Genomic DNA, 127,571 nt, shown 5'->3' on the forward strand with positions numbered 1-127,571 from the left:
GATGACGGGTTTCACTGATACTAGTATTACGTTCTGAGGTTTTTATTATTTTCTGATAACTTTAATTCCAGCGGATAAGGTGGAAACCACCCCTCCCCCTTTCACGTTTTCACAATGATGCCCACAATCAAATATTTTAACTGTCGCCTTATTTTAATAGACAGCGGGAACGCAACGAAGACAACGGATTAAGGCGAAATCAATTTGGTAACGTAACATAAACACAATCAAACATTGAATCATGCGCCTAGTGCACTAAACTTTACCAATCTGCAATGAAGTAGGTCTTCATGGTTACTTGGGAAAACGAGAACCACTTTTCAGAAAGCGGTATTCTGCACGGTTTGTGCCGTGAGAGCACAAAGTATATAGTCACGGTGGGGGCTTCACAAAGTTCATGACTACGAAATATGATGTATGGCAAAGCTATCGCTAATTTGCGGACGATTTATTTCGTATACCAAATAAATTGAATAGATATAACGTGAACATAGGCATACGACATGGAGTCATACATTCATTGGGCGCGCCAAAGGGATGAGTGCCTAAAGAGCTGGTGAGCTTGCAAAGACAATCCTAGTTTTAAAAGTTGTTCAGGTGGGGATACCAAAAAAGAAGCTAAGATATTACGCAGTTTCTCATCAGGTGCGAATGTTGTTACAGGTAGCATTTTCTCGACAAGTCTTAGATCCGCTAGCACAATGGAGGACCTATTATAATACGTGTTATTACATTGCACCAGATTAGTATAGTTGGAGAAATGCTCAAGATAGAGGAACGTTGGGTTGCAATTTTCTTCGCAATTACAACTATACGGAAAAATTTGGGGAAGCGAACACGAGCGAAATTCAAAAAGTTAACATCGCGAAGTACTACCTTAATGATGAATTTGTAAAATCGATAAAGGTCCAGCTTCTCGTCTTTTTCTGAGGAACCAATATTTGTCTTTTTGGAGCCCTAATAAATCACATCCCCCCATTTGTATACAAAAAACTATCAAAACAGCAAAGAAATGAAAGAGGAAGTTATTTGATCGGTTTTTTGGAGATTTTTCCAGTGCAGATCATCAATTCAATTCTAGTCTGCCCTGTCCCAAGCTAACAAATGGATGGAATGACGTCCATTCTCATCCAGTACACCAAATAATTTGAAAGTCAAAACTATCCCTGATTTCACTGGCGTCCTGGTCATATCATGCTTTAATTTTTACACCAAATGCCCTAAAAATAACTCGTGGAAATATTTAATCCCATGGCAAAAACGTCCAAAACACATCTAGTCACGTAAAGATATGTCGGGGAAAGTAATAAAAGCCAAAAAAGATAGAAGTTTACGATTCGCTGTGACCTGATGTCATAAAACTCGCAATTAGTTACAGATCATTTCAAGAGCGATGTCCTTCTTGTTACGCGATCTAAGCTGCCGTAATCTCGTCACGCTGCTTCAATTCTGATCATAAATCGCATAAATTTCTTCAGTTAAAGTAGCATTGAGAAACGCCCGCTATGTTGTTCGTGTTGCCATTCCTCCTCCGGTATTCTGGGAATTGGAAATATGTGGCAGTCTTAAGAAAGTAGTACTTATCACCCTCTCCATCGATTTGGAGATTTCAACATAAGGAGGGAGCCCCGACGCAAAAGATTTGATTAACCGGCACTCGGTACTCCGAAAGGACATACATTTTCCACCTAAACTGCACAGTTTTGTGTTTTGACAAACGTTTCAAGCTGACTAAAGGGCATCTGTATCTGGAAAGAGGTTTGAAAAGCTTTTCTCTCATGGCAGCTCTGCCCACCATACTTTCATTCCAAGTTATGCTTTCCTATTTCCTGCGTATTCATCTTTTCAGAAAAAGAAAGTTTTAAAATATCACATCAAACTAGTGAATAAATCAATTTACAAAAATATGAATATCTTGATTAGCGCACTTGGCGGAAGGCACGAACCACGATCGCCCCCGTTAACGCAACATTAACACCAGGCTACCCTTCGTTCATCCTCAAGAGTCCTCCCAGAGCGTAATGCACTTCAAGGAATGGGCGGGGTTTCGAATATGCTCGGGCCAGCCCCAATCTGTGTATTTACACTTATGAGTGATTAAAAATAGCATAAACAAAGTGTCACTGAAGAGAAAATTCAACCCCGGCGTGTGTTTTCCTCTTTTCTCATATGCCCGCGACAGAATTTTGTCACCCATATGGTCGCCTAAGAGCCAGCCTAAGATCATCAGCGGCCAATAGATATTTTCTCGGGGATTTGACAATAGTTTAAGGGTGCTTGTGTGACGAAAGATACTTGTGACTTGAAGATACATATCTGCCTTGACTTTTTCTGAACATTCATTCAGTCGGAGAATATCGAACGGTTGGGTGAAGTGGATTCTCGCGAAATTCGGTCGGGATACTTTGTGAATTGGAATGTTATGTTGAGTTTCGTAAATTTTTGTGTTTTCTGTCGAATTTGGCTGAACGATGTAAAGTTTCCCCTAGAACTTTGTGTTACTTCTCAGCTAAGGACTTTCATGATTTTGGATGATTCAAAATAGAATAGTTTTGAACTATGGAAAAGGTGGTGAATTAGTTTAGAAGTGAAATTATTGTCGATGTCAGCTTGAAGTGCGCCACTAGCTTAGTTTGTGTAGAAAATCGTATAAGTTTTACAATAAAATTCGGTCTAGAACGAGTGACTAAAAACTGTGTCAGCGAGTGTAAAATTCCAGGAAGCGCAACATGACAAAGTACAACGGAAAAAATGTCCTTGCGAACGTCCAAAAATCATCATTCAAATCGGATTACCATTTACATCAACAGCAGGTTGCCGAGCTTTACCGACGGTTTGATCACCAATTTGATGTGAATAGCATGAGTCCTGATAACAAGAATAACTTAGCCCAGTCGCCACTTTTAACGGATTACGACGACACTAGCATGAGTTCGGAGGAGCATGTATTGGCTCCTCTGAGTTGTTCGGCAGGTCAAACGAGACCCTGTTTAACGTGGGCATGTAAGGCATGTAAGAAAAAGAGTGTCGCAATCGATAGGAGAAAAGCAGCTACGTTACGTGAAAGGAGAAGACTGAGAAAGGTGGGTTTTGAATTAATATTGTATGCATGGATGTGTACACGGCGAGACAAAATGGATAAATATTATAAATGTTAGTATTATATGAAAACCCATTTATGTGTATTTTTCTTAATAAATAATCCTTAATTTTTCATATACATACATTTTGAATAAATAGAATCCTTAAATTAAACTCCAAAAGTAAATACTTCTAGGACGCTTCTGGTCTAGGCTCATCCGGGAAACCGAAGCTTGACACTTCAGGGATAAAAGGTTTTGTGTTTCCCTATGTGAGGAGCATAACATATTGAGATATTGAAATCGCTCAGTTCTGGGCAGGTTACTGCCATTGCCGGAACTCAGCGATTTAAATATCTCGAGTCAATGCTATCAGCTAATGGAGAACTGCCTAATGAAATTGTTTCACGCATTAACGCCAACTGGATGAACTGGCATTCCCCAACTGGTGTTCTTTGTGATCGACGTATCAGCACACGTCACAAATCTAAAATTTACTGCAATGTCGTCCGTCTGCCGCTCTCTATAGTTCTGAGTGTTGGCCGATTATAAAGGACAATGAACGGCGTCTTGCGGTAATGGGGACGAAGATATTGAATGACACGTTTTGACCACGTCTGAAATGATAATATCCGATCCGATCGTTGTGGGTTTGCACCGATCGTGGAAGAACTGCGAGAGAGACGTTTTCGATTCACGCGAACGAGAATTCAAAGTCAAGAGGTCCAAACACCGAAATCAATGGTAATCAAACAAAAAGCCGGTCAAAACAATGGTGGCTAGATACACTGGATGGGGATTCAAAGGTCTTACGATTACATCTTGATAAGACATTTGATAAAATAAAATGATGCAACCGATCACGACGAGCCAACCCTGCTTGTGAACCTCTCCCCACTCTAAATCTCAACGTTTCTGGGAAAAGTGCGTGTGACAGACAGACAGACAGACACACATACAGACAGGCAGAACTATACTGAACCGATTTTAATAAGGTTTTGTTTTACACAAAACCTTAAAAAATGGCCTTCACACTAGATGATTCCCTTGAGCTACTTTTTTTTGTTTTAAATTCCAAAAGGAGCAGCACAATAGTTTTCAAACTTACTCTATATTATGTTGAATAAGTTTCTCAGTGGGTTTGTTTTCGATTTTTTACTAGTTTAAAAATCGAATTGATTGTGCTGCAACCAGTTTGTATTAAATTTTGCGATATAACATGATTTGTATAAGTGATCTGACCCAGCATTCATTAAATGAGTGGTTTCTAGAAATGAGAGGTGGAGTTACGAGTACGAAAAACGCCTGGAGAATCGGATAAAGCGCCGACGAATGTATAACTATCGACTAGAAAAGGATTCCTTTGAAATAGATAAAAGCGATTCTGATGAATAATGTATATAAAATTTTCTGAGTAAGTTCTAGGAACTTTTTGATCAACAAAAATAGCAAAGATTCTTGCAAGCTTAACATGAAAATAAAGAAGCCACTCTAATTCCGCCGTTATACATTAAATATAAATGAGACAGGTACATTGACGGATACAACACGCAGGCATAATTAATAATTTATAATACAAGACAGAAAGGGACACCCGCGGAATGAATGTTATTTTGTATTAAGAAAATGCAGCTATATCGCTCCAACATCAAATATAAAAAAGGGCTAGGGAGAATTAGATTGTTCTTGAATGGAATTTTAATATTTCACCCGAATGCCAATTACGCTCGTTAATTATGACGTCAGCATCTTATTTGTATGGCTTAGGATGCGCGGATTAGCACGAAATTGATAAGTTTGAACTTCTATAACTTTGACATTAATAATTTTCATGGAACTTGGCATGTGTATGCACGAGACTGTCCTCTATGTCGGTGCAAAATTTAGTAGACCTAGGATTTAGTCAATTTCTAATAGTTGATAATATACTATTAGTAAATTTATTTGAGCAGATACCGGAATGGGACACCTCTCGAAGATTAGATTTCACATAAGTGTGTTACACAAAACCTTAAAAAGGGCTGCAGATAAATAGATTCTTCATAAATGCGACTTTAATATTTCACGCGAATGTCAATTATTTCGGGTAATTATGACGTCAGCATCTGATTTGCATGGCATGGCAGTAAATTCGCGCGAAATTGCTAAGTTTGAAATGCTATAACTTTGGCGTTAATTGCCAGATTTCCACGAAATTTAGCACGTATATACGAAATACTGTTCTCTATGCTGGTACAAAATTCGAAAGTCCGAAGATGAATTTAAAGGGGGTTCTTCAGTAAATTTCTAAAAAGTGGTAATATACTATTAGTAAGTTTATTTGAACAGATATCGGAATGGGACATATTTTGAGGCCTAGATCTCATCTAAGCGGACCGCCCTGATTTTTTTTGGATTTTTAGGTTGGGAGTTCTCGAAAATGAGTCCTGTCTCACTTTAAGTGCGTACATTTTGACTCCTTACTCACGCGCTTCGCACTCCATGCCAAAACTATTGTCACTTCGAAAAGTACTAATCAAGCCCCCCTTTAAACTCCACCTTAATTTATGCCACTTATGCGTGGGATTTCATAGTTCCCATCTGTCCGCCAAATTTCGTTCGGATCGGTTTAACCGTTTTGGAGAAAAATGCGTGTGACAGACAGACATTGAATCGATTTTAATAAGGTTTTGTTTTACACAGAACCTTAAAAACGATCTTGAGAAACTGTTCCTCAAATACTGACATATGTATGTAGGCTTGCTTGATCTATTAAATGCATTTGCGACAGGTGAACTATAGGATATGCAACTTTTGTAATACCTAGTGTACCCACTAAAAATTTCCTTCTCCTCTCACTTTAATCATGGGACTGTCATGTGGTATTACGCTACGTAACTGAATCTTGTTCTTATATTAACTTTCCGGTTGTTCCAATTTGACGAACCTCGGGCATTGAAATAATTGAATTGCGTCTTCTGCACTCGAGCACTTCGGGCGGGCAACATGGTGAACCTTCATTCCCGATAACCTCCTACTTTGCCGTAGCGTCACTGAATTCATCTCGAAATATCCCAAGGTGGGTTTTTCTGACTCACTTCGCCTCCCCTGCCACTTAGCGATAATTTAACTCCGTGCGAACTGCCGTCGGCCCGCAAAAATTCCCTAACGGCATATGCTCACTCATAAGGAAGTGGTTCTCCTTTCACCAGAATATCAATTGGAATCAGCCTTACCATTACGCAGGCCGCTTTATCAGACATTGTACGATAAGCTCAACATGTTCGGAGTACATACATGATATACAACTTTTTCGTCTGTTTACTTTCTTTTCCAGTACATCTGCCCATTCTGGGGCTGTATATTGTGAAATTGAGCTGACCTCATTTCAAATAAGGAGGCGATGGACCAGCCTTGGAACACCTATGTGCTCCTGTGTTAACATATATACCTTGGTTACTGCGCATTTCACAAGTAATTTGAAATTGAACCTCTGGTCGATTATTATGCGTAAGTAAGTCAGGCTGGAAATGTATGGTTTGTGTTCGAAATTCAATCTATGTAGATATGTACCTTCTCAATTTAGTGATGAGTACTACCGACTTCGTCTCTAGTGTCTCTCAACCAGGCTACTCATAAATCTTAAGTCTTTTTGAGGAAGCAAGTAACAACTGTCAATCCAATATTGACTCCGAAGCGTCAGTACTCCGCTGAACATAATTATCGATGAGAGACGAACCATTTTGAGTCGCCGCGTGTGGTTCGAAATGATTTCAGGCCTTCTTTCAAATTGTAGCACAGAATCCTATTTATTAAAAAGTCGCCAATAATCCGCACTAGAAACTTCGCCTAATTTGTTTAGCGCCGCTTATATGTTGCTCCAACGGGCGGAATTGAAGACATTCTTTGCATCGAGTGTTACATTCTTCGAGCGCGTTTTTAGCCACCAGGTTAACTGTCGTCTTTCGAAATCTCTGTTTCTCAGAGGAACCGCTTTCCTTTTCATCATCATCAACGGCGCAACAACCGGTATCCGGTCTAGGCCTGCCTTAATAAGGAACTCCAGACATCCCGGTTTTGCGCCGAGGTCCACCAATTCGATATCCCTAAAAGCTGTCTGGCGTCCTGGCCCACGCCATCGCTCCATCTTAGGCAGGGTCTGCCTCGTCTTCTTTTCCTACCATAGATATTGCCCTTATAGACTTTCCGGGTGGGATCATCTTCATCCATACGGATTAAGTGACCCGCCCACCGTAACCTATTGAGCCGGATTTTATCCACAACCGGACGGTCATGGTATCGCTCATAGATTTCGTCATTGTGTAGGCTACGGAATCGTCCATCCTCATGTAGGGGGCCAAAAATTCTTCGGAGGATTCTTCTCTCGAACGCGGCCAAGAGTTCGCAATTTTTCTTGCTAAGAACCCAAGTTTCCGAGGAATACATGAGGACTGGCAAGATCATAGTCTTGTACAGTAAGAGCTTTGACCCTATGGTGAGACGTTTCGAGCGGAACAGTCTTTGTAAGCTGAAGTAGGCTCTGTTGGCTGACAACAACCGTGCGCGGATTTCATCATCGTAGTTGTTATCGGTTGTGATTTTCGACCCTAGATAGGAGAAATTGTCAACGGTCTCAAAGTTGTATTCCCCTATCCTTATTCTTGTTCGTGCTTGTGTTTGACCAGTGCGGTTTGATGTTGTTGGTTGATTCGTCTTCGGTGCTGACGTTGCCACCATGTATTTTGTCTTGCCTTCATTGATGTGCAGCCCAAGATCTCGCGCCGCCTGCTCGATCTGGATGAAGGCAGCTGTTACAGATTAGCCAGTTTTATATAGAGGATATACTGTAAAACGAAGGATTACTGAGAGCTTTGTTTAGCTTCAAGATAACCTTCTGCTTCTTCCACTTTATTGGAAATGCTCCTTCTTTAAATTTGGCGCGAGATTGACTACTAAAGCTGCTGGTTATTTTCCTTCGGAGCTTCTGGGAGCACTAGTGCCTTCGTTGTTGATTTGAACTCCTTCATCGTAAAACTTCGTACCGCACAACAACCATAGGTGGAAATACCACCTATTTTCACTATGGTGAAACCACTCTCGGGGATCTTCGTTATTTCGTCTATGGCTCCATTTCGTCGATTTTAATTTCAAGTACGCTCTGGGAGAACAAGTTCTGGTCCGCTTCAGTTTTGATTGTAAGGATCACATTTCCCTTTAGTATTGATTCCGTTTCTAAACACCGAACATGTGCTGGTGCCTGTGATGTGTGCCCTATCCATGTCAATCGTTTGCCTGCTTTGGCTTTCCCAAAAATCCTTAGGTATGTCATATTTTCTTCCACATGTATCAAATCTGCCGTGTGCGCTAGTGTAGCTCTTCATTATGTGTCCATATTCCAAACACCGGAAGCATCTTTCCAGATATCTACTCTCGTTGTCAGCAGACAACTGAACCGGACTTTGTTATCCCTTTTCGCCATCAACTCAATTTATGTGGTGCCATACCCCTTCTTTAGCCATAGAATATGTATCTCCCGCACTGACTGTATTCATAGCTGAAACCGTAAAGATTGACGAAGTTAGTAATCTCGTCCAAGCCCTAGTATTCAATGGCTGCTCAAGACTTTCTGTTCTGTCAGGTATATTTTACGCTGTTGCATCTATAAGACGGCAGGCTGGTGATTATTCCGCTTCATTGCTGCCCGTATCTAAGTTTAATCCATTGCCCTCTAGTTCCAGTAAGATTGCCAGGCTGTCTTGCACATCCAGTTTCCTGTTGTTTCCAGATTCTTTAACTGCGTACGTGTCCTTTATAATCCTTCCACTATCATCACTTTCAGCGATGCATTCTTCCTTTTCTTGTTCCTAATCATTTCCACTTCTCTCGCGTACTCACCCGAACGTACCTTTAGTTTATCCTATATAACTCTTCTCACACGTTAGTTTATCATATATATAACTCTTTTCACACATTACTCTTTATATTTCACTAGATTCGTGTTTCAATTTTAGGTCTTTAGGCTACCCTGACCTAGTTTTGATTTGATGTGCCCTACTCGATAGCATCGTGTCAATACACAACCCTTTCATCATTCTTTTAAGTTCTGACGAAGCTTCTGAGTGCATGACCTCTATTCTTAATTTCATTTTCACGGCAATTATGTGAGAATTTTTCTTAGTAGTGACTCCTACAAATAAAGAAGCGCCTCCTTCGCCAGAATGCTGAGAAACAAGGCCTTCAAGTCGAATGACACCAGCCGTTTGTTCGGTGACGTATAAATCCACACCCTTTACTTTCCTGATGAGATCCTCTAAAGATATCTACTAGACACGTCATGCAAATTATTGAAGAATTTTCATAGTGAGTGATATTAAATCCAGCTGATTTCGCTGGTTATCATAAAAGTTCATTATTATTAACTATAATATTTGATCAAATGTGGAGTACATACTGATGGAAGATCCTTCATTAAGTTATTGTTTCCAGCTACCCTGGCACTAGCATCAGCAGTTAATCTCGTTTTATTCCAAAGATCAGCTTCCGGTTTCGAAAGTGCTTACCATGTTTTTTCATCATCATCATCATACTTCGGAAAATTCTGGTCTCGAACGCTGCTTAGAGTTCTATGGTTTTGGGTTGAATGCTATGTATTTGGCTTTTTGTTCATCATCATCATCAGTGGCGAAGTAATCCGTATCCGGTCTAGACCTGCCTCAGTAAGGAAATCCAGATATCCTGGCTTTGCGCCGAAGTTCACCAATTCGATACCCCGACGTCATCACTTCACCTGAGGCAGGGTCTGCCAAGTTTTCTTTTTCTACCATTGATATAGCCCTTATAGACTTTTCGGGCTGGATCATCCTCACATATACGGATTGGGTGATCCGTCTGCTGCAACCTGTTGAGCCGGATTTTATCCACAACCAGGCGGTAATATCGCTCATAGATTTCGTCGCTATAGAGGCTCCATGTTCGATCTGGATGAAGGTAGACTGTACATCTCAGGTTGTTCTTTCTATAATGTCAATATCGTCAGCAGAGGCCAGCAGTTGGGTGGACTTGAAGAGAATGGTGCCTCTTGTATTAACATTTGCATCACGAATCACCTTTTCCAGGGCCAGGTCTTAGACCGTTGTTGATTTTGAATAGTCTCGAGAGTGAGCCTGGCGCTTTTACTTAACGTCGCACACTAGGCAGGGTGAGCGTAGTCAGTCTTATCAATTTAGTCAGGATACCGAATTCCTTCATGGCTGCGTACAGCTTTACCTTTATGCTATCACAGACGGCTTTACAGTAGATGAAAAGATGGTGCATATTCCAACAGTTTTTCCATCGCTTGCTGCATGGAGAAAATTTTATCTACAATCGTTCATAGATTTCGTCGTTATGTAATCCACGGAATCGTCCATCCTCTTGTAGGGAGCCAAAAATTCTTCGGAGGATTCTTCTCTCGAACGCGGCCAAGAGTTCGCAATTCTGCTTGCTAAGAACCCCAGTCTACGAGGAATACATGAGGACTAGAAAGATCATTGTCTTGTACAGTAAGAGCTTTGACCCTATGGTGGGACGTTTCTAACGGAACAGTTTTTGTAAGCTGAAATAGGCTGTGTTGGCTGAAAACAACCGTGCGCGGATTTCATCACCGTAACTGTTATCGGTTGTGATTTTCGACCCTAGATAGGAGAAGTTATCAATGGTCTCAAAGTTGTATTCTCCTATCCTTATTCTTCCTATTTGACCAGTATGGCTTGATGTTGTTGGTTGGTTGGCTTCCGGTGCTAACTTTGCCACCATATACTTTGTCTTGCCTTCATTGATGTGCAGCCCAAGATCTCGCGCCGATAGCCGCCTGCTCGATCTGGATGAAGGCAGTTTGTACGTGGGTAGTTCTTTCCTTGATGTTGTTATCGTCGGCATAGGCCAGTAGTTGGGTGGACTTGCATTTAACTCAGCATCACGGCTTCCCCTTGTCGTGGACCGTTGTTGATGTCGAATGGTCTTGAGAGTGATCCTGCTTTTATCTGGCCTCGCACATTGGTTAGGGTCAGCCTAGTCAGTCTTATATGTTTCATTATTATACCGAATTTTCTCTTGGCCGTGTACAGTTTTACCCTGGCTATGCTATCATAGGTGGCTTTAAAGTCGATGAATAGATGATGCAACTGGTGTCCATATTCCAACATTTTTCCATCGCTTGCCGCAGAGAGAAAATCTGATCTGTTGCTGGTTTGCCTGGAGTGAAGCCTCTTTGGTATGGGCCAATGATGTTCTGGGCATATAGGGCTATCCGGCCTAGCATGGGGTAGTATGGGGCTTCTCGCCCACAGGAAATATGTGCTTTATTTCCCGATCACTTTCGAAATACTTTTCGCCTACCTCTTATCCTATCGTCCACCGAGTCTGCGAGTACGGTCCCGGAATCCATCATCGATGGAGTACTTGTGAGCTGTGAGCAGATTCGCAAAGCTGTTAATAAAGCAAAGGTCCCAGCCCGGACTTAATCCCCCCTTACTTTTTGGTTCAGTGCTCTGAACAATTGATGACTTCTCTGTACATGATTTTTAACAAACCGCTCTCGAGAGGCATTCTCCCGCCCTCATGGAAATCTTCTCATCTCACGTCTACAAGAGTGACGACAGGAGGCCTGTTGGAAATTATAGACGAATTACTATATTGTCAGCAATCCCTAAACTTTTCTAGAGGCTTGTCTGTGATAAACTCACTCCTATCATCGTCCCACTTGTCAATGAACAACAACATTGGTTTAGAAAAAGTAGGTCGGTTTCCACAAATTTAACTATCCTAGTTTTTGACGTCCTCTGTGAACTAGAAAAAAGAAGCCGATTTGGCGCTGTCTACACGGGATTCAGTAAGGCTGTTGACCGGGTCGATCATCAAGTTTTATTGGGCAAATTACGTGACTTTGGTATATCTGGCTTCTTACTCCGTTGGTTTCAATCCTACTTTCTTGATAGAACTTAGTCTATCAAATTTTCAGGGTATTTATTTAAAAAAGTTCTCATGTCTTCTGCAATGTCGCAAGGTAATCACTTAGGTTCTCTCTCTTGTTAACATCTTCACTTCTGATTTATCTCACGCATTACCGGACATTCCTCATCTGTTCCATGCTGAGGATCTGAAAATGAATCATATCATCAATCAATCCGACGCAAACTTTCTTCAATAAAAGTTACAATCTCTTGAGCGCTAGTATATCCACAATAAGCTCCACCCTAATGCTCACAAATGCAATGCGATAAATTTCACACGGAAGATTTTAACTGCAGCTCATCCCTACTTTATAAGCAGGGATGAGTTGAAGAAGGTGGATCACATCATTGACCTTGGTATAGTTCTATGTAGATAGCAAAATATGCTTCGATATTTAGCATAACAGAATTCTATCCACGATCAATAAATAACAATATTTGGGTCATCAAGTGATCATGTGTGACATTTGTGCGCCCACTGCTTGAAGATGCTTGCATTATCCGTAACTCAGTCTTCGAGCTAGCATAGCGATAGGATCGTATCTATCTAAAAACAACTTCTGCTTTTTGCCTTGCGAAACCGCTATCACACGCATGATGTTCAGAGTCTTATACATTATAATACAGGCTGGATCTCTTATTCTTCTATCTTCTAGAGATGCAGTATATGTTGATGCTTTTTCCTCTAAGAACACCCTTAAGGACCAACCGAAACGTACCCGGCATACATTTTTCCTCAAGGAATATCGGTCGTGGTACCGTTCATCAATTTCATCGTTATAGAGGCTACGGAATCGTCATGTAGGAGCCAAAACTTCTTCGCAGGATTCTTTTCTCGAACGCGCCAACAGTTCGCAATTTTTCTTGCTAAGAACCCAAGTCTCCGAGGAATACATGAGGACTGGAAAGACAATTATCTTGTAGGGTAAGAGCTTTGACCGTGTGGTGAGACGTTTCGAGCAGAACAGTTTTTGTAAGCTGAAATAGGTTCTACTGACTGCCAACAACCGTGTATGCTGTAGCTGTTATCGGTTGTGATTTTCGACCCTAGATAGGAGAAATTATCAACGCCCAGAAAATTGTATCTTAATTATTCTCGATTGACCAGTACCATTTGATGTTGTTGGTTTTTGCTGCTGACGTTGCCACCATGTATTTCGTCTTGCCTTCATTGATGTGCAGCCCAAGATCTTTCGTCGCCTACTCGATCTGGATGAAGGCAGTTCGCACGTCTCGGGTCGTTCTTGCCATGATGCGATATCGTCAGCATAGGCTAGCAGTCTGGTGGCCTCAGAGAGGATCGCGCTTCTCGAATTTACCTCAGCATCATGATAGGGCATCCCCTATCGTTGTTGATGTCGAATGATCTCGAGAGTAATCCTGCTGCTTCTATTTGGGCTAGCACATTGGTCAGGGTCATCCTAGTCAATCTTATCAATTTCATCGTTCCGAATTTTCTCTGGCTATACTATCCTAACCGGCCTTAAAATCGATGAAAAGATGGTGCAACTGATGTCCATATTCTAACAGTTTTCCCATCGCTTGCCGCATAGAGAAAATCTGATCTTGCTTGAAGCCTCTTTGGTAGCAATATAGCGGAGAATATCTTGTAGATGGTACTCAGCAACATGATTCCACTATAATTGCTGCACTGTGTGATATCTCCCTTTTTATGTATGGGGCAGATAATGGCGTTGCCAGTCGTCAGGCATTGGTTCGCTGTCCCACACCTTGAGCATAAGTTGATGAACCATTTAGTGTAATTGGTTACCTCCATATTTAACCAGTATAATGTAAAAAATGTAATTCCATCGGCTCCTGGAGACAGATGAATTGCACGGACTGTTTCGTCTATACTTGGTGGTGGCAGTAATTGTCCGTCGTCTTCAATTGGTGGGACCTCTAACTCGTCGATATTTTGTTTGTTGAGCAGTTCATCAAAATACCAGACCCATGCTCTCCCTGTACCTTTCGAGTTCAAAGGCCTGTTGGTTCTCGTTCCATTTTCTGTCTGTGAAGGTGCTTCTCCGCTCGCCGGAGTTCGTAATAAGTTTCCGCGCGTGACAATGTTCTTTGAGATTACAACATTACTCGGTATGCAGCATTCTTCCGTTCCATAACTTATATTCGACGACTATTGCGGCATCCGTTTCGCCCATATATGTGTTGCGGAGGGCTGTGGTGTGGATGGCTTCAGTGATAATTCTCAACTGATTGTCAGAGGGGATTCTAGGTGGTGCTGTTATTCAAACCCGGAGTACCATGCCAACGAGATAGTGATCCGAGTCTATATTGGTCCCCCAATATGTTGTCATGTCCGGATAGCATAGTGGTTAGAGCACAAGGTCGCGGTTCAAATCTCGCTGGTGAGGGTAGGATTTGTATCGTGATTTGACGTCGGATACCAGAGTCAAATCAGAGTAACAATCTCTAGCGAGCGCAATGCTGGCCATATTGCCTCCTACAGGGTACTTTTACCCTGAAGTATACCGTAATGGTTTTGAATGAAGTGCTCTAACACACTTCAAGGCGCCCTGATTCAATATGGATTGTTGCGCCAGCGATTATATATTGACATTCATTAAGACTGAGAGGTGGCAGCGTTCGATCAGCACGTGATTAATTTGGTTGAAAATGGTCCCGTCTGAAGAGGCCTACGTATTTTTATAGACCGCTTTCCGCGGAAAACAGGTACTTCCAACAACCACTTTATATGACATTGCTAATTAAATAATCCGTAGTCCGTTATCATTGGTATCCTTATGTAAGCTATGGGAGCGAACGTATCGCCCAAATGCGGGTTCCGTCCATACTTGGCTGTTAAAATCCCCGAGTATGATTTTGATGTCATACCTGGAACAGGCTTCGAGGGTTCGTTCTACTACCTCGTAGAAGGTATGCTTCTCCGATTCTGCAATCTCCTCTGTTGGGGCGTGAACGTTGCTGGGGTTTGTACTTCTAAATTTGCCTCGCCAACGCAGAGTGTATAGCCGTTCGTTTATGATTTCAAAGCCGATAACAACAGGTTTCGCTTTTTGGCTGACTAGGAAATCTAGTTCGAGCACATGATTTACTGGATGGCCACTATAGTAAAGTGTAGTGGCTCTTCTCCAGGAAACCGGTCCCTGTCCAATGCATCTTCTGTAATGCTGTTACATCAGCTCTATATTAGGAGAAGGTATGGGCTAGCTGCTTGGCAGCTCCACCTCTGTACATGCGCAAATCGTTATTCCGTTTTTGGGTTGTCTTTGTATTGTCAGTCCAGTCCGACACACCTTTTATGGCTTCATAATAAGTTGTTTTCCGAGTAGGGCTGTCAGCCGGGTCAGCCGTTCTGTACTAACTTCAATCGGAGGCTCATTCTGTGGCTTCATACGGGGGAGGGCCAGTTGGTAGTTTGCCCGGCTTCTCCTTTTCCACCTGCAGTTTTTCGTGAAGAAGGAAATCTAAGCGATAACGACGTGGAGAAGGAGATAAGATTTGGTAACAGAGCTGCTGCTCTTGGCTCACCAAGCGTTTCTCAATTATTGCGTTCCATCGTGGATACCAATCCATGTTTTCAACCCCCCCCCCCCCCCCTCCCCAGCCTTTACTGCCCGTTGGCCCCCATATTTTTTATTTACTATGAAACAGGCGTTTTTTACGAAGAACTGAATTTTTCCAAATTTTCCTTAAATCCACATTTTTTAACTCTGTTCAGAATTTTATAAAAAACACTAAAACGTGCTTTGGAACTCATTAAAAACTCTCGTCCATAATATATGAAATTTAGTCAAGCACACAACGTTAACATCTCCACTAAATATTTGAGGGACATAAAAATTGATTTGTGAGCTGCCACAAATTGCATACGCACTTCACCACTTAATGCTTTATTGAAATTTATCTCAGCAATCCATACTCATACGGTTTTCATCAAAATATATTTATTCCAGCAGTTCACATAATAATATACTCAATATGATTTGCAATAAATTTTCAAATTCTCTAAATAAACACAATAAATATTTATTACCTCTAAATCGCGGGAAAAACAATAAAAAAATTTCCCGATGTTCATTTATTTATTTTATTTTTCTCTTTTCAAAGTCTATTTTCATTTTGACTTTGATCAATTGGAGAATTTTTGTGCTTTAACACCGTATTCCATCAAAAATGCTTCGTGTCACAACAAAGTTTGAATGCCATTAAGAAATGTGACTGAAAGGGAATGCGTTTTAGAAGCCACCATTCATATAAATTGTGATTCGAAGATGAAAATGATAATGGTGGGTATAATGCCAGACATCAAAAGAAAAATGCTTCGGAAAATATATAATATTAACAAGATCAGGAAAAGCGTAGCTACTATAATGTCGCAAGAAATATTTACACTTAAGGTGTAAGTGCCAAAATATGTGACAACTTCCGTTTTTGTAAAAAAGGAAATTCTTAATGTGTTCAACCTTGTTGTATATAGGATCTTCTTTTTAGATATATTCCAGCAATAATTCCAAGACTGGAATTTCGTGCCCTGAGAGATTGAAGGGGATATTTACGCTTGGATACACGACTTATTTAACAAGAGGAATTGGAGTTGGACTGATGTTGAGGGACTGATTTTCCGCACCGGAAGACATTTTCAGAGTCATCCGTATTCCGCTTCGTTTATGTATCCGTAGTGTGGTGGGTTAAGGTGAAACAAAAGAGTTTGCGCCGGCAAAGAATTGTGTGTCTGAGTATCATGTTTACCAATTTGCAGCCCTTGGATTTGTTTATTCAGCGCTGCAATGAGAACAGCTTTGATTAGATCTATGGGGAAACAATGGAGGGGGAAGGCACAGAGCATTGGAAGAGTCATTGGGAGAACTGAATCCAATTTTCGCAATGCCTTCCCCATACATCTGTTTGGTAGAGGATATGATGTTATCTTGAAACGAAGGGAAAATTAGGACGAACCAGAAGAATGCGTGTCAGGATATACTGACATCTTCTACACCAAAAACAGAAAAGGGTTCTGGACCAGGAATCCACCTCTCGAACAAAAACGAGAAGTGGGCTTCGCCCTTGGGACAATACACAACGGCCTTTCAGTCTGAAGTGTATGCGATCCTAAGGGCGGCAACCTGGATGATTGACGAGCGTTTGAAGGGCAAGTGCATCACAATCTGTGGCGATAGTCAAGCTGCATTGAGGGCGTTGAGTAGTACTTTAATCGCTTCAAAAATCGTTCAAGAATGTAGAAACCGATTGAACTCTGTTTCTAGATTTAATATGGTTGAATTACTCTGGGTGTGTGGTCATTATGGTGTAGACGGAAATGAAATCTCGGATGTTTTAGCAAAAGAGGGTTCAATTTCCCCCATGCCCGGACCGAAACCATCAATTGGGGTGTCATTAGCATTGGCTGATGCTGCTATCAAAAACTGGGAACAACCTTCTCATAATGAGAGATAGCTGAGCTTTAATGCTGCTAGACACACCAAACTTTTCCTGTCAGAACCAAACAAACATACTGCAAAGTTTATCTTGTCGAAAGCAGGACGACTTGCAGAAGTATTGTGGGCATTCTGACTGGCCATAATACACTAGCTGGGCTTATGTTCAGAATAGGAATTCTCCAAGATGATACGTGTCCATCCTGTAATAACGAAGTGGAATCCACGGAACTTTTTCTATGTGGGGGCCCGCCTATGGACGCATCAGACATCAGGTTTCTGGTGCTGATGAGCTCCAACTGCAGAGGGTAACACCACATCCGCTAACGGAAGTCCTGCGATACATAAACGAATCCGGGATATTCCGTTAGACAGAAGAATCGAGTACAAAGGGCCACTATGGTCTGAGTGCTCAGAGGCTTTGCCTCTCCCCCACCTCAAACACACACACACATTCTACTTCTATTTCCATTTGGTAAGTATCACTACCGTTAATCCAAATATAAACTCCAACGAGCTTACCCACATACAATATCTTTCGTGTGTGAAGAGCGAGAAGAGAGTTGCGTAAAGGCCGCAGCTTTAAGGGATTCCCGCAAAATTAGTAGTATTGCGGTCAGATTCGGAGGTCGCTGGAAGTTGTCGGTGCCCTCACCCATGGATGACTTTTAACAAGAGGGAAGGGCATGTGATCTGCGGAGATGAACGGCCTCTGAATCGTGCTGTCACGATTTTGTACGCGCTCTCCTCTTTAAAGCATTCTCTCTTGCCCTGTTGGATGACGAGCTTGAGGGCTTTACGAACTTCCTTATACGTGCGCTCTTTTTACTCCTAATCAATTCTATCCACCGTCCTTTGAGCCGCTCTTTTGAATTGGTGGCAGCTGATAGCAGGCTGGCCAGTTCAGTATTCCACCAATAGTTGAGTTCCTGCTGGAATGAACTAGGCATGGATGCGTCATGCCTGCATTGGGCCCCATGGACTGCTCTTTCCGTAGAGACACCTGCTTTTTAAGGTGATCTAGCCATCACCTTCGTAGGCCAGAACTAAATCCAACTGCGCAAAACATCTATTAGACTGCGCCCCCTTGCGTTTGCTTCTCTGCTACCCCCCTCAAGGGCGCAAGCATTGAAGTCACCGGCCGTCAACTTTGGACTACATCCTCTTGCGTCCAGAATAAGATTGTCAAGCTTCTTCCCCAATTCGGCCACTGTCCGACTTGGTGGTGCGTAACAGCTGTACACATATTTATTTTGGCCCAAAAAAACCACTGTCTGTATGACTCCCTGCACCTTATCTGACTTATCGATCGCATGCTCATATCGCTGCTCCGCCAGCCGTATCTGTAACCCATACGCCTGCGTGATGATTTCTATAGGGTTCATTAATAATGGAAATTTCCATCTCAGATTCGTAGGTGGTCTGCTCGAGTAAATCCTGAGCGACCCTACAATGATTGAGGTTTATTTGAATAAACCTCATTTTCTCATTGAGGTCAGAGTCTTCCTAAATTCCATTCATTCATTTAGCACTGCTATCAATATTCCGGTTAGCCCATCCTTCCTTTTCTTCGCATAATAAGCATTCAGTCTCCCATTTGCACTCTTTGCACTACTGTATCGAACGGAAGGATCAATGCCGCTGGTGCATAACTTCGCGAAGTGACCAAACATGAAACATTCGAAGCACCTCTCGTAAGAAATCTGCTCTCTCAGACAACCCACCCGATTCAAACTTTTTCGCCCCCCAATAGCTTCAGCGGTGCCTCCACTGGTTATCGCAATGTGGCCGTTTGAGAATTGCCATTTCCCCAAGTGAATGGGGTGAAAGGGGGATGAAAGCCATCAGTTGTCCTCAAGCTGGATGTTTTCAGCACAAACATGAGATCACCCTTCTGAGTCCTTCCTTTTCAGTATCTCCGCTTAGGACAAATTGCCCTTGTTGGAGATCACAATTGCGTCTGGACTTGTTCTTCCCCTTTTTAAGGTTTTGTGTGAAGCAAAACCTTATTTGAATCGATTCAATGTCTGTCGGTGTGTCTGTCACACCTAATTTACTCGAAAACGGTTCAACAACACGTTCTGAATCCTTTTGCATTTAACAGGTGGAACCATTTTGCGCTGGGTTTAAGGGGAAAGCGAAAGAGGAGGTGCAATTTCGTTTTTTTTTACTGAATATTGTCATGTGGAGTATCAGATGTAAAGACTCGATTAGTACTTTTCGAAACTGACCCTATTTTTGATGCTAGGTGCAACATAGGGGAGGGACGGTTCAAAATGTGAGCCCCGAAAAGTATAACAGGACGTTATGCATCCGTGTGAAATCTAGACCTCAAAGTCCATCCCATTCCCATATCTGCTCAAATAAAGTTAATAATAGTATATTACCATATTTTAGAAATTTGTCCGAAAACCTCTCTTAAATTCATTCTAGAAGTACAAAATTTGATACCGCTATAAATAATAATAGAATGCATAGTTTCGGAAAGTTTGAAAAACATTATTGAGAACTTAGGCGATGACGGCTGGGAGCAGCGTGACCGAAGGGGCTCGCAGATATTGAGTGCTCCTTTATATAATTCGCAGAACCCAACATGACTACGAATTATATTGAGCGCATATAAAGGAGCACTCAATATCTGCGACCCGCTTCGGCTCCCAGCCGTCATCGCCTAAGTTCTCAATAATGTTTTTCATGATTCATTGACCTTCCCTCCGCTTTATCTTTTATAATGTTTGGCATTGGTATCTCAGAGTTGACGAGCTTCTCTTGAGTGGATCCTTTTCTTGGTCCTTGAGTAGCTTCTGCCGTCGCTCCTCTTGAACGCATGGGGTTGTCGTATATATAATTATGTGGGGTATTATTTGAAAGGAAAGGTCGTGTTAGTATTAGTTTTGAAGTCGGTTGCGAAACTGGGGAGTGAGGGGGCCAGAAACACTTAAATAACCCAGAAAAATCTGAAGAAAATAATGATATAATAGGCCTCGAAATACCTATACCTATAATATCTGCTCAAATAAAGCTAATAATAGCATATTAATATGTTTTTAAAATTTGCTGCGAACCGTACTTAAATCCATCCTAGAGCCATAAGATTGCATTAATACTGGAAATTTTACTATTATTAACAAAGTTACAGTAGGTCAAAGCCCTTCCTTTTGGGTCAGATTCAACGCATATCCATTACGAGTATAAATATTATTACATAAAAGATCAACAAAAGCCTTCATGCCTTAAGCACCGAGCTTCCGGTTTCCGATTTGTTTAATGATATTGTTAATCGTTGAGAAGGAGCCTGGTTTGATGAACTGGGTACTGGAGCAATCTGGTTTGACTAGTTTTTAGGGAATATGATGGTATGGACTTAAGGAATGCTTGATCCATTGATTTGCACTTCAAATCTCTGGTCACCCAACTATAGCATGGGGTAGCTGTCTTTGAGACAATCATTTACAAGGATATTCGCCTAATTTTTTAAAATGTTGAGTGCTAAGCCCTAATCGAGGGGTCCGTAGACCAAAAAAAGAGGGAGTAAGTTGCTCCTCATTTGGTCCGGTCTGGCATGAAGTTAATGCGGACTTAGGACCCCGCAATTCTCAAAAAAATGTTTTCAACTCTGGCCAAACTTTGTTCAATAGTATTCACGGATTTGCGCTCAATATAATTCGTAGTCATGTTCTGTTCTACGAATTATATAAAGGAGCACTTAATATCTGCGAGCCGCTTCGGTCACGCTGCTCCCAGGGCAGAGGTGAGGCAGCGTCTGACGATTTTCCTCTGCCCTGGTAAGAAACCGTAAAGCCATCATCTCATTAGATACCGCATTGTTTTCTGGAAGCTGGATTTGGGATAGATTGCATCTAAGGTTTGTTAATGTCAGTAAACGTTCCTGAAGTCAAGTGCTAATACAGGCAGTGGGTTTATGACTCTATCAGCGAGTTAGATATTAAAGAGAATGACAACGTGATGTCAGGGACGGTTTCAGTGTATGGGAAAGTATTCGAGTTGAAATTTATGCTGATTTTACTGTTAATCAGGAAGTAGGGAACGTGCGGTTAAAATTAGTGATGTTTCGTGAGCTATTCAAGGTAATTTGTCCTAACTTCCATCCGTCGTAGCTTCTCAGTATTGTTGTTCGATTTTGCGAATATGATTCAGCTCTCATATCCAGAATTTTTAGTACCTCCTTCAACAAATTAAGTAATATAGGTTATTCGAGGTTGGCTTTGCTGAATTTGCAGAGCTTAGTCAGCAATACAATTCTCGCCCTTTCTTAATGTGTACACACATCTATTGATCGTACTCATATTTCCGATTTACTTCGTGCACAAAGCATACATATGTGTGAATATTAAGTACGGCTGCTTTAATGTACAGATATATCTATCTGAATATATTATATACCTACTATACATACTCACATGTCTGTTTGGAGTAATTGATATTCATATACAAATGACTAAAAACCTAAAACAAAATAATTCTTTGCGGCCCCATTGATATGAACTTACTTCTTTGTGGTATTGACGAATTGATATGGGATGATGACGTCATACACGTTGTACAATGCACGAAATTCGAAAAATGGCAAAGTTTCACCCCCTATAATTTTGTTAATGATAGTCGGATTTTCTTCAAACTTGATCAAATTGTGCACTATGTTATCCGTTACACCCATGCCTTATACTTCTGGGATGGACATAAGGGGGTTGGCGGGTAAATTTCTAAAATGTGAAAATATGCTATTATCAACTTTATTTGTGCAGATATCGAAACCGAATGTATTTTGAGGCCTAGATTTCGTAGAGATACACTACTGTGATTTTTTTCAGATTTTCAGTTGGATAGATTCTGAGAACAGGACCTGTTACACTTTTTGATGGTCATATTTTGAGCCCTCACTCCCCTATGTTTCACCCGATATCAAATATGGAACTAGTACTAATTGAACCCTTTCGTTTGATACCACACATGGCCATATTTTGTGAAAAAAATTTGGCACTCTCCATTCACATGTATGGGGAGCCAACCTTAAACTTAACACAAAATGGTGCCATTTGCTGTATGTAAAGGGAACAACATATACGCTCCTACCAACTGTGGTGACAATCGGTCTGGCGGTTTCCGAATAAATCGGGTGTGACAGACGGACGGACAGGCAGACATCGACTCGATTCTAATAAGATTTAAGTCGCATTCTATCCACAACCAAACGGTCGTGGTATCGCTCATAAATTTACTCATTACATAGGCTACGGAATGGTCCATCCTTATGTAAGGAACTAAATATTCTTCTCTCGGCTGCGCTTAAGAGTTTGCAAATTTTTTTCTAAGAAACCAAGTTTCCGAGGAATGCATGAGGACTGGGAAGATCATTGTCTTATACAGTAAAAGCTTTTACCCTATGGTGAGACGTTTCGAGTGGAACTGTTTTTGCCAGTTGAAATCGGCTTTATTGGCTGCCAACAACCATGTGGAGATTTGAATGTCATAGCTGTTATCTATCAAAGTTTTCGTCTGCTACCATTATTTTTACCCTAGCTATGCTATTATAGACGGCTTTAAAGTCAATGAAAAAATAATGCAACTCGTGGTCATATTCAAACAGTCTTTGCATCGCTTACCACAAAGAGCAAATCTGATTTGCCCCTGGAGTGCAGTCTCTTCGGTATGGGCCGATTATGCTTTGGGCGTATGGGGCTATCCTAGATAGCTGAGAATATCTTATAAGTAGTACTCAGCAACGGTATTTTGTCCCGCCATTAATCAAATGGTAGTGATCTCATGAGAAAATAGACAAAATTGTCTTACTTACGGAACCTTGATGAGCGGCGAGCATATTTACAATTGTTAATTTTAATAATCAGGATTTTTCATCAGAATAAATCTCCCAGTGCTCGAAAAATCTGATTATACGGTTCTATCTTTCAATAAATTCGTAATCATTGTCTTAATCTTTTCCAGGTGAATGAAGCATTCGAGCTGCTGAAGCGACGATCCAGTTCAAACCCCAATCAAAGACTTCCCAAAGTTGAAATATTAAGAAATGCTATCGAATATATTGAAAGTCTGGAGGACCTACTACAGGTAACTTACTAATTTGGATGAAATTGTTGGTTGTCAATAAAATTTTACTTTTTCCTAGGAGTCATCGCCTACAAGGAATATAGGGAGCAATACGACAGATACCATCAACTCGAGAACGCGATCACAAGACTATTTGGTAAGGGCTAAGTTTAGTTATGTCTTGTTGATGACGCATACTCTTTTAATAATATTTAGTGGATGGAATCATATCAAAGGTTGGGGCTGCTTACGCACATGTTATATCAACAAAATAAGTCCAAACCAAATTGATTTATGAGTTCCCTTAGTATACACAGCATTTTCATAATGTATGAGCGGATTGCTTGGGCTTGGGATTTCCCAAGCTGTTATTTCTGACATAAAAATATTTAATAAAAGATACATAAAATACATATACATGCATTATGCTGAAAATAACTTCTTCATATGTTAGTGAACTAAACATAGCGTACAACAGAACTAGTCGTAATTCGACCTACGTTATTTAATTGGTCCCCTTTCTCACAGAAGATGAGACTATTTTGAAAACAAAATTATAATTCTAACGTTTTTGTTGAGTTGAAAGATCGTGATAACTCTAATTCAAACAGTAATCCTCTGATTTTGGTTTCCATACAAAATGTCGGAAATCTAAACCAGCATTTTGACTGAATTGTACATAGCGACCACGAAAATATGATTTCTAGAAAAGCGATTTTACCATTTTGTAAGCGTCCCAGTTGAACTACTTTTAATCATCCCGGTACCCCAGCCTCACAGTTTGCTTCTCACTTTGAAGATCGGTAGCATTGTAAAACGGAAACTGTACTAATCAGTCATTGGGTCAATTGCTGTAAAATATTTGTATATCTTGGAACCGTGGGTTGCTGGCAAGAAAATGAAGGGGCTAAACTTCTGATATGCTGACCTACTGTATACTAACAGAAGCGCTAGACCCACCTCTTGCATGATAGTTTCAAGACCTACGTTATGGGGAGACCACAATGGTTAAATTATCCATAAAAGGTCAACAGGGTGATAAGGATGCTCTTCTCGCATTATGGAGCTGCTTTTGCAAAGGGATTAACTGACTCTGGACAACCTTGAAATTCAAGAGGACCCTTGTTAAAGCCTTGCCGTATCCCACCACTACACTATGATAAAACAAGCGCGTACAGTCCTCGACCCAGACACTGGGTTTTAACATGTAAAAATAATATCGCTCGAGTCAGTAAATGGGCATTTAAATCAATCGACAGATACAAACCTGTGGGCCCAAATGCACTAATCATGTCCTAATAATAGAGAAAATGGATTCCCTGGGTACACATATTTGGAATACTTACAACGGATGCTTGACACATATTCGAATTACCTGGTAACATTTACTGCAATCCAGGGAAACCCACCTCCGCTTTCATTCGATCGGCCTGACTTCTTTGAGGAGGAGGACTTGGAAACGCTAGTAGATTGGTTCATAAGGGATAAATGCATTCCTAGACCATCGCTTCGATGCAAACAACGTGCCTACCAGAAAGGCAAATCTAATGGAGGACACCATACTCGACGTGGCAAGACAGGATGGAATCGATATAACCCGTTGAATTCTTCACACATGCTGGATTCAAGAAAGATTCCCATAATGGTCGGACTGAAGTCTACTGAGACCAGATGCCTTAGAGGCAATCCACGGGGCTTCTCTATGACTTGTTAAGGTGCCTGCTAATAGAGCACAGTAAGCGATTGTTTGAATTCAACTTTACAAATAATTCGCAGCTGATGCTACCAAAATGGATTCACGTGGTTGGTTTTTGGATGTACAAAACCCCATTTTAATGTGTATGGGCATGTGGAAGCTGCTGGCACAAATTTAGCGACTCGTTGCCCAAATATCCTTGGACCGCTCATGGCACTCATAACCCGACTATGAAGTTGGTCGACCTCCCGGGAAAAGCTTCACCATTCGAATCTGCTCTCACAGCCAAGTAGAGTTATCCGCACTAAATAGCAACACCCGTTATTACGGAGCCGCCACCAGTTGCTAATGAAACTTGGCCGATTGAACGAAATACTCATAAAGCGAATGGTAAGAGACTCGATCATCACTGACAATAAGGAGGCTGACTGACTAGCTTGCCAAGAGTCTAGCTCTGATAAAACCAGAGCCAACATTTAGGGTGGATTTGAAAGGGTTTATTAAACCAAATGAATAAATTCCTGTGGGCAGAAAACATTTTTATGAAAGGACCCGGGACTTCTAGTGCGAATTCTTACTGCTCTTTAAGAAGGGGGCATGAAAAACATGGTACCGCTTTCGATGGGACACTGCTCTTACAACCATCACGTAGAAAAAACTGAGGCAAGTTAGCTATATACATCCGATATGAGGATTTCATATGCAGCTGCCGGCTTCCTCTGATTTTAAAGAACAGTACAATTGACCTAATAAAAGGCCCGAGTGCTTAGAGCTGCCGCTCTCAGTTGAGTCTCTATCGCTAAACGCGTAGTGACCTGTACTTTATTGCCAGCTTATTGAACTTTGCCCAATGCGTTTCCGCCTTTTTATTACAGTCCATTCTAATTCTAGGCAATGGTAGTCTGATAGTGCAAGCTAGTTTAGCACCCACCAGTTTCTAATCAACTCTAAAATTCTTATGATATAAATTGTTTGGTCAATTACTTCACGTTGACCGAATGTTCGCGGTTATTAGGTCATCATCTCTCCTCTAGGATTGCATTCAGTACGTCTTCAACTAATATGTTGAACATTCGCATCACAACCTAGGTAAGAGTTCAAGACTACTTAACTCCACATACTTTGCCATACGTTACGTCAGTGGTAGGCAAGGAAACTATGATGCTTTTTCTGTCACTATGAACTTGGTTTTGTAAGATGAACGCAGATAGGTCCTGGACACAGAATTTTCTTACCACGATTGCTTCTAACCAATTTGATATTAGGACATAAACTGTTGACCTTGGGAATGTCCTCTCCAATACCATAGATTGTAACAGAAAGATGTTGGGGCAGTTCTCAAACCGTTTTCATCTACCGGTGTCTGACCAGCTCCATTTAAATCACCAACTTTCCTTTCTTCCCCTTTTCCGGGGTAAGAAGGACGAGAACGTTCTGACCATTCTCTCCTTTGCGGTCGTTAAATTTTCCTTCTGCCGAACCTAACTTTTTCATTTTCGGGGAGGATTAGGCGGCAGTGCACCGACAGAACGGCCGTTGTCGGGTGTCCACCTTTCCCATTATGGGTGCTGCAGCCTCCAAAATTCCTGCCTGGATTGCGACTTCATTACTTAAAAGTGAGGAATCAAAATTCGTTCTGGCCATGCTCATGTGTTGGGCTGCCTTAGTAAGGAATTCTAGACATCCCGACTTTTGGCGGAGGTCCACCAATTCTATATCCCTAAAAGCTGTCTGCCGTCTTGGCTTACGTCGTCGCTCCAACCCACGCAGGAGGATTCTTTTCTGGAATGCGATTTAGAGTTGGCAATTTTTCTTGAGAATCCAAATCTCCTAGGAATACATGAGGACCGGCAAGATCATTGTCTTATACAATAGGAACTTTGGCCCTGTTATGAGACACTTCGAGCGGAACAGTTTCTGTAAGCTGAAATAGGCTCTGTTGGCTGCCAATAGCCATGAGCCCATGCCATCCTCGTAGCTGTTATCGGTTGTAATTTTCGACCTTACATAGGAGAAATTATCAACCGTCTTAAAGTTGTGGATTTCTGTCTCTATTGTTCTCATTTGACTTTAATGGCCCCATTTGGTGCTATTACCTCTTTGGTGTTTGGTGCTGACGTTACCACCTTATATTACGTCTCGTCTTCGTTAATGTGCAGACCTAGATTTTACGCCGTCTGCTCGATCTGGATATATGCATTTTTGTACATTTCTGGTTGTTCTTCCAATGATGCCAATATCATCAGCATAGGTCAGTAGTTGGATGGATTTTTCCAGGGCAAGGTGGGCGATAGGACATCGCCTTTACCTTAAACCGTTGTTGATGTTAAATGGTCTCGAGAGTTATCCTGCTGCTTTTATTTGGCCTCGCACCTTAATCAGTTTAATCAATTTGGTCGGAATATAAAATTGGGCCATGGCCGCCGCCCTGGCTATTCTATCATGGGCGGTCTTGAAGTCAATAAAAGAATGATGCAACTGATGTCCATATTCCAACCGTTTTTCCATCGCTTGCCGCAGAGAGAAGATCTGATTTGTTGCTGATTTGCCGAGAGTGAATCCTCTTTGGTACGGATCGATGTTGTTCTGGGTGTAAGGGGCTATCCGCCCTAGCAGGATAGGATATTATCTATAGATGGCACTCTATAATTGCTGCGCTTTTGTCATATGGGACAAATAATGCCTCCTAGCTACTTATCAGGCATTGATTTGTTGGTCCACACCTTGATGAACCGCCAAGTATAATTGGTCACTTTCATACTTAACCAATGCGACTGTAATTTCATCGGCTCCTGGCGGCTTATGTTTATTAAGCCGATAGATTGCACGGACTGTTTCATTCATGGTAGGTGGTTGCAGCATTTGTTTTTCGTGATCAGTTGGCGGAAACAACAGCTCGCGATATTTTGGTTACAATACTCAACCCATTGCTCCAATATGCTCATACGATCGGAAATCAAATTCCCTTCTTTACCCCAACAGGATTGACATCCAGGCGTATGTTTGGCGCCTGGTGCAATTGCTTCCTTTACCCTTCCAGTTCATAGACCTCGAGGAAGTTCATGATAGGTCTCTGCATGCGCTTCCATTCTTTAGGTGTGCTGCATTGCCACGTTGCTAGTCAACATTCGTCGCCGAACCAGCGGTTCCGACCTTTTTTGCAACTGGGGTCAAATATGTTTATGGCCGTATCAATGATAATGTTCTTCAGATGGTTGTGAAGACAATTTATCGATGCTTCATTTCCAGGACCTCTGTTGACTGCAGTTATTGCGGCGTTTCCCCTTATTTCCCCCATTTCCCCCAACTCCGAGATTTGATTATCAAAAGGGATTCAAGGCAGTGTTGTTATTCGAGCACCATGCCAATCAAATAGTAATCTGAGTCTACAATATATCCGAATCGCTTCCATCTTAGTGACCGTTGTAAAAGATGAACCTCAATGAAATTCCAAATTAGTAGGTAACAGGGTTGACAGATTTAATTTTACTAGCTGGATCGGAAAAGGATGACGATGATGCCATCTCCGATAGCCTGGTCTCAACAATGGTCCGCACCTCCGGTGCTAGTTTGCCGCTAGCGGAGTTGCCATTCGAACCAGGGTCCACGGGTCCACGCCGTCCAGTGGTACTACGCCTGGCGCCGACTGTACTCCCCTCGTCGACTACTGTTTCCTGGCTGGATGCTAGCAGCTTGTCTTCCGAACATGTGCCTGGCATCACCAGAACTTTTTCTATCGTCCTTTTTTGTTTCTATTTTTTAAGTCCATATCTTAGTGCCACCAGTAGTCTAGAAAAAATAATAACTCATCTTTTACTTATCCAAATGTCAAAAGAATTCGAAACAATGTCGAAAAGGGATACAGGGCTTTCTTGTAGACATCCAAAATAGTATTGGTAATTTTTAGTATCCCCCGGAGCCTTGAAGATAGACTTCGTATTTATACATGTGTATGTACAAAAAATTTCTCACTTTCCGAATTTTTATTTGTCCCTCCCTTTCTCTAGCGAACATGAAACCAATTTAGGCAATAATTTGGAATAAATTTCATTTAAAGCACATCCATCACGTTTCACCGAACATAAAATGGTACTTTAAATAAATTATATTCGTAAATAAATTTCCCAGCTCCACTCTTCAGTGTTAAGTATGTTTACTGCTGCTATCGTTCCGTCAGGTGCTTTTATTTCACCTACAAATCCCCAGTTTCTCATTAAACGAAATACGACATGATACAAAACACACTTTGCTTAAATGATTTTTAATATGCGAAATAAATCAAGAAACACTGGGGTCGTTCGTTTACGCGCATCCTGAGTGATTTATACGTATAAAATTTCCTTAAGATGGTCCAGATGTAATCCACACGGGGAAACATCTGGATATGCAAAATTTTCATTTAATTTGTATGCCTCTAGTGAGATTGCAATTTTTCTCAAGGGTGATTGTAATTCGACTTTTCTGTCTTTTTATTGTAGATATGTGCCCAAGGGTCTTTTTAACTGTAACTATATAACTCATTAGCGGGCAATCATAATAAAAGGTGACACATTCCCAGAATCACTGAGTAATTCAAAGGAATTTGAAATCCAGGAAAAACTTTTCTGGCAAACTTCTAAATTTAAGGCTGAATTCCAATCTGAAGTAACCTTTTCAGCTCTTCATTTGATCCAAATTAAATTGATTCAATGAATCCTATCCCGATGCCTATTATTAGCCGCATACCATCGCGCCTTGGAACACTATCTACCGTAGACATCTTGACTTCTCGTCATTTTCTCAAGATACCTTCCTCAAAATTTCTTGTCAGTTTCTCTTGTTGTGCATTATGCGAAAGTTATCTGCTGATGGCAACAGGCCAGAATGAATACAAACAGACAAATGTCGAGTATGTACGGAAAATTAACAAATTCGCAGAGTGCGAAAGTGCAATGTGCATGGACACAGGCAATTGATATGTGTGGTTTTTTTTGAGGTGCATAGAATGGCAGAATTAGCAGATTTGCAACATATTCTCTACGGAGCAGAAGTTTTTTTCTACTTTGAAGCATTTTCCAGAAGTTTATGTGGTATATTTGTGGATAGTCTGCTGGCTTAATAATGCATAATATGTTTCATCTTCCGGCGAGTATTTTAGGAGAATTTTTCGTAACTGAGATTTTCAAATTCAAATTTATTTACCTTAACTTCTACTGCTTTAAAAAATTCAGCAGTCCCCTTCGAACCTGATAAATAATATATATACATGGTTGCCATTCACCCTTTGGTGAGGTATAGCACGTCGATTGCACCTACACGCCACGCATTACAGAAAGGGCACTAGCACAGAACAGCCTCAATTTAATATAGATGTTGAGATAACTGCATTTCCAGATTTTAGACAAGGCAGCGAAAGCGGATCAAGCGCTGTTAATGTGTCGGGCAACATTCAGTTCGGTACCACCGTCTGCAGAAACCACGCTCCCTAAATATACAAATTGCAAATCTACTTGCCTCTCTTTCTAAATTCGGAGACATTTAGCCAAGGTCCATGACCCGGTGAGAGCAAACAGATGTCATCAGCTTAGTCCAGGTGTCCAGCGCGTGTCATTTTGCACCATCAAATGTCGCTCTGATAATAGCTATTAGCAGCGGCGTGGCCTCATTGGAAACAACGGGAATATTGCTTCCCTTAATTATGTAATTAAAGAAAATATAGTGACAGAAAGATAATAGAGGAAACTACGGTAAAAATCATAATACGACTCAAAATGTTGCTTCTTAACAGCAATTTGGTAGAACAAAAGCAGGACGGCAACAGAAATGCCCTTCTTACATTGCACATTCTGTGGGAGACATTTTACAATTTTTCTGTATGACATTCCATTAAAAAATGCATTTCACCGTCGAAAATTCATCGCGAATTCATCAACTGTAAGCAGCCAATAGCATGAATTACTTTTTTATGGAGGTGTTTTCAGCGGATGTGATATGATTAAGAACTGTGATGAAGTGTTCTTTCCACCTCTTTAGCTGCTCGTCATCTTGGATCAGATGTCGAACGTTGATGTCAGTCACAGAACCAACGAAAGATTTGCGACCACAATCATATTGTTTCGTGATGGGGTATACACTTCTGAAATCATTGTGCTCCGCTGGCATCTATTCCTTCCCTGACCAAAGCAATAGGAAATTCTCGTTCACTACGCTGGCTTTATCGATAACGGAGTTCGGACGCATCACCCCACAGTTATTCGCTGAAACCAACTGAGCAACGCCTCCCGTTCGTCGATCCGCTTCCACGATTCAGTAGTCACACCACGTTCCTTCGGGACGTGGTCGACGACCAGCGTTACATTCGAAAAAAGAGCATTAATGGCCGCCTAATATCATTGTCAACGGTGCAACAACCGGTATCCGGTCTAGGCCTGCCTTAATAAGGAACTCCAGACATCCCGGTTTTGTGCCGAGGTCCACCAATTCAGTATCCCTAAAAGCTGTCTGTCGTCCTGACCTACCCCATCGCTCCATCTCAGGCAGGAGAAGGATTCTTCTCTCGAACGCTGCCAAGAGGTCGCAATTTTTGTTGCTAAGAACCCAAAACTTCAAGGAATATATGAGGACTGGCAAGATCATTGTCTTGCACAGTAAGAGCTTTGACCGTATGGTGATGCATTTCGAGCGGAACAGTTTTTGCAAGCTGAAATAGACTCTGTTGGCTGTCAACAACTATGTGCGGATTTCATCGTCGTAGCTGTTATCGGTTGTGATTTTCAACCCTAGATCTCCCTAGATCTCCTATCTTTATTCTTCTCGTTTGACAAGTGCGGTTTGATGTTGTTGATTGGTTTTCGGTGCCGACATTGCCACCATATATTTTGTCTTACCTTCACTGATGTACAGCCTAAGACCTCGCGCTGCCTGCTCGATTTGGATGAAGGCAGTTTGTACGTCTCGGGTGGTTCTTCCCATGATGTGGATATTGTCAGCATAGGCCAGCAGTTGATTGGATTTAAAGAGAGTCGTACCTCTTGCATTTACCTCAGCATCACAGATCACTTTCTCCAGGGCCAGGTTAAAGAGGACGCATGATAGGGCATCCCCTTGTCGTAGACCGTTGTTTATGTCAAATGGTCTTGAGAGTGATCCTGCTGCTTTTATCTGGCCTCGCACATTGGTCAGGGTCAGCCTAGTCAGTGTTATCAATTTCGTCGGGATACCGAATTTTCTCAAGGCGGCTTTAAAGTCGATGAATAGGTGGTGCAACTGATGTCCATATTCCAACAGTTTTTCCATCGGTTGCCGCACAGAGAAAATCTGATCTGTTGCTGATTTGGCTGGAGTGAAGCCTTTTTGGTATGGGCCAATGATATTCTGGGGGTATCTTATAGATGGTAATCAGCAACGTGATGCCTCAATAATTACTGCACTGTGTGATATCTCCCTTTTTATGTATGAGACAGATAATGCCTCTTTGCCAGTCGTCAGGCATTGATTCGCTGTCCCATACCTTGAGTACAAGTTGATGAGCCACTTGGTGTAATTGGTCGCCTCCATAATAATTCAATTCGGCTGTAATTCCATCGGCTCCTGGCGACTTATGATTTTTGAGCCGATGAATTGCACGGACTGTTTCCTCTTCACTTGTTGGTGGCAGTATTTGTCCGTCGTCTTCAGTTGGCGGAACGTCCAACTCGCTGATGTTCTGGTTGTTCAGTAGTTCATCAAAGTCCTCAACCAATCGCTCCAATATTCGCATTCTGTCGGAAATCAGATATTCCTCTTTGTCTCGGCAGGATGAGCATTGAGGTGTGTAAGGCTTCATCCTGCTGACTTGTTGGTAAAATTTGCGCGGTTGTTCCCTGTACTTTTCTAGTTCATAGACCTGTTGATTCTCCCAGGCTTCCTTTTCCCGTCTGTGAAGTCGCTTCTCCGCTCGACAGAGTTCGTGATAAGTCTCTGCGCGTGCCCGCGTTCTTTGAGAACGTAGCATTCCTCGGTATGCAGCATTTTTCCGTTCCATTGCTAGCTTACATTCACCGTCAAACCACCCGTTCCGACTATTTTTGCGGCTGACGCCAAGTATATTTGTGGCCGTATTTATGATAACTTTTCTCAGGTGATTGTGAAAATCATTTGTTGATGCTTCATCTCCAGGATCTCTGTTGACTGCGGTTATTGCGGCATCCATTTCCCTCTTATAGGTGTTGCGGAGAGCTGCGTTATGGATGGCTTCAGCGTTAATTCTCACCTGATTGTCAGAGGGAATTCTGGGTCGTGTTATTATTCGAGCTCGGAGCAGCATGCCAACTAGATAGTGATCCAAGTCTATATTTGCCCCCCTATATGTTCTGACATTCATCAAGGCTGAGAGGTGGCGGCGTTCGATCAACACGTGGTCAATTTGGTTGAAAGTGGTCCCGTCTGATGAGGGCTACGTATGTTTGTGCTAATTAAATAATCCGCAGTCCGTTATCATTTGTATTTTGATCTAAGCTATGGGAGCCAACGCATTGCCTGAATACGAGCTCCGTCCCTACTTGGCTGTTAAAATCCCCAAGTATGATTTTTATATCATATCTGGGACAGGCTATTATGGTTCGTTCTACTGACTCGTGCGTGAACGTTAAAGAGGCTTATGTTTCTAAATTTGCCCCCGAAGCGCAGAGTGCAGTTATGTTTTCAAAGCCGATAACAGGAGGTTTCATTTTTTGGCTCATTAAAAAACCGACTCGGAGCATATGGTTCACTGGATGACCGCTATAGTGACTCTTCTCCAACCCGTCTCTTCCGTTCTATGAAAAAATGCGCAAATCGTTATTCCTTTTTCGCTGGCGGGTTTGTCGTTGTAAAATCCATCTAGTCCGAGGCTCCTATTGTGGCCTCGTGACAAGAAGACTTGCCTTCATCCTTCTTCGTCTGCAGCTTTTCGTTAAGAAAGAGCTCCCAGCGGTCACCACGTGGAAGTGGAAATAGGGTTTGGTAGTAGAACTGTTGGTGTTGGCTCAGCAGGCGTTTCCCAGGTTTTATACTTCATCGTGGGTACCAATCCACGTTTCGCTCTGGGACCTATACTACCCTTTGTCCACCGATGGCCGCCTAATGCTCGTCGATATTCTCAGGCGGGTTACTCAATGAATCTACTGTCCGATCAGCTAGATCATACAAACGGTCGATGTTGAACTTGACGGGTCGCAGCTCCCCAACCCCGCGAGAAGTGGCGGCCGAAACACGTAAGCGAAGGTAAGTGACAGCTGGTGATCCGTTTCGAGGACGTACATCCAAGAGGCAGCTGCTAAATCTACTCCAGATCGCAAAGTAGTCAATTTGATTGCTCGTACGGTGTCATTCAGTTGAAACCCAATTGACCTGATGGCAGGCTCTGTTCTCGAACAGTGTACCACCAATGACGAGACAGTGGAAGCTGCAGAAGTCCACAAGCCCCTCGCCGTTATTGTTATGGTCACCAAGGCGTGGTTTCCCATTAAATATACGAAAAAAGTGTTGTTAAAGCGTACCTTGGCATTCAGATCACCCACCATGATCAAAATGTCACATTTAGCAAACCTCTCCTGATTTACGTGCTATTGCTCGTACAAAGCGTTTTCGAGGGCATCCTAGACCAATCATAGTCCCTTTCGACAGGCAAAAGTTTTTGCCGTGAGGTTTGTGTCTACCCGAGATGTTGTTGACGTTCCGGTTGCAATAAAGTTTCAGAATTTGCAAGTTGTTAACTCACAAATTTCTATACCTCCTAATCGCCTCCTACGAAGCAGGAAAGAGCTTAAATGTATTCTTAAGCCCCAACTCACTGGGCTAACAATACAATAGTAACCCTAAACAAATTTTTTTGGCGGTAATTCTAAGCATTGTAGCATTAGCAGCAAACAAATTTTTACTTTCTTCGTAAAGTTACATTTCCAACTAGTTTAATATTAGTATTAAGCAGTTTTTATGTACATATGCATATGAATTTAACGTTACTGTTTTACTGTACTTGTACTGAATAAAAAATGTTTGTCACATTATTAAAAAAATGGTTATCTGACCACTGAAATATATCTTCAAATTCCTAAAGCTTCAAATAACCTTCTAATGGAAACAATTAAGAAAACTAAAACAAGTCGGGAAACCGGAAACTCGGCGCTATCAAACGTTTTGTTTGCTTCTTCTGTATATTTGAGTGCAGAACTGTCCCATTTGTACGTAGCCCGTTATGTACTCGTACATGCATTTATCATATCAGACTACTCACTTTAGTGTGATATTAATATTCAGAACTTTGGGTTGCAGTAAATTTACACGGTAAAGACAACTTTGAGCTACTGTAACTTTGTTACTAATAGTATGATTTTGATAAAACTTGGGGATAACATGCTTCATACTATAATCTATATTACTAATGAATTCAATTGGGATTTATACTCAATTTCAAATTTTCAAAAATATAATAATATACGTATAGAGCTTCATGATTTTTTTAAAGATTTTTCTGTTGGGTAGTTTCTGAGAATAGGTCCGTTAAAAGAATCTTTACTTTCGACTCTCCCAATCCTCGCCTTTCCAACCAATGTCAAAACTTAATTGGCATCGAAAAGTACTAATCAAGACCTTTCATTTAATACCCAATATGACTATATTTGGTGAGAAAAGTTTTTATATCCCCCTTTTGCATGTATGAGGCCCCCCCCATTAATCTCAAACTATGGATTGGGATGGGATGGACATTTGACAGGAAGTTGAGGGCATGACGGGTAAGGAAGGCATCGATACGTGGGGTTTGGCAGAACTCGTAGAGGATCTGTTTGGAAATGTACTATTTTGCAAACAAAACCTTAAAAAAACAGGGGGTTTCTCAGAGACCCCATCTTGATATTGGGGAGAGAGATTTTTATTGCAGAAGTAGCGTGGAGTGCTAGTGAATTTCACCAGAACTGTTCAGGTGCAACAATTTCAATAATACAGTACTGAAACAAAAAGAAATCAATTGGGTATCATAACAGCTTCGACACTATGTATGATTTTCTTTTTAAATGGATTTTTTCAAAAATGATGCGTCTTTCAATAGAAATATCGAAAAAATATCAAAATATCATTCGAAAATTATCAATAAAAATTGATTTATAAAATATAAAGCAAAAATCTCTAAATGGTGTTTAGGATCAAGTAATTCTGAATATATATATATATATACTCGTAGTAAATTTCCAGTTAATAGAACAAAAATTGTTCAAGAATTCGGTGCAGCCAACTCAAATTTAGTGTTTTCAGAAAAATTGTTGCGGGAAAGGCAATCTTTCAATTTATCCTGCGTTTCGACAGTAATGATAACAAGCTATATGTTATAACAAATTCTGGCAAGTACAACGTCCTCGAAAAGAAAGATATCAAAACGGAAAGTTTAATATGTTGTTTACCGCATGTTGTTATGTTGATTAATATCTGTCTTCATCGATTGCTTCAAACATATTTTCCATTTTACAAGTGTGAGGAATTAAATTAATGCAAATCTTGACCATACTGTTATATAATTGATTTACATGTGCCAGCGTGAAAGTTATAGAGACAATGCAGTGGCGGATTACAGCTTATGTGCAAGGGCAATGTTTGCACCGCTTTAGTGGAAATAATGGCCGAACACAGAGAAACTTTACTCGCATCTGTATCTGGACGATGATAAAATGCATAGACTGCAAAAAAATGGATTTGCACTGAGCGGGATTCGAACCTTGGTCCGAATATTTGTGCAGCAAGGCAGGAAACAATAATTCATCGTCCTCTTTGACATTTCACGCGCGCAATTAACTTCGACTGAAGTTTGAGAATTTTGTTAAATTGCACTATAGAAGTGATTTCCGTCATTAGTGAAAAAAAGGCGGGAGTCTGTTCATCCGAAAGATCAACCGAGCAAAATGTAGGACGAGAATTCTGCTTTTGTCGATGCCATCCAGAACAACTGGCCAAAAATTGCTGATGAACATTCTATCGCGCCCTAAAAGGATACCTGGGAGACTTGGAAATATAAAGGCGGATTAGTAAAGTGTTTGTGATGGATACAATGAAACAACAATTCAACTTTTAATTTACTTTATTAATATGTGTTACTTCACATCACGAGATTTACAATTAGTTGCCGATGCGGTTGAAAAAATAAACTCGCAATTTCATGTTCTAAATGAAAAACACTTCATTTTTCTGAGTGAAATTATGCGGTGTTAATTATCTGAAATAATAATAATAATTCTTTTTCGGTGGTTCACTTGTTAGCACTGATGAAGGGAGCAAGTGGTTCCCGAAATATCGGCATTTGCAAGAATAAATATCCACACCACCGAAAAAGAAACAACAAGTTTTTTATTATTTCAGACACTTTATTCTGTCCAATTAATAAATTTTATTTAAATCTGGTCTACTACAGCGTAACCGACTCATTGGTGGAGGAGCTATGTATACCTCGCTTAGCGCCGATGCAGTGCCTGCGCTTCATCCAGGTATAATATTGCATTTGCACCTTTGGACGATTGTTACGTTTCCGGTCCATACATTTAGGAACTTTTCAAAGTTATTTTTTAAATTTTTGTTGTTTATTGTACGGTTGGCCAATGGATTTACATACAGAGTGGTGGACTCCCGTAACGTACAGGTAAGATTGAAAATCTGTATGGTCACTTAAGAACTGGGTAAGGAAATAGTCAGTCTCACCATGCTTCTGATTCAGTCACGCACCTAAGTTCCCAATGAGCCGCGCAGTCCATCTGCCTCTAGTCTCATTTTGCTAAGAGAGTTACTCTAGTTAATCGAGGGTGCGTTGCCATTCTTCAGGAGCAACCACTTCCCGTGGCACTTCTCCCTTTCGCAGAGCAACAGGGATCACTCCCGATCACCATCACGACCGGTTCAGAGACAATATGGTACGCAAACGCCACCCGCAAAGCTCTCCGTCTCTGTACTTGCACGAGGCGCTTATAATATACTTCCTCCTTCCTATAATCGACCAAGCGCGACTCTTCTGGCATGTCGAGTTCAAGTAAATTATTATAGGATGCGTTCCAGAGGTCCGGATGGAGCCCGACGTGATCTCCTTCGTCCTCTGACCCTCTAGCGTTTCATAGAGCAGGGAGCGGCTCTTCAGATAGATCCTCAATATCCGTAAGAGATAGTTCGTGGAAAGTATTGTCTAGAATGTCTTTCCATCGTACGGACTTAAAGGCGTTTCTGACGTCAAGCGTTACGAGGAGCACCACCGGTCGAGTTAGGCTGCTATGTGCCTCCGCTTGAGTAACGGCATCCACGATTTGCATGACAACATCACCTGTGGATCTCCCTGTTCTAAAACCGAACTGCCGTGGAGATAAATCTCTGGCAGAGCGAATGGCCTCAGCGAGCCTGAATGAAACTGGGTTTTTATTTCAGTACTACTCAGTGATGAGCACTAAATCAGCTTTGGCTTCCGCTACGAATTGCGCCATCAGCTCTTGAGCGGTGGCATTCCGGTACATATTGATTTGTAGGATGCGAATCACATTGACCGTATCCTACCTCTTTCTATTTCTGCTCTGAAGACTGGACATCCCCCGAGTCCGCAGTGTGCGCAATTTTTTCATCAGACGCCCCACGGTTCCTGCATAGTTGCAGGTATTCGCCTTATGGCCTGCTTGACCGCGGCATGTTGCCCTGCTGTCAGGTCCTCGACGGGTTGCTGACGTGTACCCATAATCCAAACGTCTGTAACATTTGGTTGGGGCGGCCCGAATTCGTATCCTACACACTCCGCATCTTCCACCACAGCAAGTTTTTGGCCTCGGGAGTTTGCAGAGGTGATACTAATCTGGACATTAGTTACCTCCGGACATTTGCGTTTGATGGCCTCTTCTACCTTGTTCTTTTCTGTAAGGCAGTCAAGGTCGGGGTTTTCCAGAGAGTACGTGGGTTCCAGGCTAGAAACCAAAGCTTTCTCTTCCAGAAGCCACAGAATGTACCTTTATTTGTTGTCATCGGACCTAATTCGAATGAAAGACACTTCTGCTCCGCTATCTTCGGGCTTGATCTTGTAACGGATTTCACTAAGAACTTCCTGGACGGCTTTACTTTCCGTCGGCTTAATAAGCAGAGTTGCCGGTCTAGTCCGGAGCAGAGACTTCTCTGATAGCATGGCGTGTTGTTGCTTTTTGTACCTCTTCGGCTTTTTCTTTTGAGTCTTGGAGAGTACATGAGTGAAAGCTCCTTCCCACTATCGTTTTTCCCCAGTTCGCTTTGCAACGGACAGTCTGCGATCCGTTTATCCCTCACGGTGTTCTCATCGAGACGTGCGGTTGTTTCTACCTTTCGCGGATTTTCTCTCACACTCCATGTCCGCCTGTAGTACGGAATTCGGTCTAGGAGTTCCTCCAGCCCCATCAGCCATCGCTGACGAAATGATATAATTCAGGTTTTTGAGTTGATTGCGAAAAAAACCGTTTGAAAACATCAATTTTTGATGATGAATGATGATTTTTCATGAAAAAACGACATGTCTGAGAATAAATACCTCGAAAACTACTATTTGTAGGAAAAATTTTCATAAAATATTTTTTGTTTAGAATTGACCTTTTATCGATTTCTGTGGTTACTTCGAAAAAAAATTCCACCCCGGAGGAGGAAACACACATTGACGCAATATAACTTTTGTTTCTTATGCCTCCCTCTGTTCATACCCCAAATTTCATGTCAATGGGTCTTGACAGAAATAATTCGGAGGTTAAGAGCTTTAACGACTGGACTATAATTAAATATCACAGAAGAGATTTCGGCCCAAGGTTTGAATCCTACTCAGTGCAAATCAATTTTTTTTTCATCTACGAACCTTCTAAAGACGGGCGTTTTTGCCACCCCGGTAAAGACACGGAGTTTCTTATTCACCTTGTATTCGGGTGTTATTTCCACTAAAATCGTTGAAACATTCTCCTTGCGTATTAATTGCACTTTCCTTATTAATCCATTATCTCCATAACTTTCACGTTTGGATTTGCAAATTACTTATGTAGCAATAAGTCCAAAAATTGCATTAATTTAACTTCTCACACTTCTAAAATAGAATAGAATAGAAGTTTTGAGCCATTAGTATAAATGGATATTCCCGTCAACATTACAGCACTATTATTCTTATTATTAGAATTAATGTAATGTCCGGAGACCGTCGTATGAAATACATAAATGTTCAGAAGGGGATAAAAGGAGATGTGAGTATTTTGAACAAGAAAATTAACGAAAAAGTATAAACAACCCTTGTTGAGGATAAATAACCATAACCATAACCATAACAACAAATCTATTTTATTGTTATTTAAATATAAACAGAGCTAAAAATCGTAATAATGACATTAAAAATTGAAAGAAATGACTAGTTAACACTCCGCATGGAGCATCATATATATCTTTCCCCGGCCAGTGGCATGGATTCGACCAAACATTGGAAATGTCCGGCTGGAATTTTTCTCCATTATTCGAGAAGAGGTTTTGTTCAAAATGGGATTTTCGCAAAGCCTATTGTCGAGCAGATTTTCATTAACATTGCAGTCCATGGACTGTGGAGAGGTTTTGAATAGCTTCGAACAATTGAACAGTACCACATATGTGTTTCTCATGATTTATGTTCCGGGTCACCGTTTAGGTATATCTGGAATGCTTGACAAATACCTACTATCTCAACCCTGGAATGCATTTTTTTTTAAATTTCGTTATAGATATTCGCATCCGTATTCCCCTCAACGAATACCACGCTACCAACACCGTCCGCTTTGTAACGGCTCAACAGGTGAATTGGCAAATCGCAAAACACCACTGCAAGAATGTAATTCAAAGCGTTGGCACCATATACTATGCAAAGGAATAAATATTTCAATGAACCGTCATACAAGCATGTTTTAAAATGGCTTTGAATGCCTCCAATGTGTATAGCAAAGAGAGCATTGCCTGCTACTGTTCTGTCAAACTGCTAAAAAACAACCGTTTGAACGGTGCATATACCGACGTTTCTTCTGTTACTTTTCTCACTATATTTTATCTATTTAAGCAAGGGAAATAGTATTTCCTTACTTCCAATTACACCATGCCGTTAACACATACATAAATACAAACACTCGGCCAATTTACCTACCAAATGAACTTCCGAGAACAACAATTGTACCAGTTTATTCAACCAACATGCGTTGCCAAAATGGTACAAACTTTAATATAAGGCGATGCTTTCTTTCAAGATATTAAGAAAAAGACGCCATTGAAGCTCTGGTCCTACCTTTAATAATTATCGATTCATAAAAAGTATTTTGCGGTCAATGTGAGAGGCAAATCTACTAAAGGATATCAAGCATTATTTAATCTTATTATGTAGCGTTGAACGCCAATTGAAAAATTAAGTACAATTTAAACAAAAGAAAAGACTAAAAATAGTATCGAGAGTATCATTGTACTATTACGGTACAATATAAAATAAGAAATTACTGAGCAGGTATTTGGTATGATTCATATCAACAAGTCTACACTTTGGAAAATCCACGACAGGACCGTCGATAGCTCAGTTGGTAGAGCGGTGGACTGTAGGAGGTAACTTGAGTGCGGTAATCCATAGGTCGCTGGTTCAAATCCGGCTCGACGGAACTTTTTTTTCGATTTTCTTTTAGAGTTAGGAAATTAAATTTTGAATTTTTTTTTTTGAATTAGAAATTTTCTCACTATCACTTATTTTACGAAATTTTTAGGAAATAGAAATAAGCGGTCGGCAGACAGTGGCTATTATGATATTGTATTGCATGCATACCTCGCATTAGGCCACCGGTTTGTCAATGTCATGCATCATTGAGCTGATGCACTAAAGGGGGTCATCCCGTGTGAAGGCCGTTTTTTGGCTTTCTTTGAAGATACAAATTCGAATTTTTCACCATAGATTTATTAATATCTTGAGCGTTCATAAGAATTTTTACAGTCCGATCGCATAGTTCGTTATTGAAATATAAAGGAATTTATACACCCATCTATTCTTCTACTGGCACGCTAGAGGGCGCTGTGACCATCCTAAAGAAAAAAATTAAACGGCGTTTTAACGTACAGACTTAACTACAGTCCGCAAACTAGGATTATTAAATAATATGAAAAACTAAATTTGTGGTGACGTGTTAAACTTTTTTTTGTGAATTTTGGTGTTTTTCCACGGCTTCTTCAATGAATAAAAAAAAAACTACTGAATGAATCGCAATTATACTAGTTTGCGGATCGTGGAAATATATTCTGAATAAGTCGTGAAAATTTCAAAGAATTTCATTGGATAGATTTTGGGCTATGGTAGCAGCCGATTTTCAACATGCGGTTTCGAGAAAAACACATCTAAAAAGTAGAATGCCATACTTAGCCATAAAACCTTAATTGACCATTAATCTGCTATACATAATCCATTACCCTAAGGTTTCTTCAAGAAACACATGTACAGCCCTAGTTTCCATTCTTGTCCTTCTAGCTAAGTCATTCGAACGTCATTCGGACCGATAAATACGAGCTTTATTGCGGCGATCGACATAAATATGACATGTGACTTATCACGTGTTAACACTATAATTTCCGAACGACTCCGAATATCAAAAAATCACTTTGCCCATATATTCTGCACTATATCGAGATACAATTGATGTAAAGAAAAAATTAAGCGAAGAATGTGACAATCCAAATGTAATTAAGAGGAAATGAGAAAGATGTTTGCCGTCAAACGAGAATTCTACAAAGTGCATTCTGCATTATTAAGTAATGCATAATGTAATGTTGCAAGTTAAATCTTCAATGCTACTTCCGGAACAATTACAGGAATTTGCGTAATTTTCGTAAGTTTTCGCGAAATTATCCGCAGCGAAATTCATTCGGGCTCACCGTTTTCATGCAAGAAGCGTCTTGGTGGTTAAGGGGTAATACCACCAAGAGATTTTTACCATTGTGTTTCTAATGCCTAAAATGCTTCCTTAACTATTCAAAAATTATGTCCAGAAGTATTTATGGAATTTGCAGGTTTTTTTTAAATGGTCGAAAAAACCCGATTTTGTGAGAAAAGCCTTGATGTCGCTTTGCAGGTAACTTGAGAGCACATTTCGCCATTTAACTCAGGAGTTTAATCGTGGCTAATGTGTTATGGATTGTCGGGGCCGTTAGCTCCTGGTACTATTTTAACTAACTCGGAGCCCGCGCTCCTCCCTTTTGTAGTCAATGTCAAAACGAATATTTGCGTTGAAAAGTACCAAGCTTTCATTTGATATCCTAAATGGCTATATTTGGTTAAATTACGTACCACTCTTTTAGTATATGGGCACCGCCGATAAGTTCAACGTGGCACAATGGAATTCTCCCATTATGTGTTCACATTTCCAACCAGCAAATTTTGTGTTTCAGAGAGACAGTGAAACGATTTTAAAAAGGTTTTGGTTTAAATAAAACCTTCAAAAGCATATGCAAAGTGATGAATCACTTCTGTAGACAAGGGAAAAGCTAACATCGAGAAATCCGGTGTCGGATTAATGCTTACATCATAACCTGGTCTCGCCCTAATGTTCTGGGAACCGGTATCAAACAAACCATTCACTCCGAAATTTCGATCCACGATTAGAAGGATTTCATAAGTGCAGTATTAAGCACCAACTCAGACTTTCGATACAAAAGAGAAGGAGGTTTTCTAAAGTGACTCAACACAGTCCATGTGAGGCTTCCTAAGGTGACGTTGCGATTGTGATAGGTGATCTGAATGGGTTTTGACAATACCTCAATCGGAGACATGACGGGTAAACATGGCCTTGGGGCCGTAACGACAATGATGATAGGTTTGAGGCTATCTGCAATATCCACCGCCTCATGATTGCTGGCATATTACATAAGTACAGAACGTGAAACAAGAGATACGTTAACATCAGGCTCAAGCGAGACTATCATTTGATGGTCACCTGCCTTCGCTGGCACCCTCTCGGAGGCGTGGAGGTGCGAAGAGCCACGCGGCTCGCTTACGGAAATCGTCTGTCGTTCGATAGTGGCAACACTATTTTGCTGACAGGGTGGCAGATAGCTTGAATAGCTTTCCGAAGAATACTGATTAGCACATGACGATTATGGAAAATGCTCTTCTCTCCGGTGGAAATGAGGTTGTTGGACATGCCCCAAAGGGGCGCTATTAGGCTATTTGACTGCCAAGACATGGAGGCGGTTAGAAAGCGTTGGGAACTGAAAGCTCTTCTTGATGCTCATAATGGGGCGAACGTGCCGCAGAAAATCGTGACAAAGAGGAATCTGTTCCTGCACTGGTCAGAGAAGTAGAAACTGCCGCAAATAATTACAATTTCGCTTCCATATACCGCATCACCAAAGAATCTGCACCTGGTCGCAAATCTCTCGATGATCTTGCGAGGAAGTCAACGGCAATCCTAGATGACGACCAGTGGAGTAAATACTTCACCACGGTTTTCAACTGTATAACATCCGGTGAAGTTTCTCTTTTGGATGAAATGGCTAGTCACCGTTGCATGCATACACGGAGTCGAAATCAAAGGAAAATTATCTCGGCCATCAACCCGCTCAAGTTGGGAGGGGCTTGGCGGTCTCCACGCAAAGCTGTTCATTGCAGCTCCTGTCGTCTTTTCAGAGCTACTTTTTCCAATAATTCGTTAATCCCGGGAACCAGAATTCTTTCCCATTATCAGAAGAGGATGATCGTTAAGGTTTCGCAGAAGAGTACCTGTCTTGAGTGTCACAATTAGAGGAGAATTGCTAGTTATGTATACCTCAGGAACTGACTCCAAAAATAACGAAAGATTAGAATCCGCGGAACATAACACCACCGTCTGGGAACAACTGCAACCTTTTCTCAAAAAATCCAAAAAGCAGCAAATGAAATTGCTGATGTTATCAATTACCATTTGTGTGAATTAGTTAGTTAGGCAACATTTTATCAGCCGTTGTGTAAGATACAAGTTGATTTCAATTGTTTAATAAAGTGCATTTCAAATAACAACTTTTTCTTTTTCGGTTTCACCAACATACAGTTTACCCGTGTAATTATTATTTTTTCCGTACGGTCGGACCCTTATATTTGATTGGCGCAGTCGTGAAAAAGAGTTTAATGCCGTTAACTACAATATTTGTTTCGCAAAACTCTCTCCGCTCAATTATCCTCAATTATCTCATGACTCTCCACCTACCTATCAATCCGTTTTTTGGCTCTGTCTCCTTCCTTAGTTTTAAGGGTGCATTAGTTATGCTACTTACTTGCTCCTCTTTCCGAGGACAATATGTAATTAGAAATTTATTATCCTGTGTATTGTTCATTAAGTAAATAAATCAATGGACGATGGTATCGTGCCTCAAACGCCACGACTACACTCATAACATCTATATGCTCTATCACCGAGTCATGAACCTTGGCCAAATGTCTGTGGATTTGGAAAGACAGGCACGCAAAGTCGGACTTGAGGTTAACAAAGCCAAGGTGCTTGGTCTGACTGGTCATCGTGGTCTTTTCGTCTGAATTAACGGGTAGAAAATCTTGGTAGCTTTGTTTCCACTAACGGTGATACCGGACATGAATTCACCCGATACATTAACAGTGCTTGTTTTGTCTTAAAATTGGAAATCTCGATGCCTCAACAGCAACATCAAGTTGAAGTTGTTTTGCACCAATGTTCTCTGTTACTGAAAAGCTTCAATCCATTGTTAACACTTTTCTCACATTGTGTCATTAGTGTACTCTGCTTTGAGAAAATTTAGAACGATAAGGTTAATTGGCATATGAGCCAAGTACAGGTAAAAGAGAGAGCACTAGACTTAGGAGTTGTTTTCTGGATGTGCGTAACAAAATAGGAGCTTTCATCGGCCTTAATTTGGATCACCACATGATAGCCGCTTAATTTCGTTTTCGTGTTGTGCCCACCACTTCTTGCAAGGGAGGAGAACTGCGACCCCTCGAGTTCAGTATCGACCGCTTGCATAATTCAGCTGTCGCTCGACAGTGGAAGAGCTATCTTACTAATCGAAGAGTCGTTTCTCCCCTAAGAATATCGATGAGCATTCGGCCGCTTGGTTTTACCGTCTCCGCGCAGAGTTATTCATCGCTGCACCTGCAGTTAATGCACATCCGCTATTTCCTCTCGTATAGAAATCTTGGGTCTCCGAGACCTTTCCCAAAGAGTCAAGAGAGGTGATCGTCAAGATTTTAAAGATAGGCACCCGTTTTGAGTGTGACAATTGGAGGGGTATCCACGTGCTTCCTGCCGTTCCGCTTCAGATCCTCCTGCATTGACCATTTCAACACCATACTGATCATTTTGGAACAGTGCGCGGAGTTTAGACCTTCGTTTCATCTGCTCTTAATCGATTTCGGGAAAGCTTTCGATTGTGCGAACAGGGCTTGTATTTGGGGTGCTCTGCGCAGGAAGGACGTTGCGGAGAAATTAATAGTTAGGTGAGATAGCGCCTGACGATTTGCCTCTGCCCTGGTAAGAAACCGTAAGGCCGTCATCGCCTAATATTTTGAAAGTTTGGGTGCTAAGCCCTCAACGAGGGGTCCCTGGGCCAAAAAAAGAGGGAGTAAGTTGCTCTCCATTTGGTCCGGTCCAGCAACAAGTTGATGCGGACTTAGAACCCCGCAATTCTCAAACAAATATTTTCAGCTCTGGCCAAGCTCTGGTCAATAGGGCGGATTGTGTTCTGCGAATTATATAAAGGAGCATTTAACATCTGCGCAGCGTCTGACGATTTGCCTCTGCCCTGGTTCTTACCAGTTACGGTTTCTTAACCGTAAAGCCGTCATCGCCTAATATTTTAATAGTTATCATCAGAATATCATGTGATAGCTCAGAATTTCACGTGTTGCATCAGGGTAAAATCCCAGAGGAATTTTAAGTCGAAAGTGAAGTTGTAATTGTTATCGCTGACGTTCTTCATGCTGTCTTGATTGGAGTACGTGGAGGAACTAAATGGATTATGATATCTTTCCTCGAGCATTGCAATCACGCTGATGACATCTGTTTGAAGTGCAAGATTAGCGAATAATGGACCTTGGCCAAATGGATCTGAATTTGAAAAGAGAAGCAAGTAGAGTTATTCTGAAAATATATACCAGCGAAACCAAGGTTTTTAGTCTAACAGGTCACCTCACTACCACTATCAGCATTAATCGGAAGAGCATTTAAGACGTCGATTAATTTGTATATATAGGAAGCGTGGTTTCTGCCGACATTAGCACCGAACTGAATGTCACCTAACGCATTACCAGCGCTAGATCCCCTTACACTGCCTTCTCTAATATCTTGAAATACAGTTATCTCAACACCAGGATCAAGTTAAAATTGTTTTGTTCTTTCTATATTGTTGAAGTCCTAGATGAGCTGAATCGCAAATCGCGAGCGATGGTGCATAAGTTTGATTGACAAGGAGAAAACCATGGCTACCATATACATATATTGTCGAACACGCAAAACTCTTCTAACCTTTTTCGCTCCGAACAAAAAATGATATTCGAGTATAGCTAACAGTGTATGCATATGGTCTCTGTTGTTATGTGCATGAGGAACAAAAAAAAACTAAAATTGACTGTAGGTATCCCGCCAAATTCAAAAGACACCGTACTTTTGAGTACTTCTTGTATACTCGGGAAAGATCATATAAGTTTCTACACCGGAAATAATAATATATTAAGAACAAGCTTAATGGCAACAATTTATATTATTTGGAATATTAGGTATACAATTGATTGAGGTGCTCGGAGTTTGGATATTGCCTTTTTCCTCCTGTATCATAAGAGTCTTTTGAATTGAGTGTGTTAAGTATGTTCCGATTATTTACCTTTGCTCTGGCTATTTGCGATAGTAAATTGACCGATGACATCCAGTTCATCTTTATGAAGCAGTCCACCCTCCAAATGTCACTCAGGGATCCATGAAGAGGAGAGGAAATGAAGGGATTTTATGGTTTTGGAAATTATTTTCAAAGCAAATTATAATTTCTGTAAGAAAATCCTATATAAGAATAAAACCATTAAGATCGTCAGATGACTCTTTCTACTTAACGCTGTCGAAGGATATTATGGTGAAGGATGTTTATTAGATCGGTCTAGGCTCCTCTTCAGAAACATCACCGGACGAAAAACGGAATTGGTCGACCTCCATTTCCTATATACACTGCATAAATATCGTTTTGTAGGCGGGATGATCAGATCCCTACAAGAGATACTGAATATGCATTCCTACTTTGAACATCTGAATAGATTTTACTCGGAAAAACGGAAGCACTTCATTCAAAGAACTATCTCGCTAGCATCTAATTGTACTTTACTTGCTTGGTGATTAAACCTAACAAATTGATATTACACTCTTATCTTATCTGAGTTCAAATTATTTTTAATCGAGCGAAGTCTATTCATAGAAGCTAATTGGATTTCGATAGTAGATACACATCTGCCTGCAAAAGTGCCAGCTTAATAACACTGTCAGCACTTCCTCTTTCAATTTTCAAATCTGTATCCCTTTGGAAATCCCTCAAATGTTACACCCGAGCGTATTTAAGGCATTATGTAGCTTTAATAGTCTACCAATCGTCATATTGCACATTAATAATTATGGCAACATTAATATGTTATGCTGTCAACTAATGTCAGAACGCTTAATATTCTGGTGGAAAACATCTCTCTTAAGCCAATTTATAGGCGAAAGGCGGGCAAAGTCCATAACATGGAAGAAAACTAAACTTCCTCTTCAAATATTGCGAATTATTTTAGTTTTTTAAATAAATACTGTATTTCGGGAGGGGTTTATTTCCAGCTATGGAAGAAGAGGATCAGAACAATAAGTTCACTTATGCCATCTTTTCTATTGCCTAAATGCCGCAATGAAAAATGAAAATAAAAGAATGCTACGGTCTGAAAATACGTATACATGCGTACCTTGTCTTTTCACTATAACTTTCTCGTAGTGACACTTTACACCCCATATTCCCTGTATAAAGTTAATACTTCTACATATCCCTTCCTCCTTCTAACAAGATACCATTAAATAAGCTACCTCCACTCCCGGAGCACTTCAAGTAAGCATATCTCCATCGTACAAACTACTCCGCTATCTGAAATGAATACTATCTCTGAAGTGTTTATTTCGGATCATGGCCTTTTTGGATGATTTGTCAGTTTGAATATTTGATAGATTAGCAAGATCTTTTGGTCGTCGCGTTTCAGCTACGCAGATACTCTTAGCCTATGAAATTTATAGGCACGAAAATGTAATTTTATTTTGGAATGACATGATCAGGTCGACCACACAGAATATAGAAATGACACGAATGCTAGCTAATTTTAGTTTTTGGAGTTTATTGTGGCTGCTTCAAGATTTCTGAAATATTTGTGGTGTACTTTGAATGGTATTTGTTGGTTCGGTAGAAGTGCCCAGACTGGAAGCCAAATAGGGGAAGTAAGTTTAATGTGCTGCGATACCTCACTGAAGTTCATAGTATTCTGCCCAGGCAGCTTTTTTAGATCATACTTTGTAGTTTGTAGCATATGTTGAAAACATTTTAAACTGGTTAGTGAAAATTATAATATTGGCTTTGACGGTTTCGGTCTCAAAGTTGTAGTCTCCTATCCTTATTCTTCTCGTTTGACCAGTGCGGTTTGATGTTGTTGGTTGGTTGGTTTTCGATGTTGACGTTGCCACCATATACTTTGTCTTGCCTCCATTGATGTGCAGCCCAAGATCTCGCGCCGTCTGATCGATCTGGATGAAGTCGCGGGTGGTTCTTCCCATGATGTCGATATCATCAGCATAGGCCAGTAGCTGGGTGGACGTAAAGAGGATCATACCTTTTGCATTAACCTCAGCATCACGGTTCACTTTCTCGAGGGTCAGGTTAAAGAGGGCGAATGCTAGGGCATCCCCTTGCCGTAGACCGTTGTTGGTGTCGAATGGTCTTGAGAGTGATCTTGCTGCTTTCATCTGGCCTCGCACATTGGTCAGGGTCAGCCTAGTCAGTCTTATCAATTTTGTCGGGATACCGAATTTTTTTTTTATGGCCGTGTACAGTTTTACCCTGGCTATGTTGTCATAGGTGACTTTGAAGTCGATGAAGAGATGGTGTAACTAATGTCCATATTCCAACAGTTTTTTATCGCACAGAGAAAATCTAATCTGTTGCTGATTTGCCTGGAGTGAAGCCTTTTTGGTATGGGCCAATGATGTTCTGGGCGTATGGGGCTATCCGTACTAGCAAGATAGCGGAGAATATCTTATAGATGGTACTTAGCAACGTGATACCTCAATAATTGCTGCACTGTGTGATATCTCCCTTTTTATGTATGGGACAGATAATGCCTCTTTTTCAGTAGTCTGGCATTGATTCGCTGTCCTGCACCTTGAGCACAAGTTGATGAACCACTTGATGTAATTGGTCGCCTCCATATTTAAGCAATTCGGCTGTAATTCCATCGGCTCCTGGCGGCTTATGATTTTTAAGCCGATGAATTGCACGGATTGTTTCTTCTATACTTGGTGGTGGCAGAATTTGTCCGTCGTCTTCAGTTGGCGGGACCTCCAACTCGACGATGTTCTGGTTGTTCAGTAGTTCATCAAAGTACTCAACCCATCGCTCCAATGTGCCATTCTGTTGGAAATTAGATTTCCTTCTTTGTCTCGGCAGGATGAGCATCGCGGTGTGTAAAGCTTCATGTTGCTGAGCTGTTGGTAAAACTTGCGCGCCTGGTGCGGTTGCTGTTTGTACTGTTCGAGTTCACAGACCTGCTGGTTCTACCAGGCTTTTTTTTTCCGTCTATGAAGTCGCTTCTCCGCTCGCCGGAGTTCGTGATAAGTCTCCGCGCGTGCCCGCGTTCTTTGAGAATATAGCATTACTCGGATGCAGCGTTCTTCCGTTCCGTTGCTAGCTTATATTCATTGTCAAATCAGCCGTTCCGACTCTTCTTGCGGCTGGGATTAAGTATGTTTGTGGCCGTATTTATGATAACGTTCTTCAGATGATTGTGAAGATCATTTGTTGATGCTTCATCTCCAGGATCTCTGTTGACTGCGGTTATTGCGGCATCCATTTCCCTCTTATAGGTGTTGCGGAGGGCTGCGTTGTGGATGGCTTAAGTATTAACTCTGATTGTCAGAGGGGATTCTGGGTGGTACTGTTATTCGAGCTCGGAGCACCATGCCAACGAGATAGTGATCCGAGTCTATATTGGACCCCCGCCCTTAAAGGTTCCTTTGTCGTTGCCGGGTTCGTCGTTGTGTAATCCGTCCAGTCCGAGGCTCCTGTTACGGCTTCATAACAAGTTGTTTTCCGTGTAGGGTTGTCAGCCTTACCTAACCCCAAACCGGGAGGACCAGTTGGTACAATTTGTCCCGTTTTTAGGCGTGGGAGACTCGACTTCATCTTTCTCCGTCTGCAGCTTTTCGTTAAGAAAGAGCTCCCAGCGGTCACCACGTGGAGGTGAAGATAGGGTTCGGTAGTAGTGTTGGTTCAGCAGGCGTTTCCCAGGTTTTATGCTCCATCGTGGGTACTAATACACGTTTCGCCCTGGGACCTATGCTACCGTTTGACCACCAGTTTATCACTATAGTCCTGGAATAATTTCACTCCCCTTTCCGCAATATCATTTGTAGGTTGAACTTATATTCTTTCCTGGTATTCCAATGCAGCGGATCGTCATGAAGAAATTCGAAACAATTTCGAAACCGTTTGAATAATCGAAGGGAGTTGCTGGATAATAAATCAGTCAGTAAATCTTTTTGATGAAATTGGAGACATCGCACATAAGTAATAGCAGTTTTTAAGGTTTTATTTTACAAACAAAACCTTAAAAACTGCTATTGTAAAACAAAACCTTATTAAAATCGGTTCAATGTCTGTCTGTCCGTCTGCCTGTCTGTCTGTCTGTCTGTCACAGACACTTTTCTCAGAAACGGCTATACCGATTGACACGAAATTTGGTGAGAAGGTGTGACCTGTGGACCCCCAGACATGCAGTGAGTGATATCCTCCTACGTTGAGATTTAGGCGGGGTTCCCATACATGTAAAAGGGGGGTGTAAAAATTTTTTTCATCAAATATAGTCATGTGGGATATCAAAAGAAAGGTCTTAATTTGTGCTTGCCGGTCTTAGTTTTGAGATTTGTTAAAAACGCGGGGAGTGGAAGGGGTGGATAGTCATGATTTCTTTAACGGACCCATTCTCAGAAACTACTCAACCGAAAAATCTGAAAAAACAAATCATGAAGCTGCCCCTATATGGTGTCCAGGCCTCAAAATACTCTCCATATCGATATCTGTTCAAATTAAGTTAATAATAGTATATTACCATATTTTTGGGAAAATTGAGTAAAACCCCCTTAAGTTTATCTCGGAGTTATAAAAGTTGGTAGTAGTATAAAATATAATATGAAGCATATTATCTCCAAGTTTGATGAAAATCATATCATTAGTAACAAAGTTTTTCTCCGCCACCTTCCGTACGACAGTCTTGTGCTCTAACCACTCAGCTAACCGGACACATCTATTAATTCTAAGAAATAGAACTCTGCACCGGAAAACGATTTCCACAATATGTAAATGGTGTAAAATTTAGATTCGACAATTCAAGTTACACGTTATTGGGTCCCCGAAATTAGAGGACGCAGTGACTGGATCCAGAAGAATGGAGACGAAAACTTTGGGAAGTCAAGGACGGACACTGGATATATGAGAGGGTAGGTGAATGCATTTACGCACACAGTGTTGGACTCCCGATTCGGTACGTTGTCGGACTACCAACTAAACACCTCCCCATCGTCAAAGAGCTAGCCTGGAACCGTTTGTCACATTACTTCGGGCTAGTCCCCGAACTCTCCCGCTTTGCGGAGCCTTCAAATCAGGGAATTCTTTTCACCAACGGGAGAGGAGGAAGGGAACTGTCAGTTCAAGGAACCCCCTGCCATACGGCTCCTCCACCGGTCGAGTTCTATCTTCTTAGCAACAAGAAGGGCCCGAACGTAATGGGCAACACGGTTCTACCTGTCAGCAGTCCTCAGCATCTCTTCGACAATGTTGTCTGGAGAGAGATCCCCTGTGTTTAAATAGAGCTGCTGACGAACCCCATCCCACCTTCCACAAGAAAAAAAGTGTGGTAGGCGTCGCCCACAACTCCATTGCAAAACACACAATCCGGAGGACGCGCCTTTCCAATCTTGTGCAGGTAAGACTGAAAACCTCCATGCCCACTTAAAAATTGGGTAAGGAAATAGTCAGTCTCACCATTCTTCCGATTCCGCCACGCACCTAAGTTGCCGATGAGCCGCGCAGTCCATCTGCCTCTAGTTTCATTTTGTCAAGAGAGCTGCCACTCGTCTAGAGTGTGTTGCCGTTCTTCGCGAGCAACCACCTCCCTTGCGCTTGCCAAGAAAATTGCCACTCGATAAGGGTTCTTGACGGGCAATCGCCTTTCTTAAATTTTCACCCCTGCGGTTGTAGATGGCTTTACGCTCCTTAGCGAGGAAGGCACTTGCGCAAGGCGGTTACAATGCACCCAGCTGAAACCCTGGCCCTTGCTGCTTTGATTTGCTTGAAGAAGCATTAAAACAAGGTATTTAACAGCTGGTTTTGACTCTATAGTTAACTCGCCCATCAACATGGGATGCAGAGACGGGATTTTCTTTCTGGTCAAGATGACTATTTCGGTTTTTTTTTTCAGCGCAGGGCTGAAACCATGAGCAAAAACCCATCTGCTTACACATCGCATCAAAATGCCAAGCTTACTTTGTGTTTGTCCACACTGCATCCCGCAACAAATGGCACAACGTCGTCAGCATAACCAGCTAGGCGCAGGCGCGTCTTACCAGACCATCGTAAGAAGCAGCCCAGAGGCTTGGCCCTAGGATGGATCCCTGTGCGACTCTCCACGTGATCTCCATCCTCCTCTGGCCCTCTAGCGTCACATAGAGCAGGGAGCGGTCTTTCAGGTAATCACTCAATATCCGCAAGAGATAATTTTTGCACGTGGAATGAGTTTTCTAATGTGCCTAGCACAACTGTACATTTTACGGGATTGGGCATTTCTGACATCAAGCGTTATGAGGAGCACTATCCGTCGAGATCGCTGGTTATGTGCCTCAGCTCAGTGAACCACATCCTCTGAACCTAGATTGCTTTGGCAATAAGTCTCCGGCAGCGCGAATCACTTCAGCGAGTCTACTCCTGATGAGCTTTTCGAGTATTTTCCCGGCTGTGTCAAGCAAGGACAGCAGTCGGTATGCAGACGGCAGTTCCGGGTCTGCTTTTCTGTTGCTGAATAACGCGAGTCTTGTTACCTTCCAGCGATAGGGGATTCAGGCAGACATTGAACGCAACGAGCAGCAACACCAGCTTGTCAACTTTCGCCGGAATAAAATCAGGACCTGGCGCGTTATTTTTTTTTATAGTTAGAACTGCTTCTTCGAGCTCTCTTATTGTAAAAAGGGGGCAATCCACGCCGCTTTCTGCGCTATTGACATCAACCTGTATGAGATGTCTGGGGAATAATGCCCGTGTAATGCAGTTCATCTGGTCGTAGTATGAAGGGTTTCCGCACCGATTTTCCAGGTAAAAAGCCAAGCCCAGTGGGTCCTCATTTACCTCGTCGACTAGGTTTTGGCAGTCGCAAGATTTACTTTTGTTTATCGCCCTCCGGAGTCTCCTTTTTGCTGATCTAGACTCTGCTTTTATGGCACACGCCTCTTCGCGGGGGTGTAAACGTTGTGCCAAAAGGCGGGGGTTATGACATTCTTTCCGTAATTCGGCAATTTCTGGCGTCCACCAGTAGAAGGTTTGTAATCTCGGAGCTTGGAAGCTTCACACGCCGTCGTTATTATGGTCAACACCAACTTTACGACCAACAGCGAAGCACCATGCAGCGCGCCTCTTCCTGTTCCAAGAGCCACACGCAGGGGGAGTGCCGCGTTAGTACACACTGGTGATCACTTGCCGAGAAGTCTTCTAGGACTTGCCATCCATCCATGAATGGTGCCAGAGATTCCGATGCAAAAGTAATGTCATGGATGCTTCCTTCGCCGCCTGGGAGCTAAAACGTTGGTGTAGATCCAGTGTTTAAAACTACGAACCTGATTCTTGCTGCCATTTTCAGCGTTTCCCTCTGGAGTCTGGCCTATTTAAGGGTCTTGCCGTCAAAACCACCGCCTACCAGGATTCGCCCCTCCATGCCTGAAACGGCGTCCTCCAAAACATGAAGCCGACGTTGGAAGTCCGGTATCATCTCATTCATTGGATAATAGAGCCGTTGGAAAAGAACATTAAAGAACACTTCGAAATCTTAGTCGATAAAAAACACAGATTTTATTCTGATCCTTATGCTATTATACCATAGCGTATCACGGCTGAGCGTTATGTACCCTGTTTGCTTTTCTTAGCTTCTGATGCATTTTATGTCCCATCACAAGAGGCGAAAAGCGGGGATGATAACCTTCCTCAGGGACCTACACTAATCACATCCTAAACAGAGGCAAGAAATGAATAGAAAATAGTGTTAAAAATGCGTTAGGGAATATAAGGAGTCAGATCAGAAAGATTGGAGTTGATTTTGGGGTTGCCTTCGCTCTAAGATAAGCGTATATGGAAGGACTTACAAGCGTAGTGAGTTGCTGAGTATATATCGCTATTCAGAGGTAGATTTGGATTGGCAAAATAATTATACAGGAAGTATGGGCAGATAAAAGAGTAGGCAGGTGCACCTTAACTTCCCTATTTCGAACCAAAGGACCCCCATTTTGTAATTTTTTCTTGACTTGTCTTTCAAAACTGACTTATTCAAGAAGAATGTGTGAAGTGTAATCCGATCACTACAATATTTCAAAGAGAAGCCTTTATTACTTACAGAAATTATATGAATTTAGACAAAAACAAGCAGACTATAGATCCACTGTATCAAATTAAAACTAACTGATATTGAGAGATGCACATTAGCTCTTTGACACACTTGAATGTACTCTGCTAATTAACTTTATCTACTCACTCCTTGCCCCATTCATCAGGGAAAAAGGAAAATGGAAGTATTTAATAGTATTAATAGTGTTCACATGTTTTCCTGCACCTCCGCCATGTATCCCACCGCCTTTGATCTCTGCAGTAATGGCCACCATTCACTTTAGTCACATTCATAAAGCATGTCATTAATATCACTCATGTGGTTGCATTAAAAGAAAAGTGTTTTCTCAAATTGTGTTTCAAATTTTCACAAAGCGTGTCGTAGAAATGATCACGATGCGCGTTGGGGGTTGAAACTGGGAAAGTCCTCTATATTCGCGGTCATATGGTAGACACCATGGAGAAAGAATAGTTCACAGTGCGTCTATCGTCTATGTTTATTTACATTTGATAATGTGAGTATTTTGCTTCGTTGATCCTTCACTGCAAACACTTTGAAATTTATTGAAGCAGGACTGGAAGGAGAATCAATGCGTAAATCAAAAGTGAGTTGGTTGGAAGGATGGTTTATGGGTGAGTTAGTTTCATAAACAACAGTTTTAATGCTTCCAATATGACGTTTTGATTTGAAGAAGCTATTTTTGATGAGAATTGGACTCATTATATAGCATTTTTATTAGGTTTTGTTTCGTCCAGCGTTGTGGTGAATTTTTGGATGTATAGTTCTTTTCAAATTGGTTTGAGACAGTTGAAACCCATTTTTTGCCCGTGGACTGCAGAACCCGTCCTTTCCCAGAAGAAAACTGGACTTCATTCAACTAGAACAGTGCAAATGCATGGCATATTCGCGCATGAGAATTAGAAATTGTAATGCATTGCGAACCATGAGTACTTTATGCATTGCGATAGTGCCACACGGTGCAGATGCAACAATTCACCCGCAGCTCATAAATTATCCGCGAACTTCGTCATCTTACAAGACAGGGCCAAGACGAGACGGTGACGCTGGCGAAGAGAATGCTCCTCAAAACGTGGTGAATCTTCAAGATCATGATGAACTACCAAAAGTGATACTCATGAACGGTCTTGGGAAGTAGACGGAATCGTGTTTGACATTACGCATGAAAGTAAGTGTAATTATTTTCATGTTGTACGGATCAACTAGAAATTACATTCGGATTTGCAAAGAGGATCTTAAAGAGATAATTGTAATTATCCACAAAGATTTTGTCCGTTCGTGAAAGATAACATATGCGGTACAGATGTTTGTTGGAGGTCTACGTGCACATAAGAACCACTATTATTAGTTGTATCGCTGGAGTTTTTCAAGTTTAAAATAAAGTCAATTGTAAGAATAGAACGTATGCTGCCTACTTTGTCGTATCATTGATTTTGGTTAAAGGGTCATAACGACGTCACAGAACAATACATCATGTATATCCCTGCATGTACAGAGAAGCGACTGCCTTTTACCGAAATCAGCATCTCGTTGAACGTATCCTCTACAGAAAAGGGGTTTTAGACGAAGAGCTGACTACATGAAAATTTACATGACTGACTGCACGAAAAATTTTAACTGCGTGGACTGTCAAATTTTGATCAGAAACAAACTGAATCTGGCATGGCTGAATTTTTGCATACATATGGAGTGAAGACGCACAAACACAAGACAAATATTGTCAGAAGGCTAGGGGGAAGATAAAAGAATGAGAGAAGGTTTAAACTCGCAAAAGACACAAGGAATTTTCATATTAAAAAGTACTTTGACAATTCGCATTTATATCTTTCACGTATACAGGGTGTTCCAAAATTATCGGACAAACTGTATGTTAGCCGAATCCTCCTGCAATTCTAAGTAAAAAATATTAAATACATCTTTTTTAACTTCCTAACCTTTTAGCTGCCACAGACGTTTTAATTTCTAAAAAAACGCTGCTTTTACACTACTTAAATCATAATCACCTAAAAACTACGATAGCTAGAGTGTTGGAATAGACGTCGAATCGCAGCTAAGACATTACTCAAGAACAACAGAGGCAGACCCTGCCTAAGATGGAGCGATGGCGTAGGTCAGGACGCCAGACAGCTTTTAGGGATATCGAATTGGTGGACCTCGGCGTAAAACCGGGATGTCTGGAATTCCTCATTAAGGCAGCCCGGATACCGGTTGCTGCGCCGTTGATAATGATGGTGAATATACTTTATTTGAACTGATATCGGTATGAAAGGTATTTCCGAGCCTAGGTACCATATAGTGGCAGCCTCTTGATTTTTTTTTCAGATTTTTCGGTTTAGTAATTTCCAAGAATGGGTCCGTTAAAGGAATGATTAAAATAGACCTCCCACATTCCCCAACTTTCCAACAGTTGTCAAAACTAAGATCGGCTTTAGAAAGTACTAACCGAGACCTTTCATTTGAACCCCACATGACTACATTTGGTAAAAAAATTCACACCTCCTTAAACTCGATTTAGAATTATGTGACACACTTTGATTTACACAAAACCTTAAAAACATAACTCAGAAGCAATCTTAACAATAAAATATCAGAAATAAAATCATTTCAAACTAAAGTGGGTGATTGAGTGTAAAATCGAATCAGGGAATATTGTTACTTCACTAAAAATATCTTATTTCCCAACAAATGTCTTTTTACTCTAGAAGGAACTTTTAGTTACCAAAATACATAGTCAACGAAACGAATGAAATTTAAAACTTTGGGCAGGAATCATTGGACGCTAACTTGCAGAGCCTCGGTAATATTATCCCAAACAGGTTGACAGGTGGAGGGTATAAATCTTTTTTGTGGAATGTTCCGCTCGATTTATTAGAAAATGTGCCAGAAAGTGAAAGATATGGTTTGACCAGAATGGACGTTACATCCTTTCTTAACCAAAAGTATGTGTTGGTAGAATCATCATCATCATCAACGGCGCAACAACCGGTATCCGGTCTAGGCCTGCCTTAATAAGGAACTCCAGATATCCCGGTTTTGCGCCGAGGTCCACCAATTCGATATCCCTAAAAGCTGTCTGGCGTCCTGGCCCACGCCATCGCTCCATCTTACGCAGAGTCTGCCTCCTCTTCTTTTCCTACCATAGATATTGCCCTTATAGACTTTCCGGGTGGGATCATCTTCATCCATACGGATTAAGTGACCCGCCCACCGTAACCTATTGAGCCGGATTTTATCTACAAGCGGACGGTCATGGTATCGCTCATAGATTTCGTCATTGTGTAGGCTGCGGAATCGTCCATCCTCATGTAGGAGGCCAAAAATTCTTCGGAGGATTCTTCTCTCGAACGCGGCCAAGAGTTCGCAATTTTTCTTGCTAAGAACCCAAGTTTCCGAGGAATACATGAGGACTGGCAAGATCATAGTCTTGTACAGTAAGAGCTTTGACCCTATGGTGAGACGTTTCGAGCGGAACAGTCTTTGTAAGCTGAAATAGGCTCTGTTGGCTGACAACAACCGTGCGCGGATTTCATCATCGTAGTTGTTATCGGTTGTGATTTTCGACCCTAGATAGGAGAAATTGTCAACGGTCTCAAAGTTGTATTCCCCTATCCTTATTCTTGTTCGTGCTTGTGTTTGACCAGTGCGGTTTGATGTTGTTGGTTGATTCGTCTTCGGTGCTGACGTTGCCACCATATATTTTGTCTTGCCTTCATTGATGTGCAGTCCAAGATCTCGCGCCGCCTGCTCGATCTGGATGAAGGCAGTTTGTACGTCTCGGGTGGTTCTTCCCATGATGTCGATATCGTCAGCATAGGCCAGTAGTTGGGTGGACTTGAAGAGGATCGTACCTCTTGCATTCACCTCAGCATCACGGATCACGGATCACTTTCTCGAGGGCCAGGTTAAAGAGGACGCATGATAGCGTATCCCCTTGTCGTAGACCGTTGTTGATGTCGAATGGTCTTGAGAGTGATCCTGCTGCTTTTATCTGGCCTTGCACATTGGTCAGGGTCAGCCTAGTCAGTCTTATTAATTTCGTCGGGATACCGGATTCTCCCATGGCCGTGTACAGTTTTACCCTGGCGGCTTTAAAGTCGATGAACAGATGGTGCAACTGTTGTCCATATTCCAACAGTTTTTCCATCGCCTGCCGCAGAGAGAAAATCTGTTGGTAGAATGTCGTGCAAAAACTACCAATTTAAATCCACTGGATCACTTTTTATGAGAGTATTTCAAAGGAATGGTTTTTAAGTACATCGCAAGGCGCTAAAATAAGTAATACTGCTGGAAGGATATCAACCTCTTCCATTGTTTAAAAATGGAGGGTAGCTAGTTCCAACATTTTCATAAAATAAAATGAATGAAAAAACATTTAGAATATAACATCTTTTAATTTTAATCCATCAAATCAAACGGACTTATGTCATTCTGTTTTTCATTTTCCGAAATGTGTGTTTTTCAGTTTTATAATTTAAATTTCCAGGCCTAATTGTGTAACTAGGATGAAATGGGTTTTATAAAAGTTATTCCTTTTTTTCTATAGTTTCTTTTAAGTAAGAAAGCAAACTTTCGTATTCTAGAGTAATGTCATAGCTGCGATACGATGCCTATTTGATTTGAATCCCCTCGCTACGGTAGTTTTCAAAATTTGACAGATTTGACTGTCCGCCCCCGCCCACGCCACGTCTTCCAGTAGGCCTTCTAACTGTCCGACTAATGGTTGGGAGTAAATTGTTCGCCGACTTTTTAGTTTTGATAGAAATCATTGCATACACTTAAATTTGTACATAAATTCTCTAAAACTCCGGCCGTTTGGCAAGCCATTGCGTACTTTGTTTTTGTTGTATTCCATATTGGAAAAACGCTCTCGAATTTTGAAAACTCAAACTTTTGTCTAGTTTAAGATGCGTGCAGTCGTTAATTATGCGGTTTATTCGATTTTTATCTTGCTACCCCGCGCACCAAAAAAACATGTTTTGAGAAGAAGGTTTTATTACTGATTTTTAAGGTTTCGTGTAAAACTAGACCTTATTAAAATCGATTCGCTGTCTCTTAGTCTATTTGTCTGTCTGTCGCAGGCACTTTTCTCCAAAACGGCTAGACGAATCCGAACGAAACTTGGAAGTGGATAGATTGGAAGTATGAAATCCCACGCATACTTTGAGATTCATGACATTTACGAGGACTTTAAACGGGTGCTCCCCATACATGCAAAGGGGGGAGTAAATTTTTTTTAACCAATGTAGTCATGTGAGGTATCAAATGAAAAGTATCAATTCATGAAATGAAAAGTCTAAATTAATTATTTTCGAAACTGATATAATTTTTGACGTAGATTTCAAAATACGCGATTAAAGAGGCAAATCTGAAAAATATCAAGGTGGAGCGCGTATACGAAATCTAGGTCTCAGAATATGTCCCTTTCCGATACCTGCTCAAATAAACTTACTAATAGTATAATACCAACTTTTTGAAGTTGCCTAGGAAACCCCTTAAGCTCATCAGAGGAGTAATAAATTTCGCAACAGCATAATACAGCCAAGTTTCATGGAAATCCGGCTTACTGTCAAGGTTATAGCAATTTCACACAAATTTATTGCAGCTTACGCCATCCAAATAAGATACTGACACCGCAATTAGCGAGTATAATTGATATTCGCGTGAAATATTATTTATGAAAAATCTACTTTTTTCCAGCCCTTTTAAAGTTTTGTGTAAATACCCATATGAAATCTAGGACTCAAAATATGTCTCCCTGCCATATCTGCTCAAATAAAGTTAATAGTATATTACCAACTTTCAGAAATTGGCTGAAAATGTTCATCCTAGGAGTACTAAATATTATAGCAGTTGAAACTTATCAATTTTGTGCGAATTTACTTCTTTTTTTTCTTCAGCATTTGTCCCGTTCACAAGCGTCGTGATCGGCTTCGCCATTTGGCTCTATCGAATGCCTGATCTGGGTGCAATCTCGAGGCTTTTAAATCCCCATCCAGCGTATCAAGCTACTGTTGTGTCGGCCTGTGTTTTGGTCGTTTACCATCGACTTCGATGTTCAAACCAATATTGGCAAGTGAATTCCCGTTAGCACGAATTACCTGACCATGCCGTCCATTCATAAAGAATTCCCTTCTCCGCAGCTCTTTTTAAGGTTTTGTTTGCAAAATAAAACCTTGTTAAAATCGGTTCAATGTCTATCTGTACGTCTATCAGTTTGTCCGTCTGTTTATCTGTCACACGCACTTTTCTCAGGAACGACTATACCGATTCACACAAAATTTGGTGAGAAGGTGGAAAGTGTGAACGCCCAGACATGCACTGAGTAACATCTTTCTGCGTTGAGACTAAGGAGGGTGGGTCCTCATTCATGCAAAAAGGGAGTGTACAATTTTTTTCAGCGAATATAGTCTCGTTGGGTATCAAATGGAAGGTCTCTATTAGTACTTTTCGATGTCTTAGTTCTGACATGCCTTGGAAAGGAGGGGAGTGCGGAGGTCGAAATTGATGATTTCTGACTATCTGAAAAAAATCATGAACATCTATACAGTGTCCAGGCCTCATAATACTGGAAAGCCCCCTTATGTTTATCCTAGTATTATAAAAAGAAATATAGATTTTATTCGAAATCGTACCATTAATAACAAATTTACAGTAGTTCAAAGTTGTCTTTACCGTGTAAATTTACTGCAACGCAAAGTACTAAATATCAACATCACACTAAAGTGAGTAGTCTGACATGCCAAATGCATATACATTACGGGCTACGTGTAAATGCGATTGTTTTATACTCAAATATACTCACAAAAGAAAGAGACAAAACCTTTCATACCTGAAGCGCCGAGCTTCCGGTTTTCCGATTTATTTGTACCTATTGTAGGTTGTCTTCTTGACATTTGTTGATAATATTCAACTCCTAGTGTGAAGCGTATCAGTTTGCTGACTGCTATCAATACAGTGCTTTCCAGATCAAATAATTTGTGTAAATGGCCTTTTAAAAAGTTATGGGTAATTGCATTTTTAACTATGTACACACGGAATTGCCATGTACTCATTATTCCTTACATAGAGAAACACAAAATCTTTTATACTTCAAGCGTCCTCACATAGAAAAACACAATACCTTTTATACTTCAAGCGTCCAGCTTCCGTCCTCCCCACTTGTTATTGTATGAGGACCGTTCGACGAGCGCTCCGAAAAAGTATATAGAACTAAAACAAAAAAGTCGATATCGGTTTAATATTTTACACAGGTAGATACATTCAATATAACGAAATATGCAAAAAAAAAAACCCTTAAAGGGGTCATCCCGTACGAAAGCCGTTCTTTTTCGCATTTTGTGATTTTTTTTTAAGAACTAAATAAAGATACAAATGCGAGTTTTTCACCATATACTTATTAATATCTTGAGCATACGTAGCAACCTTTTCAGACCTATATCATTGCTCATTAGTGAAGTCCGCAGCCACTTCTCAAACAAGTTTTTTCGGGGGCCACGTTAGAAAGTGCCCTGCTCATTTAAAGAAAAAAATAAAGGAATGTTTGAAATATACCACAGTTCGTAAACTAGGATCATTAAAATATATTGAAAGGTAAATTTCTGGATACCTTGATGAACTTTTTTTTTTGTAAATTTTGGTGTTTTTTTCCGTTTTCTTTAATGTATAAAAACAAACGGCCCAATGAATGGCAATTAGCCTAGTTTGCGCACCGTAGAAATATGTTGTGAATAAGTCGTGAAAATTCTAAAGGATTTCGTTGGATAGACTATGGGCTATGATGGCACCCGATTTTCAACATGCAGTTGCCAGAAAAACGCATTTCAAAGTTAGAATATGATTATTAACCATAAAATTTTAACTGACTGTTAATCTGCTATATTTAGTCAATAAACCTTCGGTATCTTAAAAAACACTTATAAAGCCTCTTTCCCTCTTTTAACGAAGTCATCCAAACGTCGTTCGAACCGGTAAATTCACTCTTCATTACGGCGGCCGACATACTACACTATAATTACGAACTACTCGGAATGTCGAAAAATCACTTTGCCAAATATTCTATAGGATATCCAGATACAATTGATTCCAAAACAAAAAGTAACACCATCAACAAATAATCGAAGTAGGTCAAATCACACAAAATAAGCTAAACTATCTAAATGGCTCAACAATCTTGGTTGCGCCGACAGAACGTCTTTGGAAAGTAGGAAGTAAAATTGAAAGTGTTGTGTAGTGAAAAAATAAAACATCTTCACGCTGCTTTCATTGAAATCTTGTTGATACAGAGAGACGAAAACGGTTGAGCTATAATATCATAAACTATGGCCCAGGAAAGTTTTTACTCTATCTTACTCTCGATTGATTCGGTCCACGAACTCAAATATGAAAAGAAGCTGTGCTCATCAAACAAGTATCTTATTATTTGCTGACCACATAAACCAAGTCAGTTTTCGTGAAACACTCAATTTGCATTACAGATCAAGTTTTCGAATTCTCACTTAACATTTAATGCGTTAATTACCTTTTAGCGCGCTCGCAGATTAAATAGTAAACTCGTGGCCGTCGATAGCTCAGTTGGTAGAGCGGTGGACTGTAGAAGGTGTTCAGGCGGTGCTGTAATCCATAGGTCGCTGGTTCAAATCCGGCTCGACGGAGGTCTAATTTTATTAAAAAATTTAATTAATATATGCATGTATAATTTATATACGGCAATCATCTTGCCGCCAATAAATCTTTAAGAAAAAAATCGAAATAACAAAAAAGAAATTGGAAAGGAAAGAAAGAGAGAATGTTTGAGTACCAAAAATAACACCTGCGGCGGTTTATCTCACATCCCTCTCTCTGGTGGTCTCTGTAAATTGTTACATAAATAATTAACAAGCCCGATGATTAGATTGAAAGTAAATATAAGATAAGCAAGATGCAGTGAGAAGACGGCTTGAACATTCCTCCCCATCTAGTTCTGAAGTATTTGTTAAAAAATTTTCTATTCATTTTTCCTGTTTCTACAATTGAAATGCTAATTTAAGATGCTTTTATGCGGCTTGGTTAAATGATAAGAAAATGCGTGACCAAATATGTACACGTATGAACAATGCACTGCGGCAGATCTTGATTTTAGAAATAGAACACAATAATCAATAGATCTTTTTCTTCTTTTTTACCCTTTGTCCTCTTTAGGAGCAGGATCGGCCCATCTTCATCAATTGAGGCATTTTTTCCATAATAGGATTTACCTGGGTAGTTAAGAGGCATCCAAGTCACTTTTTGACGTGTCAACTCATTACTGTTTCGGTTGGTCGTTTGGTTATTTCCCATGGATTGCTCAGTCTTAATAGCGCCTGTTTCATTTGAGCTGGTCGTCAAAAATTTTGTTTACTCAGATTCAGTCGGAAACCGTGCGTTCATTCCGCTTTTGGGCAAGTTCTTGTTGATCAGCTTTCTTATGAGACACCAGGATAACATCATCTATATATAGCAATGTAATAGTGTCGATAATAAGAATAAAGACGAAGGGCGAGAAGGCGCTTCCTTGATGAATACCGATCAAGAGACGAAGCGGTTTGGATACACCTGCCAGATTGCGAACTCCACTGTTCTGATCACGGTGGAAAATTTAACTCTGGCACTAGGTGTTGTCAGAATGCTCTTCCTGGTGACTAGTCGGTTGGTAAGCAACATACATTTTATAGTGAGAACAGTAAAACGCAAATCGACTACATTCTCATAAGACGCTAACATTTTACCACTGTCACTGATTGCAAAGTCGTTCCTTATGAGACCATCGCACCTTAACATCGGCCGTAGATTGCCATCCTGCGAATTAAGCCACCGATAAAGAAGCGTGAGGAATGCACTGGCCCGCGACGCATTAAATGGTGGCGATTTGGTGAGAAGAAAGAAGAAACGATCTCACTCATACGATTGCCGATTATTACGAATGTGGAAGAATCATGGAACCAAATGAAAGACACGATCCACAAAGCGGCCTCTGCAACCCTCGGGGTCACCAAGTTGGGTAAGCGGTACATGGCTTTGGAATGATGATGTTGAAATGACGGCCGGTGAAAAGAAACGCCTCTACCAGAAATTTTTCGACGATAAAACTCCTGCTAATTGGCAAATTTATAAGAATGCCAACCGTGAAGCAAAGAAAGCTGTCGCTGTCTCTCGAGCGACCCATTTCAAAAATCTTTACGATAAACTGGACACTGGGGATGGCGAGAGAGATCTAAATCGACTTGCTAAAAGCCGTAACGAACGTACACAGGATATCGAACACTTCTGTTGCGTTAATGACAAGAACGGTACTTTGCTTACCAACCGTCGAGCCGCAACAGATAGATGGCGAGAATACTTCGAGCAGATTCCAACTGAAGAATTTTCTCATCCGCCAGTTCCACAATCATTGCCGACATTTGTTTCGTCCCCACGTACAGAAGGAGGGCGATCAGACCCGAGTCTGCAAGGGATTCATTTGAAGTGGCTTCGCCACGAAGCCTCACCGGGGGTTATCTGGTACCATGGGAACCGGGTTGGCCCTCTGAGAGCATATGCTCCAGGAGAATTCCTGGAGGATGTGCTCCCGGCCCGGTTATTTGCGGTTGGCCCCCTAGTGGGAGTTTCATGGTGGTTGTGGTTATGTCTACATCGCGGGCAGAGCTCCTCGGAGCTCGAGCGTGGAGTTGCGCTGTACAACTCGGGTGCCGTACTCCTTAGTTGCGGCAGAGGTGTTAGATAGGCCTCGCATCCACTGGTATGAACGCTGAGCCTGCACTCAGTATAAACCAGGACCGCTGTGCTTGCATGGCGGGGCTCGGATTGGAATTATGCCTTCACGGCAGGTACTCACGTTAAACCCCCAGGACTTCCATGTGAGCGCAACTGAAGTCGAGGAGGCAATGAAACGAATGAAATAAGGGAAAGCCATAGGACCAGACGACATCGCATCTGAGCTCTGGAAAGCGAAGAGCTGGGACCCAACACTGTGGCTCAGTGAATTCTTAGACCGGGTTATTCAGGAAGGAAGGACACCATCTGACTGGAAAGAAAGTACCGCTGTTCCAATATGGAAAAAGAAAGATAGTCCGGCAGAATGTTCAAATTACCGTCCGATCCGGTTACTTTCCCATACCATGAAGATTTTTGAACGCATTCTTGACAACCGTATTCGCGTTTAAATAACCGTGAATCAAGCCAGATTTGTCAAAAACTGTGGAACCACTGACGCAATACACGCTGCGCGGTTACTCATGGAGAAACACTGTGAGAAGCATCGCCCTCCTTACACTGCCCTTCGGGATCTAGAGAAAGCGTTTCACCGTGTACCACACGAACTCATCTGGTATGCTTTACGACAACACTTGGTGCCAGAAGAACTCGTGCGCTGGGTTTAATTGCTCTACCACGATCCGAAAAGTAAAGTTCGAAGTATGGCGGGTGTATCAAAACCGCTTCATGTCTCTGTTGGTGTTCATCAAGGAAGTGCTCTCTCACCACTCCTCTTTGTTCTTGTTATGGACACCGTTACACGGGATATCCAAAGGCCAGCGCCCTACACACTGCTTTATGCAGATGATGTTTTCCTAGGATCTGAAAGCAAAAATGATCTCGAGCAACTTGTCCAAAAATGGAATTATCGGCTCATGCAACATAGTCTCAGATTGAATTGAAACAAAACTGAATTTTTGACGACCGATCCCCATGAAACAGGCACAGTCACTGTCAGCGGCAATGATCTGCCCAGAACTGAATGATTTAAATACCTTGGGTCAATGCTATCAGCCAATGGAGAACTGCGTTATGAAATTGATTCACGCATTAACGCAACATGGCGCAATGTCGTCCGTCCAGTCGGTCTCTATGGTTCTGAGTGTTGGCCGACTATAAAAGACAATGAACGGCGTCTTGCGGTAATGGAGACGAAGATGTTACGTTGGACTAGTGGCGTCACATGAGGATATCTGCGATCGTTATGGGGTTGCACCGATCGTGGAAAAGTTGCAAGGGAGGCGTCTTCGATGGTATGGTCACGCAATTCTTGCTAACGAGAATTCACTTGCCAAGATTGGTCTGAACATCGAAGTCGATGGTAAACGATCAAAATGCAGGCCTAAACAACTGTGGCTTGATATGCTGGATGGGGATCTGAAAGCTTCGAGATTGCACCCAGATCAGGCATTCGATAGATCCAAATGGCGAAATCGATCACAACGAGCCGACCCCGCTTGTAAATAGGACAAAGGCTGAAGAAAAAGAAGAAGTTATTAATACAGCAAAAATATTTGTGAGTTAATCTCGACTTTTGGAAAATAGGTGCAAATATCTCTCGTCATCCTGAGTGTCCAGTTTATCATTTATAGTGAGCTGCTCGGATCACAGTGATCTGTTTCTTTGCTTCCCGGTTCGCACTCCAAAAATTTGGTGCAAAGCTTGGACTTGAGATTCCGCGTTTCTGTTCCCCTTCAATGCTTAGTTTAGCAAGAATACCAAAGGGAGTGTACATTCTTATCGTCTAATATAACCGACAGGGGAATCGGAAGAAAAGTCTGGATAGTATTTTTCGAAAGAAGTCATAGTTGCAAACGAGGGGATGAATGCTGAGAAGGTAAAAAGTGGTTAATTTAATCAAGGGAGCCCTCCCAGAAATTACGCATCTGGGAAATGTGAAAAGCTGGCTTCGGACATCTTACAACATGTTCCCAGAACGATCCTCTATACTATGTGGACTCTCGACAAATATGGTTACCATTACTTTCTTCCCATCCTTTCTGGAAGTGTAAAACAATAAAATAAGGGAGAACAGCGGAACAAGTGATAAGAGTAGGTAACAGACTAAATTACTAAACACATTCGGCCATTCGCTGCTTTTAAGGGGACTGTTGTTATTTCTAATAATTATTTCTAGTCTTCAATAGTATACCGACGACAGATACCGTAGAGCTACTTAGTTGTGAAAAAAAGTATTTTCACTAATTTATCAATAGTTAAGTAAATAGCATTCCCGCTTGCAGCATTCCTATTACAAAGGAAATAGCAGCACACATCACTCTAAGTTTCAACACATTTAACTATTATTTGCGTAAGTTTATCAAATAAAAGATGTTTTTCCGTCGAGCCGGATTTGAACCAGCGACCTATGGATATCAGCATTTGCTTTTCTTCTACAGTCCACCGCTCTACCAACTGAGCTATCGACGGTTATATCAGAGGCCGTCACAGTTGTTTCCGCGAACCTAAATTTCATTTAGCTTAACATTTATCTTCATAATAAACATTTTGAAACATGTAAAGTCTTAAATTGTAAAATTTCCAGCACCTACTAATTACCTTCTTACAGTTTCAATAGTTTCGCGTTGCTTAAAATTTTCCAAAACTTTTCTACGAAACGATTTTCTGTCGAATGTCTTTGAAAAATGTATTTTTATAATAGTGAATAATGAACTCTCGTATTTAATCAGAAGGTTGAACTGCGACCGCAGTTATTTTGCTACCAGCTATGGGCTTATTCTTAAGATTAGCTGAACTGGATACATCATAGCAATGGGAAATTTTCGTATAGATTCGATTATAAGCAGCAATTATTAATAAAAACAACCTAACGATTAGGGAATAACTATGTAAGTATGTCAGCTCAGACTGAAATAACTTCAAGTTTGCTTGCGACTGGTGGCCCTGCCACTTGAATTCAAGAGAGATTTTCTAAAAGTGACGTTGCGATCAAATTATGTGATGTGAATTCAGGAAAAGTGCTCTTTCTACACCCTGCTTGATCAGGCGGCATGTGATTAGGAGTCATGATCCTGGTGACTGTAAGAAAGACGGTAAAATATTGCAGATTTCTGTAGCTCTCATCGCCTCACCATAAAGTCAGTTGAACTTCGGCTTCGACTATCTAATCAGATTAACCATAGTACGGTCATCAGTAGATGGTAGTGGTTTTCTGAATAAAAGTAATCGTTGATGCGATTGATTGATTCAAGTAGATTCAAGGTTTAATTATCACTTCGATATCCAATCAAGATATAAATCCAGTCACTCGCTTTCCTTACGATAGCCGTAACACCCTAACTCCTGAGCCATCTGAGCAAGGTTTTCTGAATGTGCAACCAGTATAGGTATATTGATAAATACTTGGCCGCCATGAAAAGTGCCTTTATCTCTGTTGCGGATGAATTTATTAATCACGTACCCACTACAAGGCAGACTGCGGAAACATGGAGGCGGATCTATGAAGATAAGGAGCTGGGAACTCTGCTGATGAGTGCTAGCGAGGATGAGTGCGACGCGCTTTCTCTAAATCGAGCGGGAATTCTAAAGATATAAGTAAAAAAGATGATGGAACTTTTGAGAGTATTCCTCTCCCTCTTGTGGCAATATGCTTTTATACTCTGGAAAGCCGACGCGAGCCTGGTGTCGGCTTACTTTTGACAGGTACCGTGAGAATTCAACTGTAAGTTTCCGGTCCATGTTGAGGAGCATCACAATTATGCAGTGATAAATACCAATGGAGACTGCCGATATAGTGGAGAAGGATGTTTCCTATGATCAATTACCCGCAGTTTAGGGGAGGTTTTCTAAAGGTGACATTGTGATCATGATGGGTGATCTAAATGCCAAGGTGGGTTCTGATAACACCTTGCTCGGTCATGTGAAGTGGGAACACGGTCTTGGTCACGATAATGGCAGGAGGTTTGTGGACTTCTACAGCTTCGATAGCATCGTCATTGGTGTCACATTGTTCGAGCATAGGGCCTGCATAAGGTCAGTTGGGTTTCAACTGACCGACATCAAACGAGCAACGGTCGATAATCAATGCACTCAAGCGGAGCAAAGCCGCTGAGATTGACGGTCTCCTCGCAACGTTATTTATCGCTGCGCCTGCAGTTATTGCAGATACGCTATTTCCACTCGAACGGAAATTTTGGTAATTCAAGACCTTTCCCAGAGAGCGGAAGAAGGGGATGATCGGTAAGATTCCAAAGAAGGGTATCCGTTTTGAGAATGGCATTGGGGGGAGGGGGGGTTGTATCTGCTTGCTTGCTGCCGTTCTACTGTCGCAAAGATAATAACATAGATAATCCTGGAACTCATTTAAGAACATCTCGGAACGTGATTAACAGAAGGCAGTCTGGTTTCCGCTCGGAATCCTCCTGTATTCACCTATATCAACACCATACGAATCATTTTTGAACAATGCACGGATTTAGATCTTCACTGCACCTGTTCTTCATCAATTTCTAGAAAGCTCTCCATATTGTGAACAGGGAGAAACTAATAGCCATTATCAGAGCGGCTTATGATGGAGCGAATTCTCATGTGCTACACCTGGGTAAAATCTCTGTGGGTTTTGAGGTCAAAATCCACTTCCGGAATGGTTGCATCTTGTCATTGATATTATTTCTTCTTGGTATCGGTGGCGTTCTGTATACAGCTTGAAACTGAAGATAAACAGCAACAAAACAAAAGTTCTCAGTCGTTATGCCACACCAAGGGGTAAATGGCACCGTATATATAAAGGGAGTAGAGCGTCTAGGCTTCACGGTTTCCTCACCAAACTTTTCCGTGGAGCTCGTGTACTTTCTCTGGAATTGCTACCTCGACTCATTCATAAATCTTTCCAAATGCGTGGACCAAGAGGTCGGTATTCAAGATCCGATGAACGACAACGGTCGTGCATCTAAACTATGCCTGGAACGCATCAAAGAACATTTCGAAAATTTTATCGAGAAAGAGCAAAATGGTTTCTTCTTGTTGTCGTGCTGGCCTTGGCTAGAAGAAGTAAAGGGATTCAATGGACAATGTCATCTTTTCTCAAACGCCTTTATTACAGTGATGACATCTGCTTGCTCCCACCGAGCGATGGACCTTGGGTAAATTGTTCTGAATTTAAAAAAGGACGCAACTGGAGTAGGATTAAAAATCAGACTGAGCATGGTACTCCTTGGATTTCATTAATAGGCAGATCATTGAAGATGCCGGTCAGTTTACACATTTAGGAAGAATTGTTTCTGCTGATGGCGGTGCCAAACTTGATATCGCATAACTCATTACCAACCGGAATGCAATTATCTCTTCGCTAACATCTAGTTAATGTTGTTCCGCAACAATGCTCTCTCTGTGCTAAAATTACCATCATTGTTACTTAAAAGCTCCAACGTTTATCCCTGGTGAATACGGTGACGTCATATTTAACCCTGACAAAGCTAGGCTTCACTATGTTGCACTGACTTTCCATAGACTAAAGTTTTGGATAAGTTGGCAGCAGTTAACCATTGTGTTCCCACGCGGGTACCCATCGACGTATGCAGGTGCTACTGGGGCTCTGCAGTCCTGCCTCGCAGATGCTCTCAATGTACTCCTGCATCTCCTCCCCCTAAACCTCCACATTAAATATGTTGCAGCGTGCAGTGCCCTCAGACTACGTAAGTCCGGATGCTGGGCAGCGAAGTCCTACGGCCACAGCAACGTCCTCGATGAAATACCTCGGGAAATCTGGGCATCCTCTACGGACTATGTCACACGGAAGTTCATATCTTCACGAGAAATTTTGCTGTGGACCTTCCAAACAGGGCAAAGTGTAAGACCGGCGGCGTGTTGCAAGATTATGACACAGTATTCTTTACGGCCGGATCAAAGATAGCCTGTGGGGTCGGCGTGGGGGTTTTCTCGAATACACACAGTGTATCCAAGTCGTATGGTCTTCCAGGTTTCGCCAGTGTATTCCAGGCGGAAGTACTGGCAGTATTGGAAGTCTGTCGATGGCTGGAGCGAGATACCGAGACATTCTGACCGACAGCCAAGCGGCCATCAAGGCCTTGTGCTCAGCGACGATATCTTCCCGGCAGGGGCGCAATGCAGAGACGCTCTGAATCGTCTGGGGGGCACGCTCAAGGTCACTCTCCTCTGGGCGCCCAGGCATAGCAACATAGAGGGTGTTCCGCTAGCGGCTGTCGGGGGCCGAGTCTACTCGCACTACCTAGCAGCCGCGGGTTGTGCCGAGTCAAGGAGGAGTTTATGACATAGTCCGATCACGAGAGCTCCTGTGCCAGGCGCATTCGAATGCATTCAAGACTATGACGGTCTGCATGGGACACTGGCTCATAGGGGACCACGCCGCTAGGTTCGGCATATCCTACAATTCGCATTGTAAAAGCTGCGGAGAAGAAAAGGAAACCCTCATGCACTTTTTCTGCGAGTGCCCAGCTCTAGCTAGAGTCAGACTGCGGACACTGGATAAACCATTCTTTTTCTAGAGATTTCTAGCTGCAAGGTGAGAGAGCTGCTTTCCTTCGTGAATGCGACGGGCTGGCTCTGAAGATCCGAGCCGGCTAGATTCTGCCTTCCTGCTTCCATAACAACAGTCACGGTCATAGGAGTTTGTGACATCAAGACGGCGCACCAAAGCGCTAATTGGGCTCCTCGGAGCGGCCACTGATACCTACCTACCTACTTACTCATCGACATACAATTTGTTAAATTACTTTCGTTCGTGGAAAAATTGGCTAAACCCTCTCGGATCTTTACGATTGGGCCAATTTTCAATTGAATTATGCATTAAACAATTTTCTTTCATTTTTTTATTTAAGAAAATGTTGCGGGTGAAAAAAGTACAATCCACCCGGGGTATTATACCTGATTAATAAGGATTACAAAGTGTTATTTGTAATTCAATAATATAATATAAAAGTCACTATATATTATTTCATTCAGCTTAAATACCTTCGTGAACCATATCCGTATCTATCTGTCAGCGATCAAATCAAACTACGCACTAGGCAAGTAAGCACTGGTTTCCATTGTACAATGAAAATGTAAAGCAACTGATTAAGCTATAATAAATTTTTACTGTAAATAGTTTATACTCCACCATAGATTGACTGGGTAGACCGAGCTCAAACATGAAAACCAGTTCTTCACCTTATCGAATCAAATAAGCCGGTTCCTGTGGCACATTCATTTGCATTCATTTGCATTGTAGACCAATTTTTGACTTTCTCACTTAACATAATTCATACATTATAATTACACATTATCGCGTTCGCAAACTCTTGTTGGGGGGTTGGACTCGCAACCGTCGATAGCTCAGTTGGTAGAGCGGTGGACTGTAGAAGATAAGCAACGGTTGAAATCCATAGGTCGCTGGTTCAAATCCGGCTCGACGGAAGTTTTATTTAATTTTATTAGCTTAGAATTGATTTATATGTGTGATAACGATTTAAACAGTTAGTCTTGCCGCATTATTTAAAATAATTTTAATTTGTAATGGGGAAAAGAAATTTGAAAAGAGAAAACGAAAGACAAGTCGGGAAACCGGGAAGCTGTGGACGCTTCAGGTATGAAAGGTTGTGTATATTTCTTTTATAAAGACATTTGAGTGTGAATTTGTCCCATTAGTACGTAGCATGTAATATATACATCTATTGTACATTTGCAGTTGCAAAATTTTGTGGGGCTAGAATGAACTTAAAGGGAGTTTTGCAGCCAATCACTAAAAATTATAGAAATATATTATTTGAATAAATGGGCCTCTTGATTTTTTCAGATTTGTCGGTTGGGTGGTTTCTGAGAATGGGTCCGTTAAAGAAATGATCACGTTAGACCTCCCGCACTCCCCACCTTTCCAACAAATGGCTTCGGAAGCTACTAATCGAGACCTTTCATTTGACACCCCACATGACTATATTTTATGGAAAAAAAATGTACACCCCCCTTTTGCATGTATGGGGACGGTTACGCACAAGATTGAATATATTGAAAAATAATAAAAACACAGACACTTGTAGTTACTATTAGTATATTATTTGTAACAAGTATGTATTATACATTTATAATACTTTGCGTTATTTAATGTGTAAACTATTGTTTTATTAAATGAGTTTCGACATCTGGTCGCTGCTCCGCTCCGTGAGTGACTAAAATTATTAAATTCGAAAAAACAATTGTGGATATTAAGTTTCCACATTACAAAAAAACTAGATTGCATGGTCAGCAGTATGTTTACTTGTCTATGAGAAAATTTACATTCCATGCAAATTTTCACTAGCTTGATATTAAGTATCAAGTGCAGAGAAAAGTAACAATCGGAGGTCACGTGGCTTATGCACGCTCCCAACATTTGTGCAGACGACACGTGCCCTATGCACGCTCCTAACAGGACCGCCCCTTTAAATTCGATGTAGAATTATGTACTGTAACTGTACTGTACTGTACTGTAACCCACTGTATGTGTGAGCGTTCACAGTTACCACCTTTCCACTAATTTTGCTGTCAATCGCTATAACCGTCTTCGAGAAAAATGCATGTAACGGACAGGCAGACAGACAGTAAACCGATTTTAATAGGGTTTTGTTTGACACAAAACCTTAAAAAGTAGAAAATACCTGAGAGCTATTATCACCTCTGTAGTCTCTCTAAAGTATATATGATAATACCTAACAATAGCCTGATAATTATGCAGATGATGATTTATTAATTTCAGTAAATCAGCAAGATACAGTAAAAAACTGATATAATTTAACCTGTCCAAGCCTTTCAATCTCTGTAAAGCAGGGAAAGAAGAAGTTATTGTCGACAAATTTTCAGAATTCTGCAATATTCAATAAAAATTATGTAATACATTAAATTTTAAGAGACTTTTTTCAAATTTTCGTGTGATCAAATAGAATTGATTTCAAGCACTTTATTTACTGAATAAAAATGCCTAGGTTGGGTTATTAATATCAAGTATATGGTGTGGTATATTCTAGAAATTTCCCAAATAAGTGATTTAAATACATATCGTGCAAGCATATAAATAGGGAAGCGAATGAGAAATGGATAATAAAGAGTGGGAATGAACAATGTAAAGGTAACAAAGAAGAACAAAAGATGCACCCGGTCGGCCGATAAAGTCCATTAGTCATTCTAGTCGTCTTCTTCAGCCTTTGCCGCCTTCAAAAGCGGGGTCTGCTCGTCTTGACCGGTTACGTCATTTTGTTCGGTCAAAGGCTTTAAGCCGTAGGTGTCGCTGACGCGTGGGGTGTAGCGTCAAGGAGTAAATGGCAGCCATCTTACCTGGAGGTTGAGTAGTTCTGGGGAGCAATAGCAGCTTCTGCCGCCCCCTGATACGAAGAATATCATATGAATGTGACATGCACGCTTCAAACAAGTTAGCTGACATGCCTGGCCTAGACTTAACAGGCTAAGGTCCTTGTTCGATATTTTATTAGAATTAAACAAAACTAACCAGCTGCTTTTGTGTTATGCATGCTTCATCCCGAGCAATATTTTTTTACACTGACTGTGATGATCATCAATCACATTTGCCACCCCTCATTAAAAAGAATGTGTCAGTTGAAGAAAAAAGGTACAAAATTTTATTTAAACAAGCTCGTCGTGTAGACGTTCCTGAGATGCATACCCAATCCTGTTGCAATGATCATTTCAACCAACCGCATATACTTAAGTATATAGTTGTTAACTACTTTTGCTTCTCAGAATGTCGGTGCATTCCACTCCAGTAATAAAAAAGTTACATACAATATTCGCATTCATTTATGGCAAGTTTTTGAAATTTGTCTTTGCAACATTATCATCGGGATCAGAAGCATATTTTATATTCAATTGATCTTAATTTATTTATTTTTTGGGATTTCATTGATTCCATTCAAAACGTGTACTGACTGCGGGCAACTGATGGAATCGTTTTCGTGAATCTGAACTTACTCTGGAAAATTTTTTTTCATATCCAGAATTTGAGAAATCTTGGAAATATGTTCATTATTATGTATCAGGTTATAACAGAAATCATACAAGTTCTTTATTGCCTATGCAGATGAATGCCCACTGAGTCATTCCATCAAAATTCTATAGACAATCCCCACGGGTTTGCGCCTGCCTTTGGGGACTCTGCCTTAAAATACTCCTTCCTTCTCCATTGAATAGTGAGCTTGAGGTTTCTGCGGGTCTCCTTATATGCGTGTACCTCTTGCTTTGACCAGTCCTAGGTACTTTTCGTCAAGACCAGTGGCAAGTTGATCGAAGCCAGTCAGCTCACTATTTCATCAATAGGTGGATCTTCTACTGGAAAAGTGCATTTCCTAGGCATGGACGCATCACATGCTTCTGCGATGCTTTGGTAGGTTCGTCTCGCTGCACCTCCGCGAACGTGTGCTCATCCAGAGTCTTAGGGGCCACCCTGATAATCTTGTTGCTTCAAGCGTGGCCCCTATTCAAACACTATTAGAATTAGTTGTAGTAGGACGAAATTGTCTGTTTCGCGCAAGTTTATTGCACCCCAGGATAATATATAAATTTTCGGTTTCATATTAAAGTGAATATTCAGACATAGCAGTGGATACACGCTACGGGCTGTGTACAACCGAAACCGTTGTACATCCCAATATTTTAATATAAACAGTGCAATAAACGTTTCATACATATAATATAAGCAACCAACTTTTGGTTTCCAATCTGTCATAACCTCTCTCATTCCTCCCTTTACTTGTAAACTATTAAAAACCACAATAATCCCCCTCACCTTCCTTCCTGCTTAAATCCCGATCTATTACTACCAACAGTTCTGCCAACAATAAGTAATTATGATTTGTTGCCAAAACAATAAAATAACAGAAGAAGCACGGCAAAGTGATAGGAGCAGATAACACACGGAACCATGTAGTACACACATTTGGACACTCACCGTTTTGCTCCCAACGGCGGAGCTCGGGGCAGTAATTGTTGCTCCTCATTAATCTTTCTAGATGTCAATAGTACGTTTCATAAACTAACAGATGAGATTCTTATCTTAGCCTAATCAAAAGATGAAATTCCATAGTTCTTCCCTGTACGCCCCCTCCCCCTATAAATCTATACAATCGAACCGAATTTCATGAATTATCATAGTATAGATCTCTTGAAAAAAGGACTCCACAGATAAATCTGTACATTAATTAATTGAAACAAAATTATTTTCACATGTTTATCAATGGTTGAAAAATAGCATTCCCGTTCACATATCGCCATAATCATGTATGCACATATTTTCTCAGCAGCAGTTAACTATAATACTATTCACTTAAGTTTATCGACTAAAAGATATTTCCGTCGAGCCGGATTTGAACCAGCGACCTATGGATATCAGCATTCGCTTTCCTTCTACAGTCCACCGCTCTACCAACTGAGCTATCGACGGTTATATCAGAGGTGGTCACAGTTGTTTTCGCGAACCTGAAGAGTATGAAGTATGAAGATTTCTTCTTGAAGCGAGGGGTGAAAAATAAGACCGATCATAAGCACCAATATTATGGTTTAGTGTGCTTGAAAAGTGAATTTAATTCACATAGTTTAGCATTTAACTTTGTAACGAACATTTTAAAAGGTGTAAAGCCTTAAATTATTGCTTTTCCTGAATTCAGCGATTACCTGTTTGAGAATATTACTTACGTCGAAAATAGTTATCACTGATTTTGCACTGCATAAAATTAATTAAAACTATTATATAAGCATAGATCTTATGACAATTTCCTGGAAAGGAAATCAAATCCAACTGATTTATTAATTAAGTTTATTCATCGATTTAAATCAATTTGATGTTAGGTCTAAGTTCACCTGGGTTACAAGCAATGTGCAAACCATTTCCAAGTGCAATGATATTTGACCCGTGCTTATGCGTATACAGAAATATGATATTTTCTTATGCGTAAAGGTTATTACCAATGGCGATGAATTGATTGATTTCGATGATGACAACAGTTTCTATAATATTACAGGAAATCATAGAAATGAGTTAATGTATATAGGTTCAGGTACTTCAAGCCGTTGTCAGAAGCTAACCATTCCAAATATCTGAAAAAAGATATGTCAACACGCATGGTATCTCGGCCATATCGTAGCCATAGGTATCGATAATAGTATATTCCTTATTTATTGCAAATATATTTTTTAGAAATTTACTGGGAATTCTCCTCAAGTTTATCCTAGGGTATAATACTACCAAGTTTGGTGGAAATCGCATTATTAGTTATAATCGGCCAAAATTGTCACTTTTGTGCAAATTCATTACATTCTAATATAAGGCTTTGAATGTCAGTATCATACTAAAGTGAATGATCTGACAAACTAAATGCATAAGCATTGCGAGCTAGGTAGAAACAGAATAAATGCTCACTCAAATATATTATATTTATATAAGCAATACATAAAACCTTTCATGCCTAAAGCATTTAGCTTCCAGTTTCCCGACTTGTTGATTCTATACTGCCCACCTGTCTGTGTTCATCTAAATCAATGTACTACAACCCCGATGAAAACTCGTAGCGGTAACATCTTACCCTTTGAAAATTTATTGCTGTTCAAAATGGTGCAATTTTGCTACTTTCATGGTGCGTTTTGAATTTTCAACCCTACCCCTGGAGGGGAGGATGTAGAGAATATGGAAGAGGAGTGAAAGGCACTTCCTCTCTAACGCCATTGAAGAATTGCGACTGTAACCCCTTCCCTTTCCCCAAATAGTTAGTTATGACACCTCAGAAAGGTCGATTTTGATGTCAAAAAGCCCCTTTCAAATATAGGGACTTAAGGTGGGCTGGTTGACGTTATTATGGTAAATTTTTGTTCGCCAACCCCACCCCCAGAGGAGGAGAGAGTAAGGAAGGTATGCAAGTAAAAGAGGGAAGTTCTCCTCCCTAGCTTCGCCGAAAACTCCTCGTGGTTGCACCTTTTAGAAAATTATAGAGCCCCAGAAGTGTGTCCTTTCATAACTTAAATAAGTAACTAGCCTCGAGGCTGAAGAGGGTGTCCTCTCCCCTACACACTCACACTCACGGGATGTGTAAACAATATCTTTTGAGCGACCAGAGAGAGCAAACCCTAATTATGGTTATATAAAAATCCCGCGCTTCTCATTTCATACTCTCTGTACTCTCTTTGGGGGCGAACTTTTGACATTAAAATAGCCCAATTTGGAGGCATAATAACTATTTCTGGTTAGGAGGTGACCACTGCAATTCTTCATTGACATTAAAGACAAGTGCCTTTTGTTCCTATTTAATTTTATATGAAAAACGATCTAAGAGGGAGGTGCCTATATTTCTTGAATAACAAGCTAAATAATATCTTATTGTTTTCAATTTCCAAAATTATCAACCGAGCCGGCAAGGCCTATTTCCAATCAGCCTTGTACCAAGTTACGATTGGCAACGCTCCACCGCACTAGTATGAAGCATAATGCTGGAAAGTTTGGTGGAAATCCTACTGTTATTAACAAAGTTAAGGTTGCGGAGGGGGGACCAGCATACCCAACAACATTTAAGTATGTTTCTGATTCGGGAGCTGCAACCATAAAGCCAGATAGTTTGGAAGTTCGACTGATGTTGTCAATCAAGTGGGAGCTTAAACGAAGTTTAACATAAAAGATTACATCTAGGTTTTAAAGGAAGGCCTGTAGTGAATGGGGTTGTCCGCCAAGAGAGCAGGGAAAGAATGTTGGTCAGGATTTCAGAAAATAGCATATGCAGTAGCATTTTCTTATATTCAGTGTCAGCTTGCCAGCCGAGCATCAACGGACCAATGCATCAAGGCTGGACAGCAAGAAAGAGAGAGAGATGAAACAGACGAAAATTATGCACTTTTTTAATCATCGAATTCACAGTGGAGCGCGTAGCCTTCAAATGAGCAAGGGTCAGCAAAATTCTTAGAAGCCCAAAATTATCTCTGCAAAGCATGTTTCAAGAGGATGTTATTAAGATCTCCGCTGCGAACCAAGTTGAGTAAGAACGCAGCCAACTAGGAGAAGAAAGGACGTAACAGAAGAGGAGATCGGACAGGATATTGCAAACGATGCTAGGACCTTGATGACACGTTCAGTTACATAATATGTGACCCCAATTGATTGGATCAAAGTTGGCTTTCTGGAAGTTGAACAGATATACGCGCAGTTTTGGAGTTTGAACGGGGAGCTGCTCTTCAAGTTTAAGTGACATACGGGGATCTGTAAGGAAGTAGAGAGAGGTGGCACTCGAGGAGGTTGAAATGGAAGAGATCGAGAGCGCGGCCCAAAAATTTTTGGAGGTGTTGAAATTGCAGCCCGCACCATGTCGCAGAGTAAAAACAGCCGTGCGAAGTGGAGCTTGGTCGGCAGCGCGATCGATATCAAAGTGTTGGGTAGCTGTGTTGCGATCCGCAACGTGTAGAGGAGGCTGGAGTTATTGTCCCGTTGAAAGCGCCTGGGAGCAGCGGAGAGTTTTTGGAATTACTCCGATTGACAGCTGTGCAGCAGGCTGTATTGTAGGTCGGGTTGCAGGCGGAATGTCAGTCTGGGCAGCATGCATTGCTATCGAATGGTAACAGCCGCGTCTGGCTGTGAGAAGCATGTGAACAAGTGCCAGCTCGTCGGTGATGTTTTCAGCTGCTTTTGAAGTAGCTCCAGGATCGTTTTTTATCGGCGCCCGATGATGTTTGCATAGAGTTTTGTCAATGGGAGGTACCAGCTGTTGACGTATGGAGGTGAGTATATATCGATATTACTTAGGATTATTCATCTTGTAAAGCTTTTTTCATCTTTGGCAAATTTATCCCTGTTTCGTTTAACCCTTGGAGCTTTTCAATTGGTATGTGTATAATTTTTGACCGCCATTGTCAAAGCTGGCTATTACTTTTGTGTATTTATTTTTATCGTCCATGGGCATGTTTGTTTCGGCGGTGGAGCTTTTGGCGAGTCAGACTACGAAGAAAGTGTAGTGACTTTAGATTTAATCCGTTTTTACCCCTTTTTTCACGATCTGCACTAAACCATACGGTGAGCAATGAAAAAAAAGTTCGATCGAGTGTGGCACATGTGTGCGAGCGAATGCAGCCCGGCAACTATGAAAAATATTACTTGAAAGATAACACTCACAATGACGTTATATATATATGTACATAACTTATAAGACTATTCACACATAAAATTTAAATCCTGAATTTTAACTATAAGATCTCAACACAGCCGACTCTCGGAGCTTCAGAGAATAAGTTTTGAAGTTTTGTGTAAAAACAAAACTTTATTCAAATCGGTTTACTTTTTGTCTGTCTGGCACACGCGGCTTTCTCGGAACTCGCTGCAACTATTGAGATAAAATTGTTACAGTGAAAAGCATGAGTCTATACGGAGTTTAAGGGGGCGTTCCGATACAAACGAACGGGAACTCCGAATTGAATATCTCGAATTAAAGGCCTTAATTAGTACTTTACCAGACACGTCACATTTAACATCGGTAGCAAAATAGACAGTGTAAACTCATGAAGGCGCGTCTATGTAATATTTATGTAAGTTTCAAAATACATATCATATCGATCTCTACTCAAATAAAGTTATTAATGGTGCGTTACTATATTTCCAAATTTCACTACATTCCAAATCTCTGCAGAAAAATAAAGCACAATATAAGGGGTATTATCGTCAAATTTGAAGGGGATCTACTATATACAAGAAAGTTATTGAAGATTAAGAATGTATGTTTCGTGTGAATTTGCAATTACTTGAAACAGCATCAAATGCGAATATCACACTAGTGTAAATATTCTGGCATAAAATTCTATACACTATGGCCCACTGGCTACGTACAAATGGACTCATCGTGTAATTAAACGTTATCTCATATGGAATACGCAACACCTTTCAGGCTCGAACTGCCGAGCTTCCGGTATTCGAGTTGATTCATTTGTGTTTCTAAAAGTCTCAAAATAAATCTCTCTCGGCCAAATTTGCCGGCTAGCCTTGGTCTTCTTATCAGCACCAATAAACATTTCCAAAGTCAGCTCTTAAATCATTAATTTAATTTTAATTAATAAGACTGAATTAGCTGTGTGAGTCAACATTACAATGTTGTTTTTGGTGGTTGTACCTTTGCCTCTCTTTTCAAATGATGAAGCTTGTAGCGAACAAATGTGAATTTTGGAACACCTTTCGTTATTTTTGATTGTACCCACGTGTTGTACATATACATACATATGTATGCATATAGATGTGCAAATAACGGAGAGCTATGTGGCTAATATATATTTAATTTAGAGACTTTGGCATTCGCAAAAAGTACCTTTATCCGTCGAGCCGGATTTGAACCAGCGACCTATGGATTTCAGCCTTTGCTATCTTCTACAGTCCACCGCTCTACCAACTGAGCTATCGACGGTTATAACGGTGCTGTAGAAGGTGAATTCGACCACCTAGTTACCAAGAGAGACGCAATCTCTTAGCATTATCAAAAACTAGTTTCATCTGCGCCGGCATTAAAACCACATCGTCAGCCCCAAATTGATTACAACTTCGCTCCCATAAATCTTCCCACCTTGTTATTCCATTAGACCCTCTTTATCATTTGCTGATGGATGAATGACTTTATCTTCTTGCGATTATTTAATGCCCCGATGGCGAGCCCCCATATTTTATTGTCCTAACAAGATATCCACCCCACACCTAACCGACCAGAATAAAATAGCTCAGAAAAGATCAAAGAAAATTTTCTGTATCACCTCAAAAAACGTACGCGTGCGTTCAACATGGAGTTCGCAGCTACAAAAGTTTCATCACGTTATTTGCAATTAAAATTTTACTATCGAATGGCAACTTGTTTCGACGACAGCTTCTGTTTCTTAAACATTTTCATGTTTAAGAGAAACAAGTATAAATAGTGAAACTAATTTCGAATCATTTGTGCATCTTTGATAAATGTGCGACCAAAGAAGATAAATTGGCGTGAGTAAAATGATTCCTGCGTGAATGTAATCATGTAATGGGGAAGTTAATGTCTTTTGATTCGTGACTATAAAATTTATTGCCACTAACCGACATGCACTAAATAATGGTTGAGAGAATGCTGCGAATGTTTGTCGGCCATTTTTTCGGTAACTGAATGAGATCAATTTGCAGGCGTGAAGATGAATGCGGGGCATCTCACCCATATCTATAGATCAAAACAATCAACAATGACGGACTTTTTGAATAAAGGTTGGCCACTGCAAAACTTTTTATTTTGCACAAAGGAGCTCACCAAAAATCTTTCTTTTTGTTATTTAAAAAAATATTTATTTAATCTTTCAAAGCTTCCGTGAGTTCTCTTTTTCATCAGGAATACCAGCTGGAGATACGTTTAGGTCTCATATTTATAGAGCTAAATAGTTAAGCATCCGCCTTAATTAACCTTCATTATTTCGAATAATTAGTTTATAATTTCAGTAGTGAATGTGCAATTGGAGAGATTAGGTTAAACCTTTTTGTTGTGGATGTGTTTTTCTTCCTGCAATATTGTCCAGTATGCTACAATTGATATTGTTGATACCCTTCAAACCTCTTGTTTTTCAAATAAAATTTTTTTGAGTAAGTTTGGCAGGCATAACCCGGTGAGAAAGGAGACAGATTACATCAGTGTGATCGAGGTGTTTGATGACAGATATCATAGTCCGTTTAACTCCTCCACGTCCTCCGCACAAGACAGCATGAAGAATAGCACCGATAACAAAAATAATATCGATGACAAGATGCAACCCTGGCGAACTCCGGTTTGGACCTCAAATTCCTCTGTGGTTTTACCTCGGTGAAGCATACGTCATCTTTTGCATCATGTGCTGCTCTCATAACAGCTATTAGTTTCCCTGGAATGCATCTCCTGCATAGAGCACTGAAGATACATTCCCTGTTCATGCTGTCCTAACCTTTCTCGAAATCGATGAAGAGTAAGTGAACCAAAGATCTAAACAACGCGCACTGTTCCAAAATCATCCGTACGGCGTTGACATTGTCAATGCACGAGGATCCGAAGCGGAAAATAGCCTGATGTCTGTCGATCAAGCTTTGAAAATGTTTTTTGATGCGTTACAGGATTATTTCAGTTATAATCTTTTCGAAAAACAATTTTTTTGCGAAAAACAACAATTTTTATTTAACCTATAAACATTCAATTCTAAATTAACCTAACTTATGTACTACCTTAACAGCCTAGCTTAATCTAAGTTAAATTTTTTATAAAAGCGGGCGGGCGGGGAAGGAACTAGGATGTGGGTTGGGATGGGGGGCATGCGGGAGGGGTTTGGGAAAAGAAGCTAGGAGTGGCGCTAAGGATGGGTAGGTTTTGTAAACTGGGATGAGGAGTAGATACCGTTGTACAAGATTACTCTACCGCCGGGGTCGAAAAGGAGGTTACGGGACTGGAGAGATAAGAGAATTTGTGGGAACAGATGAGTTCGTAGAAGATTCTCTTCGACGATCTCGATCTGCATGGCCTGGGAGATAAGTGGATTTGGGTGGAATATTGATGTTTCCAGGAAATTGAGGGCGTGACGGGCTAGGACGGCGTCAATGCGGGGCGTTTGAGAGGAGTCGTAGAGGATCTGGTTGGAGATGTATTTGGAGCGGTCTTCGTTCTTGTATATGTTGGTGCAGTGGCGGAGGATTCTGCGTTCTTTGCAGCGGATCCGTTCGATTTGGTGAGGGGAAGCATCGGACCAGAAGATGAAGCCGAAAACGAGGAGGGGACGGATAAGCAAAACAGCTTGACTTTCTGAGGTGTTGGGCTAGTGCATTTCAGGATTGGGTAGAGGGATCTGAAGGCACCTGTTGCACGGTTCAGTGCCTTCGTGATATGTGGGACGTGGGATAGGCGGGAATCGATTGTCACCCCAAGGTAGGTGTCGTTGTGGATCTTCAGGGATAGGGTTGAAATGTCGTTCCTCATTTTCGGCGTCATCTTAGCGGCACCATGGAATACGATGGTTTCGCATTTTTGTGGATTTAGGGACAGTTTCCAGCGGGTGAAGTACCGGTAGAGCTCGTCCAAATAGGAATTCAGACGGGCTTCACCGGCAGGAATGTTTCTGGTAGAGGTGTAGAGGATGAGATCATCCGCGTATTGAAGGATTCGGATTGGATTTGGGTGTGGACTTGGTTTAGGAAGGTCTAGAATATGGGGAGGGGAGGTGTTCACGGAGTTGGACTTGGGATTTCCGCCCATCAAGAAAGCTAAGAATTAGCTTGCAGAGGTGCGGATGGAACTGGAGGACTTCAGAAAGCTTGTATGCGAGTCCGTATTGCCATACGGAGTCAAAAGCTTTCTTTATGTCGAGGAGACAGGCTATGGTCGGAGCGTTCCGGTTGAGGCCGAGGAGGACTTCCGATTCGAGCACGAGTAGCGCATGCTCGACTGAGTGTTTGGGGCGGTTGGCGAATTGGAATTGTGGGATTGAATGATTGGAGTCACAGTGCTCGTCGATAATGACTTTGATGATCCGCTCGAAAATCTTGGCGGAGGATGAGAGGATTGAGATAGGCCTGTAGCTATCGGGATTTAGTGGGTTTTGGTTTTTTTTGGGGGATAGGAACAATACGAGCACTCTTTCAATCTGTTGGGAAGTGGGCGTTGATAAGGGTTATAATCTTTTCAATGACAGGAAGCACGCATATACCCTTTCAATTATCACACTCATAACGGGTGCTCTTCTTTAGAATCATCCCCTTCTTCCACTCTCTGCGGATAAATAACACTGCCGGGAGACCGTCAAGTTCAGTGGCTTTACTGCGAACTTAGGCGACCATCAGATCATTATTTCTTTCGATTATTTCTTTCGATTATTTCTTTCGGAGCCGACGTCACATCTAGGAGGCAATTCCTAAGTCTACATTCTGATAAACTCGTACGGTGTCGGTCAGTTGAAACCCATTTATGGCAGAAACGTTGTAGCCGGGCAAACTAGCATGGAGGCACCGAAGAGGCATTTGCTAGCCAGAATGTGTTCATAAAAACCTTAAAAAATTGTACTCAGCCATAACTCTTTTTAAATGAATGAGAGACGACGAACGAGCATTTCACCATGAATCTTAGTGCAGAATTAGTTTTTTTCATTAAGTTGAAATAGCGGAAGTTGACTGATATTCTTAAGACGACTAGGTGTATTGAGTGCATTAATCGAAGTAACATTTGCGTATTTTGGCTCTTGCAGAAATATCACATAAAATAAAACTGAAACGCTCCAAAGAACGTCTCACCCTAATTCCGTCGATTCGAGCCATGAAAAGCCATTTGCCGGATAAAAGAAAGAATTGTCTTAGTGAATATTAAGATAATGATTCTCTGTCTAATTGGTCTCGCATTATTGAGTTCCACGACAAGTAAGCAGGCATCGTATGTTTCCTTAGAACTGTGAAATTATCAAGGCTAGTCAAAGGGTAGTATAAGTTCCAGGGAGAAATGTGGATTGCTTCCCACGATGGAGCATAAAGCCTGCTGAACCATCACCAACAGCACTACTACCAAACCCTATCTTCACCTCCATGTGGTGACCGCTGGGAGCTCTTTCTTAACGAAAAGCTGTAGATAGAGAACCAACGGAAAACCAACGTTACGAAGTCACAGAAGGAGCCTCGGACAGAATGGAATTTACAACAACGAATCCGGCAACGACAACGGAATAATGATTTGCGCATTTTTTCATGGAACTCCCTGTACAGAGATGTAGCTGCCATGCGGTTAGCCGATACCCTGTCCCAATGTAGGACTGATGTAACAGCGTTACAGGAGATGCGTTGGACTGCGACCAGTTTCCTGAAGAATAGTCAACACACCATATATTATAGTGGTCATCCAGTAAACCATGTGCTCTTAGTCAGCCAAAAAATGAAACCACATTCTGATTGAACGCCGCCACCTCTCAGACTTGATGAATGTCAGAACAATGATCTTGCCAGTCCTCATATATTCCTCGGAGACTTGGGTTCTTAGCAAGAAGAATTGCGAACTCTTGGCCGCGTTCGAGAGACGAGTCCTCTGAAGAATTTTTGGCCTCCTACATGAGGATGGACGATTCCTTAGCCTACATAACGACGAAATCTATAAGCGATACCATGACCCTGGGCGGGTCACTTAATCCGTATGAATGAGGATGATGCAGCCCGGAAAGTTTATAAGGACAATGTCTATGGTAGAAAAAAAGACGAGGCAGACCCTGCTGAAGATGGAACGATGGCGTAGGTCAGGACGTCAGTCTGGACTTCCTTATTAAGGCAGGCCTAGACCGGATACCGGTTGTTGCGCCGTTGATGATGAATATAGGCTGGGATCGCAATCTCGTTGACATTGTGCTCCGGGATCGAATTACAACACCACCAAGAGTCCCCTTTGAGAATCAGGTGGGAGTGAATACTGAGTCCATTCACAACACAGCCCTTCGTAACACCTATAAGGGGGAAATGGATGCCGCAATAACCGTAGCTAACTGATGCGTGGAGATGAGGCATCAACAAATGATCTTCACAACCACCTGAAGAGCGTTATCATTGATATCGCCACAAACATACTTGGCTCCAGCCTTAAGAAAAGTCGAAACGGCTGGTTTGACGATGAATGTAAGCAAGAAACGGAACGGAAAAATGCTGTATACTGAGTAATAATGCATTCTCAAAAAATGCGGGCACGCGCAGAGATTCATCACGAACTTCGTAGTGCGAAGAACTGACTTGACAGACGGAAAAAGGAAGCCTGGGAGAATCAACAAGGCTGTGAACTCGAAAAGTACAGTTAAGTTCTTGGGGTTTTAACGTAGGTACCTGTCGTGGAGACTTAATCCTACGGTCTTCTTAAGACACGGATTGATTTTGGGACCAAAATCAAAGCCCCGCTGAGACAAGCAACAACGGTACCTGTCTATACCAAATGAATGGCTTAGCATTCATACTGGTGGATGCAAGACCTACCTAAATCTCTACCGAACTAAGGAGTACGGCACCCGTGTTGAAACGCAACACCACGCCGAGGCCCGAAGGTCTCTTCTCGCTTGAGCATAACCAACAGCCCCCATGAAGCTCCCACAAGAGGGCCAACCGCAAACAACCGAGCTGTACTCATATACAACAGGAATTCTCCCGAAGTATAAGAGTCCCGGTTCCCATGGTACCAGTATACCCCTGGTAAGGTTTCGTGACTATTGCCACTTCAGATGAGTCCCCGTGCAGACTCGGGCCTGATCGCCCTAATTAGGCTTTGGAGCATTCGCCTACTACATCACGGCCAGGAAGCCAATGCGATTCCCGGTGCCACCACGTGGAGGTTTTCCTCGGCCACTTGGTTTTGGTTCAGCCGACAGAGTTGCCGCCCCGTCTTCCTCCCCGCCAACTCAGAGCACCACCTGAAAAGTACATGAAAGTCTTGGGGGTTTTACGTGAGTACCTGCCGTGTAGGCATAACCCCACGGTCCTCTTCGGACACGGATTGAATTTGTGACCACAATCAGAGCCCCGCCATGCAAGCACAGCGGTCCTGGTTTATACTGAGTGCAGGCTCAGGATTCATACCAGTGGATGCGAGGCCTATCTAACGCCTCTACCGCAACTAAGGGGTACGGCACCCGAGTTGGACAGCGCAACTCCACGCTTGAGCTCCGAGGAGCTCTGCCCGCGATGTAGGCATAACCACAACCACCATGAAACTCCCACTAGAGGGCCAACCGCAAATAACCGGGCCGAGAACACATCCACCTGGAATTCTCCTGGAGCACATGCTCTCAGAGGGCCATCCCGGTTCCCATGGTACCAGATAACCTCCGGTGAGGCTTCGTGGCCGAAGCCACTTCAGATGAGTCCCTTGCAGACTCGGGTCTGATCGCCCTCCTCGAGTACGTGGGGACGGAACTCCCCAACGGGTTAACTGGAATCAACCCGAAAAGTACAGGAAGGAACCGCACCTGGCACGTAAGTTTTACCAACAAGTCAGCAGAATGAAGTCTTATGCAGCTCGAGTTCATTATTAAGGCAGGCCTAGACCGTATACCGGTTGTTGCGCCGTTGATGATGATGATGATGATCAAGTAAATATTGATCTAAGCCAACAACCACTACTATTATCCAAAAGCTCTGATTTTTACCAAAACGTGTCTTGGACAAAAGTCATGGTACTCTCACCTAAGAAAATCTGAAACTGGGATTAATGTTTCTATTCGTACTAAATTCTCAGCGTCAGCACCGAAGACGAATCAACTAACAGCATCAAATCGCACTGGTCAAACACGAAGAAGAATAAGGATAGGAGAATACAACTTTGAGACCGTTGACAATTTCTCCTATCTAGGGTCGAAAATCACAACCGATAACAACTACGATGATGAAATCCGCGCACGGTTGTTGTCAGTCAACAGAGCCTATTTCAACTTACAAAAACTGTTCCGCTCGAAACGTCTCACCATAGGGTCAAAGCTCTTAGTGTACAAGACTATGATCTTGCCAGTCCTCATGTATTCCTCGGAGACTTAGGTTCTTAGCAACAAGAATTGCGAACTCTTGGCCGCGTTCGAGGGAAGAATCCTCCCAAGAATCTTAGGCCCCCTATATGAGGATGGACGATTCCGCAGCTTACATAACGACGAAAACTTTGAGCGATCCCATGACCGTCTGGTTGTAGATAAAATCCGGCTCAATAGGTTACGGTGGACGAGTCACTTAATCCGTATGGATGAGGATGATCGCACCCGGAAAGTCTATAAGGGCAATATCTATGGTAGAAAAAGAAGACGAGGCAGAACCTGCCTCAGATGGAGCAATGGCGTAGGTCAGGAGGCCAGACAGCTTTTAGGGATATCGAATTGGTGGACCTCGGCGCAAAACCGGGATATCTGGAGTTCCTTATTAAGGCAGGCCTAGACCGAATACCGGTTGTTGCGCCGTTGATGATGATGATGATTCGTACTAGATTTAGGGGTATATTTTTACTAGGGGACAGCAATGATCATCAACGGTGCAATAATCGGTACCCGGATTAGGCCTCCCTTAGTAAGAAACCCCAGACATCTCGGTTTTTCGTCGAAGTGCACCAATTCCCTAAAAGCTGTCTGGCGTCGTGACTTACGCCATTGCTCCATCTTATGTAGGCTTTCGCACGCCTTCTTTTTCTACCATAGATGCGACTTATCGACTTTCTGCGCCTCGTTATCCTTGCCTACCATATGGATTAAATGGTCCGCCCACCGCAACCTATTGAGCCGAATTTTGTCCACGATCGACGAAGCGATCCGGGTATCGCTCATAAATTTCGTCGTTATGTTGGGTACGGAACGTGCTCGGCGTACTATGTCGAAGTTAGTAGTTTACAGCAACCGATTTATTGATGACCTGTTCGAAGATTTAGTGAAAGGTGACACCATCTTACAAACAAGTCGGAATACCGGAAGCTCGCGCTTCGGGTATAAAGGTTTTGTGTTCATCTTATGTAAGAGAGGCACATTTTTCTGTCCGTATATAGCTACAAATCCAACATAATCCTTCATATTTTTCCAAACTACGAGACATACGTACATATTAGAGCCATAGATATCACGCTCACCCTAAACAAACAAACTGCCTATTACCTACTGTACACATATATGCACGTATCTAAATTTATCGTACCCATATTTCCGATTTACGTCTTATATCTAACTGAATTAGGCACTAGCCGCAAAGTTCATTAGCACGCATGTATTATATACCTACATATACACATGTCTGGTTGACAAATAACTAAAAAACTAAAACAAAATAATTGTCTGCCACCCAATTCGTAAGAACTCATTTCGTTGTGATATTGACGAATTGATATGTGATGATGACGTCATGCGGGTTGTAGAGTGAACGAAATTCACAGAAAATTGTAAAGTTTCACCCCCTATAACTTTGTTAATAATAGTTGGATTTTCTTCAAACTTGACCAAACTGTGCGTTATATTCTTCATTATACGCATGCCAAATTTTGTACTTCTGGGATGAACATAAGGGGGGTGCCGGGTAAATTTCTAAAATATGGAAATATACTATAATTAACTTTATTTGTGGAGATATCGGAACCGGATATATTTTGAGGCCTAGATTTCGTAGAGATGCACTACTGTGATTTTTTTCAGATTTTTGGGTTGGATAGGTTCTGAGAACGAGACCTGTTACACTTTTTGTGGGTCATATTTTGAACCCTCACTCCCCTATGTTTCATCTAATATCAAATATTGAACCAGATTCGAAAAGTACTAATTGAGACCTTTCATTTGATACCCTACATGGCTACATTCTGTGAAAAAAAAATTTTCACCCTCCATTCACATGTACGGGGAGCCCCCCTTAAACTTAACATAAGATGGCGCCACTTACTGCATGTAAAGGGATCACCAGATTACATACTCTCACCAATTTTCGTGACAATCGGTCCAGCCGTTTCCGAATAAATCGGGTGTGACAGACAGACAGACAGACAGACAGACAGACAGACAGACAGACAGACAGACAGACAGACAGACGGACAGACGGACAGACAGACACCGTATCGATTCTAATAAGGTTTTGTTTCACACAAAACCTTAAAAATGGTCTAACCTTTGAGGGTATAATAAGACATACGAATTTTATGCTGCAATTGATAAGTGGATTTACTGATTAGAGACCTGCAGCAATTATTATTATTATTAAAATAGTTATCGCTCCGATGCTTGTAGTTCTTCTAAATAAAAATAAAACTAGGCAGCTTTCTCCTACTATCATATATTTTAATAGTTAGTAAATACGTATTTCGAGATCTACTTACTCTCTTCCTCAGTACTTAAGCTAGCTTAGCTACTAGCTACCTAGTTTTATTTTTATTATTATAAGTCAATACATTTATTAATTATATCGGATTTTTTCAGGGCCATAAATGGATGCTTTTACCTTGCGGTTTTATAAAATTCTTGAAATAGAACAATTTTGTCCTACTTTATATTGCCCATATAAGAGAAAAATAGACCCTCAAATTGCGCCTACAAATTAGAAAAATCTCCGCACATGCAATGCCACGTGTAGATAAATGTGCATTCACAGAATCCTAAGATCTTATTATCATTCATGCGGATGAGCACATCTATTGCTTCCAGATCACACGACTACCTTCCTAAGGAAACAAAAAGTCAAAACATCTTGTGATTTATATCGAAGATGTCATCTGAAATGTAACATAGAAACGATTTTGAAAAAGAATGTTTGACTTTGTGCTCTAGCATCCGTTGCTTGAATGGAAGATATTTTGAGGATGAGGTTTGAACAAGGATGAAAAATATTATGGAACCAAAGTACTCCAGCAAAAACTCGGATACAAGATTTTTGAATTTGAAATCTACTCTAATTTGACATCGAACATATTAGGATCATTATTGAAATTCTGATGACTTGTGAAATGTTGTGTAAGGGGTTGAAATTGTTGGAAATGGGGTGTCGTATTCAATTAGTGATTTTTAAGATAATAATGATGTCAAATGTTTGGTTGACATGTTCATTGGAATATTTTATGTATGGAAGCAAAAGAAATCAAACATTTTGTTTTAGATTGCAATGGATCATTCGCTGGATAAGGAGTGATTTAGTGTACCGTCACGTTCTTGAATGAAGTACTCTAACACCCTTCAAGGCCCTGACCTATTGGATTGTTGCGCTAACGATTATTATAATATTTTTTAGTTTTCTTAGTGAAGACCTTTCAAAAGTCTGATTGGCAAACTACGCGAGAGCCATCCACCATTGTGAATAATGTTGAAGCTGTCCATCAGTCTATCACTGAGTTGCTAAAGGGGGGAGAACCAGGAGATATTTAAAAAGAAAATTAATGGATAATAGAATATATATGGGTTTTTTTCGGAAATTTTGGTATACGGCTGAAAACCGCTTGGCAACGGAGGTGTATAGGTATGTTTGACGCGGTATTTCTCGCTCTACAACTGGTAACTGGCATAACGTCATAAGTTGTTAGTTCATCCATTGCTTCATTGCCATCGTTTCCAATATGGCACAGAACCCAGAGCACCCGGAGCTTATTATTTAAGCCAACCGTTTTCAATTTATTAAGACATTTCTAGGTTTAAGTTCACCTGGATGAATTCGAATGTTTTACTGGCTATCGATTAGAATTGGATGCTCTGTTTCCCATAATTCCTTCGGTGGTTGAACTAGGTACACTTGTATGTAGCGTATATTTTTGTCAATTGGTTCAACATATTCACATTACATGTCCAAGGTTTAGCTTATTTTTGAGCATTGTTGCCGGCTTCTTCCGGTCTTGCTTAAATACTGCAAATATTATTTAATTCCCGCTTCACGGATGTCTGTTTTCTTCCTTCCTTCCTGATAAAATACCAACCTGAGACGTACTCTTGCTCGTCCTTGATCTTCTGATCGCTGTTTGGAGTCGTAAAGTCAAACTTACTAACTAAATGCGTATATATCAGGAATCGATTCGAATACATCTGCTACCCCTGACTACAAACTATCTAATGGTTACGGTTTGCATAACACCCTGGATTGGGGGAAGGTATTTCTTAATTGCTTAGTTTGCTTAGTATAAGATTTTTTTTATCGCCATTGTATACTGAAGACTTGGGCTCATCGAGATGACTGCGGGCGCAGCTTAAAATTTACTGGGCTGTGAAATTTTTCTCGGCCTATAATGCTCGAAAAATAAGTCGTGTGAAGCAAGTACACATGGCATTTACGCTATTTTGATGCAAAACGCTGGAAAGAGGAACGTAATATCAACTGTTTACATGTCGAGAATGCTAACTCAGGTACAACGAAATTATAAAGTTATCTAGCTAGAATGTGTGGCATGGTTGAAGGCAGGTCGCAAGTTTAAAGTTTTTATAGATGGAGCAACGTTTGAAGTAGTGACACACCATACTTGGCTCAAATAGTTCAAGAAAATTATACTGACCAGATGTTTCTTAGCGGGAATATTTGCTCATCATTACTTTCGGGAAAGGGATGCACCACTTTGCACCGGATTCTCATATCCGCAGCGTATTCACCAACTGAGGTGAACGTTTTGGAAAGAAACGGGAACACCCAAGCCATAAATAGTGCTTAAATTCCACACACTTTAAACTTACGGACTATGAACTGATTGCGCACATTAGGAGGAATGCTACCAAACTCCCAGATCTTCCTCATGCACTGGGTTCGTATACAAACGAGAAGACGGGCGATGAGCTGAGGGACCAGCACATGTGGAAGCTTCAGATTCCGAAGCAGTCCGGGTTCTAGGACGGTTAAGCATGTGATTCAACGGGTCTCAAATTATTCAACAAATCAGATACCGCACATAATGTAGTATCTGTAAAATATTAAAAAAAAAGTGCTCCAGCGGACAATAAGTAAAGTTTTCATTTCTAAAAGTAGTAGTAGTAGTCTGTGGTAAGGAGGGAATTCCTTAGGCGTCAACGAAATGGCTTGAAGTGCTAATCTCTTCGCAAACACTACATGGGTGCAAATTAAAACCAGGTTTCGACCTGCCTTGTTCAGAGGGTGAAAGTTGGTTTCTCTCTAATTGATCTAGTCCGCCTTGAAGACGGAACTTAGTCCCAGATTGGAAATACCACGACAACTACGGTGACCATTACAAATTTCAAATCTAAAACATGCGCTTTCTGCTAAGAACTACTTCTGATCATCGAACAGGTCCAAAAATTTCAGATAGATGTCTTGGCAGTCGGGGAAACAAAATTATTACTCAGTGAACTGTTTGACCCTCGAATGAAACTATAAAAACGGATAAAGAAGAATTTCGCCACATCGTCACAGAAAGAAAATCGCCCTGCAACTAAATATACCAATTTTTTCAAGGGTTGGCTAATCAAGCTAAATGCTTCGGAAGACAAGGAGGATTCAGTAAAAGTCGAATTCTATAGTCGCCTCCAAATGTCTTGGAGATAGTAATAGAGAACTTCACTACAAAGATCGAGCTGGTCTACAGTAGATCTTCTGTGGACCATATTCTCTACGAAATAGGAAGATTGTAGCCTCATCGACTTGTTTCTCTCACCACAGGATTCATAGGAGAGTATGGTACTCACCAGATGGGACTGCGTTCAACTGGATTGAACGTATCCTTATTGAGAAACGAGCTGTAAGTAGCATGCTTCACCTAGGGTTCTCGGTACTACGAGACAAATGTGTGACAATGTCCACTATCTCATCAGAGCAAGATGTCGATGTCGCATAGTAAAGAACGGGGTGACAGGCTCAACCCAACTATCAGCTTCGATATTGAAAAGCTCCAGAGCGAAGAAATGGTGTCGTCATATGTTGGAACATTAGAGGAAGAAATCCTGCAGACGACGAATGGATACCAGAATGCCGATAGTATTGACGTGAAGTGGAATTAGCTGAACGACGCAATCAAAATGTCTTGAGAGGAAACTGTTGGTTATAAGAAACGTGATTTGTAACTGACAAAGGTAATGAAAAAGTTTATTAGTACATACTAAAATAAAAATAGTTTTTGCGTTAAGGGCACTTAACTATTAGTGCCCGCGATATTTGAAAAAATAATACTAAATAACCGGCAAGTCAATGCAAGTTCACGAATTCATGGCAAAAACCTATATTCTTCTAAGTATTCCAAGTGTCTAAGTATTCCAATAAGTTGGTTCGTCGTTAAAAGTGCTCTTATAATTAACTCAATCAATGAAACGAAACTTTCCCCTATTGTGTAAAATCGTTGCAAACGCTATTTCGTTTGATCTTATATATGATAACTCTACCCGAAGCTTGAAAATTTGAACTAATGTTAGGACTTCCCTCGTCTACAACAGCTACTTCGACCCTAACCACCGCTGCAGCTGACCCAACATTTTCACTTTTCGCATTTATTAAATTGCCCCTTGGATTGGCCTTGTTGGAAACTTCATTCGAAATTCTGGATAAAGTCATCAAGGTTATCAATTGGGAAGTGAACGCCATGAAGCATGTTATCTTTCCACGTGTAAACCGGACACTCCAGTGCATCGTATCCGAACTCGACGAATTGGAGCATTTGAAATTCTATCGTCTCAAGAAGAGTAACTGGTGAAGCACATCGACATTCGCGACCAAGTCAACAGTCACAAGCCGCGTTGGCCATGAGTTTGAAAAACCGTTGAATCCTTTTCAACGAAATTACAGCGCCTGTGATTGTGCATTATATAGCCACATATATGAAAATCAAGCACTTCCGTTTTTCTCTTGGAGGCAGGTCGTTCTCCGTGTTCATGGACCATGAAGTTTTAACTTTTGCTTTAAGTCCGACAAAGCGTCTTCTAGTTAATTTCAGCACTTAGCCTACACCAGACAGTTTACATTGGGCATGCAGCATGTGTCCGATAAAGAAAAGTTAGTTGCTGATAGATTGGCAACGAACCAATTAGTCTCCAGAAAAGAAGAAGGATGTAAATGTTCGGGCTAGAAAGTACATGGCATACCAAAAGTGTAAGGCAACTAGGCATGTTAAGAAGGAATTAGCTGTATTACCTAAGTCAACAAAGCTCCACACCATACATGTCGATATTGTAGGCTTCCGCGCTTTGGTGTTCCCGCCCTAATCATCACAGACTGGGGAATGCAAGTCGTATCCACTCTTTTCTTAGAACTTGGAAAGATCCTTGGATTCAAAAGCGAGCGCGCATCCGATACGATCCGCAGTTCAATTGGAAGCTAGGACGTTGGCATTGGACTCTGAAAGCAGCCATTATGGCCCATAACGAGTCGTACTCATGACCTAGTCCTCGACAAGAGAGACGGGAATGGTTGCGCCTGCTATGCGAGGCCATCCTTAAATTGAAGTTGCCTATACTATTAAGTCCCGCGCAGCCAGCGGTCCATACCCCTAGGAAGGTTGAAGTCTGTCCGCACGTTCTGATGAGAGCTCATGTCACTTTGAAACTGCTGCCGCTGTCACCATACGATGATCCCTAGAAAGTTCTCCAGTGTTAGGAGCACGCCTTCATTTTGGACGCCGGTGGCAAGTCCAAGACGGTCTCCATAGACAGGCTGAAGTCCTACCTCGCAAATGGCAGATGACACTCTAAGGGAACTTAGACATAGCGTACGATTTGACGTTCGTCAGTCGATCACGGCCAAGTAGCCAGCCATGGGATCTCTTGTTGAAACTCCTTGGTTTCAGCTAGGAACGGAGTGCAGTGGCGGGGAGTTGCGTTGGCCACGACTTCCAAAAACAATTTGTGACAGCGAAAATTGTTTTCCGAAGTCAGTGGAGAAACAGAATCAAAGGAAGGCAGTGGAGAAAAGACAGAACAATAACACAATTTTGTTCGGCTTTTATTAAATTAAATTATATTATAAGACAATTGATTTGTTACTGAGACAGTTAATGAATAACACGTAATCCCAGTCTTTTTATGAAAATAATGAAAATAGTTAGTAGCGTTAAGTGAATTTAACACCAGCAGGCAACAATTGGTAAGAAAAAAACGTTGCATATAAAAAAAACATAGAATTAAGTAAACCGGTGACAAGATCTGATAAAAGGTGAAACGGAGGCTTTCAAATGATGATGGTAACTTCAAGAGATATAATTTAAGATTCGCTTACAGCTTAACGAAAAGAATGAGTAGGATTCCAGCCCAGAATCATATTTTGCAGAACGTAGCGAAAAATTATTGGAGATATGGAGTAGATAAAAATCATTGCACCCAATATTTCGGAGACTACCCATTGTCAAACCACCTACACTTAATTAATTAAGAAATACCAAATCAGAGGGTGTGGATGGAATACCAGCACAGTTATTATATTATACCAAAAGTAAGGAGTATGGAGATGGAGACCAAGTTTCATGAGTTTCTAAGCATTGTTTGGTCTGACGAAACTATGTATGAACCGTGGGTTCGATTTAACAGAATCTGTGGTATTGGATCAGTAAATGGGGCTAGGATCTTCTACGACGAAAGATCCATAAGACCGAGAGCTTGCGTCCTGATGTCAAGACGGTTAGAGGCAACTATGCTGAGATAATATTGTTCCCAGGACTTAGCTACGGTCATCATACAATACCAGATAAATGGCGAGAGGAAAAACATCATAGTTGCCTCCGCTTATTTACCCTATGATTCTTTGTATCCTCCACCGACGCAAGAACTTAGGGATCTGGTGGCGTATGCAGAATCAAGTGGTCTGGAACTCTTAATAGGTTGCGATGCGAATGCTCAACATATTTGTTGGGGCAGTAGCAAATGCAATCCAAGAGGAGAGAAGCTATTTGATTTCATCACTTCAGCTGGTCTTATGACTGCAAACGTGGGGTGCGCCCCTACGTTCGTGGGACCGAGAAGAAGCGAAGTAATTGACCTAACAATCTGTACCCCAAAATTGTTAGAGTTGATTACACACTGGCGAGTGCTAGACGAGGTCTCACTGCCAGATCACCGATATCTAGAATTCAATCTGACTAGTGCGGGCGAACAGTCTGCAGTACAAAGACGGAACCCTAGGAAAACGGATTGGGCAAAGTTCAATGAACTTCTTGGCAATAAAGTACAGTTCCCTAGGCGACTAAGGACTCCTTTGGTGCTGGAAGATGAATTGAAAACTCTGAACTACACACTTTTAGAGTGTTATGAAGAGGCTTGCCCTATTTCCCGAGGCCAAAGCGGTAAAACAGTTCCTTGGTGGAACCGAGAACTGCAAAAACTCAGGAAATCAACCAGGCGACTTCTAAATCGTGCTTGCAAAAGTAACAAGAACGAAGACTGGTTAAATTTCAGGAACTCACAACGTGAATATAAGAGGCTCGTGAGGTGCTCGAAACAAGACTCCTTTAGAGCGTACTGTGAGGAACTGGAAGGCGAAAGGGAGACTTCAAGGCTGTGCAGAGTCCTCAAAAGGGATGAGTCGGCCAAGTTGGATTCTCTTAGAAAACCCGACGGTACTTTCAAGAACTCCAGACTGGACTCAGTACAGACCCTCCTGGAAGTACACCACCCGGGGGAACGGGTGAGAGAAGTGGTAGGGGGAGAGTTGACGGTTCTTGCAACCCTTTCAACACGCAAGTGTTGCAAGAGGAACTGGAACACTGCGAAAGCGGTTGTTACCCTTGAAAAGGTGAGAGCTGCGATACTGTCCTTTGAACATTTCAAAGCACCTGGCATGGATGGCATCTATCCGGCAATGCTAAAGGAGGGTATGGAGCATTTAGAGCGACCTCTAACAAATATTTTTCGAGGATGTCTTGCTCTGGGCTACGTGCCTTCTTCTTGGCAACAGGTTAAAGTAGTTTTCATACCGAAACCTGGGAAAGATGACTATTCTAATCCAAAGAACTTCAGACAGATCAGCTTGACTTCATTCTTGCTGAAAGGTTTGGAGAGACTGGTGGAGCGTCACATTCGTGGAAAGGCACTTAGGTCACACCCACTTAGTGAAAACCAACATGCTTACCAACGTGGAAAGTCCTGTGAGTCTGCTCTTCATTCTTTGGTCACAAAGATAGAGGATGCAACTTTGAATGGTGAGTACGCGATGGGGGTGTTTGTGGACATTGAAGGGGCTTTTGACTGTGCGCCTTTTCAAAAACTTTGTGATGCCGCCAGAGCGCATGGTGTTGATGATGCTTTAATTAAGTGGATCCATGCTATGCTAACGCAAAGATTGCTGTGCGCTGAGGTAGGGGTCGATCGCTACCTGACTACGGAGGCAACGAAGGGCTGCCCCCAAGGAGGTGTGCTTTCGCCGCTTCTGTGGAGTATGCTGATCGACTCACTGCTATGTGAACTGCAAAATTTGCCAATACACGCTCAAGCTTATGCTGATGACGTGGCTGTACTTGCTGTTGATCGGGATCTTGGAACGGTGTGTAGGAATATACAGCGTGCCGTTGATTTGATAGACAGCTGGTGCCTTAGACATGGTTTGTCAGTTAATCCAAATAAAACCACAATGGTTTTATTCACAAAAAGGAGAAAACTGGATGGACTTTGCCTCCCTGAGATGAGGGGTACTACCCTTCAACTCTCCGAAGAAGTGAAATACCTGGGGGTTACTCTAGATAAAAAACTTCTTTGGAACAAACATGTAGAGGTAAAGATGAAACGAGCTCTCACAGCTTATGGGCTGTGCAGACGGACCTTTGCCTCGACATGGGGACTCAGACCTCAAGTGGTAATGTGGATATACGTTGCCATCATTAGGCCGATGTTCGTATATGCATCCGTAGTGTGGTGGGTTAAAGTGAGACAAAAAGGTTTTCACCGTAAACTAGCTGCACTGCAAAGAACTGTTTGTCTGGGTATCACTGGTGCCATGAGCACGACATCCGGCGCAGCTCTGAATGCACTACTCAATTTGCAGCCCCTTGATATATTTATTCAAAGCACTGCAATGAGAGCAGCTCATAGGCTAATTCGATTAGACCTATGGGAAAACAACGGATGTGGGGGGCACAGAGCATTGGAAGAGTTACTGGGAGGACTGAATCCAGTTCTTACAATGCCTTCCGATTCTCGTGTCCCCATACATCTGTTTGGTAGAAGATATGTAGTTACCCTGAAGCGTAGAGAGGACTGGGAAGACCCAGAGGAATGCGTGGAGGGATATACGGAAGTCTTCTACACCGATGGCTCAAAAACAGAAGAGGGTTCTGGAGCCGGAGTCTACCTCTCGAATAAAAACGAGAAGTGGGCTTTTCCTTTGGGACAATATGCAACGGTTTTTCAAGCCGAAGTTTATGCGATCCTAAGGGTGGCAAACTGGGTGATTGACGAGCGGTTGAAGGGCAGGCGCATCGCAATCTGCAGTGACAGTCAAGCTGCACTGAGGGCATTGAGCAGTCCTTTGATCACCTCGAAAATCGTTCAGGAATGCAGAAACCGTTTGAATTCTATGTCTAGATTCAATACGGTGGAACTACTCTGGGTACCTGGTCACTGTGGCATAGAAGGAAATGAAATCTCGGACGCTTTAGCGAAAGAGGGGTCAATCTCCCCTATGCCGGGACCGGAGCCAGCAATTGGGGTATCAGTAGCATTGGCTAAATCTGTTTTCAAAAACTGGGAACAAGTTTCCCATAATGACAGGTGGCAGAGCCTTAATGCTGCTCGACACACCAAACTTTTCCTGCCAGAACCCAACATACGTACCGCAAAGTTTATCCTGTCGAAAAGCAGGAGGACTTGCAGGTGTATTGTGGGCATTCTGACAGGCCATAATTCACTAGCTGGGCATATGTTCAGAATAGGAATTACCGAAGATGATACGTGTCCCTCCTGTAATGAGGAAGCGGAATCCACGGAGCATTTCCTATGTGAATGCCCCGCCTATGGACGCATCAGGCATCAAATCTTTGGTGCCGATGTTCTCCAATTACGACGGGTAGCATCACATCCACTAACGGAAATCCTGCGATACGTTAACGAGTCCGGAATATTCCGTTAGACGGGGGACGCGAGTACAATGGGCCAACACGGCCTGAGTGCTCAGAAGCTGTAGCTTCTCCCCACCACAGACACACACACACACACATGTATGTGTGATTAGTGTAAACATGTCATTTGGCCACTTATAAAAAGATTTACAAACTCTTCAGCGAGAGTCATAGAGGGATACCATGTTGTCAATGATAATCGAAAGAAGTGTCGAATTCTTCAAAAAAGCAAGTATTTGGTTGTGATAAATAAACACCAAACAAACAATTTTGAGTCTTGATAACTTTGTCAATAATAATTTTTCATGGTATCATGCTTAATATTATCCCATTTATGATCCAAAAACGTGGGTCTTTTCTAGCCAATTTTCTAAAAAATTATCCATTATGATTAAGGTATTTAGAGGTCTAGATACTGTAAGGGAGCAGGTTTTTCAGATTTTTCTGAGTATTGGCCCTTGATATAAGGTTTTCTGTGGGCGGGGGTCTGGGCCGAAGAGCAAAAAATCCATACTTTCGAAAGTGTAGTTGTCAGGCAAATCTTAGGCCCAGTTACGCTGGAGGTATGGAGAATGAGATATACAGCAGTGAGTTATACCTGTTATACCACCAGCCAGAGGGCGCCATTCATTTTAACATTCGATACTTCTAGTGGGCAGGCTGGTTAGAGCGTATGGATATCATAAGAATTCCCCCCGATCACCACGAAAGTACCGGTATAGATGAAAAGACTGAACACACAACTTAAGTTACGGTCAGTTTTTGGTTTTCAGGTTCAGAAACGAAAACATCGAGCAACCAAGGACAGGCTTCGGACTTTAGCGCCATGGAATAAGTCATCGAATGGATACGGACTCACGACGGGAGAAATGATACATTTACTTCGGTCAAGTAATTTTGGCAGTGATTATAATTTGCAGGCACTTCTTCTTTACGAACATATATACTGTAGTGATCAACATTTGTAGCCACTTTCTGTAGCGCTGCTCCAAGGGCAGAGAGGCACTCATCAGATGTCAGATGGCTCCGTCCTGCACGGAACCGTCATTCGTCTTTTTTATGCAAAGTTTTGTACCTGAATGAGATCAATTTCCTGAGCTTGGCTAGCAAAGAAACGTAAGTACGTGCCGAAAGGACGTTTCAGTGGAGCTGTACTTAGGTACTGGCGGACCTGCACCGTCAAATTTCGTCATCTTTCCTGTTTTTGGGAAAGCTCGGCTTGGCCACTTATGGAGCGTTCAGAAATTGGAAAGCGGAAGAGTTGACTTGATTGGAGATTGATAACGGCATTATTCGGGCCCACCCTACAATGAGTTGAATTTCCGACTGCATTTGAATAACCTCCCTGTAAAAGAGGGGAAATCTTAGGGAAAAGGAACTGAATACAGTGTTATGTTCGCCAAGGATAGCAAACAAGGAAAATTTATAACAACTGCGCATCTAAAGTCGACAGGGCGGTGATGAGTAGCTTTTTATCGTTGTCAAAGACCGCGACTTTCTTCGTTACTATGACTACTTTAGATAAGGAAGCAGGGTTGCTTTTAGCATTTTGATTCATTTGCACATATGCATTCCATTTTTTTAAAAATTTTTTAAATGGAAGCTGGAAGTACGCACTAATAATAGAATTACTATATTCTTACTGCCTAAGAGTGGTTGGAAAAGTATGGTGTGTGCAACGAGAGTGCCCAATCGAGTTAGTTTGATTCAATATTTCCGAAACTGGAATTTCAGATTTCTACTATACTAAATAACAATCCAATGAATCCGATTGATTTCATTTATTTTTGCGTATGTCTTATGAATAACCCATTCCAACCTTCCTTATATAGATCCAGTTTTTGGGACAAATTGGAAAAATTACCATCCGTGCATGTATTAAAAAAATATGAGCTGTTGATGTACTCATTACACTTCATCACATTCTCATCATTAATCCACTTAAAAACAAATCGGCCATCAATTTTACTGCACACGTCTTACATAAATCCTCTCGTTCGAAATTTATTTTCAAAAGTATTAAGTTGTCGGGTACTTAGGATTGTATCTTTATTAGTGCCAAGTACAGTATAAATGAAAGTAGTAATCCTTCATTACCAAAAGTTTTAAGATTTATGGGAACAATTCGTTTTTTATCGCGGTCTGATTTCTTACCCCTAATCTACAGCCGAAGCATATGTGGTGCACAGCGCGATGCAACCATATTCTGAGCACAAGGAAATCAGAATTTTCATCATCCTTTTCTCCCCTCGGGCGAAGGCTTCAACACGTTCAGAAGATGAATAATGATTAAGTGGATCGCGATGATAAACTGCATATCATCCGAAAGACAAGTTCGTCTGAGAATTCAACGGCAGAAAGTGTGAAGCAACGCGGCAAGTAATAAGTGCGGTTTTGTTCCAATGAAATTAATTTAAATAGTTGACCAGGACATAAATTAAATCACAATACAATTTGCACTCCGTCTTATTTGATTCTTGTTTTCTTCATTGAAGGAGTGAGGGTTGCTGTTCACGTAGAGATGGATTAATTTCGTTTCTTACATAGAGAGTAGCGAAAAAGAGCCTTCAATGGATTAATTGACCGACAGCTCATATTATCTGATTCGTAGTTGACCACGAGTTCCTGTTGATCTTAAACACACTATGAACTTGAACACCCCTTCACCTGCAGCAACAATACGCCCATCAGACTAGGTGGTATCCCCGGCTATAAATCACCCTATTCTTGCCGCACTACTAGAGTTAGAAGTGCGCAAAATGACTCTGGCGGGCTCTGTTGAAAAGGCGAACACTTCGAATATTTACATGTCGACTTTTGACATCGCCATGCAATTACGGAAAGTGCAGCATACATTCGATTGCAATTTGCATTCAAAATAGCATTCTTGCAATTACTCTATCCAATTTCGATACATCTTCTGATTACGCTGTTCTATTTAGAGATTCAGGAATTCAATAATTGGCCACTGTGCACTGCACAGTAATGCTTACTATGGAAGTTGAATAGTTCGTCCCTTTATATACATTCTTACATTCTTATGAGTAGTTTTGCATCTGAAAGCAGATTTTTGAGTTCTAAATTGTCAATTAATTTAACGGCTAAAATTTTCCTGCTTTTGACTAAGACTAGAATTATTCCACATTGACGTTGTCTCCACTACTTCGGAAATTCCTAATTCGTTGGTTCATGGGTTTTATTTTGGGCGATACAGATAAAAGTTGGGAAGGGTATTAACGAACTTGTCGGCTTTCGCTTATTGATGCATCAATTCCAAGTCTATTTTTAATTTTAGTAACCTTTTATCTGATTTTTGTTTCTTTTCAGAGTTCATATGCCGGATGTTATTTAAGGGAGAAATTGCAACAGTTTACAAAAGACACCGACAGATACACACCGATATCAGGTAATTGTCGTATATTGAAAAGTTTACTCTTACTATACCACATGAATATGATCGTGTAGAAAGTTTTGGGGCAGATGAATCTCCTCCAATTTCCCAAATTAACTTATCGATCAATGGCTAAAAAAAATCGGAAATCGGAAGATCACTACTTCAACTATGAACATTTGGGTGTTTAGATGTACAATGATTTCATTTGTTCGTAGCTTATAGCGTATATGCAATTATGTAGTACTCGTATTTCAGATTATTTCGGCTGGGTAGTTGCTATGAATTGGTCCTTAATATTAATGTGATCTTCGAACTCCTCATTTGCAACTTATGTCAAAACTAGGATCTGCTTCAAAACGTACGAAACGAGAACTTCCGTTTGATACCCTATATTGCCATATTTAGAGAAAGAATTACACCCCTTTTTTGCTTATACACCCTCTGGAGATGGATGTATTTGGAGTTTTGTCTTCTTGGAAATAAACCGAATAAAACTTAGGGACCATACTCTCTGCGTTAGAAAAGATACTAATAGGACTCTAAGCTAAAGTGGCCCCGGGGGGCTGTCTGCTCATGGAGAGCTTGGCTTATCTTAAATATAAAATTCTCATGTCACAATGTTAGTTACCATACTCCTCCGAAACGGCTTGACCGATTTTTTTGAAATTTTATCTGCATATTCAGTAGGTCTGAGAATCGGCTACTATCTATTTTTCATAGCCCTAAGTGATACGGGTTGTCCAGCCTTAACATTTTTTTTGGGCAAAATTTTTTATTTTTATTTTTCTATAATGTGGCATTAAACAATACATACAACCCTAAATTTTTACCCTTCTATCACCAACCCCTATTTTTTAGTAATTTAATCATTTTTGATCCAGCTCGATAACTGATCAATTATCGTCTTTTTTGTAAATGTTTTTCACTCTATTTCGAATTTCCCTGTTAAAATTTCCCTAAGCTTAAATTTTTTTATTTATAAAATCCTTCCTGATATATATTTAGTGTTACCAGTGCTAGATTTTTAAAATTTTCGGCGCTTTTACTGGATCAACACTCATTTGCCAGGTTATACCGGTGTCACTTCCCAGTAAACAGCGCGGAGTAGGGATGGGACCAAAGCCGATCTCCTATTTCTCTCATACAATAAGACTTCCCTCACTCCCTACATAGTTTTCGGCTATCTTTATTGTTTATGAATCAAGTGTAGTAATAACGTTTACAATTATCATTTTGCTATCTCACTGTAACTCTTATATTAACTATTAATTATCCCTATTTTATTAATAATTATAAAATTATTAATCTTGAGTGTATTTTGCACGATTAGTTAATCAAGTGATTTACATAACCTCAAAAGCACTCAACACGTACAAACACTTCCTGTCATTCCACGTTCAACATACGCTGATGAGATCAACGCTTGCTTAAAATCATCTCCATTGTGGGGTAATGTTGTAAGTCCACTCAGATATTCTCAAAACAACTCTTAGATATCGGCGATGGAAAAGTTTCTATAGATGAAACTAGATGCGTAAAATTACCGACCGATTTCTGCACAATCGTTGATTCGCAAGATACTCTCATTAAACAAATATTTCCCGATGTACACACCAGTACATAAATCATGAGTGGTTTGCAGAAAGAGCAATTTTCCCGGCAAAAAGTAAAGGCGTTGACAATTTAAATCTGAAGATACAACAGTTGTTGCCTGGGAACTTGGTATCATACAAATCTATTGATACAGAGTTCTTGGATTTGGATTTGGGTCTGGATTTGGCAGGCATGAAACCGCATAATTTACAATTGAAAGTTGGATCTCCGATTATCTTGCTTCGTAATTTGAACCCGCCACGGCTGTGCAACGGTTCGCAATTAGTCATTTAAAAATTGGCAAGTTCTGAGGTGAAAATATATTATGATAATACCACGGATTCCTATTATACCTATAGATGTGCCAATTCAAACGTATTCAATTTCCGATTAGATTGGCATTTGCAATGACTATCAACAAATCCCAAGGCCAAACGATGTCTGTTTGTGGCTTAGATTTGAGCACACCATGTTTTCACCATGTTTTCCACACGGACAGTTATTCGTGGTATGCTTTCGAGTGGGTAAACCATCCAGTTTGTTTGTGTTAGCTAAAGATGGGCTAACAAAAAATATTGTTCACGGTATAGCATTAAGAGATTGATATTGTTTGTTAGTGTTACTGTCGTAATTAATTAATGATATATAATTTTAAGGAATGCAAATTATAATAACTTAAAAATAATAATGTTTGGGGTTTGTTATTTTTATATTCCCTCATCGTTCACAGCGCACCGTGCCTATTTCACGCATATACCACATTCTTACACACTTCCAGTAAGTTAGTTATTTTTTGTGTACACTAGCAATTACCTAGAAATAATTTATATGGCAAAAACGTTTGCCGGGTCATCTAGTAGTATATAGACTGTGAATTCTTTGGGTATTTTTTTGTTCCGGGTAAGATCCTTACCCTGGGGGGGGGGGGGGTTAAACGGGGTTAAACGGGGTTAAACGGGGTGGAAATTTTTCCGGAAATACCCGTGGGGCCAAGGCATGGGTTTCAATTTTAAAATCAATAAACAATGATAGAAGAAGAAGAGGTATCGACGCCAAGCGCGTCATTGGAGGACGAGCTGCTTTCATCCAGTCAGGAGAAAATAGCCGTCGAGAGCAGTACAGTCGGTAACGGAGGCAAACGAGTAGTTCGGCGGATTGACCAGACGGGGCTTTGCTCTCGACAGCCTTTCGGCATTGCAGTTTGCATCTCCTTGGCGACTGTGGAGGTCAGAATTCACTTAAACTACTTAACTGCCTTTAGATGGCGAAGGCACACCACTAGGACCCAATGCAGGCGGATTTGGCCCTCCCATATTAAGACCCGATCGTGAAAGCTATTAGGCCAGATGTATACAAATGTATACAGGATTACGGCGGTTTACATGGGACCAGACTGCCATACTCGACATACCCTATAATTCGCAACCCTGCAAGTTGAGAAGGGGAGAGGCACTTTTTCCCTAGCTAGGGTCAGCGTGCGGAGACAAGCTAATCAACTTGAGACCTCAAAGAGATGTCCGGTTGCGGGATAAAGGAGCTGCTATTCTTCTTAAATTCTACGAGCTGGCTCTGGAGACTTGAGCAAGTCGGATTCTCCTTCTCTTTCACTCCCTACAGGAGCCATGATCTTAGGAGTTTGTGGCATCAAAACGGTGCACCATAATGCTAATTGGTCTCCTTAGAGTGGGCATTGATACCTACCTACTAACTCCTCCTTGTCAAGTTTGCATTATATTGTAAAAAATACAATATAATATAATAGGTTACATTGCGACCAAAAAAACCTTCTTTAATCGGAATATGTCTTCAAATACATCATGAAATATTTGGCAATTGGGCGCAACTCTACGGTTCTAATCCCAATGCAATTGTAAATAAAAGTCGCTTCTGTTTTGAGGCTCGATCCTCAGTCATACAGGCACATCGAATCCGCATTGTCACACTATCCATGACGGCCTTCGGAATTTCACTCCAATCTCCTTATTATCTATTGCAGTCGAATTCGAAGTTTTACCGACGCTTATTCGGTTCTCACCTTGAATCATGCCAGGATGTTTCAGTCATTCACGTAGGCCTATGATGATTTGTGTAGCAGAATTTAGGTTAAAGGTAAAAAAGATGGAGACTGTGAACGCGCATACATGCAATGAGTTACATTTTTATATATTGCGTTTAACGGGGACCCGTTTAGTTCTATCGATATATACGATCAAATATACTAGGGTTGTCCCTTTTAAAAAAATAATCTGCTACTTTCTTTCATACATTCAAAAACCATGAATAGACAGATAGAGTGTGATCAAAAGGTGGAAGTTTTCCAATATATCTATAAGAGGAAGCAGGGTCTCATGGCTAAATAACAATGATACAAATCAATCCCAACTACTGCAGCCAAGGACCTGCTCTCATAAACGATTCTAGAGTCGAATTTAGACGTGGGGGAAGGACATGAAAATAGTGCCAGTGATACGTGTGTGAGGGATATGTGAGGAATAAGGAAGCCGAGAACGAACAGGAAGAATCGTATCCCATTTGAAACCTATGCGGAGCTGAACATCGCACTGCAACCGCACCACCTTTGAAGGGAGATAGTCAAGCTCGATAGCCGACCTAATATCCCTCAGTATCTAGTGGGACGGGTGGTCTGACTAGTGAATAAGCAATATACCCATAGTGATCATCTATCCATCTTTCTCGGCTTTGAAAACGAAGAAATTGAGAACCGAAAGTAAAAAAATTAAATGGTTGGCTGGTTTACTAGGGCTTTTCTGACGGCTGTAGAATTAGGTCACGAGCGGAAGGGAATGGCGATTGAAAAGCAAGGTCATCTGTGTCAGCGTGTAACTCAGGTACAGATATGACGCTACCATGGTATGCCTTCATTTGCACCATAATAGGAAACTAAACTCCAGGAAATCCGGTTCAAATCTCACTGGTGGCAGAGGGATTTGTTATCGTGACCGGATGTCGGATACTTGTCGACTCAGCTGTGAATGGGTACCTGAGTCAAATCAGGGTAATAATCTCGGTTGAGCCCAATGCTGACCAGATTGCCGCCTACAGTGTACGGTAGTGTACCGTTACGGTCTTGAATGAAGTGCTCTAACACACTTCAAGACCCTGATCCAATATGGATTGTTGCGCCAAGGAATATTCTCTGCCAGCAAGGGGACTTGTCATGACATAGGAGATAAGCCAAGATAAGCCTTGCGGGAGCCCAGAGAGAGAATAGCGGGATCTAAGAAGTAGCATTAAACAGTAAGCAGGAGTATTCAAAATATCGACATTTCATAACTTCAACGCTACTTCGTTCCTTGTTCGGAAGCTAGAAGAAGCAGTTGCTGAACGCTCAGCTCAGTAATCTTTTTCAAGATTCGTCACGTAGTCCTCCATAAGAAGGAACAATACTGTTTGAGTCATTCGTTCATGCTTCTATTTGAAAAACTGAGCCGTAAGATGCAAAAATTTTCTGACTAGAGTCATGTTAGACGACGAAGCGATATGCATCCACGTTGGGCACGTTTCATGTGTATACAGTTCCATACGCTTCAGTTAATTTTAGGTTAAGTTTCGATCGCTGCTGAGTGTGAAACAGTGTTTTGGCTTCAGTTGGGTGTCTACTGGGCACCTAATTTAAACCGTATAGAACTGAATGCTCTCACGACTCGAATTGGTTTGATTAGGTTTCAATGCGGTTGGAATTCCCATGCAACGAACAAAAAACAATCAATCAAGGCTTTTACACACGCACGGTTCAATTTAGGTTTTGACCTCACAGTGAGTGGATTTTCATGATGAATTGTTAAATTTCTCAGGTTTTTCTGGGTGAAATGAGCAGTTTACCGAATAGAAACCGTGTATGGGGTGGTGCGATGGTGCTATAGTCATAAACGACCCATCTATGGCTGCAATTGAAGCTTCAATCGATGGTAAATGAGCCTTCTTTGATGCTGGTCGATTTGGGATTGTCAAGGACTTCTTCTCTCAGTCTTGGAACAATTGGAGAGTTGTGGTTTGCCTAAAGGCTGTTTGCGATCGTTGCCTGCAGGCAAGACTTTAGTGTTAGCTGTTAGTGATTGGAACAGTCACAGCTATGTTAACAAAAACGACCTGCGTTGGTCCATCCACTGAGGGCAGAGTGTATAGGAAATGTGAATTTATACCTAGTTTTTCCGTAAATTAATTTCGGGGGTTGGCTTGAATTGCCGTCAATATTGTTTATAGTTTTTCTTGTTTCCTTGTAAAGTTTTTTTTTACATAGCCATGGCTTTAGTTTTGACGGGGAAAGTTAAAAAGTAAGTCTATCTAGGCAGAGCCTCTTTCTTCCAAGGTAGTGAAAACCAGGCGGGGCGATTGGTACCCCAATTCACCGTTTTCGCCATCTCTTAACTCTTGTTATGATAGCTACACCTAAGCCAAGGTGTAGCAAAACAAAATTATTGTTTTCAGAGTTGAAACAATCTGGGCAGCTGCTGGGTTTTACCTAATATAAGCACTAAGTGCCAAGCATTTATTGCTCGGATGATCCTATTATTCAAAAGACAAAGGGGCGCTGGTGATAGTGGTCGGTGGTAATGTTAATGGGAGAATCCAACGTGAACTCCTCGCAACAATGAGCACGTATACAGAGTGGTGTACTTCCACACGATTTGAACCAGACTGTGTGAGAGGTCCAGGACATCAAGGGAGGCCATGAGGAATTTAGGTATAATACCTGTAGCTGACAATACTATTGGAACTGCAACCACTTTTTCTAGATGCCAAATTTCCTTGATTTCCCGTCCCAAGGGCTCATAGTTCTCTTTCTTTTCCACGTATTTCCATTCAATGTTGCTATTATGGGAGATAGCAAACTCAATAGTATACGCGGAGTGACCCGTCTTGTCAACCAACAGCACATCAGGCTTGTTGTGTGTTACGTGGCGATCAGTTAGAACTTGCCGGTCCTAATACATACTGTAAGCAGAACTATCAAGTACTGCCGGCGGCTCACATCGCTAAACCGGACACGTTCTCGTGGTCAGCCTATGCCTGTATGCAACGTTTTGATGAATCGTCTTATATACAGCATTATGCATGTGCCTATATTGCATCGGTGCTATTACAGTGCAGCCAGAAATGAGATGCTCCAAAGTCTCTAACGCTGAACCATTCTCCATCTGCTCTTTCATTATGAACTTTTTATAATTCCCGGGTGGTGCCCACGCCGTCCTGAATTGCACACATAAATCCCTCTGTTTCAGCAAAGGGCTGCCCGGCACAGAGCAATTTGTTATATAAATGCAAATCGAAAAATGGCTGCCAAAGACAATGCACCATGCATTGCCTTCGGCTTTCATTTATCGATCCTCTCTTGGCCGGACTTTACTACATAGAGAGGATTAAAACATCAATCCTTCAAGTTAAGTTGTGTCAGCCCACAGTCTGCCTTACAAACAGCCGCGGGCAAGGAACTCACCTGCTCTTTGTTGTAAAAGTAAGAGATGTGATTTTATTACCAGCAGAGCATCCTTCAGATCACCAGCTTGAGCACGGGTTCTTTGCAGAATTCCGGGGTATTTGTAGAAATCTGTCTTTGTCACAGCTTGGATGTGGAGGTCACCAATGCAATATCCGGCATGCTGCTCGTGATAACCTGTGCGGATTGCTTGGGCTCGACACTTGTCTAATCCAAATTCCATCCGAATATCACGGCTGAACGTGTCTACTATTCGCAATAGACTTCAAAGGTGGTCGTCAGTACCAGCATACAACTTGGTGTCATTTAAGTATCTCACGTGGGCCAGCTCGCATTTAACACGTATGCCATATTTTATTGCAAAACCATGTCTTTGAGCTTCATTCAGTAGCCATGAAAGGGGGTTCAGTGCCATGCAAATCCAAACAGAACTCAATGAATCCCCTTGGAAGATGCCCCTCCATATACTGGTCGATTCTGGGGCATGGTACCCTCAGTTGAGCGCACGCTCTTTGGAAGCTCTTAACCCGGCTCGACAGTCCTTCTGCTCCTCGGACAAAATGTTGTTGGTCTCGAGGTGCTTCTATTAATAATGGCTGTTATGAATTTGTAGAGGGTTGGTAAGCAAGTAATCGCTCTTGTGTCTGCGGGGTCCTACATCGTGCCCTTTTTTGGGACAAGGTAGGTAATTCCCGCAGTGAGGAAGGGTGGAAATACCTCCAGTCGACTAATGATCTGATTTGTGCTATATGCCAACCGACTGTCCATACTGGTAAATTTTTTATACCAGAAATTCTGTACCCGATGCAGACCGGGAACCTTCCAGTTTTTCGAGGTATTTATGGCTCGTTGAACCTCCCCTTCGATACATCCGCAAAATTCATGCCAGATGTTGTGGCATGACGGGTGCCCTCCACGGTGATCTACTTAGCATGCTGGCGGGTAGCCCCCCAAGTCCACCCCAATATTCTTTCACTTCCATCACCGAAAACTACGCTACGGACGCTCTGTTGAGAATCGTTGAGTGTTCTGAAATACTCCGCTTGTTCCTCGCGTATGTTGCATTCTGGACACGTCTGGAGTTACTTTCGTCATATCGTGTTAACCGGCTGCATACAAAAGAAAGTTTCTACTTTAGTGTGTCCAGAAATTCAACTACGAGTGTTGCACTTGGGATGGCGTAGTTTCTGTAAATCCTCTGCCGATGAATTTTCCATGGTGGATCTCTTTGGTCACTCAAACAAGAAACGCGAAAGCGAATCTTCTGGCCGTGCAATCTGACAGCCGCAACGGCACCACAATACACAAGTGATTGTAGTTGTAACAGCGACATAATAGCACACAGCCGAGATGCAATCTGATCATTGATTGGAGATAGAATACTCTGAGTTGCTGGAGATGCATAGAACCTGGCTTATGCAAAGGATCCATTTTCAAGAATTCTATATTCGCTCTTTGGAATTCGGTAAATAATAGTGCTTCGGCGAGCCTGCTGAAGTGGTCATATGGACATATGTTTATATATATTGTATAAAGTTGCTTATGCTTACACTTGGAATGAAATCATTATACAATTACGGAGTAAGTGAATGTTATTGAAAGCATTTATGTGAAAAGGCCCATGTCTTCCTGTATGGTCCGCAAACTTCAGTAACCTTTCAAATGTACTGAAAAGTATTTCCTTATTTTTGGAAAGTTATTAACCTTGGGGGATTCTTCGCAAATAGTAATAGAAAAAAAACAAACGAAAGCATTATTATTAAATCAATGAAATTAACAATGTATCAACACCATATCTTTTCAATTAGTCTACAATATTGCAGCGGAGGGAATTTTAACAATCAATTGCCATTCATTTATAGCTTTTTATCCTCATGATTAGGAAATTAGGAATGCCATCAAATGTATAGACATTTTCCACATAATTTGCAAACATCTAAATTTGGGTAGTTTCAATGATATTCTAAGCTGATTTTTAATTAGAACGTTTTCAATGGAATTTTGCTACTAATTATCATATGTTTATACTCTTTAATTGCGGAATTGGCTCTGGTCTGAAAGCTACAATACTTGGTGGTTCTTATCTTAATATCTGATGATGTCTTATGCTTTTAGCTTCTCGCAACCTCTGAACAGTGGCTAGTTATTTTTAGTTTTAGTTTTAATGGTTCATCACTGTGCCTTCAAAATTTTAGTTTCATAATTTATAAAATGAAACCGAACATTAAAAACAGCTTTATTTTCTTCTGTATATTTTCAGATTACAGCAGTCCGTCCCCCACGCTGAACGGTTCAAGCCTCGAATGTTTAAATTTAATAGTACAAAGTATCAACAGTACACCGCCGTCAATGGACGTAAATAATTTTCAACAAATATCAACAATGCAGCAGAAATGTGGACCACAAGTGCAATAAGAGTCGTCACAGGATGACACTCGGAAAGCACTCATTCACGCGTGCCATCGCTTTAAATCTAATTTTGAACATAATTTATTGTTAATAATTAAAATTTTAGCGTAGATTTTCACTTATATGCATAAATGTAATTATTTTTAGATGTCTATAACGTAGCGAGACAATAATAAATAATCATAAAGTCTGATCATAATTATCATATAAAAATGCTCGGGATACAAAGTTATACTTTTAAAATAGAGCGTTACAGGCTCATATACGTACATACAAATATAGATATCTCTTGTAACAATCCTCATAGCTTGCGTAAAGGCATTAGGTCGTAAAAAGATGCTGGGAAGCTAAGAACGATTAGTACTTAAGCGTTAAGCCAAGGTGTAAAAATAAAATCATACATGAAATTTGTTTTTGTTGGGATTAGAAGCATGGTTGCGGCAATCCTCTTGCCATGGTGGTCGCCATCAATAGGACGCGGGCCTGGAAAAAAATAAATATTCCAAGCGACATTTCAAGTCGGATGAGGCTCAGACCAAGTCAATAAAGTAAACCTATTAAGAGTAAGTGACATAATTTTTTCATTTCTTCCCTTCCTTTCGCATTTACAAGCGCGTGATTTAAAAGGCATTCCGCAGGGGAATATCCCTGGGGAGGAGTCTTAGGTTGAAAATGGGAAAATAACACGTTCCGGATATGATGCAATAAATTTGATGATACTTGTATGTATGGATGTTTAGTTAGAGTGCAATTCATAAGTAAATGAACAGCATGACTTGGAAAACAGAGAAGCTGGTGGTCACAAAGTCTATTTTGGTGGACAACTTATATATGCAAATGAGTAATTTTACCGAATATAGTCATGTAGAGTATAAAATGAAGGGTATTGGTAAGTACTTTCCGAAGTGAGTCTTCGTTTTGACATTTGGTGGGAAGGGGTAATGTAGAGGGTCGAAAGTGATCATTTCTTTTACGGACCCATTCTCAGAAACTACAGAACCGAAAAATCTAAAAAAAATTCACAATAATGCGCCTATACAAAATCTAGGTCTCAAAATACCTTCCACCTATATCACCTAAAATCAAGTTAATAATAGCATATTACTATATTTTCGGGAACTTGACTGGAAACCCCTCTTAAAATTATTCATAATTAGTCATGAAAGTCTGTAGTAATATAAACTATAGTATGAAGCATGATATCCCCACGTTTGGCGAAAATCTGAAATGCTGGCAAAGTTACAGAAGCTCAAATTTGTCCCTTCGGTGTAAATGCACTGCAGTCCAAAACACTGATATAACAGTGGGTAATCCGACATACCAAATGCATATACTTCATGGGTTTTGTACAAATACGACTAAACGCATTGTTAATCGCAATGTTTGTAAGAAATCTTCCAAGGTTTTGGTTAAAAAGCTTGATTGAAACTGCTTTACTATCGGTCTGTCTGACGCTCTGCCTGGTACATTGTTGCTAGCACTAAATATCCACTCCTAGGCCACTTCCGAATCCTACAGAAATTATTGCAATGGTGTGTGGACTGTGAATTAGACTGGAAGAGCCGTAACGTGAACGTTTGGCGGCCAAATCATACACAATCACAAAGGGCGGCTTTATGTTAGCTATGATAGGTGGTATATATATATATATATATATCCCTGGCGTACCAGGTTTATCCTCACCAGAGTTGCAAACGCAGAGCTGCATGCGACCAGGCGCGTGTCATGGGTTGCGGATAATGACATAACCCACCGGGTCAGCTACGAATGTCGCAAGTTAATCTTGTAAATAAGTAGCCGAGTTGCGGATAATAACATGACCCATCGGGTCAGCTACGAATATCGCAAGCAGAATGTTTCCCTTTGTGTTCGTCCTACCTTACCGATTCTTCCCTTTCAGGGGGAGTAAACCTCCTTAACAAACCCGTAATCCGGGGTGAAGAGATCGACGCACCTATCGGATGAATTGCAGTGACGTTACACTGTATTTCAACGGCTCCTCTCCAAATACTTTCCCTACCTTTGGAGGTAACTCTGGGCCATTGCAACATTGGGGCTCTGTTGCAAGGTTGACTGCCTCCTCAACACTAGCGGGACGAGCGGGGATAATATTTCAAATTCTTTTGATGGGGCCCCAGGGACACGAAGACAGTACCCAACATGGTTAAGGGTCGTTCAACAACACCAGAGCGACTCTTTGCCCTTGGATGTTTTGGTGGTTATGCCGTCAACCACCAGGGACGGCAAACCTAGGCGTCATATGGTTTGGACGAACCAACTTAACGAATTTATCGTCCGCGCTTATTACCGTGTCCCGGATTTGGAACGGAATCCATCCGGGTACAGACACGGACTGCATGACGCGTTCATAACCCGGTTCCCGGAACTAAGTCATGTTCCGGAGCAAAACGTTGTCAATCAATACCGGGTGATAGTGAAAAATAATCGAGTTGCCCTACGGGCTGAACAAAGGAGCAACACGAATACACCACTTATAAGGCACTCCATGAACCTAGTAACCAGGAGAAGCTTAGTGACTGGGGATGTCGACCCAATTTATAATGAGGCTTTGACCGTATTCCAGGTCGAATTCACAGAGTATGCTGAGATTCTCCCAGACGCTAGGCCAAAGATCCCAAAACTGAAGTTTACTTCGGCAACTACTAACATCATTCCTGCCGTTGAAAGAATTTTGGCAGATCGTTTGGCTAGCGAGGTTACTGCTAAAGAGGTTCACAGCCTGATCTACGTTGCAGCTGCCACGGTTATTCGTCTCCATAATCAACATCTTAGACCGAATGACAGAGGTATGCACAGAAGGACTTTACCGTTCTGGGTGTTTCGACTCAACAAAAGAGTCAAAAAGTTGAGAAAGGAGGTTGGTCGTGTCACGCAAGCACTCTTTGGAAATCCATCACCAAGAGTGCAAAGATGCGTTGCGAACATCATTGAAAACTACCATCTGTCCAATGATATGCCAATCGAAGAAATCCTCGAGGTGCTGAGGTAGAAACTTGCAGTATGCTCCAATCGCACCTGTATGTATCAAAAAAGCTTTCAGCGGAGGACAAACAACACCTTGTTCTTCCAGAATCAACTGGGATTCTACAAAAATCTCACTAACTCAGGTAGGGAAAGTAACCTCAATCTGGATCAGGCAGAAAACTTCTGGAGAAGTGTTTGGAGCGAATTGCAATTTAGAAGCAAAGTGGATCCCACACCTTATGCGTTTATGCGAGGCCCTCCCCGAAATAACCATGCTCAACGTAACTGAAGTCGACGTAGAAACAGTCCTTGACAAGCTGGTAACTGGAAGGCGTGAGGAGTTGACAAGGTTCACAACTTCTGGCTGAAGCGCACTGAAGAGCACTCACAGGATATTGGCAAATCAATTTAATTACATGATTGCCGATACTGATTTAGTTCTAGAATTTTTCACCAATGGGATAACTTTCCGCGTCTCCAAGGAATAGGGTGCCTCTTGCCCTTCAAGATGTCTTCTAATTACTTGTCTTACTACAATCTTCGCGGTCTTCACTTCAGTTCTGTGCGCGAACATCTCAAAACATCTTGATGTTCATAAATTGATAGCTGAGAATCAGAAAGGACGCGCAAAAGGCTTCCGAGGCTATCAAGAACAGATTATAATCGATACGGTCGCTGTAAAGCAGGCTGTCTATCAAAAACGAAATATCTCGACAGCCTACATCGATTATAAATCAGCCTTTGACTCCGTATCACATTCGTGGTTACCACAAGTGTTACGCTTGTACAAAATCAACCCGAATGTCGTTCTTCTTCTGAGAACAGTGATGAACAATTCGAGCACGAAGCTATCGGTATCCTCACAAACATCAGAAGAGATACCAATCAGGCGTAGAATTTCCCAAGACGACTCTCTAAGCCCACTGTGGTTTTGTTTGGCTTTGAATCCACTATCCCATCTTTTGCATGAAAGCAAATATGGGTTCCAAGTCAAATATGGCATATTGTCGAAATGCATATTATGTCATTTAATATATATTGACGATATCAAATTGTATGCCAAAGACGAGAACCAACTTTGTTCCTTGCTGGACATCACCATCCACTTCAGCAGGGATATCGGCATGCAGTTCAGTTTGGAGAAATGTCACATAAAAACAATTGTCCGGGGAAAACACACCGACAACGAAGGATACAGCCAAAATAACATCCAGGGTATGAATTCAGACGACGTCTACAAATACCTCGGCATATTGCAAGCAACAACACCCGCTGTGGCAATAATTAAATCAAAGTTGTTGGGGGAATTAAACGGCATCTGGATTTTGCCCTTAAAACTGAGCTGTGCCGGAAAAATAAAATCATGGCGAGCAACAGCTTCGCCATTCCCACCCTTCTATATATTTTCGATGTGATACAGTGGAGTAATACGGATTTAGAATCTGTCAATCGACGGGTAAGGACAGTTCTTGCAAACAACAACATGGACAATAGAGCTACTGAAAAATTGAGGATCACTAGCCCACGTCATCAAGGAGGAAGTGCATTCTCTTCGTGAGTTTTTCTATGAGAAACAATCCTCTAGCCAAATACATCAGGCTACCGTCAAGGCAGATAAGAAATTATCTCCTTTGAACTTAAGAAACAGAGCATGGGATCTCATCTCGCATGTTACTTCAGTCCAACAGAAGGTCGACATGTGGAAAGAGAAACCCATTCACGGAGGTTATATAAAAAATTTGTTGTTGTTAGGCATTGACATCGAAGCCTCCAACAAATGGTTGAGTAATGGTGTACTTTTCTATGAGACCGAAGCATTCCTAACTTCAATTCAGGATGCTTCGTTCCCAACAAAAAATTTAAACGGTGCATTATTCACGACTCCTCAATCACCAACTCCAGTTGTAGGTTATGCAACTGTGAAGAGGAGACCATCCAGCACATAACATCTGCGTAGAGGATGTTGAGCAGTACCGAGTTCAACAGTCGTCATAACTCCGTCTGCAAGATTCTCTATCATAACCTTGCGTTGAACTTAGTGGCAACCTACCATCCTATGCTTCGCAGAGAATCTTGGGAAATGATCGGGTCAAACTACTGTGGGATCACACTATTGCCACCGGCCATAGTGTTAATCACAACAGCCCCTATCTAGTTTTGCTTCTGAAGGAAGAACGAGCGTGCTTCATAATCGATGTAGCCGTACCGTTGGACCGGAACACTGTTGAAAAACAGCACGAAAAAATCTGGAACTACGAACCCTTAGTGGACGATATAAAGCAGACTTGGAGACTACAAAAGATCGAAGTAGTCCCAGTGGTAATTTCAGCGACGGGATTAGTCCCCCAGAATTCACATAAAGTGCTGAAAACGCTCGATCTTAGGGCTGGACTATACATGGAGATGTAAAAAGCAGTTATCCTTGCAGCCTGTGCTATAGCCCGAAGAGTCCTGTCCGGTAACAACCTGACCTAGTGGGTTTCAGTCTTGATCCGTACTGTCTTCGATTTAAGATCCATGTCGCTATAGTGTAGAACCATCGCGTCATTGCTTGAAGTGTTTGCGACAATCGGGATGTAGCAAAACTTTTTCGCATGGTCGCACACACTTTGCGTTAAAATGCATCATCGCTGTGATGCTAACTTTTGGATGTCGCCTTCAGCCCATCGTTAGGTTGGTCGCCCCATGGTGCAGTTGAGTGGGAAGAGGGTCAGTGGGCTTTATATATATATATATATATATATGATATATATATATGTATAGCAGCTAAGTTCATTCAAATCTTATTTTGCTAGGGTTCGGCAGTCTGGAAACCCAATGTTAGGTTAGCGTTAGTTATGTGTAGTTAAACGTGGTGCTGGCCAACGAAAGTAATGTATGAAGATACATACCGGAAACCAGTACTTGGTTCAGCTGTGGGAGTAACATTTATTAGCGATATAGTGTTATATAATTTTTTTTAGCATTCTAATGAGGATTATCCGATCCACAGCGACCACCAGGTAATTTAATTTTAGCTAAGAAGAACCTTTGGGCTATGGATATCCACTAGCAAGCAACTTAACTTCTGATGAGATACTGATTAGTGACCTGCCAGCAAGCCCAACAAGGTAATTGGTAATGAATTAGCTAATGAAGTAAAGGAGATAATAATCCGATAATATCTACTAGATTTGGGTAACAATCGATCCCGGAAGGAAAATCTAATAAGGTCATCAAACCCGCGTTAAAGACAAAGCCGATGGCCTGGAAAGTTTTCAGATTAGCAGTCTTATTTGCGTGAAATAATTTCACTACTGAAGAACTACTTGAAGAACTCACCCGACTAAGCTAGCTAAAAAGAAATTGTGGAGTGACTAACCACGGCTGATATTTCCAGTTAACTTGTTACTACTACTCTTTGAAGCAAGTATTAGTCTTTCAAGAGGAGGAATCAGCGGGAAATAACCAGGAATAGAATTCATACCTTTTTTGAGGTGTGACCTACTTACTGCCAGTGGTTCCTCCTAATAAATGTCGCACTGATTTCTGAACAGCATTAACAGTGTCAAATTCTGTAAGACAATAGTATCCGGGCAAAGCATTGAAAATAAAGTTTAATGAATGTTTGAAGATGCCCATCAATAAGCGGGTATTGCAATATATCAAAATAAACTTCATATATATGACTTCGTGACATGCATTTCGCAATTATATGAGGAATACCAGCAGTAGCTTTCATGCTAGTTACTCGTAAAAAAAGAAGTGCAAGTGCTATGAGCAATTATGGTAGACCCAGAAACATTGTTTTATCAATGTTATACTACACTCCAACCCTCCTTCCCCATTCAGAAATCAAATTCAAAATCAAAGTGTTTAAAAATATTATACTTACATGCAAGTTTCAGGAATATACTTTGATGCATCTAAAGCCTTTAGTTATGATTTCTTCGATGGAATTGCAGATGCTACTCCAATTATTGCTATCAAGGCGAGTGTCTATCTTTGTGATCCTAACAGTTATCTCCGATTCCTACAAAAGCACCCAATTGTAAAGAGTGTGGTTTTATCAGCCTTACGGAAGCTTTTGGGGCTTAATAAAATAATTTCGCTGGAAAACGTTGGCTTTGAGGACTTAACCCCGCGTGATAATATTTGTCGTCAGATTGATTTCACCTTGAAATACAGACTGTGTCTTCATTTCGCAGAAGAAGAACGTCATATAGGAGAGTTGAAACTTTACCTTATACAACAAGAGTAAGAATTATGGCCAAAAGAATCTACTTTCAAGGCAGCCGCCATTTCCTCACCCCCTGCAAATAAGATCAACAAAGTTGGCGGCTTTGCTCCGCTTTGACGCATTGATGATTTCATTCCGCTTTAACGCACTGATGGCCGGATTCCATTAAGAGGAGCAGCCGAATAGAGATGTTACGGTGACTAGCCATTTCATCCACAAGATCATCGAAAGATTTGCGGCCACTTGAATTTTCCTTCGTGATGGAGTATACAGTGTTGAAACCGTTACCATATACAACAGTTCTTATAGTGACGAAGCTCGAATGCATCACGCTTGCCACCTCTCGTCGTGATCAATATAATCTTAAATCGCTTACGTTGACTGACACACTTTTACGGTTCAACAATCAACCAGATAGTGCAACAACCGTTCGGGACGTGCTTGACAACCTGAGAAACCCCCAAGAAAGAGAAGTCCAACGCTTGAAACACGCCCAAATGAAGACACCAAATCGATCGATAAGTCCGTGTTTCCCCATCACATGTCAATGTTATCAGAGTCACTTTGGCATTCAAATCACAACAGAGGCCCCATTTTCGTATAGTTGCTTCCAATATACTATTTAGAGGCTCCTCATTCTGAAGTGGGATCTCGCAGCCAGAATATGGACGCTTCTTGCGATTGCTATAAGAATTTGCCCAACACCGGAATCACTCTTACTTCCGTCACGCTTTTCGGAGTACTATGCAAGATTAAGAGGTGCATTCTCCAGGAACGCTTATCTAACCTCACTCCACCTCAGAGAACGTCTAGCTTAGAACGTTAGAACTTTCGCTCAAATTGAAGAAATTAAGCGTACGTACTGTCCTTATTTGAGGCGTGGATAACGTTTCGTCAACAAGAAAATTTCGAAATTTGTCGGTTGCTAACCCACAAATTCCTCTATTTTCCCATATACTTTCTTAGCAGCAATGTTTGTGTGAATTCTTAATCCTCATTTCAAAAGCAATGAGAATGTGTCAAGTTAGTAACGAATACTATTAATAGGCTCCCATCTGACTCATGCATATTCCACCAGATACTTTCCCTTAAATTATAGTGTGTACATATATGTACCGGGTTATGGAGAGGCATGACCTATGAGCTCTCAGACCGTAGTCATTCCCCGTCTAACGGAATTAATTTTTTAATACGAACATTTTTAGCTGGTGGCTGTGATGCTACCCGTTGCGCCTGGAGCAAATTAGCACCCAAAATTTGATGTCGGATGCGCCAATAGGTGACGCACTCCTCATGACAGTATGTACACATATCATCTTGTAGAATTCCTATTTGGAACATATGCCAACCAAAACACCCACAATACTTGTGGCAGTCTTCCGGCTTTTTGACTGGATAACGTTTCCAGTATACTTATTTAGTTTTGACAGAGAAAGTTCGACGTGTCTAGCCGCATTTAGGCTTTTCTATTTGTCCTCAGAGGAAGCAACCTGCTGCTACTGACACTTCAACTGCTGGTTCCGATCCCGTCATGGGGGAGTTTTAGCCCTCTTTCGCTAAGGCACATGCGACTTCATTCACTGTACGCCACTATAACCGGGTACTCAGAGTAATTCCGCCGTAATGAATCTAGACTTCTAGAGTTCTACATTTCTACACTCCTAAATGTTTTTTGAAGTGATCTAAGGACTACTTAACGTCCTCAGGACAGCTTTATTGTAGTTACAGATTGCGATGCGCCTGCTCTTTAACAGTTCCTCAATCACTCAGGTTGCTGCTATTAGGATGGCATATACTTTAGCCTGAACCGCCGTTATATATTGTCTCAAGAAAACACTTAACTATAATTCTTACCCGATATACAGACTCTTGTTCTGTTGCAGTATAGACGATCTATGTATATTCCGCAACGCATTCTTCTGGTTAGTTCTAGTTTTCTCTATGTTTAAAGGTTCCTTTATATCTTCTACCAAACAGCTATTAAAATTCGAGACGGCAGCATTGAAAAAAACTGAATTCAGCTCTTTCGCAATCTCTTCCACTGATCTGTGCATCCCACGGCCACTGATTTCCCATATACCTAAACGGATTATTCTATGAACTGCGCTCACTGCAATCCCCTGAATAAAGGTATCCAGTTGTTGAAAACTGACTGATCGATCTAGAATGATGAATTTAGAGTTACACCCATGTCATATTTATGGCAACGATAATACCCGAAAATGCGGTTTTTCGTAGTTAGGCTAGCTTAAAGTGAAAAACGTTTTGTCTATCCTCTTATTACACTATAGATAGCAATGTAAATTCACATTACCACATTAGGCCTTAGTCCCCATGTAAAGGGAAGGGTCCGTCTTCGCAGCTGTGAGAGTTCGTTTCATCTCTACATCTACATGTTTCATTCAAGGAAATTTCTTATCTAAAATAACTACCAGACATTCCCTTTTTCGGGGGTTTTCACTCATCTTAGAAAGGCAAAGACCATTCAGTTGCCTCATTGTTGCAAATAATACCATTTTGGTTTTATTTCGATTTATTGATACCCCGTTTTCAAACCACTAACTGTCGTTCAAGTCATATTTCGTACACCGATCCAAAGTCTCAGCCAACAGCTAGCACAGCCAGGTTTTGCAATTCACTTAGCCAATCAGTCAACCAACATACTCCACAGAAGTGGCGATAGCATAGCTCCTTGGAGGCAGCCTTCCATTACTTCCCTTGTCAGGAAGCGAACAGCCCCTACTTCAACACAAAGCATTAGCATAAATCCACATCCAATAACTGAGGTATCAACGACATAATGCTCTCTGCTGGTATCACAAAGTTATTGGAAAGACACACACTCAAAAGCCTCTTCATCTCAACGAATGTTCCCACCAGGTGAGTCTGCCTGAAAAGCGAGTTGTATCCTCTATACTGAGAATCGAGGAATAAAAAGCAAGCTGACATGACTTTCATGCTAGCAAGCATATTGGCTTTCATTTAGCGGATACGAACTTATCGAATTCTTGCGAAGGTGACCCTGAATCAGTTTCTCAGGACATATCAGCAAGAATGATTTTAAGCTGATTTGTGTGAAAGTCTTTAGGTTGAAAAGTAGCACGTAGCTCAGAGCTAAAGATTCAAAAAAGGGGTATATTTCTAAGAAGCTGCTCTCGTGGTTGCTTACCTGCCTGTAGCATTGCTGGATAGGTATCAGTCATGTCAGACGTTTGTAGTGTTGAAAAGGCGGTATACAGCTGTTCTTAATTTTTAGCCTTCCAAATTCCTCTTGCAACACTCTCTATTGAATGGTTTACAGAAACCACACCTCTCACCTCTACTCCCCCAAATGGTATACAGAGTCTCCACTGATTCAGCTGAGGAGTTCGTCAAGGTACCACCTGGTTGTCTAAGAGAGTCCAACTTTGCCAAATTACCCTTTATAAAGACTGCACAAATTGAAGTCTCTCTTCCAGCTCCTCACATACATACCAAAGGAGTCTTTTATGTTCACATTGTGAGTTCCATAAGTTTAACCAGCCTTCATTCTTACTGCTTACAGGCACTATTCGCAAAAATAGAAAATCCAACCAGCTGCTTGGGGCAGAATAGTTTGCTTACGCGAATGTCGCGATCGAACTCTACCGCTGAAAAGTTTCAAAATGATTTCAGCAACACAATATAAATTTTGTTGGTAGCTTTTTTTTTTGATCCAGTCTCCCATTGCCGTTTTACTTAAATCTGGTGCAATTGCTATTATTGTTAATAAAGTTGTAGTGGCTGAACATTATTTCTTTCGTGTACATTAACTACAGGATGATGAAGCTATACGATAGAGAAACCATTTATACCATTATTATAAGTTATCAAAGTGAACCCGGCCTAGGAAAAGAAGCGTAGATTATTTTCAACCCCAGAGAAATAACACAGTTTGTATTCAACCTGGTGACCATGAGGCCATGTGGAAACCGATGATAATGTATACCAGACTGAGTTTCAAGAAGCATTTAGATTATGTGCGGGAAGAAGCTACAAAGGTTGGTTCATCTTGAGCAAGGATATTATGTACTACCGGGCAGACAAAGTCGCAGTTTCATCATCATCAACGGCGCAACAACCGGTATCCGGTCTAGGTTTGCCTTAATAAGGAACTCCAGACATCCTGGTTTTGCGCCGAGGTCCACCAATTCGATATCCCTAAAAGCTGTCTGGCGTCCTGGCTTACGCCATCGCTCCATCTTGAACAGGGTCTGCCTCGACTTCTTTCTACCATAGAGATTGCCCTTATAGACTTTTCGGGTGGGATCATCCTCATCCATACGGATTAAGTGACCCGCCCACCGTAACCTATTGAGCCGGATTTTATCCACAACCGGACGATCATGGTATCGCTCATAAATTTCGTCATTGTGTAGGCTACGGAATCGTCCATCCTCATGTAGGGGGCCAAAAATTCTTCGGAGGATTCTTCTCTCGAACGCGGCCAAGAGTTCGCAATTCTTTTTGCTAAGAACCCAAATCTCCGAGGAATACATGAGGACTGGCAAGATCACAGTCTTGTACACTAAGAGCTTTGACCCTATGGTGAGACGTTTCGAGCGGAACAGTTTTTGTAAGTTGAAATAGACTCTGTTGACTGACAACAACCGTGCGCGGATTTCATCATCGTAGTTGTTATCGGTTGTGATTTTCGACCCTAGATAGGAGAAATTGTCAACGGTCTCAAAGTTGTATTCTCCTATCCTTATTCTTCTTCGTGTTTGACCAGTGCGGTTTGATGTTGTTGATTGGCTCGTCTTTGGTGCTGACGTTGCCACCATATATTTTGTCTTGCCTTCATTAATGTGCGTAGTTGATGTCGAATGGTCTTGAGAGTGATCCTGCTGCTTTTATCTGGCCTCGCACTTTGGTCAGGGTCAGCCTAGTCAGTCTTATCTACTTCGTCGGGATACCGAATTCTCTCATGGCCGTGTACAGTTTCACCCTGGCTATGCTATCATAGGCGGCTTTAAAGTCGATGAATAGATGGTGCACCTATTGTCCATATTCCAACAGGTTTTCCATCGCTTGCCGCAGAGGGAAAATCTGATCTGTTGCTGATTTGCCTGGGGTGAAGCCTCTTTGGTATGGGCCAATGATGTTCTGAGCGTAGTTTGCTTGTCGCAGAATTGGTGGAATCTATCCGCAGCTGGTATCTGGGCGGGAGTATAGTCCAATACTATAGTACAGGGTACGGCAGCATAACTTCCTTTTTTAAAATGCG

General features: G+C 41.3%; 1 protein-coding gene and 6 non-coding genes across 7 annotated transcripts; 4 read left to right on the top strand and 3 right to left on the bottom strand.

The window, feature by feature from the left end:
• Positions 1-2,332: 2,332 nt before the first annotated feature.
• On the top strand, positions 2,333-115,653 carry LOC119651573 (myogenic-determination protein). Its single transcript, XM_038055208.1, has 5 exons — positions 2,333-3,083; positions 23,431-23,553; positions 23,612-23,689; positions 105,596-105,674; positions 114,974-115,653. Exons 1-5 carry the CDS (start codon positions 2,730-2,732, stop codon positions 115,126-115,128), a joined length of 789 nt encoding a protein of 262 aa, XP_037911136.1. The 5' UTR covers positions 2,333-2,729; the 3' UTR covers positions 115,129-115,653.
• On the top strand, positions 41,749-41,841 carry Trnay-gua. The gene is made up of 2 exons: positions 41,749-41,785; positions 41,806-41,841. It is a non-coding gene; the product is annotated as a tRNA-Tyr (tRNA).
• Positions 64,653-64,747, top strand: Trnay-gua. Its single transcript has 2 exons — positions 64,653-64,689; positions 64,712-64,747. It is a non-coding gene; the product is annotated as a tRNA-Tyr (tRNA).
• Trnay-gua lies at positions 69,202-69,293 on the bottom strand. Its single transcript is given in 2 exon segments — positions 69,202-69,237; positions 69,257-69,293. It is a non-coding gene; the product is annotated as a tRNA-Tyr (tRNA).
• On the top strand, positions 74,167-74,258 carry Trnay-gua. Its single transcript is given in 2 exon segments — positions 74,167-74,203; positions 74,223-74,258. It is a non-coding gene; the product is annotated as a tRNA-Tyr (tRNA).
• Positions 78,176-78,267, bottom strand: Trnay-gua. The gene is given in 2 exon segments: positions 78,176-78,211; positions 78,231-78,267. It is a non-coding gene; the product is annotated as a tRNA-Tyr (tRNA).
• Trnay-gua lies at positions 83,155-83,245 on the bottom strand. Its single transcript is given in 2 exon segments — positions 83,155-83,190; positions 83,209-83,245. It is a non-coding gene; the product is annotated as a tRNA-Tyr (tRNA).
• Positions 115,654-127,571: the final 11,918 nt, after the last annotated feature.

Source organism: Hermetia illucens, chromosome 3 (genome assembly GCF_905115235.1).
Source record: "Hermetia illucens chromosome 3, iHerIll2.2.curated.20191125, whole genome shotgun sequence".
In the NCBI taxonomy this organism is placed as follows: Eukaryota; Metazoa; Arthropoda; class Insecta; order Diptera; family Stratiomyidae; genus Hermetia; species Hermetia illucens.

Excerpts from the sequence above, each read along its gene's own strand:
- LOC119651573 (XM_038055208.1), top strand. The coding sequence starts at position 2,730 with ATGACAAAGTACAACGGAAAAAATGTCCTTGCGAACGTCCAAAAATCA. Across the intron at positions 23,554-23,611 it reads GTCTGGAGGACCTACTACAG|GAGTCATCGCCTACAAGGAA; the intron begins GTAACTTACTAA and ends ACTTTTTCCTAG. Across the intron at positions 23,690-105,595 it reads CGCGATCACAAGACTATTTG|AGTTCATATGCCGGATGTTA; the intron begins GTAAGGGCTAAG and ends GTTTCTTTTCAG.